Source organism: Myotis yumanensis, unplaced genomic scaffold (assembly GCF_028538775.1).
Source record: "Myotis yumanensis isolate MYYU_CA2020_CCGP unplaced genomic scaffold, mMyoYum1.0.hap1 SCAF_1, whole genome shotgun sequence".
Classification (NCBI taxonomy): Eukaryota; Metazoa; Chordata; class Mammalia; order Chiroptera; family Vespertilionidae; genus Myotis; species Myotis yumanensis.
The window spans coordinates 148,519,739-148,663,917 of record NW_027223752.1 but is presented as its reverse complement, the minus strand read 5'-3'; the positions used below and the strand labels follow the sequence as shown (position 1 = coordinate 148,663,917).

General features: G+C 42.2%; 1 protein-coding gene across 1 annotated transcript; it reads right to left on the bottom strand.

Moving 5' to 3' along the window:
- Nucleotides 1-83,483: 83,483 nt before the first annotated feature.
- On the bottom strand, nucleotides 83,484-140,648 carry GAD2 (glutamate decarboxylase 2). The gene is made up of 16 exons (XM_070432961.1): nucleotides 140,027-140,648; nucleotides 139,266-139,325; nucleotides 138,928-139,077; nucleotides 137,667-137,900; nucleotides 133,002-133,092; nucleotides 131,986-132,098; nucleotides 127,659-127,774; nucleotides 120,571-120,650; nucleotides 113,398-113,452; nucleotides 111,865-111,981; nucleotides 109,319-109,383; nucleotides 103,715-103,793; nucleotides 100,696-100,845; nucleotides 96,984-97,091; nucleotides 96,486-96,575; nucleotides 83,484-86,483 (listed from the first exon to the last, which is right to left on the bottom strand). The coding sequence occupies exons 1-16, from the start codon at nucleotides 140,100-140,102 to the stop codon at nucleotides 86,310-86,312; spliced, it is 1,758 nt and encodes a 585-aa protein (XP_070289062.1). The 5' UTR covers nucleotides 140,103-140,648; the 3' UTR covers nucleotides 83,484-86,309.
- Between the last annotated feature and the right edge of the window lie 3,531 nt (nucleotides 140,649-144,179).

The window sequence follows — 144,179 nt, the reverse complement described above, 5'->3', positions numbered from 1 at the left end:
TCCTTCTCATTCTATTTTGTATCTCTTCATCTCCCACCTTTTACACATTCAAATGTCCGGGGATTCAGTCCTCAATTTTTTTTCTCATAATGTTTATTACTTTGTATATACTAATGATCAGCCCAGATCTATCTCCTTAAAGCCAGACCTATAAATCAAACTGCCTACTTGATCTCTCTCTTTTTTTAATAGCTATTGGGTGTTCCAGACTTAAGATGTTCAAAATTAATCTACTGATAGATTAAAACCTGCCCTTCACGTGGTCTTTCCTGTTTGAGTGAACAACAGTTCTTCAATTGCTCTGCCAAAAACTTGGTGTCATCCTCAACTCCTGTCTTTCTCCTTGTCTTAAACCTCACATCTAATCTGTGGGCAAATCTTGTCAGAATTCCTTCAAAATACAGTAAAACCTTGGAGCAAAGGAACAGTTTGGGAAAGAGGGTGTCCTCAAAGTGGAAAGACCATTCTATATAATAAAGTAGGTTTTCTGAATGTATATGTTAAAAAATTAACAAGTTAGTTTTCCTGTTTTTATGTCTGTAGACACATTTGTGTAATTAAAATTAAGTATTTATGAAAAGTTTAATTTCCCAGAGAAGTTTCCTATAGGTATTGCTTATATACTCACCATAGATTTGAGACTGTAGTAAGTATGCAATCTTAATAGAAACAACCATTTTTCAGAAAATACACTTTATATTTAACTAAACAAATGAACAATGTTCTAAAAACGAAACAAAATTTAAATTTTATAAGAACAGGAAAAAAATGTTTTCCTATTTAATTGTCTTTGGATGATGATATATCCAGACACTCCTGTTGTGATGTGACATATAATGTTCAATGTTGAGGTGCTTGCTTTAGGTAATCCTGCTTTGACAAAACTATTAGTTTGAACATTTGAAGTCTGCTGTTTTTTATAATTAGCTCCCTAATGTTTTGAAAATGGGTTTAATGAAGTGGAATTTCATTATCTGATGGATTGTCAATCAATGTTATTAGATCGTGGAGATGGGATCCCACCACTAATAACTTTATGTTTGGGGCATGTTGTTCCTTCTTCCTCCTTATCTTCACTGCCACCCTCATCTTCCCAGGTCATCACCTCATCTGCAATTTCACTTTCAGTCATAGTGTGGTACCCAGGGTCACCTTCATCTTCTTCTAACCACTGTAAAACATCTTCCTCAGCTACTTGTCCACCAATATTGTGTGTTGTCCCACAGTAATCAGTAACCTCCAGCCCTTCTAAACACAAGTCTCTCTTCATCGTCAAGCCAATTCTTCCAACCAGTTTCCAATGTTTGCACTTTCACTTCTTTTCATGCTGCAGCAAAGTTTAAAAATTGCTGATTTTAAACGGTAACTCTTTAAAACGGTAAATTTTGTAAGATATACTGTCCTGTTGTATGTTCACCATTAACTTCATTCTGCAATACAACCAATACTTCCTCTAAAAACGTTTTGCGGTATATTCATTTGGTTGCCAGAATTATCCCCAGGTTCATGGGCTGGATACGTGATGCTATGTTTTTTGGCAAAAACATACATCTAAATTTGCCATCTTCTGAACATAATTTGGATGGATGAGCAAGGGCATTGTCTAAATGCAATAAACATTTTGCATCCTCTGGTGGTATTCCAAGCTCTTCACCTTGAAACTTCCTGACTGCTGATACAAATTCTTTCAACAACCAGTCTTGGAAAATGTCTGCATTGGGCCATGCCTTTTTAGAGTTTTAATGCAAAACAGGCAGATGATTCATTATATTTTTTTAAAACTCCAGGTTTATGAGTTTTGCCAACAATTAGGGGTATCAGTTTGTGTGATCCATTGGTGTTGGCGCATAGCAGTGCCAAGATCCTGTCCTTGCTGACTTTTCCTCCAAGTGCTGGTTTTTCATATTTGGGGGCTTGTGTATTTTCAGGCACAGAAGCCAGAATAAAGCACTTTCGTCATCATTCTAAATCTGAGACTATAATAGCACTTCATTATTTATAGGTTCTATTATTTTTGCCTTAATGGTTCAGTCTCTTCTGTTGTAGCACTTAATGCTTCACCGTAAGTTCATTTGTACAGAACTCCGTGCCTCTTGGAAAGGGCCAAAGCCACCCATCACTTGCTTTGAATGGTGTGTTCATATGATTTGCAACCTTAACTGCCGCAGAGTTCAATTCAGCTGCCTGCACTGGGCCCACAGGAACGCTGTTGTGTGCGCACTGCAACAATGCTTCCTCAACTGAAGTGCCACGTGCCCAGTTCATTTGCTTTCTGGTGCTAATTTCATATGTTTTCTGCTTTTGTTGTTTGCACCTATATAAATATTAACTCAAATTTTAAATATTTGTCCTTGTTTTGTTTTTGCTGTAATGTTGTTAACCCTTACTCGAGGATATTTTCTTCATTGATTTTTTTAGAGAAACTGGAAGCGAGGGAGGGAGAAACAGAAACCTCAGTGTGAGAGAAAAACATCAAGTGGAACAGGGCTGGGGATGGAACCTGAAACCCAGGTATGTGCCCTTGATCAGGAATTGAATCCGTGATCCTTTCGGTGCGCGGGCCGATGCTCTCACCATTTAGCAACAATGGCCAGGGCCGTCTTTGTTTCTTTTTAATGTCCACTACACTTTGCTTTTTTTATGCCATGTTGCTAATATGTATGAACACACACACTCCTGACTCTTCTAATTTGCAACTTAGCGTTAAATTAACTCTTTTCCTTTTCTTTATATTTTAAGACTAGGGTTAGAATGATGTGTTTAATACATAATTTTAAATTTATAGCGAATAGGTCTAATAATGCATGCATTCACCAGTCACCGAGAATAAGCAAATGCACACGGCTGGGGTGCGGCTCAGTGCACATGGGAACGTTGGCCGGCACATGTTAAATCTTCTGCAGACAGTCACTCCACTCGACAACAGAACCAATTACCCATGTGCCATGTGGTGTGATCATGTCCTAATCATTTGCCGAACATTGTTTAGGAGCAGTGATTTTTGAATTTAAATATGTAGTCTATAGTTGTTGATAAGTAATATGTATTTATGTTGGTGAAATTACTACAGTGGTTTTACAACATATGGCTTTTTGATAAAATTTGTTAAAAATAACTGTGAATTAATCACACAAAAATAACCTGTTGAGTATAAGCAAATTTTGGTTAAAAACATTTTCAAATTAATGGGGTGTTAATTTTCACATAGGACATACAGAAGTTTTATCCATTAAACCCAAAGTCTGTTAATTCAAGGTCTACAAACTCAAGAGTTGACTGCATATCCCAAATCCTGTCATATCTTCCAGGCCCAGTCACCATCATCTGCTATCTAGATTAGCTTAATAGCCAATTAACTGATTTTTTTTCCTTCCTTCCTTCCTTCCTTCCTTCCTTCCTTCCTTCCTTCCTTCCTTCCTTCCTCCCTCCCTCCCTCCCTCCCTCCCTCCCTCCCTCCCTCCCTCCCTTCCTTCCTTCCTTCCTTCCTTCCTTCCTTCCTTCTTTCCTTTCTTCCTTCCTTCCTTCCTCCTTCCTGCCACCTTCCTTCTTCTTGCTCTCCCCCCCACTCCTCTCTCCTTGCCTTTCCCCCTAATTTTCTTTTTTCCCATCAATTCTAGTCTTTTGTTCAATTTTAAACATAGTGGGCCTATTAAAATATAAGTCAGATTGTGTTGTTCCTCTGGTCAATACCTTTGAATTGCCTGATTCACTCAGAGTGCATGAGTCCCACAGATGCCCCAGCCTGGGATTGAACCTGAAACCTGGGTAGGTGTCCTGATTTTGAATCAAACTTGCATTTAGGTGTATGGAACAAAGCTCCAACCAACTGAGCCACCTGGCCAGGGCTAACCAAATGTGTTCTGTTTAAAAGTTGCCTTTCATCAGCTATGTTCAAAATGAAAACTATTTCATATTCAATATTTAGAGACTTATTTTTGAAGTTTGGGTCAAGAAGCATTGTTTAATAATTGCTCTCAGGAAGATCCTCCCCCCTTTCTAATATGTTTTTATTGATTTTAGAAAGAGAGAAAGGGAGATGGAGAGAGGGATAGAAACATCAATGATGAGAGAGAATCACCAATCAGCTGCCTCATTCATGCATGCCCCCTACTAAGACTGAGCCAGCTACTTGGGCATGTGCCCTGACTTGGAGTTGATCTGGTGACCTCTTGGTTCATGGGTTGATGCTGAATCACTGACACACACTGGCCAGGCAATCCCCCTGTTTTTGTTTGTTTGTTTTTGTTTTTAGATATGTAGTCTTAACTAGGAGAGTTATTTAATTAGCTGATGTGCTTCCCAAGTACATTGAGAGTTGGGCAGGGACAGGACAAGCTGTCAAATCAGTAGTGGAGTTAGGTAGTTGGTAACACGCCTATGTTATGAGTGGATTTCTGAGACTCCTTTTAGATTGTTTTCCAGGAGCAGGGAAATAGAGAGCTCCTGATCTTGGTCCTTTGAGCCTCTCCTTGTTTCAGGAGTCTGTGCCACATAGGCTGACGATTTAAATGTTGGAGACTGGCATGGAGCCTGCAGAGGGTGATTTGGGAGTGGGATGGCTAACAAGACATAACTTTGTTCTTTGACATTTGGACATTTAACTTTCCACCATTTCAGGGAACTTCCTGTATGGCTTTAGGGTAAAAGGAAGGAATGAGTTCTCCTTAATAAGTGGTTCCCAAGCTAAAGAACTAAGACTGCCAGTTTTGACCAACATCCAGTAGTCTTTGAACCAGGGACAGTCAAGGAGGAAAGGACAGTGTATCTTCCTACCTTGATTTAGGTCAGTGATGGCGAACCTTTTGAGCTCGGCCTGTCAGCATTTTGAAAAACCCTAACTTAACCCTGGTGCCGTGTCACATATAGAAATTTTTTGATATTTGCAACCACAGTAAAACAAAGGTTTATATTTTTGATATTTATTTTATATATTTAAATGCCATTTAACAAAGAAAAATCAACCATAAACCAGTGTCATAGGTTCACCATCACTGAGTTAGGTCATCAGATGTGTGCCAGTTCAGGAAACAAAAGTTATGTCAGCCATTAAATGGTGAAAACAAATTAGTCTCAGGCAGAGTGTGTCTTCAGTTAAATAGTTCATAGGTTGGGAGAGGTGGCGGCAGAAATAGATAACTAAAGCCTTTTTTGAAACAGAGCACCAGCATCGATTATATCAAGAATCTTTGTTTGATATACAGATAACAGATCTTTCACTTAAACTTTTTGTTGCTTGTTTTAAAGAAATGAACTCACTCATTTTTGTTGTATATTTTACTGTAAAGACTTTGCAGCAAACCTGGCATTGATGATTCAAGGCCTACATCACACAATGAAGACTTGAAGGTAAATTGCTCTCTTGTGAAATTAATTTTCCTGCCACCAGTTTAATTGTGTGGCACTTGCTCTTATAATTTTGTAGCGGCCTACCCAGCATTGATCTATGTTTGTAATGCAAAATTAGTCTTTTTATTGTTACATTCTCAACAGAGATATGCCTCTTAAAATTGATTTTAGAGAGAGAGAGGAAGGGTTAGAGGAAAAGAGAGAGAGAAAGAGAGAGAGAGAAAGAGAATCGTTGACGAGAGAGAGAAACATGGATTGGTTTCCTTCCCCATGAGCCCCAACTGGGATTGAACTGACAGCCTGTGTATGTGCCCTGACTGAGAATTGAACCCTTTGGTGCTTGGGACGACCCTCCAACCAACTCAACCACATAGGCCAGGCCAGAACATATGTTTATTTTACTGTGTGATTCCTTTTATATGTAATTTTCACAATAAGTGAGTCCAGAGACAGAAATCAGACAAATGCTTGCCAGAGACTGCGGTAGGGGGATGGGGAGTCTCAATATCGTGGGAATGAGGTTCCCTTCTGGAGTGATGAAACGTTTTGGAACTAGATAGAGGTCATCATTGTACAATATTGTAAATGTACCAAATGCTACTGAATTTTTCAGTTTAAAATGGTTTATTTTATGTTTGGTGAACTATACTCACTACAAAAAGAATACTCTCATAATAATAATTAATCAATTGGTTGAATTAAGATCATGTTACACCTTTAAAAACTATTCCATAGGCTCATTTAAAACAGGTTTTCTGGTGAGAGGTTACACTGTTATTTGAGACTTTTCTTGTTTCTTGAGGTAGGCCTGCATTGCTGTGAATTTCCCTCTTAGGACTGCTTTAATTGTTCCATAGATTTTGGGTTGTCATGTTCTCATTTCATTTGTTTCAAGGTATCTTTTGAATTCTTCCTTGATCTCATTGTTAACCCATTCACTGTTTAGTAACAGGTTATTGAGCCTCCGTGTGTTTGTGTGTTTTCAGGTGTTTTGTGTGTGTGTGTGTGTGTGTGTGTGTGTGTGTGTGTGTAATTGATTTGTAGTTTGATAACACTACAAATGTGGATGGAGAAGATGTGTGAAATGATTTTAATCTTTTTAAATTTTCTAAGGCTTTTTTAATGGTCTAACATGTGGTCTATCCTGGAAAATGTTCCATGTGTACCTGAAGAAAATGTATATTCTGCAGTGTTACAGTGTAATTCTCTGAAAAAATAACTGAAATTTGTCTGGTAAAATGTGTCCTTTCAGGTGCTGTTATCTTTTGTAAGATCTATCTATTGGTGTCAAAGGGGTATTGAACTCCCAACTATTATTATATCAATATTTGCTGTATATAATTAGGTGCTCTTATGTTTACAAAAGTTATTTCTTGTTTTTGGATTGATCCCATTACTATTATATAATGGTCTTCTTTGTCTCTTGTTATAGCCTTATTTTTAAATTCCATTTTATCTGATATAATTATTGCTATCCTGGCTTTTTTTTTAGTTTACATTTGAAAAAATTTTAATTTATTTTTACTTACTGATTTGAGAGAGAGAGAGAGAGAGAGAGAGAGAGAGAAACATTGATTTGTTGTTCCTCTCAATATGCATTCATTGGTTGCTGCTTGTTATGCCTTGATGAGAGCTTGAACTTCCAAACTTCGTGTATCAGGACAATGCTCTAACCAACTGAGTTACCATGCCAGGGCCTTTTTAGTTTGCATTTTCAAGAAACATATTTTTCCATTCCTTTGCTTTCAGTCTGTGTGTATCTTTCACTAAGGTTGGTCTGTTGTAGATAGCACGTGTAGGGGTCTTATTTTCTAATCCATTAATCTATTCTATGTCTTTTGATTGGAGCATTTAAGCCATTTACAATTAAAGTAATTATTGATAGGTACATACTTTTTACCATTTTATTCTTTATAATTATGTTCCCCCCCTTTTTTTCTTTTTCTTTCTGTAGAAGTCCCTTTAATATTCCCTTTAATGCTGGTTTTTTGATGATGAACTCCTCTAGCTTACCAGGGAAGCTCTTTATTTCTCCTTCAATTTTTAATAATAGCCCTGCTGGGTAGAGTGGTATTGGTTGTAGGTCCTTCTTTTTCAACATTTTGAATATTTTATGTCAATCCCTACTGGTCTGAAATGTTTCTGCTGAGAAAGCATCTGAAAGTCTTTTGGAGGCTCCTTTGTAGTTAACTATCTATTTTTTCTCTTTTAGCCTTTAAGATCCTCTCTTTGTCTTTAACCATTGCCGTTTTAATTATGAAGTGTCTTGGAGTGGGTCTCTTTGAATTCCTCTTGTATGGGACTCTGTGTCCTGCACTTGTGGTCCTTGGTTTTCACCAGGTCAGGGAAGTTTTCAGTCATTATTTCTTCAAATAGGTTCTCAATTTCTCGTACTCTCTCTCCTCCTTCTCACACCCCTACAATGTGAATGTTACTATGGTTTGTGTTGCCCCTGAAGTCATTGAAACTAGCTCATTATATATATATATATATATATATATATATATATATATATATATATATGCTTTAATTGGGTGCTTCCTGCTATCTTGTCTTCTAAATCAAATATCTTATTCTTTGCTTCATTGAATATGCTGTTGATTCCTTCTAGCGTATTCTTCATTTCAGATATTGTATTCTTCATTTCTGAGTGGTTATTTTATGTGGTTTCTTTGTCCTTTTTTATACTTTCTATCTCTTTGTTGAAGTTATTACTATGTTCCTTGAGCATCTTTGTAACCATGTTCTTGAACTCTGTATCTTATGCATATTTTCCCTCCATTTCCTTTAGTTCTTTTTTTCTTGGAATTTCTTCTGTTCTTTCATTTAGGGCATGTTTGACTCCCCATTTTAGCTGCCTCTTACTATTTGTTTCTGTATATTAGGTAGATCTGCTTTGCATCGTAGTCTTGGTATAATGGCCTTATGTATTAGGTTTCTTTGAATCTCATTGGCACAATCTTTCTGATCACCTCAGTTAGGTACTCCTGGAATGTCACTATGTGTGTTCTGTGAACCCTTCTTTTGTAAAGTCTTGATTGCTTTGGGCCTATTTGTGGATGGGGTTGATCTTCAGGCTGGCTGACTACACACAGTATATAAGCTGCTGTGCAAAGACTAACCCCATGTTGACTAATTCATGCCAGCTCAGTTTGCTGTCTGCCCAGATCTTCATTTGGGTGTTCTGCTTGTGGAGCTAATTGGGTCATGATCTGAAGTCCCCCCACCCAACCCCTGGGTGTATTGGTTCTGGGGCCTCTTGGAAGGGACTCTGCTGAAAGGCAATGTCAGTCTCTGCCTGTGATTTTCCCTGGGCTACCTGTGTGGAGCTATAAAGAGATCCAGTATGTGTGACTGCCTCTGCTGGGCCTGGGTACGCCTGGGAGGGGCCAAGCTGCACAACAACGCCTCCTTCCACCAGCACCAAGCCCATGGGACAGCTGAGCAAAAAGCCCACGTCACTTGGACACTCGGGCTACCTCCACCCACCAGCTTTCTGTTGGGGCCAGTCACTGAAAGAGCTCCCATTGGTATGTGAGTCCCATGAGGTAAGTGAGTCACCAGGTAGGTGCCAGAGGTGTTTACCATGCTGATACGGATCCAAACATGGTTTCATTTCTGGGTGTGAGGCCACTCAGCACAAGTCCCAGGGTACACAAATGCCGCTTATCACCCACCAGGTACCCGTAGACTGTTATGGTTGGGTGGGGCCTCAGGGAGACATTAGGGGAAGGCCATCAGAATTCATCAGGGCCCAAAGACCAAGATTTGGCTGTATGGAGGGAGGGCTCAGCAATGGAATGGTGGCTTTGGTTAGACCAGCAAGAGAATAAAGACCCACAACCCAAAGTCACACAACTCAGTCTCTGACTCCCCCTGAGTCCACCCAGACCTACTTAAGAGACCTCCACGAAACACCATGGGCCCACACTCCTTTGCAGTGTGTAGCTCCACAGGGTTGGGAACAAGGATTCAGGACGATGGGCTAGTACATTCCCCAGGCTGAGGCCATAAGGAAGGGGAGGGCTTGACCCAGGGGTGATGGCATCGGTGGGCATTGTGGGAGAGGGACTCAGCACAGGGAGGGCACCCAGAGGCCATCCCCTCAGCTCTCTCCCAGAGCCACAGAAAACAGTCTCCTCACAGGACTCCCAAGCCACTCTGAGCCACCCCTTCTTCATAGGCCCAGGGTAGGTGGTGGGAAGGATACTTGTGTGCTGGCCTTTTACAAGGGCTCCTGTTTTTCTAGCAGACTCCCACCTCTTCCTGGAGGGCATAATCCTTTCTGATTTCACAGCCAGATGTCCTGTGGTCTCCTCTTCCAGGCTCTGGTTCTCAGGGCTGGGAGCCCAGCGTGGGGTTGAGACAACATACTCCTCAGGGGGATCGTTACACTGAGACATGCCTCTGTTTCTCAACCACCACAAGTGGATGCGGGGATAGCCTTTTGAAATCTCTGTGCTTTCTGCTAGTCTAGCTGAGGGTTCTTGGGTATAAGAATGATATTCAGCTAGTCTTCAGTTGGTTATTCAGATTAGTAGTTACGTAATTGAGTTGTAATTCCAATCTGGTCCACGGAGGAAGTGAATGTAACTTTCACCTCCTTTGCCTCCATCTCAGATCACCCTAAAAAATTCTGAAATGCACTGCAAGGGCTCACTATTTAGGATATAGTGAGGTGAAAAGTGAGGAAGGTTTTATAATGTTAAAATTCAGCTATTAATTTATTTCTGATAGATTTAACATCTAATGAATTCATTGATTCCAATAGTGTTACAATTAGGTTTGAGGGCACAGGTTTTTATTTTAATTTAGACGAAGGCAAGTTTTTCTTTCTTTCTTTTCTTTTTCTTTTTCTTTTTTTTTTAACTTCTCAGTTACAATTCATTGATTTTGGGAATAGGTAGTCATAGATTAAGAATTCTAACAGTTAATTTTAAATTATATTCTAATTTTTCTTTGTCCATACTTGATTACTTAAGGATAAAGTTGTTTCAGAAACACATACCCCGACAGCAAAGACATCTAAAAATCAAAGCAAGCATATCCGTCTTCCACTTTTGCATCTGGGAAAAATGACTCGAGAATCACAAATAAATAGGGCCTGTGACAAAGAGAATACATCTGCAGATTCAGGACACCCTTCTATGCAAAAGAAGGAGCAAATGTGCATCAAACAAGGCACATTAAAACAGAGGAAGAATTTACAACTTCGCAAAGATGAGTCAAAGCAGAAGTCACATGAATCTTCTGTAAAATTCAAAATGACTGATTATCCTGAGGAAGAGCCACTACGTAATCACTCTAAAGAAGGAGCAAGCTTAAGACAAATGCCTTCTAATTTGACAAGTAAAATGCTTGATTGTGAGGGAAAAGATGCATTTGGAAAGTCTGCCTCTGCAGCATTACAAACATTTCCTGGACGAGAGAAACCGACTCTCAAAATTGTTTCTCCATCTCATGTAGACCCTGGGTCTCCGATAGACTCTCCCTGGTCATCTTCTTCTGAGCTTTGTTTAAGAGAAAAGGAATTACACCCTGAAAATGATCACAAACCTGACGCTGAACATGTTTTAAACAAAAATGAGGAGAGTTTTCATAATGATACAGAAAATAAAAAAGTAAGACACCCAGAAGTTACGTCTGAAGTGAAAGAAGACCAAGAGTTTGCTATGCAGATGACAAAAAATATGAACCCAAATACCACGGATTGGAAATTAGGCATCGGACCTACACCTCAGTCCCGTGATCCAGAAAGCCGTCTTGAATGGCAGCGTCCCTGCTGCAATGAAATCAAACTCAGCATTGACACAAAAAGCCAATATATACCTGCTGTTACAAATGCTTATAACGAAACAAAGCCAAATCAAGACTTGTTCCAGAAGCCATTATGTGCAGATCATTGCAGTGCTAACTATTGTAAAAGCATGGACTCTAAATTAAAAGATGAGCGTTCCTCTGCACTGCACAATGACAGAACACCTGGAGTATATGTAATTGAAGAACTACAGCAAGATGTACAAAGTCTTAAGAATGAGGTAGACATGTTAAAAGTAGAGGGCAAAGATGAGTCAAAAAAAGAGAAAGTTCAACTTCAAAAAGAGGTAGAATTTCACTTGCTGCTACTGTTTGTTTTTTCTCTTTATCAATTCTCTGATCCATTCTGATTTTCCACTTCTGAAAAATATACTGTACATAAAATGAGGTTGTCTAAACATGTAATTGTGTAAATAATTAGATTCCTTCAACTAAATAATAGGAGTTTAGGAAAATATTCTCCTGTTCTTTAATTGACTTAAGTCTCTCTGTCAGTCTTCCTTCTGAATTGGGCAACTAATTTAGCTATGTACCATGTGACCTATGTACTATGAACCAGTGAAAAGTATAAAGGAAATTTTTAAAAATATGTAATAAGTACTATGCTGTTGCTTTTTAAGTCCATTGGCTTAAATATACATTACATCTTACAGCTCAGGGCATGTGGTTCAGTGGTAGAGCATTGACCCATGAACCAAGATGTCCCTGATTGGATTCAGGGTCAGGGCACAGTGTTGTGGCTGGATCTATAGTAGGGGATGTGCAGGAGGAATCCAATCCATGTTTCTCTCTCATCGATGTTGTTAACTCTCTATCTCACTCCCATGCTCTCTTCCTAAAATCAATTTAAAAAACCATAAATTGCATCCCAGAAACAATAAAATGGAAGGAAGCTATGAGTGGGAGAAAGGATATAAACATATATCCCCAGCTAAACTCATCTATTTTGTGCTATATTGTGTGCTATCTTCTACGGTTTACTCAAAACCTTGGAACTTAGAATTCTAATATGATTGCTTCAAGATATTTTTATTTCATTTTTGTTACAGTTTACATTCAATATTATTTTGTATTAGTTTCACATGTACAGGATAGTGGTTAGGTAATCATATACTTTACAAATTGGTCTCCCCAATATTTCAAGTACCCACCTGCACTGTACATCATCATTGCAATTTTATTGAGATATTTTAATAACAAACATATATACTTCCACGTTTATTTTTTATCACCACTCTCAGATGTGTTTGTTGAGTCAAAGCTTTACATTATGTTGTTTAATAAAGTGTGGTACTGCCATAAAAAAAATGAAACCTTGCCGTTTGTGACAGCATGGATGGACCTAGAGGGCATTATGCTAAGTGAAATATGCCAGACAGAAAAAGAGAAGTCCCATATGATTTCACTTATATGTGGAATGTAAAGAGCAAAATAGGTGAACTAGGAAATTTAAGAGCGACTCATAGATGACCGAGATCTGACTGATGGATGCGAGAGAAAAGGGGGTCAGTAGACTGGGCAAAATATATAGAGATTAAGAAATACAAAATGGTAGTTACAGAATAGTCACAGGGATGTCAAGTACAGCATGGAGAATGTAGTCAATCATATTGTAATAAGTATGTATGCTGCCAGGTGGGCACTTGGAATATCAGGAGGATCACTTTGTAAAGTATCTGATTGTCTAACCACAGTGTGGCACAATTGAAACTAATACAAATAATGTTGAATGTAAACTGTAATTGAAAGATTAAAAATATAGAAACATAGAATACCTTCCAAAAATAAAAGCATGGCAATTATCATTTTGACATGTATGTATCATATAGGTCACATAAATTATTTGCCATAAACTCAATATTTGTCTCTAAAAGAGAACCTGAGTTTTGAGGGGGGAAAAATTGAGATATTATGCTCCTTTATAAGAAAAAGTGGATGAGCCTTCTCATTACACTAAGGCATTAAATTACTTTTCAAAAGTCATACTTAATTTACCTGGTTGATTTGATGAAATTTTCTGTTTATTTATATGATTTAGCATTATAGAATTACTAGAGGCCCAGTGCACAAATTCGTGCAACAGTGGTGTCCCTTTGTCTGGCCTGTGGGATTGGGCCAAAACCGGCTCTCTGACAGATTCTGAGGGGTCCCAGATTGCGAGAGGGTGCAGGCCAGGCTGAGGGACCTCACTGATTTATGACTGGTGCCGGGGAGGGACACGGGAGGTTGGCCAGCTGGGGAGGAACTGCAGGAGGGCTCCAGAGTGTGTCCGGCCCATCCCATTCAGTCCCAATCAGCGGGACCCCAGCAGCAAGCTAACCTACCAGTCAGAGCATCTGCCCCCTGTGGTCAGTGCATGTCATAGAGACTGGTCAACTGGTCATCTGTCTGCCCCCTGGTGGTCAATGAAATAGTTGAGCAGCTTTAGCATACCATTCGCATATTACACTTTGATTGGTTGAACAGTCAACCAGATGACTGGACACTTAGCATATTAGGTTTTTATTATACAGGATAGCCTTTCTTTTGGTGCCATAAAATGCTAGGTAATGCATCTTTAGGAACTTTGGACAGATCATTAAACCTTGGTTTTATTTCTGTTATTTCTGTTATTATTTCTGTTTTATTTCTGTTAAAGTAAGTAGATAACTACTTCTATGTCCTCTAGCTATAAGATTTTATAGTGATTGTATGTGACATTAGGGACGCATTACTCATTTTCCAGAATTGTACATTAACTAACAATTCATTGGCTTCACTCTACTCCAGTGTTGTGGTGAACTGTGGTTCATATATTTTATGAATACCACCACTTTTTTGATGCCCTCAAAGATCTTAAAGAAAAAAGAATTGTAAAAGGCAAGAGGGGAAGGAATAGCTTCCTGCAGAAAGAGGATAGCTTCCTATTCGTTACTGACGCACAGTGTCACATTCTCTAAGTCTGGTGGGTAGTGTAAGACCCTGGTGGGAAAGACAGAAGAGGACACATTTTGAATTTTTTATCCTTTTCTTCTCTGTCTCTGCTAGATAAATGAGGTGGGGCGGGTAAGAGGAATGTTAGGTAGCAAAGAATGGATGTGATGTGAATAAGAGCACAAAATTATGACAGCTCTTTTAAAAATGTTGGAAAATTCTGCTTCTTTACTGAAACAGAAAGGAAGCAGAATTTTCAACAATTTCAATGACCTGTAATGAAAAAATTAAACACACAAAATATTTTTATTGATTAAAGTCATGGCAATTAAACTAAAAGCCAAATGATAAAATTAAAGAAAACAGTCTTTTTAATGAATAAGGTAGTAACAATATCCTTAACATAAAACTTTCATCAAAGGTTGAAGAAGAAAAAAAGAAGCTGAAAGGCAGTAAAAGGAAAGTGTCAGGAAACATGTATAATGCTGCTGCTGCTGCTGATGACAGTGATGGACGGAGTCAGCAGAGCCAAGTGGAACAAACTGATAAGCAACAGCTTTCTATTACGGAGAGTGAAGATTCTGATCGGTAAGCCTTCAGCAGTATTTAATAGTAGGTAATTATTCTTTTCCTATAAAACAACTGCCAATTTGAGCAAATATTCATGATTAACAAATTTTATATTTTTACAAGGGAGATTAATCCTTGCCTGGTAATCAGAAAAATGTAAACAAACAATGAGCATTTTTTAAATTTAAAATTATAAATATTTTATTTAAAAAATAACAACCAGAATTGGCACATGGGAGGAAAAGGCATTCTTGTGCACTACAGGTACGTGAAATTGGCACATCTTTTTCAAAGGATAATTGAGCTAGTTTTGAAATTTCAAATATGTCATTCCTTTATCCCAATAGCTTCACTTCCAGAACTAGATCCTACAGGAAAACATGACTTGGATATACACTCATGTACACATTCTAAGGATGTCAATTACATATTATTATGTATATAAAACATACAGTAGGTCATTATATGTATTTTATATATATTATGGCAGATGTTAAGGATATATAATATACATTTATGCATTAAGGATACTAATATAAATGTTACATATATACATATGTATAAGTACATTTATTATAACACTAGAGTCCCAGTGCACAACATTCATGCATTGGGGGGGTTGGTGTGGGGGGTCCCTCAGCCCAACCTGCACCCTCTCCGATCTGGGAGCCCTCAGGGGAGCCCTCTCCAATCCGGGAGTTTCTGTCTGTCTTTGCAATCATATGAATGAATTGTCTGAGACCCCAACTCAGTTTGGTTTGTTGCTCACAGAATAATGGAGGCATTTTTTTTCTTTGCTTCATTGGTGGAGATTTCCTGGAAGTTTTAGGGATATCTTCCCTTTAATTTTTCCAAGAAACTCTGATTTTACTTATGTCTCTCACCTTTGCTTTCCCTCTATCCCCCACTGCGACAGTAACTTGCTCCAGGCTCACTTTTCTCTAGTGCAGTGATGGGGAACCTATGACACGCGTGTCAGAGGTGACACGTGAAACTCATATTTTTGTTTGATTTTACTTTGTTAAATGGCATTTAAATATATAAAATAAATATCAAAAATATAAATCAAAATATAAATCTTTGTTTTACTATGGTTGCAATATCAAAAAAATTTCTATATGTGACACGGCACCAGAGTTAAGTTAGGGTTTTTCAAAATGCTGACACGTGGAGCTCAAAAGGTTCACCATCACCGCTCTAGTGTCTAGGAGATCCATCTGCCACCAAAACTATGATTCCCAGCATTCCTGGTGCTCCCTGCTCTCTGGGCTTCTGCTTCTGGTCCTGGGGCTGCCACCAAAACGACTATTCCCAGAATTCCTGGTGCTCCCCACACTCTTGGTTTTCCCTTTCTGCTCAGTCTCCATCCCATGGCCTCCCACTCTGCCAAGCCCTCCAAGCCACCAGTTCTCCCTCTCTGCTCTTCATCTGGCGGCCTGGCGAGCCAAGTTCCACAAACTGCTCCACTCTCTGCCGGCTCTCCCGCTCTGCTCTCCACCCGGTGGCTTGGGGGGAGTGACTGAGGGATCCACATCCCCCCAAGCCACTGGCTCTCCCACTCTGCTCTCCACCCGGTGGGTTAATTTGCATACTCACACCTGATTGGCTGGCGAGTGTAGCAGAGGAATGGTCAATTTACATGTTTCTCTTTTATTATATAGGATTGCTTACAAAAAAGTTGTAGGTAGTGTAAATACTTACCTATAAGGTTATACATTATTATTCACATAAAATAATGTAGTATGCAACACTGTCACTCTACTTTGTTTCCACCTAATTTGCTAGTTACTAGATTTTTGTGTTTTGTTCCTAATACCTGAGTGCTCAAATGTTGGACATTCAAATTAATCTGAAAGCTGAGGGATTTTACAAGGCAATTTATTCCATATCTTATATACAAATTTCAGCATATTGTGAAAAACCTATTAAAACACATCAGGGGATTACTCTGCGAGGTGAGGGGCTGACAGAGCTTTTCTCTAAAGTGCCCGATGCCAGTATTGTGGGCTTCGTGAACCACCAGGTCTCTGAAATCTGTCATAGACACTAGGTAAAGGAGTGGGTGTGGCTGTGTTCTAATAAATCTTTATTTACAAAAACAGGCTCTGGGTTGAATTTGGCCTGCAGGCATTCATTTGCACCACACACAATTTTTCAACACAATTGACAAAAATTCAATTTATAAAGTAAGAATATTACCTGTATGCTTCCCCCTTTATTTCTGTTACACACTTTTAATATGACTAATTACAGTGTGCTTTGTACATTTGAGTAGTGTAACCTATTCCAGGATTGGATGATTTTCATCCAGCAAGAAATCCTGTCGTCTTTTTAAGCATAAGAAACATCACAATCAGATTATGTAATCTTATAGATCTAGAAAAATTTCATGGGGTCTTTTAGTTGTATAATTTGTGAATTTATTATGTAATACCTAGTCTGGCATGTTTTAAACCATGTAATATTACAGGTATGTAATGAAAAGTATTACAAAATTTTTTAGAGTTATTATGAAAGGGTTAAAAGCTACAGGTAAACAGGAAGAAGATGAGATTATCCAAGCCCATGCCTTTTAGCTACAAAGTCCTTAAAAGAACTATCTATACTTTCCTGTTGGTAAATCTAGCTTTTTATCTAAGGTTAGATGCAAAAGTTACCAAATAATTTCATTTTCAAAGAAAACCATAACTAATTGGATTATTGCCATTTTCTAACTATGTATGTAATGATATGCAGGTATTTTATTTTTTCTAATTTTTTTCCAGTTTTATTGAGCTATAATTGACATGTAACATTGTATATTTTGAAGGGATACAGTGTGTTTATTCGGTACACTTTTATGTTGTTAAATGATTACCTCAGGATTCTTTGTTCACATTTCCATTACATCACATAGTTACCAATTCTTTCTTTGTGGTGAGAACATTTAGATCTACTCCCTTAGCAACTTTCAGTATATAATATAGTATTGTTCACTATAATCAACATGCTGTACATCAGACAGGATTGGATCTTATATGAACATATATGACATTTATTTAAATAATGCTGGCAATATGAAAGAGCAGCAGGTCATCCAAGAAAATCTATTCTGCACCCCCACACCATATGCCAGCTGCTTATATGGGGTAGAAAGACAAAGATTACATGGGGAAGTAGGCAGAAGAAATAAGAATGGGCATGATGCAAATGCAACAGAAATGGGTATTACAGGCATGGGGAAAGAGGCAAATGGAATAAAAATGGGTATAATGGTAAAGATTACACCAATGAAGGCTGGGACTCCATTGTTTCATCAGCAAAGTTGTTAATCTTTCCCTGATAACAGGTAGTTGAGGATGGACCACATTTCCAGGTTAACTCCCAAGTGCAAGTGGAGTGGGGGGAACTCCCAGCCAGATGAGAATATGATTTCTTTAATCAGAACAAAACAGTCACGGTTAACAGAGCATGATTAATATTTGTTATAACTATAGCTAGTCTCTACTACTCTATTTCTTCCCCTAGCAGTAGGATTTCCTTCTTTCTCTTTTCCCTGGCAAAATTCCACTGTATGTGTGTGTGTGTGTATGTGTGTGTGTATGTGTGTGTGTGTATATGTATGTGTACACACATCTACACTATTAGAAGACAAAGATGCTAATTGACTGTACCTTTGCTATGCCCTAAGCCACACCCACCAGCCAATCAGAGTGACTATATGCAAATTAACCCAACCAAGATGGCGGCCGGCAGCCACAGAGCTAGAGCAAGCAGAAGGCTTGGTTGCCCCAGCGATGGAGGAAACCAAGCTTCCCACCTGCTCTGAGCCAGCTGTGGCCTCCGCTCATGGCAACCAAGTTTCAATTATAGAAGTCAAATAAATCCCAGATACCTGCCTCTAGCCAGCCTCCACTGGGACCTTGGGTGGCTGAGGGTTGTGGCCAGCCTGCAAACAGCCATCAGCCTCTCACCCAGGCTGGCCACACCCTCACGGGATAAGGGTCCCCGCTTGGGGGCTTAGCCAGCTTGCAAACAGCCATCAGCCCCTCACCCAGGCTGGCCAGGCACCCCAGTGGGGACCCCCACAGTGCAGGGGTCGTGGCCAGCCTGCAAACAGCCATCAGCCCCTCAACCAGGCTGGCCAGACACTCCTATATAATAAAAGGGTAATATACAAATTGACCCTAACAGCAGAAGGACTGGGAATGACTGGTTACTATGACACACACTGACCACCAGGGGGCAGATGCTCAATGCAGGAGCTGCCCTCTGATGGTCAGTGTGCCCCCACAGTGGGTGCTCTGCTCAGCCATAAGCCAGGCTGACGACTGCCAGTACAGCGACGGTGGTGGGAGCCTCTCCTGCCTCCTCAGCAGCTTAGGCCTGCTCTCCACTGGCAAATGGACATCCCCTGAGGGCTCCCAGGCTGCCAGAAGGATGTCTGACTGCCAGCTTAGGCCCAATCCCCCAGGGAACGGACCTAAGCCAGCAGGTGTTCATCCCAAGAGGGTTCCCAGACTGCAAGAGGGCATAGGCCAGGCTGAGGGACTCCCCCCTCCCAAGTGCAAAAATTTTTGTGCACTGGGCCTCTAGTTTACTATATAAACACACATATACATGTACATTCACATACTTAATATACACACCCATACATACAAACAGACATGCATACATACCACATCCTCTTATCTGTTCATTTATTGGTGACCACTTAGTTTATACATCTTGGCTATTGTGAATAAGGCTGCAGTGAACATGGGAGTGCAGCTATCTCTTTGAGGTGGTGATGAAAAATGTAAACTGCTCTCTAAATATTTGTTATATCCATTGGTCTAATGTTTGGTTCAAGTTTAACATTTCCAGCTCTTCACACTGAGCCTTTAAGTGTGTTTAAGAATGAATTGAACCCTGGCCTTTGTGGCTCAGTTGGTTGGAGCACCATCTCTTATACTAAAAGTTTATTGGTTTGATTCCCAGTCAAGACATATACCTAGATTGTGGGTTTGATCTCTGGTTTGGGTATGTATGGGAGGCAAGCAATCCATGTTCACTCTCAAATTGATGTTTCTGTCTATCTGTCTGCCTGTCTGCCTGTCTGTCTGTCTCTCTTTCCATTCCCCTCTTTCTAAGACCAATGAGCATATCCTCAGGTGAGGATTTAAAAAATTAAGAAAATGAATGAATTGAGTCTCTTGAAGGCAGCATATAGTTAGGTCTTATTCTAATGTGTCAAGACATTCTCTACTTTTTTTGGTTGATTTTTTTCCCTTTATTGATTAAGATATTACAAGTGTGTCCTTATCCGCCTACTGTGCCTCCATTCCCCCCACTCATGCCCTCACCCCCCAGTGTCTGTATCCATTGGTTATGCTTATATGCATGCATATAATCCTTTGGTTGATCTCTCCCCCTTAGCCCCACCCTCCCTGCCTTCCCTCTGAGGTTTGAGCATCTGATCAATGCTTCTCTGTCTCTAGATCTGTTTATGTTCATCAGTTTATGTTGTTCATTATAATCACAAATGAGTGAGATCATGTGATATTTATATTTCTCTGACTGACTTATTTCACTTAATATAATGCTCTCCAACTCCATCCATGCTGTTGCAAATAGTAGGAGATCCTTCCTTTTTAAAGCAGCACAGTATTCCATTGTGTAGATGTGCCAAAGGTTTTTAATCCACTCATCTGCTGTTGGGCACTTAGGTTGTTTCCAAATCTTAGCCATTGTAAATTGTGCTGCTATGAACATAGGGATGCATATATCCTTTCTGATTGGTGTTTCTGTTTTCATGGGGTATATTCCTAGAAGTGGGATCACTCGGTCAAATGGAATTTCCATTATTAGTTTTTTGAGGAAACTCCATACTGTTCTCCACTGTGGCTGCACCAGTCTGCAATCCCACCAGCAGCACATGAGGGTTCCTTTTTCTCCGCATCCTCTCCAGCACTTGTCATTTGTTGATTTGTTGATGATAGCTATTCTGACAGGAGTGATATTTTACCTCATTGTCGTTTTGATTTGCATCTCTCAGATGATTAGTGACTTTGAGCATGTTTTCATATGTCTCTTGGCCTTCTTTATGTCTTCTTTTGAAAAGTATCTATTGAGATTCTTTGCCCATTTTTTTAGTGGATTGTTTGTCTTCCTTTTGTTAAGTTGTATGAGGTCCCTATAAATGTTGGAGATTAAACCCTTATCAGAAATATCGTTGACAAATATGTCCTCCCATGCAGTGGATTTTCTTGTTGTTTTGTTGATGGTTTCTTTTGCTGTACAGAAGCTTTTTATTTTGATGTAGTCCCATTTGTTTATTTTCCCTTTAGTTTCCATTGCGCTAGGAGCGATATCAGTGAAGAAATTGCTTCAGCATATGTCTGAGATTTTGTTGCCTTTGGATTCCTCTAGTATTTTTATGGTTTCCCACCTTACATTTAAGTCCTTTATCCATTTTGAGTTAATCTTTGTGTATGGTGTAAGTTGGTAGTCTAGTTTCATTTTTTTGCATGTGTCTGACCAAATTTCCCAACACCATTTATTGAAGAAACTGTCTTGACTCCATTGTATGTTCTCGCCTCATTTGTCAAATATTAATTGAGCATAGTGGTTTGGGTTGATTTCTGGATTCTTTATTCTATTCCATTGATCTATATATCTGTTCTTGTGCCAGTACCAGTCAGTTTTGAGAATAGTGACTTTGTAATATATCCTGATATCTGGTATTGAGATCCCACCTACTTTGTTCTTCTTTCTCAGGATCACTGCAGCTATTCGTTTTCTGTTTGTTTGTTTGTTTTGTTGTTGTTGTTGTTGTTGTTTTGTTTTTATTCCAGATGAATTTTTGGAGAGTTTTTTCCAGATCTGTGTAATATGATGTTAGTATTTTTAAAAAATATATTTTATTGATTTTTTACAGAGAGGAAGGGAGAGAGATAGAGAGTTAGAAACATTGATGAGAGAGAAACATCGATCAGCTGCCTCCTGCACATCTCCTACTGGGGATGTGCCCGCAACCCAGGTACATGCCCTTGACCGGAATCGAACCTGGGACCCTTCAGTCCGCAGGCCGACGCTCTATCCACTGAGCCAAACCGGTTTCGGCTGATGTTGGTATTTTAATGGGAAGTGCATTGAATCTATAGATTGCTTTGGGTAGTATGGACATTTTAATGATGTTGATTCTACCAATCCATGAACACGGTATGTGCTTCCATCTGCTTGTATTCCTCTATCTCTTTTTTCAACATCCTGTAGTTTTCCTCATACAGGTCTTTTACCTCCTTAGTTAAGTTTATTCCTAGGTATCTTAATTTTTTTGGTGTGATGGTAAATGGGACTGCTTTTTTAGTCTCTCTTTCTATAAGTTTACTATTGGTGTATAGAAATGCCATAGATTTCTTGGCATTGATTTTGTATTCTGCTACATTGCCAAATTCATTTATTAAGTCTAGTAATTTTTTGATGGACTCTTTAGGGTTTTTTATGTATAATATCATGTCATCTGCGAATAAGGACAGTTTTACTTCTTCTTTTCCAAGTTGGATGCCTTTTATTATTTCTTCTTGTCTGATTGCAATGGCTTAGTACCTCCAGTACTATATCAAACAGGAGTGGTGAGAGTGGGCATCCCTGTATTGTTCCTGTTCTTAGGGGAAATGGTTTTAGGTTTTGCCCATTGAGTACTATGTTGGCTGTGGGTTTGTCAATAGGACTTTCATTATGTTGAAGTATGATCCTTCTATTCCCAACTTGCTGAGAGTTTTTTTTTTTTTATCAAGATACTGTGCTGAATTTTGTCAAATGCTTTTTCTGCATCAATTGATATGACTATGTGATTTTTATCTCTCAATTTGTTTATGTGATGTATCACATTTATTGATTTGTAGATATTATACCATCCTTGCATCCTCAGGATAAATCCTACTTGGTCATGGTGTATGATCTTTCTGATGTACTGCTGGATCCAATTTGCTAGAATTTTGTTGAGGATTTTGGCATCTATATTCATCAGAGATATTGGCTTTTAATTCTCTTTCATTGTGTTGTCTTTATCTGGTTTTGGTATTAGGGTAATGCTGGCTTCATAGAATGAGTTTGGAAATGTTACTTCTTCTTGAATTTTTTGTAATAATTTAAGGAGGATAGGTTTAAGTTCTTCCTTGAATATTTGGTAAAACTCCCCTGTGAAGCTGTCTGGCCTGGGGTTTTGTTTGCTGGAAGTTTTTTTTTATGACTGTTTCAATTTCTTCCATAGTTATTGGCCTATTTAGGTTTTTAGAATTTTCCTGATTGAGTTTTAGAAGGTTACATTTTTTTAGGAATATGTCCATTTCCTCCAGGGTGTCTAGTTTGTTGGAATAGAATTGTTCATAGTATTTTTTCACAATCCTTTGTATTTCTGTGGGGTCTATTGCTATTTGCCTCTTTCATTTCTGATTTTGTTTATTTGGGTCCTCTCTCTTTGCTTCTTGGCGAGCCTGACTAGAGGTTCACCAATCTTGTTTATCCTTTCAAAGAACCAGCTCTTGGTTTCATTAATCTTTTGTATATTCTTTTTGTATGTCATTTATTTTTGCTCTGATCTTTATTATCTCCTTCCTCCTGCTCACATTGGGATTTTCTTGTTGCTCTCTTTCTAATTCTTTAAGTTGCAAGGTTAAATAATTTATTACCAGTTTTTCTTGTTTTTTGAGGTAGGCCTGTTAAGCTATGAACTTCCCTCTCAGGACTGCTTTCATTATGTCCCATAGATTTTGGATTGTTTTGTTTCATTGTCATTTGTTTCCAGGATGTTTTTTTATTTCTTCTTTGATCTTTTTGGTAACCCAATCATTGTTTAATAGCATGCTATTTAGCCTCCAAGTGTTTGATTTTTTTCAATGTTTTTATTGTAGTTGATTTCTGGTTTTATGCCATTGTGATCTGAGAAGATGCTTCTTATGATTTCTATCCTCTTGAATTTGAAAAGACTTTGCCTGTGTCCTAATATGTAGTCTATCTTTGAAAATGTCTCATTTGCACTGGAGAAGTGTGTATATTCTACAGATTTGGGGTGAAATATTCTGAAGATGTCAAGTAAGTCCATCTGATCTAGTGAGTCATTTAGGATTGCTGTTTCTTTGTTGATTTTTTTGTTTAGAGAAGTTATCCTGTGGTGTCAGTGGAGTATTAAAGTCCCCTACTATTACTGTATTGCTATTGATCTATCCCTTGATATCTTCTAGATGTTGTTGGTGTAGGTGTTTGGGTGCTCCTGTATTGGATGCCTATATGTTTACCAAAGGTATATCTTGTTGAATGGCTCCCTCTAGTATTATGTGGTGGCCTTCCTTATCGCTTGTTATGGCCTTTACTTTGAGGTCTCCTTTGTCAGATATAAGTATTGCAACCCCAGCTTTTTTCTCATTTCCATTTGCCTGAAAATTTTTTTCCGTCCCTTCACTCTCAGTCTGTGTGAATCTTTTATTCTGAGGTGGGTCTCTTGCAGACAGCAGATATATGGTTCATGTTTTCTTATCCATTCAGCTACCCTGTGTCTTTTGATTGGAGCACTTAATCCATTACGTTTAATGTTATTATTGATAAGTACTTGTTTGTCTTCATTTTTATTCTTAATGTTTGTGTTTCTTCTTTTTACAGCAGTCTCTTTAGCATTTCTTGCATTGCTGGCTTGATGGCAATAAACTCTCTTAGCCCTTTTTTTGTCTGTGAAGCTCCTGATTCCACCTTCAATTTTGAATGATAGCCTTACTGGGTATAGTATTCTTGGGTTCAGTCCCTTGCTTTGCATAACTTTGTATATTTCATTCCATTCCCTTCTGGCCTGGTGTGTTTCTGTTGAGAAATCAGTTGATAATCTAATAGGAGATCCCTTGTAGGTAACTTTCTGTCTCTCTCTGGCAGCCTTTAAGATTTTTACTTTGTCGTTGGTGTTTGCCAATTTAATTATGATGTGTCTTGGTGTGTCAGACTTTTGCAGTTCATCTTGTTTGGGACTCTATGTACCTCTTGGACTTGTGTAGTTTCTTTCTTGCCAATATCAGGGAAGTTTTCTGTCATTATTTCTTCAAGCAGGTTTTCTATTCCTTGCTCCTCTTCCTCTCCTCCTGGTATCCCTATTATGCGAATGTTGTTTCACTTTGTGTTGTCCCAAAGCTCCCTTAGGCTCTCCTCATGCTTTTTAAATTTTCTTTCCAGTTGCTGCTGTGTTTGTGTGTTTTTTCCTACCTTGTCTTCTGATTCACTGATGTGGTACTCAGCCTCTTCCAGACTAGTGTTTAAGCCTTCCATTGTGTTCTTTATTGCAGTTATGTCATTCTTCATTTATTCTTGGTTCCTTTTCATGTTGGTAACATTTTCATTCAGCTCTTAATAATTTTCATTGAGTTGTGTGTATTTGTCATTGAGTTGTGTGTACTTGTCAGCCAGCCTTTTGAGCATCCTTATAACATTACTCTAAATTTGTTCTCTGACATGTTACTAGCCTCAATTTCATTTCACTCCCTTTCTGGTGATTTCTCTTTTTCTTTCCTTTGGGGATTGCTTTCTTTGTCTTCTCATGTTTTGCCGTAATGTTTTAATTGTAGATCCATTTGCTTTGCTACCCAGGTTCTTTTGGGGATGGTGCTACTGGTGTGATCTCTCAAGTCTCCTAGGCTTGGTAATCTAGCATAGCTCCCTACTTGAGCTATTTGGGTTCTCTTGATGTAGGCTTGTGATCTGGAAAGACACAACTGTGGTGTCTAGAAGTTAGCAGCTGTGGAGGGTGAGTGTCCCAATTTTTGCTGTCTTGCGCCCTTGGTTGGAATAGTGCGTGCCCAGCGGAGATTCACAGTGGTACCCAAGAACCATCTGTTGTGGGGCTCAGGTCGCCTGCGCTTTGGAAAGGCGTGACAGTGGTGTCCAGAGTTCTGTAGTTTTGGGTGGGCAGACTCAGCTTTTGCTGCTCCCACCATGGTTGGATACATGCACCCCCAGTGGCAGCTCACAGGGGCACCTACAGTGCATTTGCTAGCAGGGTGTACTGACAGATTCTGAAGGCCCTGGTTCTGAAGCCACAGAATTGTGGTATCTGTGGGCAGGTATCCCAGAAGAGGAAATTCAGCATTTCTACAGCCCAGGAGTGTGCCCTGTTTGTATATGTGCATACCCCACAGGGGCTCACAGCAGTGCCCAAAGGCTGCCTGTGAATGGGTGGGCTTGGGAGGCCTGCATGCTGGAAAAGCGTGTGCCTGTAGTGTCCAGAGTTCTGCAGTTAGAGGGTGGGAAGACTCAGTTTTTGCTGCTGCACCTGTGGTGGATAGGTGCGTGCTCCCAGTGATGGCTTACAGGGGCACCTGTGGTGCCTTTGCCAGTGTGGCGGTGCACTGAAGCACTCTGAAGGCCCCTGGCACTGAAGTCGCATTAATGGAGGCATCTGTGGGCAGGTGTCCAGGATGAGTGAATTCAGAATTTCTACTGCCGGGGGAGTGCGTCCCTGTTTGTCCAAGATCACACCCAGCTGGGGCTCTCAGCAGCTCCCAAGAGCGTCCTGTGGATAGATGGGCTCAGGGTGCCTGCTCCTTGGAAATGTGCAACTGTGGCAGTGCCCTTGCCAGTGCAGAGTTCTGATGCACTCTGAGGGGCCCTGGTGCTGGGTTGTCTGTGGGCAGTTATTCAGGGAGAGGTAATTCAGAATTTCTACTGTGGGACAGCACACCTGTGTCTGTACAAAATCACATCCAGCAGGGGCTCACAGTAGCTCCCAAACGCTGCCCATGGAGTGATGTGCCCTGGAAGTCTGCGAGCTGGAAACACGCGAATGTTAGAAACCTGCGAATATGGCTGGGGAGGGGGGAAGTTGCACTTACTGCAGTGGGAGCAGTGCACCTTTGGAGCTGGTGGTCCCAGGGTCTGCGGGTTTGCGGGCGGGGCAGCAGGATTTTGGCTGGAGGGGCTGCTGGGTTGCACGCAGTGTCCAAGGCCTGTCTGGGTGGTGGTGCTGATGAGTTCCTAGAAGAGGCTACTCTCCCCTTCAAGGTGGCATGGGCTCCGCGCCTCGAGTCCTGCAGTTTGGGGAGTGCCCGCAGCGGTGGTAGTCTCTCCCTGTCCAAGGGAGCCTGGTCTGCCAGCCACTGCTGCTCCTGCCAGATTTAACTGTCCCTCACTCACTCACACACACACCACACCCACCCACACACTCTCCTTTCATACCTTCACTCACTCACATCCTCTCCCTCACCTCCATCCTGCCAGCTGTCATCTTTTTTTCTCTACTTTTTTTTTCTTTTTATTGAATTTATTGAGGTGCCTCTGGATAACAAAATTATACAGGTTTCAGGTGCACATTCTACAACACATCATCTATACACTGCATCCTGTGCTCACCACCCCAATCATCCTATGCCTTTTGATTGGAGAATTCAATCCATTTACAAAGTAACTATTGGCAGGTAATGACTTACTAATGCTATCTAGTTGTTCTCTGATTGTTTTGTAGTTTCATTGTTCCATTCTTCCTCTCTTGCTGCCTTCCTTTGTGAATTGAAGATTTTCCATAGTGTGCTTTGATTCCTACTCTTTATCTTTTGTGAATTTGCTAATGGTTTTTGCTTTGTGGTTACCATGAGGTTTACATAAGACATCTTACAATATAACAGTTTATCTTATGTTGATCACATCTTTGGTTATATTTAACTACAGATCTACCTTAAGAGGAGAAAAAGAGAAGAGACAAAAAGCTGATCTGTTATGTGAAAAAAACAGGGTGCAGTTAAGAAAGAAAGAAAAGGACTCTATTAAAGTAGTTGAAATGAACCCACAACTTGAAACCACCATTAAAACACAAGCCATCGCACTGAAGATTATAGGAGAGAATGAGGTAAATTTATCTTTGGGATAAATCTCTTATTTCTAACAGTACTTCATCAATATTTATATCCCTGTCATTTAACGTATGTTATGACATTTAAAACAAATCAAAAGATTTTATCATTCTAAATGTGAACTGTGGCATTTATGATTTAAATTATTATTAATTTATTACTATCCTTGGCATCTAATAGATGCTTGTGAATATTTTCTTTTTTTTTTAAATGGTTGTTGTTGTTTTTTAAATATATTTTTATTGATTTTTTGCAGAGAGGAAGGGAGAGAGATTGAGAGTTAGAAACATCGATGAGAGAGAAACATCGACCAGTTGCCTCCTGCACATCTCCTACTGGGGATGTGCCTGCAACCCAGGTACATGCCCTTGACCGGAATTGAACCTGGGACCTTTCAGTCCGCAGGCCGACGCTCTATCCACTGAGCCAAACCGGTTTCGGCAGTGAATATTTTCTAAATGAAGAAATGGAAAATAAATTGATCCTACCCATTAACATAAATGTTAACTCTGGCTCATAAAAAATGTTAAAATACAGGCTACATTTCCTTGAGACTGTGATGGAACTAGTCAAATGTTCATAAATAAATTTTATTTCAGAATACTGTATTTTTGCTCTATGACAAATGTAGCAATCACTTACAATTTTAGTTTTTCATGGAAAGGAATGATCCTTGTGCTTAAACAGGCTACTTCCTTTTCACAGTTTGTTTAAGATACTGCTCTTAAGCTTTGGCCTTTCTTTTTTTAATGGAATGAGATCAAAAACGAAATGAAATGTGTCCCTAGGTTATAAAAGAGCAAAATTACACTCATAGGCAACCTTCTCCAGAACAGAACACCAGAATATTACAAGATAAAATTCTGACCAAACACTTTTGCAAACCAAAGTTGATAGGAATAGCTCATAAGAAAATGAATTCTGAGGTAGTTTATTTAGTCATTTTCAAATGTATCAGCATGTGAATATGTGTAAGTTTGTATATATTTAAAAAAACAATACTGTACAATGGAAACTGTGGAGGATTTAAAAAGCATATGAGAGAGAGAGAGAGAGAAAGAGAAAGAGAGAGAGAGAGAGAGATGGCTTTTGGGTCCATTGGATAAAATGATATTGTTAATTCAAATTCATTTGTCTCAAGTAGTGACATTCACAATGGCTTCATCCAAAGAGAAGGTTTTTAATATTTTCCATAAGAACTGATGTGTTGTCCATGATCTCAAAGGTATTGCTACTAACAACAGATGTGTCAGATTTTGTCAGTGATTTCATTTCCTTGATATATTAATATAGAGGTAGGTTAGTTTTCACTTCCAGTGATGGAATGGAGGAAAGTATAGCAGGTTCAGAGATCACATTTTAGATGTCATTCTTCTACTTTTGAGAAAAGTAACAATTGGTTCTAAGTAGTATCCCATTTTAATACAAGTGACTTCTGAAGAGAATGCAAGCCATAATATATACTTCGTGATAATTTATTGGTAAGTATTTTAGTGTATTCCCTCCAATTTCACATTTAATACTAGTTTAAGCATCATGAATGAGAAATAAAAGTTATTGACACAACAAATAATCTCATGATTTTCTAAGAAGACTTGGTAAATTTTAACTTAGTCACCATTTGTTTTTGGAAACATAGGCTTCTTTTGTGTTTCTATATCTACACTGGAGAAGAACTATGGATTGGTGCAAGAACACGAATTGTGGAGTCTGAAAACCTGGGGGAAATCCTGAACTTGCTTATCTTTTTAAACCCTCCATTCCAGATTGTGATAACTGAGTTGAGTTCATTGATGGATATAAAAGGGCTTAGCAAAATGCTTGATTATCAGTTACTAATAGAAGTTGTTTTTATAACTGACTATGAAAGTATTAGAAAAGTAGAATATCTATGGGATAATATTGGGGAAAAAAGAATTTTAGGAAATTTAGTTTGTCCTAATATATGCGTGGTTAATACTCTTATTGTGGGGTAGCTCTATGTTCAGACGATAATATCAACTTGTAAGTGTAGAGTTATTAGTCTTTTAGTTAAATGCATTGTGGGTTTGTGATGATTTAAAAAAAAACCCTTTCTAATTCTGAGACTCTTAAAATTCTGTTGTGATTTTTTCACTTAAAAAATTCATCATACTATATTACATTTTTGAACTTTGGAGAATTTATGCTTGTATAAGGTTAGAGGTTTGGATCCAACTCTATTTTTTTCCAGTGGGATATCCACTTATTGCAACTTTTTATTATAAACCTAGGTTATTCTTTAATTTCAGAGGCTATCATGACATGTCATTTCAGTGTTTTAGCTAAAACTCTCCTTTGTGTTATTTAGGTTTCTGAGAGTTCTGAAAAAGAAAAACGTCGATTGCATGAAAATCACATGATGTGGGATGAAATTGCCAAGCTAAGACTGAAAATGGGCACAATAGAAAAGACCCAGGAAATGGGAAAAGAATATTCTGAGGAAATTGCAATTGCTAGAGAAAAGAATGACCATCTTCGAAAGACAATAAGAGAAGAAGTATTTCAACACAATGCGCAGCTTGAGGTCCTGAGAGCTGAGCTTATAATGCTAAACAATAAACTGGAGGATGAACAACAAAACAGAGGAAGGTTGGAAGCAGAAGTTGAATCATACCGGTCTAGACTGGCTACCGCTGTACAGGATCATGAGCACTGTCAGACATCAAAAAGAGACCTACAACTTACTTTACAGAGAACAAGAGATGAATGGCTTTGTTTATGGGACAAAATGAATTCTGATATGTCTAACCTAAAACATAACAATGAGATTCTTTCTCAACAACTTTCGAAAGCAGAAAGTAAAACCAATAGCTTAGAAGTTGAGCTTCATCACACAAGAGATGCTCTCAATGAAAGGACGGTTTTAGAAAGAGACCTCAGTCAAAAACAGTGTCAAAAGGAGGAAACTGAACACATGTATCAGGAGGAACAAGGTAAAGTGGATAAAGACAATGGAAAGCAGGAATCCTTACAGGAGAAGTTTTCTCACTTACAGAGTGAAATTATGTTGCTTCAACAGCAACTGGGTCAGACTCACAACAAAGTTGATAGAGTAATTAACATCCAAGATCAGATTCCAGCTATCATAAAAATATTTGATGGTAAAAATGAAAATTATGTTCTTACGCTGAAGAAAATAATTGAGGACTTAACCAATGATTGGCATCATTTTAAAGAAAGAATACAACGGTATGAAAATGATGGTGTAGAAAAAGATGTAAGTATCCAGATAGATAAGTGTTTTTCAAATTTTCTAAGAGAAAATTCAGAGTAATATTTGATGATGGCTAAATGTTGAATCTAGTTGAATATTAAAAATGTAGAGATTATGGCCCTCACTGGTTTGGCTCAGTGGATAGAACATTGGTCTGAGGACTGAATGGTCCCAGGTTCAATTCCGGTCAAGGGTACATGCCCGGTTGCAGCCTCAGTCCCCAGTAGAAGTGTGCAGGGGACAGTCAATCAATAATTCTCTCTCATCATTGATGCTTCTATCTCTCCCTCCCTCTCCCTTCTTCTCTGAAATAAACAATATATATATATATATATATATATATATATATATATATATATTCAGTTTATAAATGTGTTTGCTCTATCAGCTTTAAAGCAGATGTTGTATCCCATAGATGAACATTAAACCTGAGAGGTGCTTTGTTTTGTGTAAAGACATTGTGCTGCCCATGAAATTTTAAGAGGTTATGTTATAGATTATTATTTTTTTAATGTTTATTTTTTATTTTTTTTAAATCTTTATTGTTCAGATTATTATAGTTGTTCCTCTTTTTTCCCCCCATAGTTCCCCTCCACCTGGTTCCCACCCCACCCTCTGCCCTTACCTCCCCCCACCCACTGTCCTCATCCATAGGTGTACGATTTTTGTCCAGTCTCTTCCCACACCCCTTCCTGGCCCCCCTGAGAATAGTCAGTCCACTCCCTTTCTATGCCCCTGATTCTATTATATTCACCAGTTTATTCTGTTGATCAGATTTTTTATTCATTTGATTTTTAGATTCACTTGTTGATAGATATGTTTTTGTTCATAATTTTTATCTTTACCTTTTTCTTCTTCTTCCTCTTCTTAAAGAATAACTTTCAGCATTTCATATAATACTGGTTTGGTGGTGATGAGCTCCTTTAGCTTTTTCTTACCTGTGAGACTCTTTATCTGACCTTCAATTCTGAATGATAGCTTTGCTGGGTAAAGTAATCTTGGTTGTAGGTTCTTGCTATTCATCACTTTGAATATTTCTTGCCACTCCCTCTGGCCTGCATAGTTTCTGTTGAGAAATCAGCTGACAATCGTATGGGTACTCCCTTGTAGGTAACTAGCTGTTTTTCTTTTGCTGCTTTTAAGATTCTTTGTCTTTTGCTCTTGGCATTTAATTATGATGTGTCTTGGTGTGGTCCTCTTTGGATTCCTTTTGTTTGGGGTTCTCTTCATTTCCTGGACTTGTAAGTCTATTTCTTTCACCAGGTAGAGGAAGTTTTCTGTCATTATTTCTTCAAATAGGTTTTCAATATCTTGCTCTCTCTCTTCTTCTGGCACCCCCATAATTCGGATGTTGGTACGCTTGAAGTTGTCCCAGAGGCTCCTTACACTATCTTCATATTTTTGGATTCTTTTTGCTTTTTGCTTTTCTGGTTGGGTGTTTTTTACTTCTTTGTACTTCAAATCTTTGACTTGATTCTTGTGATCCTCTAGTCAGCTATTGGATCTCTATATAATATTCTTTATTTCAGTTAGTGTATGATTATTTTCTAGTTGGTCCTTTTTCATATCCTTGAGGGTCTCACTAGACTTATTGAGGGTCTTACTAAATTTATCAGCAGTTTCTAGAAAATTCCTGAAAAACCTTATAACCGTGGTTTTGAACTCTGTATCCAGTAGTTTGCTTTCCTCCATTTCTGTCATTTGTGACCTGTTTCTTTGTCTTTGCATTTTGCCTGCTTTCCTGTGTTGATAGAGTGGTTTTCTGTGCTAGGTATTCTATAGGGCCCAGTGGCTCAGCCTCCCCAATTATCTGAGGTGGACACTCTTGGTGCACCCCTTTGTGGGCTTTGTGCACAGTCTTGTTGTAGTTAAGCCTTGATTGTAGTTGGTATCAGTGGGAGGAATTGACCTCCAGGCTAATTGTCTGAGAGAATCAGCTGTATCTACGGTGGGAGAACTTCTGTGCTGGAGACACCCTTATGGGGCAAGACTTGTTTCAGTGGGGCTTTGGTGCTCACTGAATCTGCCCCCTGAGTGTGTCCCTTATGGATCTGAGGAGTAGTAATCTGGATGGTCCCACTCTGACCACTGGGTGCACTGGCTCTTGGATCTCTAAGGAGGTGCTAATTTAGCCTCTGCCTGAGGCTACCTAGCAGGAGCTATGGAGAGATCTGCAGATTCCTCTTCTTTGTTTGGGATTTGGAGGTGCCCAGATGAGGCCCAGCTGTGAAGCAATGCAAGCTGCTGTGGGACCTTGGGCCTTCTTTTGGATGTTCTGGGTCTCTCTGACCCAGCTGCAGTTTGTTAGGTAATTTTAGATTGCAAAGGGCCAGGTCATTCATATGCAAAAGCCTCTGTGCACAGCTTGGGTGGGGCGGGGTCTCATGGAATCAACAAGGCAGAGCAAACAGCTATGGCTTGATCCTCAGCCTTGCCCTAAGAGGCCCCTGGTCTCAGTGGCCTGTGGTAATTGCTGCAAGCACCTCTGAGAGAAAGCTGCCCTCAAGTTCTACCTGCTGCCAGACAGTCCAGTTTCTCTCCGAGTGAGTCTGGGTCCCCAGAGACTCGTCTGGAACTGGAATTCAGAGCAGTCGGGAGTTTGTGTCTCCCTCCCAATTGAAAAAGACAACTGCATCCTCAGTTGCCAGCACTTTCCGAGTGTGCCTCCATATCTCTGCACTTACTTCTGCACCTCCTCCAAGTCTCAATGTGTTTTTCTCTTTCCTTCTAGTTGTAGAATTTCTACTCAGCCAGCCTTCCTGTGGTTCTGGATGATGTCTGTTTTGTCTTTTAGTTGAATTTTTGAAGTGGTTGGGTGAGGCAGCAATTTCCGGTGTTTACCTTTGTCGCCATCTTGGTTTCTTATAGATTATTAATAGATGTAGATTTATATTTAGTCTTATATTAATAAAATAATGATTTTAATCTTTCTGTCACCAAATTGAAAACCATTATGAAATAGGTAAATGGAAATGCTCTACCTAGAATGAGTATTTTGAAATTAAGATTCAATTCAGTGGATTAATTTGAAAGCTAAGTTCAGATTTCCCAGATGAACTGAAATGTAGATGCTTTATCATATATACTACCTTTCCGTCAATAGCTTCTTATACATTTTAGTTGGTATAAAGTTTTTCTTATTCATGCCAATTTGAATTACATTTGGAAATATTTTAGTCTCGAGTAATATATTCATATGACCTCTCAACTCTTTTAAAGGCATCTACTTTTCATTAAATCATAATTTGGGACAAATGTGATGTGTTTTAGCAAACCTATACTTGATTTAATCTTTCCACTACTATTTAAAATTTTATTTGAATATTTTTTCAAATAATGTGCTTGTTTCTCATTTTGAGGCCTAATTACTATCATTTGGAAATAAGTTTGTCCAAGATAGAGAGAATTGTAGCCCTCTGTGATTTATTAACTTGGCATTGGATATCCATGTCAGATTAGTGAGGGGTGGCAGGATTTATGTGTAGCAGAGGGGGAGGTGAAGACCTGGTTAGCTAGGGCCTTGAAGGCCATTGGAATGACTTCATTTTTGTTCTAATTTAGGAACCTATTGGGAGAATTTGAGCAGGGGATTGAATGTGTGAGGAACTCTGAAGTTAATTGAAGCCTCTGGTTAAAAAAATAAATAAAAAGAGAAAATTTTCAATAATATTGATTTTACTACCACTTGATGCACCATTTCTCTTTGAGATGTCAGAAGATTGTATACGTTTGAGATTTATGGGGGAGGGGGATGAGAGTGGGGCTGAGTCAGCTGTCTGATTTGGCAGGAGTGTTACATTTTTTGTGACTTTAACCTGATTAAGCAAAGAGGAACATGTCCATATGAGGAAAAGAAGGTGAATTGATGTAGCTGATGATATTTTTCCAGTCATAGATTATCGTAATAACATTATAATAATATATGACTATAACAAGGTATATCCAGGGTGGGACAAAAGTAGGTTTATACTTTTTATAGTTGTTTGTATGGAGAATAATACAATAATTAGTCAATAACTATATAAGAGTAAACTCTGTGTTTTGTGTACTCACAACTGTAAACCTTTTGCCCCATCCTTTATGTGAAGTTATGTATTATTAATATAATTTCATAATAATGTGATTTATAAAATGAGTAACAGAAATATCTTACTAGGCCATTGTGAGACAATTTCAACAAGAACTGGCTGATACCAAAACAAAACTATGTATGACAGAGCTTTATCGGGAGATTGAATCACGTCATCGTATGCATTTAGAAGATAAGAAACAAGATTTCAAGAACAAACTAGATCAAAGTAGAAGTCAAGTATGTATGAAATTTCACCTGTCATCAGTTAAACTATAGCTGGTTAAATAATACAAAGTATTTTAGGATACTACTTTTCTTATGTATTTCATTGTGATTAAGTTACAGTGGGGCCTTGACTTACGAGTGTCCCGACTAACGAGTTTTTTGAGATACGAGCTGTCTCTTGGCTGATTTTTGCTTTGAGTTGCGAGCTAAAATTCGGGTTACGAGCCAGCTTCAGATACCCCACTGCTAGTTGGCGCAGCAAACGTCACAGTGAATGCCACAACATATTAATGGCATTTCAATTCATTGTAATGGTGAAAATTGATTTGACATACGAGTAATTTGAGTTACGACCTCTGTCACAGAACGAATTAAATTCGTAAGTCAAGGCCCCACTGTATTATAATTGTATTATCTCTATAGTGCACTTATATCTTAAACCCTGCCTTTTATTCTGCCATTTGTATATATTTTTTAATATTTACCCTTAGGAAAGTTGAGAATTATGCATCATTCTTCATAGAAGTCAAGAGGCTTTGTTTTCTACTAAATAACATTGCAGTTCATGCCATTGGAAAAGCAACCTCACAAATTGTTTTCAGATCAGCTCTTCACCTTGGGCTTCCTGGAGGTGTTGTAGGACAGTGCCTTTAAAACTCTTACATTCTGAAAATCCTTTGAGGCACCACGTAAATGTTTCTGAGGTCTTAAGGCAGTGCTTCTCAACCTTCCTAATGCTGTGACCATTTAATAAAGTTCCTCATGTCGGGGAGACCCCCCAACCATAAAATTATTTTCTTTTTTTTTTTAATTAAATCTTTATTGTTCAGATTATTACATTAGTTACTCTTTTTTCCCACCATAACTCCCCTCCACCCAGTTCCAACCCCACCTTCTGCCCTCACTCCCCACCCACTGTCCTCATCCATAGGTGCACAATTATTGTCTATTCTCTTCACTCATCCCCACACCCCTTTCTCCCCCTCCCCCCACAAGAATAGTCAGTCCATTCCCTTTCTATGTCCCTGATTCTATTACCATCACCTGTTCATCAGATTATTTATTCACTTGATTTTTAGATTCACTTGTTGATAGATGTGTATTTGTTGTTCATAATTTGTATCTTTACCTTTTTCTTCTTCTTCCTCTTTTTAAAGGATACCTTTTAGCATTTCATATAATACTGGTTTGGTGGTGGTGAACTCCTTTAGCTTTTTCTTATCTGTGAAGCTCTTTATCTGGCCTTCACTTCTAAATGATAGCTTTGCTGGATAAAGTAGTCTTGGTTGTAGGTTCTTGGTATTCATCACTTTGAATATTTCTTGCCACTCCCTTCTGGCCTGCAAAGTTTCTGTTGAGAAATCAACTGACAGTCGTATGGGTACTCCCTTATAGGTAACTGATTTTCTTTCTCTTGCTGCTTTTAGGATTCTCTCTTTGTCTTTTGCTCTTGGCATTTTAATTATGATGTGTCTTGGTGTGGTCCTCTTTGGATTCCTTTTGTTTGGGGTTCTCTGCGCTTCCTGGACTTGGAAGTCTATTCCTTTCACCAGGTAGGGGAAGTTTTCTGTCATTATTTCTTCAAATAGGTTTTCAGTATCTTGCCCTCTCTCATCTTCTGGCACCCCTATAATTCGGATGTTGGTACGCTTGAAGCTGTCCCAGAGGCTCCTTACACTATCTTCGTTTTTTTGGATTCTTTTTTCATTTTGCTTTTCCGGTTGGGTGTTTTTTGCTTCTTCGTATTTCAAATCTTTGACTTGATCCTTTCGACCCTCTGGTCTGCTGTTGGGAGTCTGTATAATATTCTTTATTTCAGTCAGTGTATGCCTAATTTCTAGTTGGTCCTTTATCACAACATCGAGGGTCTCATTAGATTTCTTGAGGATCTCACTACATTTATCGGCGGTCTCTCCAGTCTTTTCGAGGGCCTTACTCAATTTATCAGCGGCTTCTAAACAGTTCTTTGAAGACCTTAAAAGTGTGGTTTTGAACTCTATATCCAACAGTTTGCTTTCCTCCAATTCTGTCGTTTGTGTCCTGTTTCTTTGTCTTGGCATTTTTTATGCTTCGCTGTGTCGATAGAGTGCCTTTCTATTCTAGGTGTCCCTATTACCTGAGGTAGACACTCTTGGTGCACCCCCTTGTGGGCTTTGTGCACAGTCTTGTTGTAGTTAAGCCTTGATTGTTGTAGTTATCACTGTGAGGAATTGACCTCCAGGACAATTGGCTGTGAGAATCAGCTGTGTCTGCAGTGGGAGAACTTCTGTGCTGGAGACACCCCTCTGGGGCTAGACTTGCATCGATGGGGCTTTGGTGCTCACTGAGTCTGCCCCCTGAGTGTGTCTTTTATGGTTCCAAGGAGCTGCAAACTGGATGGTCCCACTCTCACCTCTGGGCTTCCTGGCTCCTGGATCTCTAGGGAGGTGCTAATCTAGCCTTTGCCTGAGGCTATCCAGCAAAAGCCTCCCTGCAGGGCTTGGGCTGGGTGGGTCCCAGGGGATCAACAGGGCAGGGTTAGCAATTATGGCTGCTCTCAGTCTTGCCCTCAGAGGCTCTGCTTCTCAGTGTCCCAGTAATCACTGCAATCACCACGGAGAGAAAGCTGCCCTAGGGTTCTGAGCGATGCCAGACAGTCCTGCTTCTCCTGTATGAGTCTGGGTCCTTAGAGACTCGCCTGGTACTGGAGCTCAGAGCCTGAGACTCCCTCCCGATTGAAAACAACAACCTCGCCCTCAGCCTCCAGCCCGCTCAGCATGCACTCCGCACCTTAGTATTTTACTTCAGCACTGCGCCTCCTCTGAGCCTCGGTATGCTTTTCTCTTTCCTCCTAGTTGTAGAACTTCCACTCAGCCAGCCTTCCTGTGGTTCTGGATGATGTCCGTTTCATCTTTTAGTTGTATTTTTGAAGTGATTGGTCGAGGGAGCAAACTTCCGTGTTTACCTATGCCGCCATCTTGGTTTCTCCCATAAAATTATTTTCGTTGCTACTTCATAACTGTAATTTTGCTACTGTTATGAATCGTAATGTAAATATCTGATATGCAGGATGTATTTTCATTGTTACAAATTGAACGTAATTAAAGCATAGTGATTAATCACAAAAACAATATGTAATTATATATGTGTTTTCCGATGGTCTTAGGCAACCCCTGTGAAAGGGTCGTTCGACCACCAAAGGGGTCAAGACCCACAGGTTGAGAACCGCTGCTCTAAAGGCTTGTTCATTCACAGGTTTGTCAGGTGCAGCGGGCTTTTGGCTGGGACGCTCGCTGGGGCAGTCTCAGCTGGACACCTGTGTGAGGACTGACCATGTGGCCTGGGCGGCTTCGTTCTTCACAACACGGTGGTGGGTTCTCAGGGTGAGCTCCCTGGGGAGAGAGTCAGAGGGCACCAGACAGAGCAGTCACACAGCACTCACCATTATCACTGACATTCCAGCAAGTTTGTTATTGTTGATGATAACGTTGTTTTGTTTAGTATCTTCCCTTATTTTGTGGGAAGTAACAAAGAATTTCAAGATAGCATTATTGAATTCAGTCTCCCACCCCCACTTTTTTTGGTTCTAAAAAATGTAGGGCTTATGTCGCTAAACTTTAACAGTAAAAGTTTTAATTTCTCTGAAATCCAGGCAATCATTTCTTCTTGGAATGCAATTCAAATTAGCATAAAATGTTTCTGGTTCAGTAAAAGACCTATGCCATTAGAAGCCATATTCATAAGATCGATTAATTAGTCTCATTTTGAAAGTCTTATCTTGGAAAGCATTTGGTGACAGTTCTGAATACCACAATATGATATCTCTAAAACTTTTTTAAAGATTATGAAGAGTTAACATGGGGGAAGAGGTAAGAGACTTTCTACTAAGGGGCAACGTGTAGTCATTTTGTGGAGGAAAGACATGAAACAGTCATAGGAAAAGGAGTATAATGTCAAATGCAGACGTGTGGCAAAGACGACAACAGTAAATATATTTTTGTCTCCTGGTCGTTTTAACTTTGGTTTTGATTCTGAGTTATTCAAGGTTCCACATCCGAAGACCCTACCACTGTACAGATAACATTTTATTGCAACTGAACTCATTTCAAAATTTCATACTGGTGTCCACACCTTCATAACCAAACTATATCCTTTTATTCATGCAGAATGATGATCTTAAGGCAAAACTGCAACCATCATCTTCAAAATGTTTACACCTGGATGAAGAAAAGACGCCTCAACAAAAGTTAGCAATGGGAGCACTTCTAAAGAGACGTGAAGAACTAAAGCCTAAACAAGAGAAGTGGAAACAAAGACCAGTGAAACTCAGAACACGTATCACAGAAGACTGTGTAGGAGAGAAGCATAAAGTAACTGCAAAGGATCTAGCAGACCAAGTGACACAACTCGATTTATTTTTACAGGTTAATTTATTGATTTAATGTGATTTAATTCACTTCACTGCAAATTACATTTTGTATAGTGTTTTGCCTTTCTTCTACTTCCTTTAATAGCAATTTATTTTGTAGATTTCTGGAAGGAAGGTGGCATTTGTTTTTCCTTTTTAGTATTTCAGTTTCCATCATTATTATCACTGAATTGATCTTTCCAAATGATTCTAATTAGAGGATCATTTTATTTTTAAGACCAGTTGATGTTAAACAAGACTATTTGAAAGCAAAGGGAAAAATGTGATTTAGAAATGGTTCCATACTCTTGAATTAAGTTATGTCATTCTACTTTAAAATGTTTAAACTGATTCTATTATTCTTTGAATTATCAGATTACATGAGTACTAATAGAAGAATGATTAACTTTATAACTCAGATTTAATTCAATGGACATTGATGAAAAATATTTTAAATGTCAGCTTTTTTTCCACACTTAAAGCTGATCTCTGAGTCGTTGACTCAAAACTAAAGAAAACCATTATAAACTGTTCAGGTTATACTTAATTTGAAAATGTATCCTTTTTATTTGCTTTAGACACAAAGATAATCTCAAGAAACCTCAGAGGAGTTAATATGTATTCATAGTGCTTCAATAAGAAGTCATTTGGAACTCAGAACTCCTCTTTGCAAACTTCTCAAGATGACAGCAGAAAGAGAATCAGAAAAATATGTCCGACTCTACCAAGAAGAATTGGAACCCAGAAAATTATTGGAAAAGAAATGAACTTTATACGTCAACTGCAGAATCAGAGAAAATAAATTTAACTCATCAATTAGCCTCTAAACTTAAAACATAATTACTATTGTGCCAGGTTCATGAGATTAGTAGGGCATGAAAGCTAACTAAATAGTATAACTCTGGCAAATGATGTTAGTAAATAAACTTACCTTTCAAATGTTCCTTCAAGACAGTTTCATCTCTCCTCCTTTTTTGGTTTTACGTGCCTTTAGTTTTTTCCCCCTTAATGTTTCCATGTAGTTAAACTAATCTACTAGTCTTTAAGATGAATGTCTTGAAGCTCTAAAAGTTATCAATATTATTATAAAATCGCGTGTCAGAATTCCCCTAAATAGAAACATTTAAGACAACTTAAACACAAAGGGTTAAGTTCCTCCAACACAATCTGGTACTTGGTAAATTTATTTTCTTTATTGTGATATTTTTTATTATCGCTAGAGGGAGCCTTTAGAGAAACTATCCTTTATAGTTTTTCTACTCCACATAGAGCCATACATGTTAAATAGGCAAAGATTAACATAGGGGTGAGGGCCAGTATAATTGACAAAGTGGCTAAAAATAATGTGATCTGCAGGAGGAGGGTGTGGGGAAGACAGAAAGGGCAGATGCCATCTCCAATGCCTTGGTCACAATGTTATAAGCAATGGCCTCTGGAGCTGTTTTCGTTCATTTGATCACCAGCCAGGCTATCCTGTTCTCCCTTAGAGGTTGTTGCTCTAAATTATGCCTGGGTGTCAAATTATTAATATCTCCAAGGTAAGGAGTGTATTGTATAAGGGTGGCGAAGGCAAATGCTTGACAATGTCTTTGAGGGATTTTTTTTTTAATCTCTAAAGTGGCTGCTAAATATGTCCAAGGGCATCTTTAAGGATCTCGTAAGTACAGCCCTTCCAGAGGCAGCAAGTATTACCTGATAAGCTGTCTGCATCACTGACAGCCTTCCTACTTTGGATTACTTAGCTGGGACCACCTCTCCCCACTCCCTAAAAACATAAGTACTTTTTAGAACAGTTTAGAACCTATACTTGAATAGAGTAGCTCTGCTCTGACACATTTTCATTGTTAAAATGCTATTTAATGGGAGATTCCATTTACTATCCTGGATACTTATAAAAATGCAAGTCACTTAGGGAAAAATAAAATACTAAGCACCTGTTGTTTACCATCTTTACAGGGCTCAGAAGCAGCTAGCAGAGGTCAGCACTGAAGTTCTCCTTCTTGTAGAAACAACAAAACAGATGACTGAACACTACTAATACGAGGCCAGTCCTGGAGACACCTTGTGTTGGAAATCCTAATAGTTTCGCATGAAATAGGAAACTTGGTGATTCCTCCGCTGAGAATCTTTTCTTATGAATTAAATAAACATGTAATACTAAACTGATTAATTTCTGTGTTTAAGTGTGAATTTTTGTCATCTTACGTAGAGAACATTCTTAATTGCTACTTTACTTAGAGCATTTTTATTTCAGTTTTTATAAAATGTCTTGCTGAGCAGTTGTACATTTTCTAAATAGTGAAATGAAGGAAATATTTGAATTTTTATTTTATATATTTGCATCTTTAAATGAAGTTCACTTATGTCTGTATCTTGCCAACCCTTGAATGACTGATGACTAAATGGCAGTGTCAGGCCATCTTGACATAGCAACTAGTTTTCATTGTGTATCAGTTATCAATATATCCATTCATTATCTCATTCATTGACCTTTCTAGTTCCATAATTAGTTTGGTTCTTTTTTTATAGTTTTCATCTCTTTGGTAAAGTACTTCTTTTGTTCATTGATTTTATTCCTGAGCTCATTGAACTGCCTTCTTGTATCTCATTGAGTTTCTTCATGACTGCTGTTCTAGCTTCTCTCTCCTTTAGATCACAGTCATCCATTATTTTGAGATCCTTTCTGGAGAATTGTCATTGTCCTCCCGTGTAATTGTTACCTGGGTTGTCCAGGCTGCTGGATGGGCCGTTCCTCTGCGGGCACATTTGAAGTGGTGAATGCCGGGAGCCAGTCCATCCTTGCTGTTTCAATGGACCTGGCATATATAGCATACTGTTCTTAATATGTTTGCTCCCTTTAGCGCCATGTGTTTTAACCAAGGTCACCTCTCCGAGAAAGGTTGTTTCCCCAGGTGGGGATCTTTCCCTGAGGTTAGGGAGGGGATACAACCCCTTAATTAAGTGCCAGGCGGGTAGTTAAGCTACATAATCTTTACTCCCTAGAATGGAGATAAGAAACGCCCTAATCTTTGTAATAGAAATTGACAGGATTAAAATCAGCTGGTATAAATACGGATGTAACAAGACAATAAACATCAGATCCTCATCAGATCCTCATCAGATCGTCATCAGATCGTCATCAGAACCTCATCAGATCCTAACCAGAACCTAGCCAGAGAACATGGCAAAAGATCCTGGACAGAACCTGGCTACAGAACTTCACTGGAGAACCTAGACAGAACATGGCAAAAGAACCTAGATAGAACCTGGCTAAAGAACCTGGTGACTGAACCTGGCTGGAGAATTTGGAAACCCTGGCTGGAGAACCAGAACCTGGCTACAGAACTTGGTTGGAGATCCTGGAGGGAGAACCTCGCTATGCTGATGAACTGAACCCAGTTTCCATGTCATTCATTCTTCGCTGACTCCGTCCACACCTTTGGGGACCCCTGGACCTGTTGGGGTTGGACCCCAACAGGTGAACACTTTTCTTATCTGGGAACATTTTCCTTTCCACAGTTCAGCAGGTTGATAATTTGAGGTCTTTCTTTTGTTATCCAGTAGATGGTAGTATAGCGCAGTTTTTGTTTTCTCTTACCTGGACTACTTAAACTTGGGGCAGGGGATGCTTGTGAGTAAAGGTGTAGGAGGCTTTGCCTTGGACATGGGAGTGCAGGTGGGGTGACCAGGGTAGTGGGTTCTGGTGTTGGATCCGGGTGGCCTGGGTCTCAGGGCACCACCACCCCCCCCCACCCCCCCCGCCGGACAGGGGATGTGGTCAGTTGAGGGGAGCCAGTGTGTGAGCCCACTGAGCTGCTACCTCATTCCCTATGGCCACTGGCAGCAAGGTACTGCGGCCTGGAGGCTGGAGGCTTTGCTTTGCTGCTGCTGCTGGTCTGTGAAGGTGTGAGCAGAGCTGCAACTGGGGAGGGATCTGGACTTGTGGGAGGGAGAGTTAGGAATGCTGCTGGCAGTTGCCTTGCACTGGTTTGTGGTGTGGGAGCTGCACCCGACTCAACCACTGCTTCTGTGTTTGCTGGACCCGTAGGTTCCGCCTTGCTGCAGTGATGGGTCTGTCCCTGTCGTCCCCTCTTCACCCTCTCATCCTGCCTCTCCTACACATTCCAATATGCCCACCTTCGGAAGTACTGGCCATGGACTTTTCAGTGTGTGGCGCACAGGAACCTTTGTTGGGGTCTGGATGTCCTGCTAGTTGAGGGATTTCAGGCGACATACAAAGGAGGTCTCACTTCACCAAGATGCTGTCACTCACTAAAATACCCATTTCAATCAGTGCACGTGGCTGATGGTTTTGATGGTGCTTTTATGGTCCTAATGCAGAGAAAAACAGCATAGGCCTGTGCTAAATGAGGCTTCAACCTTGTTTTTCCATTTGGCTTCATTGGAACACATCATAGAAGAGCAAAGCTGAGGGTTTTTAGATCACCTTTTGGGCAAATATGGTCTAAGTGCTTCAAAGTTGTGAAACTGGACTATTGGGTACGAAAAGAAAATGAATGGCAAATACTTCTGTAAATTGGTAAGCATGAGGCAAACCTAAAATGTTCTTGTTCGTTCTCACTAGGAAAATCAGAGAATGTCTCATTTTAGAAGATGAAGATGAAAAAGTGTGTAGCTGCAGAAGCAATACAAGAGAAGATATTTGTGAAAAATTTAGTCTTTAATCTTTTGGAAAGAAAAAGGTGTTTTTGTTTTTTTAGTATTTCTAGATAATTTGAAATAAAATAGTTTAAACTTAATGTTGGTTCCAAGGTGTGAATAGTTTCTTTGTGTGGTATTGTTTCACCAAAACATGCTAGACTTTATAGAGATTAAAAAACGCCACTTTATCCAGATACAGAGATCAGCCACAAATCCCCGCAGAATGCCTGGAAAGACTTGTTGTACAGCTGTTGTTTACAGAGTCCTGAGACTTATAGACAGAGGTGCCTTCTAGAGCTGCTGGGAGTTTAACTATTGCCACTAGGAAAACATAAAGTAATCCTAGGAGAGGTGCTAACATGCCGTCTAAATTGAAAGAGTGGGGTGGGTTCTGGGATGGGCCATTACAAAACAACACATTCCTACAGTTTTTTAAGCTGTGACTCTGGAGAGTAAAATGTTAAAAACGCCTTAATATTGAATTTGTTTTTCAATCCCCTTTATTGGCAAGGTTTTAACATTTTGGACTATTCCTACCTTGTTTTCCCAACTTTAAGCACAATAATTGTAATGAAGTATCACTAATCGGTGCTTTCAGTTTTCTCCACTTTCAGAAGATTTAGATGTGTTGCTTCTCTCACCATGACATGGTTAGCCTTGCCCACTTGATTCCATTTAGTGGTAAAGATGACGGCCTGTCTGTTTTGATGATTTTTACCTTTAGTATTTACATTCTAGTTTAATTCTGGGATGTTTATTCTGTATATCAGAAGTAATTTCAGTGTTCTTTGATGATATTATAAAATACAAGAGATAAAATCAGGACAAATATATCACTAGTTAGATTTTCTTTATGTTTTTTCTTTAATCTTTACCCAAGAATGTTTTTTTTAATTGTTTGAGAGAGAGAGGGAGAGAGAGAGAGAGAGATGTGAGAGAGCAACATGGATCAGTTGCTTCCCAGCAATTGATCGAATCAGCAACGTTAGATATGTGCCCTGCTGGTGATGGCAGCTGCAGCCTTTGGGGTACTGGATGACACTCTGACCAGCTGAGCCACCCTGCCAGGGACTAGTTAGATTTTCTTGCACCTAAAATATTTTACTAATAACTTAAAACTTAACAATTTATTCCAGGAATTTTTTTTTTAACAGATGAAATTTCTTTGGTTTCAAAATATTTTGTGTGCAAGTGCTTTTCAGTATTTGTGTTTCTAACACAATTCATGGCCTGACAGTTCCTCAATCATTGCTCTTTAAATCTGTGTTAAATAGGGAGACTCAATTTTACATTGATTGATTTTAGACTTTTGGTCCTAAAGTCTAGGACACCTAAAGATTTGTGACACTTCCATAAAATATTAGAATGCTAATGATTTATTAAAGTTTTTCCATTTCTCAAATGTGTATTCAATAGTTTAGCCACTCTGTATACAAATATATGGAAGCTAAAACATTTACTATTCCTAAGACTTTAACTTTGTACATGGCAGACAGAACAGTGTGTCTCAACAGAATGTTGAGTCAGATATCTTCCTGACTAAACACAGGCCTCACGTTTACATCTCCAAGGAAGTGCCTTTCTACTCTGAATTTTAACTCTATTCTGCTGGGGTCCAATCCCAGCAGGTCCAGGGGTCCCCAAAGGTGTGGACGGAGTCGGCGAAGAAGGAATGACACGAAGACAGCCTTCAGTTGATCAGCAGCCTAGTCAGGACCTATAGCCAGGATCTCCAGCCAAAGTTCTGGTTGGAGTTCTGGTTAGGAACTGATGAGGATCTGACGTTTATTGTCTAGTTACATCCGTATTTATACCAGCCGATTTTAATCCTGTCAATTTCTATTACAAAGGTTAGGGCGTTTCTTATCTCCATTCCAGGGAGTAAAGATTATGTAGCTTAACTACCCGCCTGGCACTTAATTAAGGGGTTGTATCCCCTCCCTAACCTCAGGGAAAGATCCCCACCTGGGGAAACAACCTTTCTCGGAGGGGAAACAACCTTTCTCGGAGAGGTGACCTTGGTTAAAACACAAGGCGCTAAAGGGAGCAAACATATTAAGAACAGTATGCTATATATGCCAGGTCCATTGAAACATATGCTGTGCAGATGTTTCTTTTCTGCAGTGACTGTGTCAAGCAGCAAGGATGGACCGGCTTCTGGCACTATTCAAACTATCACAGTAGTTAGGCTAGTTTCTCAGAAGGCAGAGATGAGTTGAATCAACTTGTTTTTATATTGCTCTATGTAATTGCTCATGGCCTCACTTCTCTTTGCTCACTTAGATAATTGTCCCATAGTCATTTTATCTTTTGAAGGGAACAGATATTTGCTCAACTTATTCCTATTCTTTTTTTTTTCATTCATTTTCTCTGTACTTCACTTTTTAGCTCCTTAGTCAATAAATTTTTGCTCATTTTTTTGCAGCGAAATACATGCTTTTAATATTTACAGACTGCCTAGTGTATTTCCTTTTGCACATTAATCTATTCACAGTTGGATAATGAATTACAATACTATAAATGGGCAAATGGACTTGATTTTATTATATTTTATATTACATTTATTTCCATAACATTTAAAATAAGAATGATATCAAAATTTAACTTAAAAAGTATCAACAGTTACTGAAAATATATTAAATTTGGAAATGTGTACGTGTATGTGGTTCATATATGTTTATCAAATTGGTCTCAGAGAGAGAATGCAACATTATTTTCTAACCCATAATCTCAGATATAATTTAATGGTAGCCTATCAATAAATTAGTGTTGAATGAATGAACATCTACTTGTATTTGTTGTGCTTTGGTTGGTATTGGCTTCATTATAATTCTTTCTAAAATGTAACTTTCCCCCCTCTTCATGGTGGAGGTTGTTTTGGACAATGTACATCATTATAAAATCAAGGAAGAAGAAACATTTCTGTAAGTGTTGTGTAGTCATCTTTCTTGTTGGAGCTGTGGTGGGGTAGGTGGCAAATGACTGCCTTCTTTCCCTTCTGATATTAGAACCTAGGAGTCAGGCAGATGGAGGTGAAGTTCCTAGCTTGGTTACTAATACATCATAATGAATTGGAGGATGAGATGCACAGACACATTCATCTTTGGAACACAATACAAGAGAAAAACCTTTAAAAAAATTATACTTTAGTGATGTAATATAGGGTATATGAATTACATCTTAATTAAACTATTACAAAGATCCTATCTTGTTTTTCTTAATTTAAAAATTGTAAATTACAGTTGATGTACAATATTATATTTGTTACAGGTGTACAACCACATTATTAGACATTTGTATAACTTATGAAGTGATGACCCAATAAATCTAGTACCCATCTGACACCATACATAGTTATTACAATACTAGAGGTCCAGTGCACGGATTCTTGCACTGGTGGGGTACCCCAGCCTGGCCTGTGGACATCCCCTGAGGGATCCTGGATTGCAAGAGGGCACAGGCCAGACAGAGGGAACCCACCGGTGCACGATCAGGGCTGGGGAGGGACCATGGGAGAGCTCCAGGGTGTGTTGGGCCCATTTCACCCAGACCTGATTGGCTGGACTCCAGCAGCAAGCTAACCTACCAGTCGGAGCATCTGCCCCCTGGTGGTGAGTGAGCTTCACAGCTACCAATTGGTTGGTCGAACAGTCAAACAGTCGAATGGTCGCTTAGCTTTTATTATATAGGATTATTGACTACATTCCCTGTGTTGCACTTTACTTCCCTGGGACTATTTTGTAACTACCAATTTATATTTCTGAATCTCTTCAACTTCTTTTTACCCATCTTTCATCTCCTCCCTGCCACCTCATTCTGGCAACCCTCAAAATGTTCTCGTATCTATGAATCTGTTTCTGTTCTTCTTGCTCATTTATTTTGTTCTGTAGGTTCCACATATAAGTGAAATCAACTGCCATTTGTCCCTGTCTGACCTATTTTGCCCAGAATAATATGAAGATTTCATTCTTTATTATGGCTGAGTCATATTCCATGTACCACTTCTTTATCCATTCATCTGTTCATGCACACTTAGGCTGCTTCCATATTTGGCTATTGTAAATAATGCTTCAATAAACATATGGATGCTTATGTCTTTTCAATTTAGCCTTTTATGTTTACTTGGATAAATACCCAGAAGTGGTAGTGCTGGGTACTTCTTTGTCTTTTGTTGGATAGCCTTTGTTTTAAAGTTTATTCATGAACTATCTTTCCCCATCTCTTTAAATCTGTGTGTTTATTTCATTCTGAAAGGAGTCTCTTATTGACATCATATGTAAGGGTCTTGTTTTGTTATCCATTCAATCACCATATGTCTTTTGATTGGAGCATTTAATCTATTTTCATGTAAAGAAATTGTTGATAGATATGTATTTATTGTCATTATATTACTCATATTTTTACCCCCCCCCCCCTTCTTCTTAAAGAAGATGCTTTAACTTTACTTGGAATGCTGGTTTGGTGGTGATGAGCTCCTTTAGCTTTATCTTGTCTGGGAATCTCTTTTATGTCCTTCAATTCTAAATGAAAGCTTCGCTGGGCAAAATAATCTTGGTTGTAGGTCCTTGTTTTTCATCACATTGAGTATTTTGTGCCAGTCTCTTCTGTTCTGCAAAGTTTTTGTTGATAAACCAGCTGATAGTCTTATGAGAGCTCTGGTGTAGGTAACTAACTGCTTTTCTATTGCTGCTTTTAAGATTCTCTCTTTGTCTTTTTTTAAAAATATATATATTTTATTGATTTTTTACAGAGAAGAAGGGAGAGGAATAGAGAGAAACCTTAATGAGAGAGAAACATCGATCAGCTGCCTCCTGCACCCCCCACCCCACATTGAGGATGTGCCCGCAACCAAGGTACATGCCCTTGACCAGAACCAAACCTGGGACCCTTGAGTCTGCAGGCCGACGCTCTATCCACTGAGCCAAACCGGTCAGGGCTCTCTCTTTGTCTTTAATCTTTGACATTTTTATTATGATGTATCTTGGTGTAGGCCTCTTTCAGTTCATCTTGTTTGGGGCTCTCTTCAGTTATTGCATTTGTATGTCCATTTCCTTCACCATATCAGGGAAGTTTTCTGTCGTTATTTTTTCACATAGGTTCTCCCTTCCTTCCTCTGTCTTCTCCTTGAGGCACCCCATGATGTGAAAGTTGGTCACATCACGACCACTTGAAGTTGTCCCAGCGCATCTTAAACTATCTTCATTTTTTTTATTCTTTTCTTTTTGCTGTTCTGATTGTTTTCTGCTTCCTTATATTCCAAATTGCTGGCTTGACTCTTGGCTTCATCTACTCTACTATTGATTCCCTATAATTCTTCATTTTAATAAATGTATTCTTCATTTATGACTTTTTTTGTTATTGTTGCTGTTATTGTTTTAGCTTTGCACATCCTTTTTTATGCTGTTGAATTTCTCACTAAGTTCTCTGAACATCCTTATAACAATTGCTTTTAACTCTGTATCTGCTTACCTCTCTTTCATTTAGTTCTTTTTTTCTGAAGACTTCTGTTTTTTCATTTGGGATCTCTTTCTTTGTCTTCTCATTTTGGCTGCTTTCCTGTGTGTGTGTTTCCATGTATTAGATCTTGGTATAGTGGCCTAATGCAGTAGGCTTCCTATAGGAGCTAGTGGTGCAGCTTCCCCAGTCACTGAGCTGGTGTGCACTCTATGAGTGGACTGTGTGCACTGTCCTATTGTAGTTGACTCTTGATTGTTGTTGGCAAGTCACTGGAAAGGACTGACCCCCAGGCCAATTGGCTATGAGGACTGGCTGCAACTATAGCTTAGGATCTGCTGGGCAGCGCTGATCCCACAGAGCAGGACCTGGTTCAGTGAGGGTTTGGTGCCTACCAAGTCTGTCCTTTGAGTGTGTTGCTTGTGGAGGTGGTTGGGTTGTAATCTCGCATAGTCTGAGGCTCACCACCATGTTTACTAGCTCTGGGCCTCCCAGGAGGTACAAGGTGAGCCACTGCCTATGCCCTGCCAGGGGAAGGCCAAGCTCTAAACAGGCTGTTGCTAGTACCAGGCCTGAGGCCACTTAGCTAAATGTATGGGGCTTGCTAGGCCAGATGTTTAAGAAATTTTAGGAATGTTTGAAGCATGAGCCAAGGCATGCCATTTGTATGGAAAAGTCCCTAGAAACAGCTTGGCTGGGCCCACAAGTTTGGTGAGGCTGCGTGCCAGGGAATCACAGGTATGGGGCAAACAGTGTTAGCCAGGTTGACTCAGTTATGGGGCTCACCTGCAGGCTCCGTGTGGGGAGGGCTCAGCAAACGAACAATGGCCGTTGCCAGCACTTTTTTTTCTAGCAGAAAGCTGCCCCTCCAGCTCTTGCCCTGATGCCAGACAACTCAGTTCCTCCTTGTGTGTGCCTGGTGCCCCAGTGCTGGAGCTCAGGGAGAGTGAGTCTGAGTGAGTCTGTGCATGGGCCTTTTAAGAGGAACTGCCTGAGACTCCAGCCGCTCTCTGTCTCACTCAGCCACAATCCCTGCTGGTTTTCACAGCCAGAGGTTTTGGGACTTCTCTTCCTGATACTGGAACCCTGAGCTGGCAGGCCTGGTGTGAGGCTGGGACCCCTCACTTCTTAGGGGGAACTTCTGCAGGTAAGATATCTTTCCTGATTTTTATTAAAAAATGGGTGTGGGACCAGCCCATTTTGTGTCTTCACCCCTCTTACCAGGGTCAGTGTGGCTTCTTCTGTATATCCTTAGTGATAGAACTTCTGTTCAGCTAGATTTCCGGCAGTTTATTCATAGTTTTGATGTAGTTGTTGGAGGTTCTGAGTATGGTATTTACCAAGCTGCCGTCTTGACCAGAACTCTTCAAAACACTTCTTAAATGCACAACACTTGTAGTATCTTACATTTTAAGCTTCCAAGGACATAAAAAAATACAGACACAATTTTTGAATCATGCTTTAAATAGCTTTCTCTGCATGATAATTCACACCCAAGAGTATTTAGTTATGTTCATCTGCAGAGATTTTAATGTTTTCCGCATTTTCATTGTATCTTTAGCACTATCTCTTCTAACACTTCTATTTTGACAGACCAGGAGATGGAAGCCATGTGGCAGGTACTGTAGTAATCCTATATAATAAAAGCCTAATATGCAAATAGACCAAATGGTGGAACAACCATTAGCTATGATGCACACAGACCACCAGGGACCAGATACTCAATGCAGGAGCTTCCCCCTGGAGGTCAGTGCACTCCCACAGGGGCAGCACTGCTCAGCCAAAAGCTGGGCTCACAGCTGGCAAGTGCAATGGTGGTGGCGGGAACCTCTCCTGCCTCCTCGGCAGCCCTAAGGAGCAGCGAGCCAAGCGGTAAGGAGCGGTGAGAAGGTGGGCAGTAAGTAGCAAGGGGTCCCGGACTGCTAGAGGGCACAGGCCAGGCTGAGGGGACCCCCCTCCAGTTCATGAATTTCATGCATCAGGCCTCTAGTATTATTATAAGTACATTGATTTTAGTTGTACTTTAAGAGAGCTTTTCCTTCCTTGAACAACAGAAATACTATCACAAAGTTTTTGTTATGTTTTAATAGCTAACCTTTCTGAAAAGATTAGGAATGTAGAATTATTTTAATTTTAAAGAAAGGAAATACATACATATATACTTATATAATATAATATGATATATATTATATTAACTGAAGGAGATATACATTTTTATATAATTCTAAATGGTTTCAAATACACTGAAGAGTTCAGCCTTTCATCCAATATTATCTTTTGTTGTTGTTGTTAATCCTCATCTGAGGATATTTTCCCATTGATTTTTAGAGAGAGTGGGAGGCAGAGAAACGGAGAGAGAAACATTAATGTGAGAAAGACAATTGTTGGTTGTCTCCAGCATACACCCCAACTGGGGCCAGGGATCAAGTCTGCAACTGGGGTATGTGCCCTTGACCGGAATCAAGACCCTTTGGGATGTTGTCCAAGACCCTTCAGTTCGTGGGTGACACTCTATTCACTGTGCCAAACCCAGTAGGGCCAAATGTTATCTTTTAAAACATTATAATTTTCAGAGTTTGAATATTCCCCTGCAAAGGAACAACTCTCATACCACATTAATATGGAATTTAGAAATACAGTGGGGCCTTGACTTACGAGTTTAATTCATTCCGAGACCGGGCTCGTTAAGGAGCTCGTTAACTCAAATTACTCTATCAACTCAATGCAAAAAATCGGCGGAGAGACAGCTGGTATCTCAAAAAACTCGTTAATCAGGACACTCGTGAGTCAAGGCCCCACTGTATTAAAACACAAGTTTTAAATAACATAGTTAATCAAGGTTTTAAAATTCAATTAAAAAGTGAAACTGCTGCCCTAACCGGTTTGGCTCAGTGGATAGAGCGTCGGCCTGTGGACTCAAGGGTCCCGGGTTCGATTCCGGCCAAGGGCATATACCTTGGTTGTGGGCACATCCCCAGTAGGGAGTGTGTAGGAGGCAGCTGATCGATGTTTCTCTCTCATCAATGTTTCTAACTCTCTATCCCTCTCCCTTCCTCTCTGTAAAAAAATCAATAAAATATATATTTTATTAAAAGTGAAACTGCCTTGTAGATTTGTCAAGTAAATTGTTCTTGATCAACATAGTTATGTCATAAAAGTCATGAGACTCCTAGGTTTCACAGAAGAGTGATGAAGAGGATGAATAAAGTCTCCATTCACATCATTTGAGGCCAGCCCCGCATACTTTAACTACACCATAAGCTACTTAAGGAAAGGACTGGGTCAACTGTTATAACAATGGACATAATTAGAGACACAGGAATGATTTTTTCTGAATTGCATTGAATAATGAAGTCCAGTTAATAAATGCCTTCAGATCTATGGAAAATCTGGCAGAAATCCCTTTCCATAAGTGTTTAAAATTAAAATTTACTCTTTCTGAACAAAAAGATAAAAACAACAGACCACCTTAATTGAAATAATTGAAATGTGCCTGGCAGTTCAAATTACTTACAGATATAGGAGCTTTCAAGTTTTAATGAAACACGTTTAGCACTCACATTTTGATAAGAACTTTTGCAGCAAGTTCTACAAAGATAGCCTGAAAGGTGAAGTTCGATAAAAGAAAAGAAATCAAAAGCTGAAAGGGATTTTCTGTCATGTGCACTGTGCTGGTTTGGGCATTTCTTTGCTTCCCTCGTTGAAGCAGGGTGGACCTGCCCTGTGCTACTGGCACCACCTGGGAAGCGAAGTGGTTCTGAGGACTGTGTGCCTGTAGGTTGCAGATAGGAAGGGGAGGACCAGAAAGAATAACTTTACCAGCAGGAGTGGGAGATCAGCAGATGTCAGCATAAAGTCATACTTTCTCTTGATTTCCCTTTAACCTAGCTGAAAAGATTGGGGCCTGCCTGTCGCTCATAGAAACACAGCTGGAGCTTCCTCCCCTCCAAAATGCCTACTTCCCCCTCTAGGATAGCAGCACTTAAAGCTATATGTGGAATAATTATTTCATGCCCCAGATATCACCTGTCCCTCCCTCCCTTACACATGCCACACCCCCACTCTCGGGATTTGTATTCTACATTTCTGAGGCAGCAACTCGGATTTTGCATTTTTAAAAAAATATATTTCATTGATTTTTTACAGAAAGGAAGGGAGAGGGATAGAGAGTTAGAAACATCGATGAGAGAGAAACATTGATCAGCTGCCTCCTGCACATCTCCTATTGGGGATGTGCCCGCAACCCAGGTACATGCCCTTGCCTGGAATCGAACCTGGGACCTTTCAGTCCACAGGCCGACACTCTACCCACTGAGCCAAACCGGTTTCGGACGGATTTTGCATTTTTAATAATCTCTAAAGATCGTTCTGATGAACAGCCAGGGTTGAGAACCGATGTCTGAAGAGCTAGTAACAAATATATGATTTTTGAATCCTTGCATACTTGTTTTTTCCAAGTGTGTCCTAAGACTTTACTGGTTTTTTCCCCCTGAAATATATTTGTTTATTTATTGAGTCATTGATTTATTTATTAGTTCATGTATAATTTGCTGAGTCTACTAAGTCCCAGGAATTGTACTAAGTGAGGCTAAGGAGGGTACCCTTAAGTGTGGTAGGGACGATAAATAAACAAATAATTTCAATGTAAGGTGACAGCTATGATTGAGATAAATTCAGCAACGAGGGGGAGCTCTTAGCCTAAGGAACGCAATCATGGCATGACTAAAACATATGAATGGGATCAGTAAGTTTGGGCAGCACGGGTGCCCCTGTCCTTGGTGCTGAACCATCTCTTCACCTGCTGAGTAGGGTAAGGACGTTTTTCCCTAACACCTGGCTTCTGATGATTTCTCTGCTACCTATCCATTAATTTTGAACCAAGTGAGGAGAGGGGTAGAAAAAAATGAAGGAATACAGATATAATCAGATTAAAGAGGTTGTTGGAGGGATAGCCGCTGAGTTATTGACTCAGTGATGTGGGAATTTGGGGAAGTAGGGAGTAGAGTTTTCAAATTATTTCGAAGAAGAAAGTTTCTGTAGTACATCCTGGAATATTATACTTATGAAACCAGGCAAGGCAGGCAGGACCCAGAAGCCCCAGAAGTACTAACAATTTGAAATTAGTCCTGAAATAACACCTTTAGGTGAAAGGGTCCTGAGAGGCATTTGGAGAGAGATAGCATTATTAATTTAAACAAAAGGGCTTGTTCAAGGACTTACATAGAATTTAATATAGCAGGATCATGCAGTGTGATGATACAAAATAATGGTAAAGATGTAGCTAGTAGTTGTATCATTACATCAGTGTCCCAAAGCGGGAAGATTGCAGTCATCACTGAGGTGCAGGATGATTAGAACACGGACCCTCAAGTAGCAGCTGGGAGAGTATGTAGTTAAGTTCCTCCCAGGGAGAAACTTGGAGTTGGACATTTTTCCAGCTCCATCTGTATGGGAGGAGGGGGGGGGGCGGTTATAGCTTCGAGGTGGTGACCCTGAACCCATTAAGAAATGTTTCTTTTTTTTGCTACAGTCCTGTGGGACTCAAGTGCAATTTCTGTTGAGTGTTAGAGCCAGGAGATCTGGGGGAATTTTCCCGTGGTTGGCTGCTAAAAAAAGCTGGGGTTCCAGATGTTGTGCAAACTTCTTCTAGGAGGACACTGGTGACTTGGAGTGGGTTAGGGGGAGAAGGCAAGAGAGGTATCCCCTGGCTTTTCTAGTCTTTTATTCTGGTCCCCAGTGTTAGCTAAAGTAGAAGCTGACCCTCAGCAGTAGCTTTGGAAGTATCCAAGTAAACCTCTTTCAGGGAAAGACTGGGAGATGGGCGATATTGCCCATCAGAGTGAACAGAAGGAAGAAAATAATAAAGATCAGAGCAAAAATAGAGTGTAAAAAAAATCAAGACAAAATATCAATGAAACCAAGAGCTAGTTCTTTGAAAAGATAAACAAGATTGATAAACTTTAATCAGACTCATCACTCACCAAGAAATAAGGAGAGAGGTCACAAATAAATAAAATCAGAAATGAATGGGGAGAAGTAACAACTGACACCAAAGAAATACAAAAGATTGTAGGAAAATACTATGAACAATTATATGCCAACAAATTGAACAATCTGGAAGAAATAGATAAATTCCTGTAAACATACAACCTTCCAAAACTAAATCAGGAAAAAAAACAGAGAATCTGAATAGACAGATGAAAACTAGTGAAACTAAAACAGTAACAAAAACAACTCACAACAAACAAAAGCCCAGGATTAGATGGCTTTATAGGTGAATTTTACCAAACACTCAAAGAACTAACACCTATCCTTGTCAAACTATACCAAAAACTCAAGAGGAGAGAAGACTTCCATGCTCATTTTACAAGGCCAGCATTATCCTAATTCCAAAATCAGATAAAGACAGCACAAAGAATAAAAATTATAGGCAATATCCCTGATGAACATAGATGCTAAAATCCTCAACAAAATATTAGCGAACAGAATCCAGCAATACATTTAAAAGATCATACACCATGATCAAGTGGGATTTATCTTGGGGAAGCAAGGTTGGTAAAGTACCCACAGAACAATAAACGTGATACACCACATAAACAAATTGAAGGATAACAACCTCATGATCATATCAATAGATGCAGAAAAAGCATTTGATAAAATCTAGCACCCATCCTATCTAATAATAAACAAACATGGTAATTGACTGTACCTTCGCTATGCCTCCCATTGGCTAATCAGCGCAATATGCAAATTAACCGCCAACAAAGATGGCCGCTAATTTGCATACTGCAGGCAGGGCGGGACAGCGCGAACCGCCAGCTTGCCTCCATCCAGGGCAGGCCCGGCCCCACCTTGTCGCCCCAGAAGCCCCAGGAGCCGGCCCTGCCTTGCCACCCGAGACCTGATTGAGTTCCCAGCAGCAAGGCAGGCCAGACCCAGAAGCCCCAGAAGCCAAGACAGATTGTGAGGGTGAATCAAAAACAAAACCCACTTTAAATATAAAGACACATATAGTTTAAAAATAAATGAATTAAGCTGCAGCCTGTTTTGCTCAGTGGATAGAGCATTAGCCCGTGGACTGAAGGGTCCCAGGTTCGATTCCAGTCAAGGGCATGTACCTCAGTTGCTGGCTTGATCCCCAGTCCCTATCAAAGCATGTGCAGGAGGCAACCAATCAATGTGTCTCTCCCTTTCCCTTCACTCTCTTTAAAATTCAATGGAAAAATATCCTTGGGTGAAGATTAACAAAAACAAAGTAAATGGATTAAGTAACATTAAAGAGATTATAAGAAAAATAGATTCCAAATTTTGTTAGTTGTATAATGGTTATGTTTAAATTATTAACACCTAAGAAATTAGGTGAAGGGTACATATAATATGCTGTAGTATTTTTTTTACATGTATGAGATTATTTCAAATTAAAATATTAAAAAATTAAAAATTAATAAAATATTAATTGAAATGTATCTGCATTACATGAAAAATCTTCTAATTGCTTCTAGCGTAATTTATTAAATTGTGCTAAAATTTACAAGGGTTCAATTAAAAAATATCTTAATTCTAAAAGATATAATAGAAAATATATAATAGTGCAGTTATAAGCACTTATCTGAAAATAAAGATTTAAAGAAGTGAATTTAAAGAGGGGATTAGCCAAAGAAAATATATGCACAACCCATGTACACAGACAACAGTATGGTGATGGCCAGAGAGAAGTGGGGGGCAAGAGCTGGGTAGAGGGGGCTAAAGGGGGGAAATAGGGACATCCTATATAATAATAATAAAAGGCTAATATGCAAATTGACTGAACAGCAGAATGACCAGTTGCTATGATGTGTACTGGCCACCAGAGGGCAGACACACAATGCAGGAGCTGCCCCCTGGTGGTCAATGCACTTCCATATGGGGAGTGCCACTCAGCCAGAAGCTGGCTCATGGCTGGCCAGCGCAGAGGTGGTGGCAGGAGCCTCTCCCACCACCGTGGCAGCACTAAGAATGTCCAACTAATGATTTAGACCCGATCCCTTAGGGGCCTGAGCCTTTAGTCGGACATCCTCCAAGGGCTCCCTGGCTGCCAAAAGGATGTCTGACTGCAAGCTTAGGCCTGATCCCCCGGGGAGTGGGCCTAAGTTGACAGGTAGACATCCCCCAATGGGACCTGGACAGCAAATGGGTGCAGTCCGAGCTGAGGGACTCCCCGCCCCAGAGTGCACAAATTTTTGTGCACTGAGCCTCTAGTCTATACTAATAAAAAAGTAATATGCTAATTAGACCAGAGGACTTCTGAAGACCTTCTGACAAAGCCAGGGGCTTGGCTGGCCTGCAAACCAAACATCCCTCAGCCCCTTTCCCAGGCCAGCCAAGTCCCCCCAGCAGGGACCCTCACCGCAATGAGGTCATGGCCAGCCTGCAAATGGCTTTCAGCCCCTCACCCAGGCTGGCCATGCCCTCCAATGGAGTCCCCCACCCTGATGGGGGCATGGCCGGCCTGCAAACCACCCCAGCCCCTCACCCAGGCCAGCCACGCCCCCCAAGGTGACCCATACCCTGATCTGGGATCCCCTTCAGGGAAGACCAACCAGCCCCCACCCTCGCACCAGGCCTCTTTCTATACTAATAAAAGGGTAATATGCTAATTAGACCGGGAGACCTTCCGGATGTCAGTCCGCACAAAGTCATAGTGGCGGGGCCAAGACAGAGGTGGTTAGGGGGAATCAGGCCAAAAGGGGAGGACAATTGGGGGTTATTAGGCCGGTGGGGGGGGGGGGCAGTTGAGGGTGAGCAGGCCAGCAGACAGAGTGGTTAGGGGCTCTCAGTCAGGCAGGCAAGTGAGCAGTTAGGAACCAGTGGTCCCAGATAGCGAGACGGTTATCTGACTGCTGGTTTAGACCCGATCCCTTGGAGGCCTAAGCCTTTAGTTGGACATCCCTCGAGGGCTCCCTGGCTGCCAGAAGGATGTCTGACTGCAAGCTTAGGCCTGATCCCCTGGGGAGTGGGCATAAGTTGACAGGTGGACATCCCCCAAGGGGTCCTGGACTGTGAATGGCCGCAGGCTGGGCTAAGGGACCCCCCCCACCGAGTTCACAGATTTTTGTGCACCGGGCCTCTAGTTTATGATAAAAACTCTCAGCAAAGTGAAAATAGAGAGAACATACCTCAATGTAATCATGGCCATATATGACAAACCCAAAGCCAACATCATACTAAATGGGGAAAAGCTACAAGCATTCTAATTAAGATCAGGAAAAAGACAGGGATGTCAACTTTCACTACTCTTATTCAATATAGTACTGGAAGTCCTAGCCACAGAAATCAGACAAGAAGAAAAAATAAAGGCATCTAAATTGGAAAGGAAGAAGTAAAACTTGTCATATTTGCAGATGGCATGATATTGTATAAAGAGAACCATAAAAATTCCACCAAAAAACTACTAGATCTGATAAATGAAGTCAGTAACATAACAGTTTACAAAATAAATATTCAGAAATCAGTTGCATTTTTATACACCAACTAGAGGCCCTGTGCATGAAATTCATGCATAGGAGGGGGGGTCTCTCAGCCCAGCCTGCAACCTTTCCAATCCGGAACCCCTCAGGGGATGTCTGACTGCCTGGTATCGGGCCTAAACCGGCAGTCAGACATCCCTCTCACAATCCAGGACCACTGGCTCCTAACCACTCACCTGCCTGTCAGCCTGATCGCCCCTTCACTGCTCTCCTGCTGGCCTGATGGCTCCCTAACTGCTCTCCCCTGCCAGCCTGATGGCCCCCTAACTGCTCTCCTCTGCTGGCCTGATGGCCCCCTCACTGCCTGTGCCTCAGCCCCCACCACTGTGGCTTTGTTTGGAAGGATGTCTAGAAGATGTCCAGTCTAATTAGCATATTACCCTTTTATTAGTGTATATATAATGAACTATCAGAAAGGGAAACTAAAAAAAGAACAACCCACTCACAATTGCTTCAAAAAGAATAAAATATCTAGGAATAAATTTAGCTAAGATTGTAAAAGACTTGAATTAAGAAAATTATAAAATGCTAAAAAATAAATAGAGGAATATACAAATAAGGGAAAGCATATACTGTGTTCATGAATAGGAAGAATTAACATCATTAAAATGTCCATACTACCCAAAGCAATCTACAGATTCAATGCAATTCCTATCAAGATACCAATGGTGTATTTCACAGAACTAGAACACATATTCCAAAAATTTATATGGAACCACAAAAGACCCTGAATAGGGAACAAACCAAAATCCAAGTATCTTATTTCCCTCCCTACCCCAGACCCCTATTGAGAAAGAAGAACAAAGTTGGTGGAATTACTCTACCTGATACCAAAATATACTACAAGGCCATAGTAATCAAAACAGCATGGTACTGGCATAAAAACAGACATATAGTGCTGGAGGCTAAGTCCAGCAGGTAATGATAAATGCAAGAAGTCCTCAAAAGGTTGAATGGACATTTTCAGCAGGGCTGAAGATCTGCATATTGTTACCCGCTCCCAAACAGCTGAGGGCATTTCCCCTAACCTGATCATCTTTTCCTGTTTGCCAAGCCTTACCTTTGATATGCATATCTGCTTTGCTAAAGGGCAAACTGTGTGAATAGAAAGCCCTGGGTCTGAACATTGAGAGAGCTTAGTCACTAGAGCTAAGCCTCCGTCTGGCTCCCCCAAAATGCCTTCCAAGTTTATATTTCTTGTATAGTTTATTCATTTACATGCAGCCCTTCTCCAGATGCTTGAACCCTTGCTGCAACAGGTTGCAACATTTATGGCATCCAAGACAAGGACATCTGGAGAAGGAGATTCGCCAGAGTGAAGAAAAGAAGTTAATCACCAGTAAAGGTGGGGACCACCGGTAAAGGTGGGGGTCACCAGTAAACTTGGTGGGGGGATTCACTGTGTGTAAAGCCCATACTGAGCCTAGAAAATCACGAGCCTAGGTGGGCGGGAACGTCTTTTTCAAGCCAGGCCATAATGGGGAAGAAGTTGGTTGAAAGGTAAAATTACAAAGAAATTAAAATGTCAAAAGGTACTCTTCTAAATCAGGCTCGAGGAAAAGGAGTGCCATTGTCATCTTTAACTACGTGGGGGGTCTTGTTCAAATTGCAAAATGCCTAATTCGTATTAGGAATCAAAAGTCTATAATTATTGAAAAATCCACCGGATCCTCTCCTCTAGTGTGGAAAGACTAGGCAGATAGACAGGGTGGAGCTGTCAGCTCTCTGCTGGGGAACTCTGATGCTTTGTTTAAAAATTACCATAGGATGCCTTGGGACAGGCAAAGTATAGCTAAAATAATTTAAAGGACAATCAATGCTATGGAGAGCAGAATAAGAAAAGATTCAGGAAAAGAACTGTGATTTATTAAGTCTTGTCTACATGTTATCTGTTGAATGTAGTTTTTTTTCTGTCATTTTTGTTTGATTTAATCTGTTTATTGTTAGTTTATTAAGCACGCCTTTAGTTTAATTGGGAAAAGGAACACAACCAGACCATTTGCTGAGTTTCCCCAGGGAAGGCAGGATGTGGGGGTGGGGAGACACATGGTAATCCTGTAAAATGGATGCCCACTCCCGAGAGTACTATTAAAAAAGTCTCATTTCCACCATGTTTTTTATTTCCCAGTAAAATTTTGCAGAATTTAAGGGATGCGTCTGGGATTTCTGTACTCGTAAGGAGAAAAAGACTGGCTTAAGAAAAATGGCGTGCCCCGTCCGATCTTGGATAGCTTCTTGGGCTAAGCTCAATCTCTTTGCGGATGCTATAGAAAAAACCCAAAACCTGTTTTTCTCAAAAGAAGAAAGATGGTGAAAATGACCCAAAGGAAAAAATACAGGCTGGTTCTAAGCAACAATATTGGTATTTCCATAATAGAGGGAAGTTTTTGAATAATAATGGACTGCTTTCCAATGTTAACATTAAGGCTGCTAGAAGTCAGTAAGCTATCTCTGTTATAGAATTTGCCAAAGAAAATGCCTTGGATAATAATAATTGGCTTTTAAATCTCAAAATTGTTGATACATGGATAAATAATGTAATTAAGATTAAAGATTTATAGTAAAATTTTTCAGGTATATTGATAAGTTGGGGTTCACTCCTTGTTAAAGAAGGGGGCTGGTCCTGTGGCAGCAACCTCTAAGGAAAGAATGTGGCGATTTTACACTGAAAGAGCTCCCTGCTTCCCCCTCCTTTCACCAGCCAGAAATGTGGTTTTCCAGAGCCTTTGGCAACTTAAAACTTTGGGGTTTGCTAAATTAAAAAATAAAAACTTATTAAATATCTAGTTATTTTGAAATAACAGACTACTGAAATATTAATCTGAGTTTGCTTTGTATAAAAAATCTAGAGGATAGAATTGAATCCATTAATTAAATATGTCTTGTATTTTATTTGAAATATATTCTTAAAAAATGTGAAGTTATTACTAATCTGAGAAATTCTAATTATGTAACTTGGAAGCTAAAATTTAAGGCTTTTAAGAGTTTAAAGTTCAAATTAAGTTGGGAGTAATTATAAAGTTGTAATAACAAAATGCATAAAGTATAGAAATTTATCTTTAAGAAAATAATTCTAAGATATAGTATTTTTTATAGTCTAATTAAATAAGAAGGATTAATTCTGTGGTCTGAACCAAATTTTTAACATAAAAACCACTTTAAATTTAATTAATATCTTTTAGAATAATTATGAAAAGTATATAATATAATCTTTGGGATATATATATATATATATATATATATATTAGAGGCCCGGTGCACAAAAATTTGTGCACTCGGGAGGGTCCCTCAGCCCGGCCTGTGCCCTCTTGCAGTCTGAGACCCCTCAGAGAATGACCACCTGCTGGCTTAGGCCTGCTCCCTGGGGGATTGGGCCTAAGATGGCAGTCAGACATCCCTCTGGCAGCCCAGGAGCCCTTGGGGGATGTCCACTTGCCAGTGGGGAGCAGGCCTAGCTGCAGTCGGACATCCTTAGCGCTGCTGAGGAGGCGGGAGAGGCTCCCGCCACCATTGCTATGCTGGCAGCTGGCAGCCTGGCTTGTGGCTGAGCAGAGCTCCCCCTGTGGGAGCACACTGACCACCAGGGGGCAGCTCCTGCATTGAGCGTCTGCCCCCTGGTGGTCAGTGTGTGTCATAGTGACCAGTGAGTCCCAGTTGCTCTGCTGTTAGGGTCAATTTGCATATTACCCTTTTATTATATGGGATAGAGGCCTGGTGCATGGGTGGGGGTCAGCTGGTTTGCCCTGAAGGGTGTCCAGGATCAGAGTGGGGTCCTGCTGTGGTGCCTGGCCAGCCAGGATGAGGGGCTGAGGGCCGTTTTCAGACTGGCCACACCCCCTTCAGGGTGTGGGTCCCTGCTGGGGTGCCTGGCCAGCCTGGGTGAGGGGCTGATGGCTGTTTGCAGGCTGGCCACAGCTCCTTCAGATTAGGGGTCCCCACTGGAGTGCCTGGCCATCCTGGGTGAGGGGTTGATGGCTGTTTGCAGGCTGGCCACAGCCCCCCGCCACCCAAGCTCCCAGTGGAGGCTGGCTGGAAGCAGGTATCTGGGATTTATTTAGCTTCTATAATTGAAACTTTGTTGTCTTTTGCAGAGGCCACAGCTGGCCAGAGCAGGTGGGAACTTGGCTACCTCCATCGCCGGGGCAACCAAGCCTCCGGTTTGCTCCAGCTCCATGGCTGGTGGCCACCATCTTGGTTGGGTTAATTTGCATATAGTCGCTCTGATTGGCTGGTGGGCATGGCTTGGGTATAGGGAAGGTATGGTAGATTAGCATCTTTGTCTTTATTAGTGTAGATTATATATATATATGGCCTGGTGCACAAAATTTGTGCATGGGGGTTCCCCTTAGCCCAGCCTGTACCCTCTCCAATCCGGGATCCCTCTCACAATCTTGTACTGCTGGCTCTTAATTGCTCACCTGACTGCCTGCCTAGTCCCTCCTAACTGCCCCCCACCACCCGCTGGCTAGTTTACTCCTCACTGCCGCTGCATGCCAGCTTGATCACCACTAACTGCCCCTCGCTGCTGGCCAGGTCACCCCCAACTGCCCCCTCGCTGCTGGCCTGGTCACCCCCAACTGCCCCCTCCCTGCTGGCCTGGTTGCTCCTAACTGCCCTGCCCCTGCTGGCCCGGTCACCTCTAACTGCCCCCCCTGCTGGCCTGGTTGCCCCTTACTGCCCCCCCCACTGGCCTGGTCACCCCCAATTGCCCCCCTCTGCCAGCCTGGCCACCCCCAACTGCACCCACCCACTGGCCTGGTCTCCCCATGCAGCCTGCTATTCAGTTGTTTGGTCATCCCTCACTAATCCCCCTGCCAGCCTGGTCACCCCATGAAGCCTGCTGTTCAGTTTGGTCATCCCTCACTAACCCCCCTACCGGCCTGGTTGTGGGCAGCCATCCTGTGAGGGTGTAAGGGTTAATTTGCATATTACCTCTTTATTATATATTACCTATTTATTATATATAGGGTATTTGATGATCTTTCCAAGTTAAATTTCAAGACTTTAACCGAGAAATTACTTGGAACACTCTACAGGCCCTGGAGTGATTCAAAGATTTATTCTCTCTTCTTAAAAGAAATATTTTTTAATTAGGCCAATCTAATATACTTGAAATCAAGTGGAAAGCTTTATCAAATAAAAGTTAATAACTATATTTTATGTATATACATATATTTTAAATATATAAAGATTTTAACCTCTAAGAGAGGGCAAGGCAAAGTTGCTAAATATTTCCTCAGCAGCGGAATTTTAAAAACAAAAGCCCTGGCAGACTGCCTTTCAAATAGGATGGGGTGGGGGTGGGGGGTGGGGGAGAAGAATGGGACAGCATCTGTGCTTCATAGGTCAAATGTGTAAGTTTTCTTGCTTTGCTTTTTCAAGAGATGCCTACTTTAATTACTTAATGATTAGCTTTTTAAAATATAATCAAGGTCTCATATAAGTTCAGTTATATAAGAAGTCAAAATGTTAAACAATTAATTCTAGTAAAGATCTCTGAAATAGTTCCTGAGACTCCCATAATCTCTCTGTGTATGCAAATGAGCACTAGCCAAAAAGAATACTGTTTAAAAGTAAATTTTAAGCTTAATAAAAAGGAGAAATTTTAAAATTTTAAAATCTCTTCCGCTGATATTTACAGGGTAAACTGAAGGTTATTACTCAAGCATTAAATCTAATCATTAATTAGTCACAATAAATACAAAGAGAAGAGAGTCACTTAAAATGTAGGCAGCAGTATTAGCCAGACCTGAAAAGCAACCAAGTGTGTTGCTTGGTTTAAAAGAAAGAAAAAAGGTTTTTAAAAGAAACTCTCTAAATGTGGCCTAGAAATTACTCTGGGAGGAAATAAAGGGTGATTTCCTTCAATTGTCTCAAAAACTGTAATTAAAAGTCAATGTATTAAGCCTTACAATGACAAGTAAGTAATTTGCATTTTTGCCTCCCTAACAAAGCTTAGGTGAATACTAGAGGCCCGGTGCACAAAAATTTGTGCACTTGGGGCACGGGGGGGGGGGGGGTCCCCTCAGCCCAGCCTGTGCCCTCTCGCAGTCTGGGACCCCTTGGGGGATGACGACTTGCTGGCTTAGGCCTGCTCCCTGGGGGATTGGGCCTAAGATGGCAATCAGACATCCCTCTGGCAGCCCGGGAGCCTTGGGGGATGTCCACTTGCCAGCGGGGAGCAGACCTAAGCTGCAGTTGGACATTCTTAGCGCTGTTGAGGAGGTGGGAGAGGCTCCCACCCCCACGCCTGTACTGGCAGACATCAGCCTGGCTTGTAGCTGAGCAGAGGTCCCCCCTGTGAGAGCGCACTGACCACCAGAGGGCAACTCCTGCATTGAGCGTCTGCCCCCTGGTGGTCAGTGTGTGTCATAGTGACCAGTCATTCCCAGTCTTTCTGCTGTTAGGGTCAGTTTGCATATTACCCTTTTACTATATATGATAGAGGCCTGGTGCATGGGTGGGGGCCGGCTGGTTTGCCCTGAAAGGTGTCCCGGATCAGGGTGGGGATCCCACTTGGGTGCCTGGCCAGCCTGGATGAATGGATGATGGCTGTTTGCAGCTGGTCACACCCCCTTCAGGGTGGGTGTCCTCACTGGGGTGCCTGGCCAGCCTGGATGAGGGGCTAATGGCTGTTTGCAGCTGGTCACACCACCTTCAAGTTGGGGGTCCCCACTGGGGTGCCTGGCCAGCCTGGATGAGGGGCTGATGGCTGTTTGCAGCTGGTCACACCCCTTTCAGGGTGGGAGTACCCACTGGGGTGCCTGGTCAGTCTGGGTGAGGGGATGAGGGCTGTTTTTAGCCTGGCGGGCAACTGAAGCTCCCAGCCTCTCCTTTTTTTCTTTTTCTTTTTATTCTGGGATTTATTCACTGGAGTTGAGAGCTGGCTCCAGCTCTGAGGCTGTGGCTGGCTGAAAGCAGGTATCTGGTGTTTGTCTGGCTTCTATAATTGAAACATTGTTGCTGTCCTGCTAGCTCCAGCTCTGAGGCTGAAAGCAGGTATCTGGGGTTTGTTTAGCTTCTATAATTGAAACATTGTTGCTTTTGGAGCTGTTGCTTCAGGAGCTCAGAGCTGGGCTGCGGCAGGTGGGGAACCTTGGCTTCCTCCATCACTGGAGCAAGCAAGCCTCCTGTTCGCTTCAGCTGTGTGGCTGCTGGCCGCCATCTTGGTTGGCAGTTAATTTGCATATCTCCCTGATTAGCCAATGGGAAGCGTAGCAGAGGTATGGTTAATGACCCTATTTGTCTATTATTAGATAGGATACTCAAAGATGATAGCAGAAATTCAATTAGTGTCATTTATTGTCTACAGCCAAGGACAAATAAAGTTGGAAAATAAGCCTTGTTTCAAGACTGATTTAAATTGGCAAGTTGAAATAACTGAATATTCAGGGGAACTTATTTGTACTAGGCAAGAACCTATTCCTGGAGCATTAACTATTTTTTACTGGTAGTTCATCTCATAGTAAAAACTGCTTAACATGCGATGAATCCAAACCAGTCATATTTCTGTGCAAAGATTTGAATTAAATATCTATCAAGACTGCATTGCAGGATTTCCAAAAGCCTCTTGATATTATTTAAAACAAAAAAGGGGGGATAGTGGAGTAATCTCCTATAAGTAAACTACATCAAGCCTTAATTACTTTACATTTTTTTCACTTTGAAAATTTTTCACTTGGAATACTGATGGTAAAATACACATGGTGTCAGAATAAGCCAAAGGAAAATGGTTTGGAAAAATTAAAAGATCCCAAGTCTAGTTTATAGAAAGGTCACTTTATTAACCTTTGGTCAAGGATATGCTTATATATTTCCAGAAAACTCCTCCAAGCCCATGTGGATTCCTGAAACAATGGATCTGAGAGAGGAATTGACCAGACTACTCCAGCCACAGATGGCAGTGGCCCCAAGCAACACGCTGAGGAGACAGGAGAAACAGTCCAGAGATGGGGGATGGGGAAGACACCTTGCCATGCTAGCAGTCAGCAGCTGTGCGTCGGTGCAGGTTGCCCTGGACAAAGCCAAGGAAGGTCAGACTTGCATTGTCATTGCTCACCATTTATCCACCATCCAGAACTGGAATATCATTGCTGTCATGTCACAGGGGACAGTGACTGAGAAGGGACCCCATAAAAAACTGTTGGACAGTGATTGAGAACGGAACTCAAAGAACTGTTGGCCCAGAAAGAAGCTTACTGCAGACTGATTCCTTTGATACCTGACAGCAATTTAAAAGGACATGATAGAACTCAATCTTTGTCATTGAATTTAAAAATCTTAAAATGATCCGAGCTCTGCAAATGGCATACATTCTTGTTAAATTTATTAAATCAAAAAGGGTGATATGCTGGGGGCTAAGTCCAGCAGTTCATAATAAATGCCAGAAGTCCTCAAAAGGTTGAATGGACATTTTCAGCAGGGCTGAAGATCTGCATATTGTTACCTGCTGCCAAACAGCTGAGGGCATTTCCCCTAACCTGATCATCTTTTCCTGTTTGCCAAGCCTTACCTTTGATATGTATATCTGCTTTGCTAGAGCTTAGTCACTAGAGCAGGGGTGGGCAACCCCTGGCATGCGTGCCAAACATGGCACGCCAGCAACTTTTGCTGGCACGCGAAACCCTCTCTTATAATCTTCTATTTACAATTTTTTTATTAATATCGACTTTTTTATTTTTCAGATAAATTCAGTGCAGGTGCATCTTAGATAAATAAATAATTTTACATAACAAGTTATCTTAAAGACCATAGACATGGATGACGAGAGAGAGGAAGAGCAATTTCTATGCCTCTGCCTTAACTCTCCCTGCCTTCCTAGATCCGACCAGTGTTTTGGTTTCATCCACATACGCTTGTGAATCTTTGTTCTCAGTGATGAATTTTGTTAAGTCTCATAATAGGAGTAGCCTGACTGATGAAAGTAGTAGCTCGTGCATATCTCTGAAGGTCATGAAATGTAAACCTGATGTAAAATCTCTGTCATCAGTGATGCAGCAGCAAAAGTCCCACTGATAATATCAAATGGAGTCATAAAGTTTTCTGTCGGACTATCAGTGTACATGTATACATTAAAAAATAAATGTATTTTTCATCATCATATACTGTGTTTTTGTCGCTCGAATGAATTTTATATTTCTTTAAGGTTCTTCACATATGTACACCTTAAGAGATATCAAGTAGGCGTAACATGTTCTCAAAAAATTAGGGTTGGCATGCAGAAGAATTTTGAGTCAGAGATTTTGCTGGTTTTGGCATGCACTCACAAAAAGGTTTCCCACCCCTGCACTGGAGCTAAGCCTCCGTCTGGCTCCCCCAAAATGCCTACCAAATTTATATTTCTTGTCTAGTTTATTCATTTATACACAGCCCTTCTCCAGATTCCTGAACCCTTACAGTGGAAAAGACTGCGGCAATAGAGTTCAGTGGAAAGAATAGAGAGCCCAGAAATAAATTGACATCTTTATAGTCAATTAATACTTGACAAAAGAGGCAAAAATATAACAATGGAACAATGATAGTCTATTTAATAAATGGTGCTGGAAAAATTGGACACATACGCGCAAAAAATGAAACCAGACCACCTTCTTACACTACACACAAGAATAAACTCAAAATGGATTAAAGACTTACATGTTGGACTTGAAGCCATAAGAATCCTAAGAGAAAACATAAGCAATAAAATATTGGAATTTGTCATAGAAATATTCTTTTCAGATATATCTCCTTTGGCAAGGGAAACAAAAGAAAAAATAAACAAATGGGAGTATATCAAGCTAAAGAGTTTTTGCATAGCAAAGGAAACCATCAACATAATTAAAAGACAACCCACTGTATGGGAGAATATATTTGTCAAAGTTACATATGATAAGAGTTAATATCCAAAAAGTATAAATAATTTATAATATTCAACACCCAAAAAACAAATATTCCAATTAAAAATGGCCAGAAAATCCAAATAGACACTTCTCCAAAGAAGATATACAGATGGGCAATAGACATATGAAAAGATGCTCAACATCCCTAATCATCAGTGAAATGCAAATTAAAACCACACCTGTCAGAAGGGCTATCATCAATAAATCAATAAGCAACAAGCGCTGGTGAGGATGTGAAGAAAAGGGAACCCTCACCGGCCATCTTTGCAGTGCCTACAGAGGAGCCACAAGAAGATTCTGAAAATCCTCTCCTACCCCCACCAGCCATGTGGAATCCTACTATAGCCAAAAGCATCTCTGTGCACAGTGTCCCACTAGACAGAGGCGGCCAGCTGAGGAGCCTGGGGTCAGGCCCATTTCTTAAGCAGAACATAACACGTTGGCCTTTAGCTGTGTTTCTCATTTATTGGTGTGTGGAGTGGGAGCTGGGGTAGGGAGCAGAGAGAAATTCCTGGATCTTGGTTGGTACCCTATTAGAAACCAGTTTTGTTCTTAATTTTGTTCCATTTGGAGCTAAGATGACTAATTTGATGATTTTTAAATGTTTCTTTCTTTTCCTGTTTTGTTTCAAGGCCCCCTTCTTCTACTTTGCTTAGGCATATATAGTAACATTAGAAGAAATATTTAATTTGGAAAACTTTGATTCTTAAAAGGGAAAACAAAGCATGTGAATAAACATTGAAGTGTTCACCTCAGTTAGGCTTAGATCTTTGTAAAAATTGGTTTTCTATGTCAAGGAGGAGTTCAAGGCCTTTCTGACCATATTGTGCTCCCCTTTTCTATAGCCATGGATCATGTGGTGTTGCTCCTAATCACACCCCATGGGCCACCTCTGCCAGTATTTGATGATTTCTCCTGGGCTGGGCATCCCATTCTCTACCAGCAGTTCCAATATCCCAACTTTCTAGCCCTGCTGGTCCTCTCAGCAACAGCCCTGCAAACTGGAAGGCAGTTACTGGTCTGTTTTCTAAGAATCTTCTGAATTCTACTATGTTTAAAAATATAAGATGAGAAAATAATTTTCCATTATTTTTTATTAATCTTTTTATAAAATGAAAAGACACTCCTATGATCAGTTAAGAAAATGGTTATGTCTGGGTGGTTTGTGGCATCTATTATATTTATTCATTGACTCACTCATTCATTCACTCAACTCATTCATTCTCACTCTCTCTCAATCTTTATTTCTCTCCACCCCAACCCTGTATGAGTGTAAATATTTTTCCTAATTGTAAATTACTGGAAGGTGTTCTTATAGTAGAACCTCATGGAAGCAATGGGTTGCCCATTGCAGACTTGAACACTGGGAAGTAATATAATGCTTCGTATATAGTACTTAGGGATTAGAGATCATTTTATTTTAAAAAATATATTTTTATAGATTTCAGAGAGAGAGAAGCATCAATGATGATGTTCCTGCATGCCCCACATGGGATTGAGCCTGTAACCCAAGCATGTGCCCTGACCAGGAATCAAACCGTGACATCTTGGTTCACAGGTCAATGCTCAACCATCAAGCCACTCCAGATGGGAGATCATTTTATTTTTTAAAAGAACTATTAATTATGATTTTCCAGACTCAGAGATGGCATTCATCAGTATGCTGACAACGTGGCTTAGAGTAGTTTCTTTTGATTTAACTGTGCTCAGTTCCACTTTCTGCTTGTGAAGGAAAATTGAGGGGAGTAATTACATATGAAGAATAGATAAATGGCAAAAGAAAAGATTTGTCCTCCAAGAACCACAATAGAGAATTAGAAATGAAAGATGATAAAATGGCAAGAATACCAAATAATTATTTCTGCATGTCCTTGGAAACCAAGGTGAAGGAACTTTATGGTGATGACAGAGATCACAGAACTGCTAGTTATTGCAGGAGACTACCTGCTCAGTGTGTTCCTTGTGTCCTGCAGGGTGAAAGGAGCAGGAGAAAATAAAAGTAAGGATCCAGAAAACATAGCTTTGCTTAGAATGAATGATCAGAAACCGCTAAGTGAGCCCATTCTTTTAAGTGAACATTGGAGGGGAATAATGCAAGTGTAGATGCTGTCTGAATTAAAAGGCACCTGGGAAAGAAAGGGAAACACAATATGTTTTCCTTGAGAAAGATACTGCCGCTTCCTGGGACTACCATTTTCACAGGTTGTAACCATGGAGGTGACAGTATGATACTAGAGGCCAGAACATGTTCTCTGAGATAATATCGGTACTGGTGTCTGAGCATCAAGTAGATGCCAGATAAAAGCTACAAAGATGCTGATGGAAAAGTCAGCTCCAGGTGACTTCACCACACATTGAAGGGTGGTGAGTGTGTGGGGAGCTATTGGGACTATTACATGTGGGTGTGGAATTTTTATAAGTTGGTTATGGGGTGGAGGATAGGATAAGGGGTGAAAAGTATTGAAAGGAACACTTAGGCATTTAGGCATCTAGTTCAACGTTGGGTTCATATCTCCCTGAAATGTCAACTGGTTTGGTTTTATGTGCAGCCCAAGTATTTCAGTTTTTCACTTTTGGTAAAGTAAGGTCATTGTTACACTGTTCACATGAGTAAAGTAAGTCCACTGGGATGGGCTGAGTGATTAAAGTCCAACCCTGTCAGTGTATCCTTCCCTTTTTCATTTCTGAGAAAATGTAGCCATGTATTTCAAGTGCAGCATTTTTATGTGACGTACTAGAGGCCCGGTGCACAGATTAATGCACTGGTGGGGTCCCATGGCCAGGCCTGTGGGGATAGGGCCATAACTGACTTTCTGATGTCCCCTGAGGGTTCCGGGATTGCGAGAGGGCACAGGCCAGGCCGAGGGACCCCACCGGTGCAGGATCAGGGTCTGGGAGGAACCGCAGATGGGCTCCAAGGTGTATCCTGCCCATCTCACCCAGTCCTCATCAGCAGGACCCCAGCAACAAGCTAACCTACCAGTCGGAGGGTCTGCCCTCTGGTGGTAGTGCACATCATAGCAACTGGTTGACTGGTTGAACAAAGATTGGACACTTAGCATATTAAGCTTTTATTATATAGAATTGGTAGCCATGTGAGAGGTTCCAGGGAATAATTAAATTAGAGTTGAAGTTTTAAAATCCCTGGTGAGAGCTTCTTATGAGATAAAGATGGTGCTTTTCTTTGATACATATTCTAGAAAAAGCTAGTAAGGCTATTTGAAATTTTCTTATAGGATTTTAGGGAGATGTCATAGAATTTTCTGCATGAAGGGAGAGTCTTAAATATAATTTTAGATTATGTAGATCTCAAGTTACTAATGGTAATTAGAATGTTTCAGGAACATCTCAATACTTGAGATTTGCTTCACATACAGTAATCCTGTTTTCCCAATGCAAGTCTCATGGTGTCTCTCTCAGACCCACAATCTTGGGAAAATCAAGTTTTACTTCTTGCTTCAGTCAACATGTGCTATATAGTTTCCCCAAAGTTCTGAACCCATCTAGTGTCTAACTAGCCAGATTTAGCAAAACTGGAGTCACAACAGGGCAGAAGTGGGCAGGGATGAAGGAGATGGCAGGGAGAGGGTCAGAAAGGAAACAAGTCACCATTGCTTACTGTGAATGGCTTTGCACATGGGCACAGCTGATAGACTTGTTCAGTGTCCTAAACTGAGATTTTTCCTGGAAGCCAGGAAAGAATTCTAAGTAAGTGGCTCCAGAAGAGATTTTGAGAAATTCCTACCGAGCAAACAAAGGCTTGGAGCAGGGATCCTGGGTCCTCTTTTCCTTTTCTAGAAAGTTCTTCTCATCCTAGTGTTAAGTGATCCAACCTTGGAGCTGTACCTCTTCTATTCCTTTTCCCTTTTTGTGCCTGTTTGGAATTTGATGAAATATGGTGTAGCAGTAAAGGCAGCTGGTAACCGTTGGCCACAGTTGGGAATACACATTAGTCAGGTAAGATAGAAATTAGAGAGAGAAAAAAATCACATGGATATTATTTCAGAATCCATTAAAATTCAGAATGCCCCATGCTTGCTTAAGTAAACAATAGAAGCTATTTAGAGCAAAATAATATGTTTTAATATTTAAAAATATCTTTCGAAGATGGAGGTTGCAAACTTGAGAGAATGCTTTCTGAAATGTTCCAAATACATTTGTGTGCAAGGAAACTAGGCCACCAAGCCTCTGAGGTAGTAATAATATGGGGTTTTTGGACTGGAACACGCAATGTTCCCCTGGGCAGGATGGCTTCCTGGGATTCTTTGTCTATGGGAGTCCAAGAATGAAACCATGGATTGAAGATGGTATAGCAAAGGTGGAAATTTATTGAAAAACAAGTACAGACTCCCATGTGGGAAGGGGAAAGAATCTCACAGCACAGACTCCCATGTAGGGAGGGGGTAAGAGTCCCACCAAGTTCCTCCCTTCTATGGTTTATAAAGGCTGCAGTTCCTGTGTCCTGATATCCCCTCTGATTGGTCGATATTCCCTTTGATTTGGTCACTATAGCAACTCCTGAGCTCAAAGGTCAAACCCACATGGGACATGTGAGGCCTTCCTTCTTTGTTTTGTAAATATATTCCTTTGGCTATTCCTTGTTCCCTTATCTTATGGAAATGTAACTTCTGCTGCTCCCTGCTTCCTTGTCTTATGGAAATGTAACCTTTGTAACTCTGTAGCCCTGTTTTTGCCATGGACACCTTTAATTTTAAAAATTCCCTAAACCTGCCTTTTTCATCTCTAAAAATTCCCATTTCACTAAGGTGCGTAAGTATTCCCAGCTTTCCCCAGATGAAGTGTGGCAGACACAGGGGAGGCCCTCTCTTGGGGAAGTTTTCTGTCTGATGTTCCTACAACATACTTTTGCCCAAGTTTCTCCTCTAAGTGTTTGATCCTAAAAAAGAGGGTTGTGTTTCATTTCATCCCAATTTTGACATATTCAAAAATATGTTTTGTACATGTATGAGTTGCCTGTATGATGAAATGTATTTAACATATATTTTTAGTGTAATCAAGACCCTTTTAAGCTAGTTATTGAGAAGTATGATATTTCAGTTAACTGGTTTTCTATAGAGGCAGAATAAGCATTGACCCATTTTATTAAAGGCAAGAAAATGAATTTACCACTAATGCTTTATTTTGTTTAATAGGTGGATTAAATCATGACTTTATCTTTTTTGGATAGATCATAAACAATTGGGGGAACAATTATGCTACAGGTTATCTTTACTAACAATAATTTACAGCAGCAAATAACATTCCTGACCCTGTGAGTTCTGCATGGTTCTGACCCAGCCTTCAAAGCAAGGGCAGAGTGGAGGTGCTGACAGCTCTCTCCCAGGACAAGCCTGGCTCTGCTGTGGCTGCAGGAGCTTCCAGGAGAAACCTTCCACCCTAATTAAATGCATATTTGTCTCCCACCCTCCAGACCACTCCCTTTTCTCATGGATGCTTCCAGAACAATGCCTCTTTTAGGTTTGATTCTTTTCACGTGTGTTAGCCAACAATGTGCATTTAGTTCTCCTTCTGACCAGAGCTCCTTGGTGGGCACACTGCAGGCTCTCCCAGACGCTGTGCAGGCTGTGGGCTGTGCTCTCTCTTTGAGGGCTGCTCCAGAGGAGCCTCCCATGCCTGTCACACTCTATATAAGTCCCAGAATGCCTTTCTCCCTCTTGTCCTTCTGGAAAGTGTCCTTCAAGACCCAGTCTTCTCTGACCTCCCATGGAGGCATCCTAGTCCTATCTCTCCTGCCATGCTGGGAACTTCCTGAAACCTGAGACTATGATCTTTCATCTTTGTCTGCCTGCAGCTAACACATCACAAAGACTCAGTGTCTAGGCTGATTTACTCTTTTCTTTTTTGGTTGTTTTGTTACTCCTCACCCCAAGGATATTTTTCCATTAATCTTTAGAGAGAGTGGAAAAGAGGGGTTAAGATAGAGGGAAACATCTATGTGAGAGACACATCCATTGGCTGTCCCTACATGCACCCTGAGCCTGGATCGGGGATGGAGCCTGCAACCGAGGTATGTGCCCTTGACTAGAATGGAACCTTCAGTCTGTGGGCTGATGCTCTAACCCCTCAGCAAACCGGCCAGGGCTATGCTGCCTTACTCTTTCAGTGGCGAGGCCATCACTTCAGGAAGGCAGGTGGCTGGAGAAGGAAAGTGGAGTTATGAGCACAGGAAATATCCTATCTAATAAAAGAGAAACATGGTAATTAGCCATACGGCTGCTACCCTTCCCATTGGCTAATCAGGGAGATATGCAAATTAACTGCCAGCCAAGATGGCTGGCGGCAGCCATGCACTGAAGCGAACGGGAGGCTTGCTTGCTCCAGTGAAGGCGGACTCCAACGTTCCCCATCTGACTTGCCGGCCTCTCAGCTGCAACTGTAAGCAACTATGTTGCAAATATAGAAGCTAAACAAAACCCCAGAAACCTGCGTTAGTCAGCCAGGCTTCAGCCAGCCGGACCACAACATTGTATCAAATACAGAAGGTAAACAAAGGCCAGAAACTGGCTTTCAGCAGCCCAGGCCTCAGAGCTAAAGCTGGCCCAGAATAAAAAAGAAAAAAGAAAAAAAGGAGCGGTTGGGAGCTTCAGTCACCCACCAGTCTGAAAACGGCCCTCAGCCCCTCATCCAGACTGGCCAGGCACCCCAGTGGGTACCCCCACCCTGATCCAGGACACCCTTCAGGGTAAACCAGCTGGCCCCCACCCATGCACCAGGCCTCTATCTTATGTAGTAAAAGGGTAAAATGCCTCCCAGCACTGGGATCAGCGGAGCAGTGAGGCCTCCTGGCACCTGGATCAGCGTGACAGGGGGCAGCGCCCAAACCTCCTGATCGCTCTGCGGCTCTGTGTGTGACAGGGGGCGGGGCCACAACCTCCCTATCCGCCCTGCTCTGTTCGTGACAGGGGAAGGCACCCCAACCCCTGATCAGCCCTGCTCTGTGCCTGATAGGGGGAAGCTCCCCAACCCCCTGATCACCCTGCGGCTCTGTGTGTGACAGGGTACAGCGCCCCACCCCCCTGATCGGCCCTGCTCTGTGTGTGACAGGGGGCGGGGCCACAACCTCCCTATCCGCCCTGCTCTGTTCGTGACAGGGGAAGGCACCCCAACCCCTGATCAGCCCTGCTCTGTGCCTGATAGGGGGAAGCTCCCCAACCCCCTGATCACCCTGCGGCTCTGTGTGTGACAGGGTACAGCGCCCCACCCCCCTGATTGGCCCTGCTCTGTGTGTGACAGGGTGCGGTGCCCCAACTCCCCCCCACACCCCCACGGGCCCTGCTCTGTGTGTGACGGGGTAGAGCCATAACCTCCCCATCGGCCCTGCCCTGAGTGTGACAGTGGCCGGCGCCCTAACCCCCTGATCGGCCCTGCTCTGTGGGTGACAGGGTGTGGCGCCCCAACCCCCTGATTTGCCCTGCTGTGTGTGTGACAGGGGGCAGTGCCCCAACCCCCTGATTGACCCTGCTCTGTGTGTGACAGGGTAAGGAGCCCCTACCCCCCTGATGGGCCCTGCTCTGTGAGTGACAGGGGACAGTGCCCCAACCCCCTGATTGGCCCTGCTCTGTGTGTGACAGGGGGTGGTGCCCCAACTTCCCTATCGGCCCTACTCTGTGACAGGGGGGAGCTCCTCAACCCCCTGATCGGCCCTGTTCTGTGCATGACAGGGGGGAGCTCCCCAACCCCCTGATGGGCCCTGCTCTGTGTGTGACAGGGTACAAAGCCCCAACCCCCGTGATGGGCCCTGCTCTGTGCATGACAGGGAGCAGCGCCCCAACCCCCTGATTGGCCCTGCTCTGTGTGTGACAGGGGGCGGTGCCCCAACTCCCCTATTGGCCCTACTCTGTGCATGACAGGGGGGAGCTCCTCCACCCCCTGATCAGCCCAGCTCTGTGTATGACAGTGTACGGAGCCCCAACCCCCCTGATGGGCCCTGCTCTGTGCATGACAGGGGGCAGCGCCCCAACTCCCCAATCAGCCCTGCTCTGAGCCCGACCAGGGGCTGCACCTAGGGATTGGGCCTTCCCTCTGCCACCTGGGAGCAGGCCTAAGCCAGCAGGTCATTATCTCCTGAGGGGTCCCAGACTGCGAGAGGGCACAGGACAGACTGAGGGGCTCCCCCTCCCCCCACCAAGTGCACAAATTTTTGTGCTCCGGGCCTCTAGTCCTATATAATAAAAGCCTAATATGCTAAGTGTCTGGTCGGTCATTCAACCAATCAAAGCATAATATGCTAATGATATACTAAGGCAGCTTAACTGCTTGCTATGATGTGCATTGACCACCAGGGGGCAGACATTCTGACTGCTAGATTAGCTTGCTGCTGGGGTCCGACAGATCAGGACTGAGTGGGATGGGCTGGATATGCCCTGGAGCCCTCCTGTGGTCCCTCCCCTGCTGAGCAACCTCCTTCGTCCCTCCCCAGCCTGAATCCTGCACTGGTGGGGTCCCTTGGCCTGGCCTGCACCCTCTCGCAAACCGGGCTGAGGGACACCCCCCCCCACACACAAGTGCATCAATTTTGTGCACCGGGCCTCTAATATATATATACTAGAGGCCCGGTGCACAAACATTTGTGCACTCAGGGGGTGGGGGGAGGGGGGTCCCCCAGCCCAGCCTGTGGCCTCTTGCAGTCTGGGACTCCTCGGGAGATAACGACCTGCTGGCTTAGGCCTGCTCCCGGGTGGCAGAGGGCAGGCCCAATCCCTAAGTGCAGCCCCTGGTCAGGCTCAGAGCAGGGCCGATTGGGGAGTTGGGGCGCCGCCCCATCATGCACAGAGCAGGGCGGATTGGGAGGTTGCGATGCCACCCTCAGTCACGCTCAGGGTAGGGCCAATTGGGGGGTTGGGGCACGCCCCCTGTCACACTCAAGGCAGGGTCGATGGGGAGCCACCCCCTGTCACTCACAGAGCAGGGCCCATCAAGGGGGTTGGGGCTCCGTACCCTGTCACACACAGAGCAGGGCCCATCAGGGTGTTGGAGAGCTCCCCCCTGTCATGCACAGAGCAGGGCCGATCAGGGGGTTGAGGAGCTCCCCCCTGTCACTCACAGAGTAGGGCCGATAGGGGAGTTGGGGCACCGCCCCCTGTCACACACAGAGTAGAGCAGATCAGGGGGTTGAGGTGCTGCACCCTGTCACACTCAGGGCAGGGCCAATGGGGAGGTTATGGCTCTACCCTGTCACACACAGAGCAAGGCCCGTGGAGGGGGGTTGGGGCACCATCCTCTATCACCCACAGAGCAGGGCCGATTAGGGGGATGGGGCGCCACCGCTGTCACACTCGGGGCAGGGCCAATGGAGAGGTTATGGCTCTACCCTGTCACACACAGAGCAGGACACATGGGGGCGAGAGGGGGGTTGGGGCGCCGCACCCTGTCACACACAGAGCATGGACGATCAGGGGATTAGGGAGCTCCCCCCTATTAGGCACAGAGCAGGGCCCGTGGGGGGGGGTGGATTGGGGCGCTGCACCCTGTCAAACACAGAGCCCCAGGGCAATCAGGGGATTGGGGAGCTCCCCCCTATCAGGCACAGAGCAGGGCTGATCAGGGGGTTGGGGCGCCTTCCCCTGTCACAAACAGGGCAGGGTGAATAGGGAAGTTGTGGCCCCGCCCCCTGTCACACACAGAGCCGCAGGGCAATCAGGGGGTTTGGGCGCTGCCCCCTGTCACGCTGATCCTGGTGCCGGGAGCCTCGCTGCTCCGCTGATCCCTGTGCCAGGAGGCATGTTACCCTTTTACTATATAGAATAGAGGCCTAGTGCATGGGTGGGGGCCGGCTGGTTTCCCCTGAAGGGTGTCCTGGATCAGGGTGGGGGTCCCCACTGTGGTGCCTGGCCAGTCTGGGTGAGGGGCTGAGGGCTGCTTTCCGGGTGGCGAGTGACTGAAGCTCCCAACCGCTCCTTGTTTTCTTCTCTCTCTTTTTTTTTTATTCTGGGCCAGCTTTAGCTCTGAGGCCTCGCTGCTGAAAACATCGATACAATGTTTCGGTCCAGCTGGTTTTCAGTCCGGCTGGTTTCTGGGGTTTTGTTTACCTTCTTATTTGCAACATAGTACATAGTTGCTTAGACTTGCAGCTGAGAAGCCGGCTAGTGAGGCGGGGAATGTTGGAGTCCGCAGCAAGCAAGCCTCATGTTCGCTTTAGTGACTGGCTGCCGGCCGCCATCTTGGCTGACAGCTAATTTGCATATACTCACTGATTAGCCAATGAAAAGGGTAGCGGTCGTACGCTAATTACCATGTTTCTCTTTTATTAGTGTAGATACACACACACACACACACACACACACACACACACACATATATATATTTAATGTCATTAGGGGCTCCTATGGTTCCCCCACTTCTGAAGCAAACTGTGTTATTTGACCTCAGAAGGGAAAGGAATGACTAAAGTCTTTGTCATTCTTTCTTAGAGGAATCCCTCCATTGGGTACAGGAGGATGAGATAATTATGGTTCCTGTGTCAGACAGAACCTAGCACTGTTCTTAGCTGCAGGGATGCTCCAGTGTACTGCTGTGAAGGATCCTGGGAGAGGCAGGGAGAGCAGCTTCCTCCATCCTGTGGGAGAGTGAATGAACGCAGAATCGGATTCTTCCTAAGTGCCCGTCTCATGGTGTGAGGTGTGGGATATGCAGCCCTGTTGGCACTGTTCCCTGAGTGCCAAGGCCTTCCATAGTCCCCACCAATCATCTCTTTGCAGCAAAGGCAGCTGCAGTGGCATCTGTCAACCCAGGGTCCTCTGCTCAGGTGGCTGCTGCTCACCAGCTAATAGGTTATTATCTAGTCTGCCCTTGTGGGGCCCAGTCTTAATAGAATCTAATACCATCCTTATAAATACATTTACCAGAATAAACCTGCTCCCAGTGTGCTCAAGCCCATGACTATTTGCAGAAGTGCATGGTCTCTGTTGATGTTTTGTTTAAGAAACAAACCAAAAAACAAAATCCCTTTAATTTATATGAAAAGCTACCCAGAGTAGCAATCACATTCCTAGTGAGGGTGTGGATAGGTTGACTCCTTAGCAGCCAGCCTTTGGGAGGTGATTATAACACCAGGAAGGCAGGGCCGTCACAAGACAGAGCTGGGGAAAGAAGGGAATCGTCACTACTATTGCCAAGGGCCTTAGAGGGGTTTTCTCATTGAATCCTTACAGCCCTCTATAATAGGTACCACTAACCCAAGTTGGCAGATGAGGAAAAGATATTCAGAACTGTAAAGAGAAGAGACAATATATTATGGAGTAGAAATTTTGTCATTAGTCCAGGAATTATTGAAGGGCTTCTGACATTACACAATAGCTGCCTCAAGCTGAAGGTGAGCATTAGGGAAAGGAATTAGGCCAGGCCTTTGCCCGTTCCTCCCTTCCCCATTTCCACATGGAATCTCACTGAAGATAGCTATAGCTGTTAGATGAATAGTGTCACTAGGTTGGGGTCCTTCATGCATTGAATTTATTCCTAGACTAAATCAGCTCTTATAATAATAACTAGAGGCCTGGTGCACGAAATTTGTGCACAGGTGGGGTCCAGCTGGCCCCCCCCATTCAGGGCCGATCAGGCCGGGCCAGCCAGGAGGAGGGGCCATGGATGGTTGGTGGACCAGCCCTGCCCCCTGGTCGAACTCCCAGTCAAGGGGACAATTTGCATATTAGCCTTTCATTATATAGGATTATTATAGCTCATAATGATGGGAGCAGAGAGAATCAGTCAATGTTAGAATTCAACTTCCCGCCGAAACCGGTTTGGCTCAGTGGACAGAGTGTCAGCCTGCTGACTGAAAGGTCCCAGGTTCGATTCCAGTCAAGGGCATGTACCTGGGTTGCGGGCACATCCCCAGTAGGAGATGAGCAGGAGGCAGCTGATCGATGTTTCTCTCTCATCGATGTTTCTAACCCTCTATCTCTCTCCCTTCCTCTCTGTAAAAAATCAATAAAATATATTAAAAAAAAAAAAAAGAATTCAACTTTCCACCCAAGGCTAACTTTAGACAGTTAATTCTCAATAGATCTTTTACCTGAGATCCCACCCACTTTTCTAAAAAAGTGATATGAGCAAATGCTTTGTTTTTGCCACTTTAAAATGAAGAAATTCTTCCTTTACCTCTTAGTGCTTAATAAGAATTGGAACCATCTGCTCTTTCCTGAACATAGACCAGCCTGGGCTCAGCCAGCTGTGGAGATGCCCAATGGTTCTCCCTCCGGAATGTGTCTCCACAGAACAGAGGGGATGTATGCACCCTCAGGCAACAGTTTAAACAAAAATCAATATAAAGAAAATTCCTATTCTTTTTTTAAAAATATATTTTTATTGATTTCAGAAAGGAAGGGAGAGGGAGAGAGACTTAAAAACATCAATGATGAGAGAATCATTGATCAGCTGCCTCCTGCACGCCCCCTACTGGGGGTCGAGCCTGCAACCTTGGCATGTGCCCTTGACCAGAATCAAACCCAGGAGCCTTCAATCCACAGGACGACGCTCTATCCACTGAGCAAAAACAGGGCAAGAAGACTCCTCTTCTTTACTCTCTTGATTTCCACAATCATAAAACAGACATAAGGAAATACAGGGAAAGCAAAAGATTTAGCAACAAGATTTCCTTTTGACTGTCTAAAATCTAAATTGAAACAAACTTTGAAGCTCTCCTTTGGTCAAGTTTGCATAATATAATTTTCTTGGAATTTTCTAAGTTATCATGTTTAAATAAATTGAAATTCCTCTAGAAAGTCATTTTCTTGGCAACTGTAATACGCTTTTAATTAGTGTTCCTGAGCCAGAAGCCTCAGTTCTGACACAAATATTTTCTCCAAAAAGTGGGAAGCAGGATTCTAAGATGGGAAGGGTCTGTGCAGCCACTTAGGCATGTGGTGTATTTGTGTTTATCCAGCACGTGCTGCCAGGCCAGGACTAATGGCAGCAGGTGCTGGGAAGGGATGACCCTCAATTTAGAACGTTTAGTGTGTCTTTGGTACTTGCTTTTTGAGATGCTGGAAACTCTTTAATGGCTTGGGAGAGACCAAGCCACTCTTCCTCCTCGTGGTGTGCCCCAATGATTGGGTCTCACTGTGTGAATGGAAGCTGAAAGCCTTAGGTGAGTGAGCGTATTGGCAGTTCCAATGAAGCCAAAGCTGGTGTCCTATGTCATTCCTTCTAACTCTGACCGCTGCCTGTCTGGGGCAAGGGTGTGCTCCCAGGAAAGGAGTTCAGAACAGGTACTAGTTAATTCATCCCAAATAAAACCGCTTATTTCCTCTCACTCTTCCTGTTCACTCCACTATCCTGCCCAGCCTTTCTGAGTCTCTCCCTTCTCTATTAAAGCTGAGGCCAAGCCTGTGACCGAGGCTGCCTCAGCCACCAGCCTGCTGTCCTCAGGGATAATTCATACCCAGGCTTTCTACAGGGAGGGGCTGCAGTCACATGCCCTCTGTGTTCAGCACACTCTTGTCTAGATGAGTTGGGGGGCTGAAGGGCTTACGTCTGAGGCCTGGCTCTTTCAGGCAGCGGCACAGAATACAAGTAAAACTACCACATGCTGAGCATCCACTATGTGGCAGGCATTGGGTTTTCTTCTCCTTTCCATCTTCACTATCACCCGTGTGTAAGTGCTGCTTTTGTCCTCACTTAACAGATGAGCTCTCGGGGGTTCAGAGAGGTTAAGTGATTTGCCAAGGGTCACAGCGCAGATAATTAGCAGAGCTGGCACCTGAGGCCAGGCAGTCTGACTCCTGCAGCTGCTCCAGTAGCTGCCTCATGGGAAGGATGAAAACATGGGCCCATGGATCCTACTTCTCCTGGCAGGAGCTTCGCTTTCCAGGCCACCAAAACCCAGTCCTTCAGGATACCTCCTCCCATGGCATTCATAAATAGACTAAATCTGATTTGTATTTATTTGGCCATACAAGTCCCTGGCAAGGCATATCAGAATATACTCCACCACTTCACTTCCCATGGCTTTCTAGTTTTTACCTGCTCGCACCTCAATAGCCCATGTGTATACAGTGTTGTATTGCGTGTCTGATTCACATGTGTCCCACATGTGAAAAGTGTGTGGGCCTCAGTGGGTCTCCTGGGCCACAGGCCAGGCATTTGTTATAGAATCAGGGAAAGGAGAACACTCACTGAATATTTGATATTATTATGGAAATTTTATTATTATAGTTTTAGTTGTGATAATGGTATTGAAGGCTTTTTTATTTAAGGAATCCTCTTTTATAGATTCATATAAAAATAATTTGGGGTGGGGAGGATATGAGATGGGGGAATAGATGAAATGAGATTCAGGCTCTGAATCAGCAAATGTTGAAGCAGGGGAGGGGGTGGGAGGCCTTCATGGGAAGGAATCTATTATACTGTTTTCTCCACTTGTGTATGCACACAAAACTTTCCATAATACAATATTATTTAAAAATATTGGATCTGACTGAAAGAGAAACCAGAGTGGTAAGCAATATGCTTCAGCAGCTACAGTGGGAGGGCAACTGCAGAGGTAAGAGCTCTTTTTCCCAACAAAGACCCAGAGACACGCTGAAAGGTCAGAAATAACAATACAAAGCCTGAGCTGTGTCCACACTCACACATTTATTTGGGTTTGGAGAGACGACACAGATAAAATACTTTGATCATACACAAGTTTATATTTGGTAAGAACAGGTTGCCACATGTTTATATTTTTTCTTTTAGTAACGGAATAATGCTGGGGAGATGGCGATGTCTTGCAGAAACTCCGATTGGGAACACTATTTGGCACATATAACTAATAAATACACAATGTTTGTACTTAGCATTTGAAAACAGGACAGCACATGCAAGGCGATCTCCACGTGTAGGGTCCTTCACTCCTTGTCCTGCCTTATATTTACACTTGTGCTTTCTTTGTCCATATTCTGAGGAGTAGGACCTACTCCAAACCCCAGTAGGGACAATACCTGCAATTTTGGCAGCGTGTGACATTCCATATTGGTTTCTTCTGTTCTCAGAGATAAAGTAGCACTCACCTTGCTTTTCTTAAAATCACAATTGTTAAAGGAGATTCTCAGTGGGGTGCTTAGCCGAGGGCATGTTCTGTATTAGAGCTGATGTGGAAGGCGTACAGTTTAGCAGAGAGGAGGAGAGAGAGATTACAGGAACAGTGCGAATGCAGTTCTCAGAATATCGATACAGCTACCACACAGAAAAAGACATATCAATAATATATTGTACAAGCTTTTACAGCAACACATGTTGATTTGCAGCACTGTAAAGTTCATATCTGAAGCACACAACCACAATCTGAGGTGACAAGACAGTACTATCAATACAATAAAGGCAACACAGTTACATACACAACTGATTCTTTTTCTTTCCTCACAGCCTTGTGATAATACATGAATTCAATCCCATTTATATGTCTCAGATTAAGACGTACCACACTTGTTTCAAGTATTTAAAAATAATAAACACAATATTGCTTTATAAATGAAAATGATCATGTTAATTCTGATTAAAGCTACCACCAAACTTTTCTAAAATTTGTAAAGAATGGTTCCACCTTTGGTACTGGGGATTTGGGCTAATGTTCAAAACAACCTACCTCCCTCACTCCCTCCCACCCGAGTGGGTGACAGACCTACTTTAAAGAATATTTATTAAACTGCTGGGACCTACTAGTCTTTAATTTACCTCCTTCCTTGGGTTACGGCTGGTAGGGGTTTCACTACACATGGTTGAGCTCCAAGCAAACTTGGGGAAGGACCTGGAAGGAGCAAAGGGTGGGGAAAGTCACCTGTTGGTAAAAGCGATTTCTGGTCCATAGAGAAAGGAGAAATGTTTCTAAATTTGTGTCTGCAGCTTCACATATGAGTCCGCTGTCCCCTCGGCCTCTGAGAATCAGCAGGCCCAGAACTCTCTGTGGGGCCTCTTGTTAGCTCGTGTCTCTCCATCATGTTTGCAGGGGCAGAGGATGCTTTCAAATATTGTTTTGAATTCTAAGGACCTTAATCTTTGCATAATCTGGGCACTTTGGATCTTGATGGGAGATAGAGAAAAGAAGGTCTTAAGGTGCTCTCTCAAAATCCCTGGGGAGGAACTATTTTCACCAGAGGGACAAAAAATAACTACCCGTGGAGTTGAAATTAATTATTTGGGATCCCAGTGATGGGGCACCTAGCAGGGGAGACTTTCGTGGGTAGAGATGGTTGGAAATGGAACTAAGCAATTACTCAGGTGGTAAAGGACTCCTTCCTGGACAGTGGCTAAGGGGCGTCCGGGCTGACACCATCATTCTCAAGCAGACATCTCTTCTCCCGAGGCTGGCTTTAATTTCCTGGGCTCATCACACTCTGGAATGTGCTTTGTTCTTCTTTGCCCAGGTTGATTAGATTTTATTTTTCTCTAATGAATCCAGATGACCAAATAAAAGAATATGGTTTGGGAAGATGCCATAAGAACCAGCATCAACTTTCTGTTTAAAACAGGGTGAACTGGAAAGGAAAATAGAGATGAGTACCCTAATTCAGTCTAAGATGAAGCTTGGTTTGTCATGCTCACCGAGCAGATCTGCAAAGGGTCAACTGGGAGGAAAACATTTTTAAATGGGAAGGGAATCTTATTGTTTCTCTGATCAATTATATTAAGGGACTTGCAGTATTCTTTTGTGTTTGTTTTATAATACTGACTTTAGAGATGCGATAAGCCATAACATGAATAGGAAGAAGGCATCATACCTTTTCTAAGAATTTTGTGGGCCTATGTTTCAAAATAACTGCTAAGTGTTTTATTGTGCCTCCATGAAAAGAAAAAAAAAAATCTGGCTTAGTTTTTATATCTGCCCCTGCAGTTTGTATAACCCATATAAAATAAAAATCTATATGTTACAAAATAGGATTTCTTTTTAATATATATATTTTACTTTTGTAAAATTATATGTATTTAAATACATTTGAAATGTCGCTATAGGTAAATTAGAAATTTTTTTCTAATACTATGAAAAAGGCAAGAGTTTTTATTGTCAACATACATTTTATATTTACTTTGTCCTTTTTACTGCACCCCAAAGAACCTTTTATGATTCAGGGGCAATTTGGCACTATTCAATCCTACTACTTTTAAGTGAAAATAACATTTGATTTGCATACTCTATTAAAAGTAAGGGAAGTACTTATAACAATTTTAAGCTTTCCCACATTGATTAGAACACAGCCTTTGTCACTAATTATTAGAGAAGTATTCTAACTTAAGAAAGGGTTTTTTAAAGGAGCAATGTTGTTGTTGTTTTTCACTGTACTTCTACTTTGACACCACAATATAGAAGTAGATTTACTTTGGAACAGACTACAAATACATTCACACAGGTTGTGATAACTTAATTGTCTACCTAGAGAATTGAAACAGCTTAGTGAGTTAGTTTATTATAAATCTTGTCCAAGGCGTTCTATTTCTTCAATCAGGAAGTCAATGTCTTGGTGAGTTGCTGCGGGGTTTGAAATGACCATGCGGAAGAAATTGACCTTGTCTCCCAAAGGCTGGTAGCTGACCATTGTGGTCCCAAACTCCATCATTCTGGCTTTAATCACCGGAGCCACCTGTGTGAGAGACCAGATCAACATGGTGACTGCTTCTTCTGGGGGCTCTCCCCTTGGTCAAATAATCTGCTATCAAGTAGCATTTCAGCTTTTAACTAAACAATTAGAACCATATTTGTTTTTCCTTGAAGGAATTGTCCCCAAGCTTCCTTGGAATTGGAGGACTGGAGCAATTCTGTATATTTAGATCTTAGAGGTGATCAGAGGAATAATAAATGGTAGTGAAAGGATTTTAGAGATAGGAGAGGTGGGTTTTAGGGAAGGCAGGTCTATGGGAGAGGAATTCATACGTGACAGGCAGAGACAGCTCCAAACCACCAGATTGCTTATAAGAATGTAACAAGATAATGGGAAGAAGAAGAGGGGGGCACCAGGTGAGTTTTGAAATGATGAAACTGATACCATGAAGGAATAAGGGGCTGGTGGGAAGTGGCCAATTAGGAAAATATGGGGTACATAAAATAAGAAAGGGTGCAATTAGAAAGTGTCATGAAGAAACAAAGAAGCTTCCAGCATTCATAAACCTGTGGACAAAGAGACTCACAGGACTAGGTTATTCCCATTTTAGAGAGAGCAGGGCTTTCCCATTTTGGGGATCCCTCCCCTGTGGAGTTCCCCTTTGGGGGCCCTGCCCCAGGGGGAGTCTGTATATGCTTAAAATAAACTTCCAAAACCAAGATGGTGGCATAGGTAAAAGCCTGTACTTGCTGCCTCCCACAACCACATCAAAATTACAACTAAAATACAGAACAACTATCATCCAGAACCACGGGAAAGCTGGCTGAATGGAAGTACTCAAACAGAGAGGTAAAGAAGAAAGCACACTGAGACTGGCAGGAGGTGTAGAGGCGTGGAACGGGCTGGTCCAACACCTGGGTGTGCTGTTTTTTTAATTGGAAGGGAGATTGCCAAAGGGGTGCACCAAGAGTGTCTACCTCAGGTGATTGGGGGCGCTGAGGCACTGGGTCCTATAGGACACCTACTACACAAGGCCACTCTATCAACTCAAGGGGACTTAGCAGCTACCCAATATATAGAAACAAACACAGGAAAGCAGCCAAAATGCAGAGACAAAGAAACATGTCACAAATTAAAGAAATGGAAGAAAGCAAACTACTGGATATAGAATTCAAAACCGTGGTTATAAGTTTACTCCAGAATCGTCTAGAAACCTCCAAGGAACTTAGTGATACTTTCAAGGATCTTAGTGAGAATGCCAAAAAAAAAAAAAAAGGAAAAGGACCAATGAGAAATTAAGCATACACTGACTGAAATAAAGAATAATATACAGGGATTCAATAGTAGATTAGAGGATCCAGAGAATCAAATCAATAATTTGAAATATGAGGAAGCAAAAAACACCCAACCAGAAGAGCAAAAAGAAAACAGAATCTAAAAAAAGAAGATAGTGTAAGGAGCCTCTGGGACAATTTCAAGCGTACCAACATCCGAATTATGGGGGTGCCAGAGGAAGAGAGAGAGCAAGATACTGAAAACCTATTTGAAGAAATAATGACAGAAAATTTCCCCTACCTGGTGAAAGAAATAGATTTACAAGTCCAGGAAGTACAGAGAACCCCAAACAAGAGGAATCCAAAGAGGACCACACCAAGACACATCATAATTAAAATGCCAAGGGCAAAAGACAAAGAGAGAATCTTAAAAGCAGCAAGAGAAAAACAGTTAGTTACCTACAAGGGAGTGCCCATATGACTGTCAGCCGATTTCTCAACAGAAACTATGCAGGCCAGAAGGGAGTGGTAAGAAATATTCAAAGTGATGAATAGCAAGAACCTACAACCAAGAATATTCTACCCAGCAAAGCTATCATTTGAAGTTCAGATAAAGAACTTCACAAACAAGAAGAAGCTAAAGGAGTTCATCACCACCAAACTAGTATTATATGAAATGCTGAAGGGTATTCTTTAAGAAGAGGAAGAAGAAGAAGGAAAAGGTAAAGATAAAAATTATGAACAACAAAGTGACAACAAATACATATCTATCAACAAATGAATCTAAAAATCAAGTGAATAAAAAATCTGATGAACAGAATAATCTGGTGAATGGAATAGAATTAGGGGCATGGAAATGGAACGTACTGACAATACTCAGAAGGAAGGGGGTGTGGAGGGGTGCAGGAAGAGATTAGAGAAAGATCTTATATACATGTATGCATTACCTATGGACACAGACAATAGGGTGGTGAGGGCCTCGGGTGGGGTGGGAACTGGGTGGAGAGGAGCTATGGGAGGAAAAAAGAGGGACATCTGTAATAATCTCAACAATAAAGAATAATAAAAAAAAACTTCCATGGTTTTGCTTAAAATCTTTTAGTCTGTGAATTTATTCTTCAAATTTTGTGAGACAAGCACCTGAGAGGAGAGTCACAACTTGCTATTCCATGCATCAGTAGGCTATTAAGTGCTTTCCACCTTTTTCTTGCCTTTATAGTCAGTGTTTTGGGAGAATGAGAAGAATCTGGTGTTGGTCCAAGGGTAAATAGTTTAGCAGTACAACATTTGAGAGGGGGTATTTTTCCCCCTCAATAAATGTAGAAAAATTGGAAATAAAACTGTTCAGAGAATGGTTTCCAAGAGGTAAGCCTCAATATCAAGTGATGTATGAAAATTGGAAGACTTTTGAGACCCTACAGCAATTTTTTTCTTGAGACCCTAACGCTTTCTAGTTCCTTTTCATTCACCTTTTGCATTACCTTAATGTATAAGATATTTTGAAATATGTTCCTTAATAATGAAGAATCATCTGAGGCAAAAGGCTGAACCTATAAGGACTTAACATTACAGAAGTCGACCACAGCTGAGGTTTTTCCACATGTATGCCAGACTGATGACTACAGTGCCAGCTGTCCTCTATTGTGTATAAAATTAAAGTTAAACTCTTCACTCAGTATAAAGGCCTGTCACCCAGCTCTGAGGACTCATCTTCTAGTGCTCACCAAAATAAACCTTCAACTCTGACATGAGCTACCTATGTAATACCCTTGGAGTGTACCACACATATTTTTATCCTTGTCCTGTCACACTTGTTCTCTTTGCTTAGAATCTCTTTTGTCTTACAGCTCACATTCAACACACACTCCAAGGCTATACCGCAGTCCAACAACTTCTATGTACCCCTTCCTGATTCCTCTAGTCCACTACCATCTTCTTTCTTTTAATTCATCACTATATGAGCCTTACTTATAGGTTATGACTATATTCTAATTTCTAATTGTCCTCTTATGAGAAAATACATTTTATCTCTGTACTTCACTAGCAAGCACAGTGCCTTCCACTTCTTTTGTTTACAGTGGTACTGGGTACCTCTTGAGGAGTTCCTTATTGACTATAAAGGCATACATTTAAATTATATCTAACTGTATGTATGATCTGTCCAATGATATGTTATCATCAGAGTCTGTAAATATAACATCTGATCTTTTAAATTTATTGCTGTAAACATGTAATCAGGAATGGTAGGTGGTAGGAACACTGTAGACTCATTCAGATATACATAGTCAACAACTCAGTTAAAAAATGGGGATCATTTATCTGAAAGGAAGGATAGTTAGATTCCAATGGAATGCTGCTAGGAACATATCACTTTTCAATGCCAACACATAAATAATCATTGGTTTACAATGAGGTTTTCATCTTCAAAGTACTCGGTGCACAAAATCAATGTGGTTCCCATCAGACCTAGTGATTTGTTAGAAACCGGGGGTATAAGAAACAATTTTCCTCCCACCTTCTAAATTCTTCTAGATGGATTAATAATAAAATTTAATGGACACATATTAACAGGAGAAAATGTCCAAACTTCATTTTCCAGGTGCCATAAGAATGAGAACTATGGACAGATTGGACAGTTAAGGGCTTATATGCCATCCTGAGCTAAGGAAAAGAGGAGGTGGATTGTGATTTGGGACCTCAAAGAGCAGGAAGGCAATTTTCATGGAAATGAAAAAAGCAAAAGTTTGGTAAATAAATGTTTGCTGGGCCATATTTAACAATAGGACACAGAGAAGACTTTGATCAAAGGGACCTTGCTAGGTTCTTTCCTGTCTATTGCGCTTAGTTTATATTAAACTATAGTTATCTGTGATAATATTTCCCTTCCTGGAGCAGGTTCTCTATCTAAATTCCTTTAGACAGGTAAAGAGGATGGACAAAGGTTATTTCTGAATTGTTTGTTTCTTAATAACCAGCTTAAAATAACCAATATCTCAAAAGACATATTTTGGGGTGGCAAATGCTGCTATCCTTCATTGCCAAAGACAAACTGCACCTTCACCTTCATTTCACCTTCACTTCACTTCCTAAACCTATTTTCCTAAAAATGTGGAGGGTGGTTCCAGCACTGAGTTTTCTGATTCAATATTAACAAATTCTTAAGTCCTTTCCTGCTCCTTCCTTATTCCATGGGGAGGTAATATAAAGAGGGATATTTCTGTTGAGTTGATCCTTCTTTCAACTCAAAGGATGAAGACTATATCCAGAGCATTGGGCTCATCCAAGGGAATAAATATAAATAAGAATTTAAATATTTCATGTCTGGGATTAAGTTCTGAAAATGGATCTCCTAGAATATTCTAGCCTAAGGACATGAAATTTAGCACTTATTTCCAGGAGGCAGAGCATGTCAATGTGCTCCTAAGAAGAGAATGAGTGGAAGGTGGGGGGTTGCGGGGGAGGGAGGCAATGGTGGGATAAGGACACATATGTAATACCTTAATCAATAAAGAAAATACAATAAAAGAAAAACACTACTAAATATATATATGTAAAATATAAAATAAAATGTGCATTATCATTTGAATTCATTTCAAAATTTCTTGTCTATACAAAGAATTGAATGATTTTTACACATTTTGCTCAAATATTTTTAAATCTAAAAATGAAAAGGCTCTATTTTGCATGTTGGGACTGCTATAAAAGAAAAAGATCCCATAAAAATATAATGTGTGAGAATGAAAAAGGAATAAAATGAAATGATGATTTAAAAAAGAAAAAAGAATTCCAAGTCCATGTATCTGCAGGAACTTGAGGAAAAATCACATAACTGTTCCTTAGTTTTACCTGTGCAACAATTATGCTTGCTCTTTAGAACTGACAAATAATGACCATACTTTACTCAGTGAATTAAACTCTGATTTAGTTTGCATGAGCAAAACAAGAAAAACATATAGGAGTGAAATTAATTATTAAGAACAACCACCTCTAACTTTTCAGGTAAATGCAAATCAAAGGTCAAAAGATTAATGGTAACAGCCATCCTCCCAAACAGATTTTGGCATTAAGTAAGATTGAGTCCCTCCAGTTCCTGAAGATAGCTGGGATGGCAGAAATCACAGCTGTCTAAATACATGTGACTTTTAGTTGTTTCCAGAAAATGCTGATGAACTAAAATTAGCAGGAACATGGAACATCTACTTCATTACATAATCACTAATTGCAAGTTAAGAAGGAAAATAAAATTCTGACTATTCTGATGACTATATAGAGCTTTCACTTATCTCTAGGATGTGTGTGTGTGTGTGTGTGTGTGTGTGTGTGTGTAACATTTTTGGGTTTGCTGAATTAAGAAAGTCAGTTAAAAAAGAGAGGACTGTGTGTTGAAGAATTCACTAAGCGCTTCATCAGCAAGAGCTCTTTGGAGCTGCCTTAAAAGTTTTAGGGTTTTATTTTCTCCTTTGTGCCATTAGGTTTTCCAATCCTCTAGAAAACAATAACCAGAGGACTCTTTCATAATTTGAATACACATTTTTTCTTCCTCCAAAGAGAGCTCAGATTAAAGCATCATGAAATGTATTTTTCACTGTGTATTACAAAACCTTTTTGTTTTTAAATCTTGGAAGTGTGAGTGAAAATTTTGAAAAATGAAATAGCAGAATAATGATAAATAAGACATTCTATAATGCTAAAGTCTCCCCATTACATTTAGAACAGAAGAGTCACAACAAATATGAGGTCAAATACTTCTTTACAAATTTACTTTTAATTCCATAGTTGACCTTTTGAAAGTATGCCAATCAGTATCTATACTAATAAAAGCCTAGGTGGCCCTCGCGCCCTCACGAGACATTCTCACATCATCACAAGATGGCCACCACAACATGGCCACCCCCATGTCATCACAAGATGGCCACCACAAGATGGCTGGCAGGGGAGGGCAGTTGGGAGCAACCAGGTCTGCAGGGGAGGGCAGTTGGGGGTGACGACTGGGGACTGGTGAGTGGGTGGAAGATGGCCCTGATCACAGGCTAGGCCTAGGGACCTTACCCGCGCACGATCGCCTGATTTTGTGTGCTGGGCCTCTAGAACCCTGGGGATTAGGCCTAAACCAGCAGTCGGACATCTCCTGAGGGTTCTCAGATTGGAAAGGGTGCAGGCTGGGCTGAGGGACATCCCCTGTGCATCAATTTTGTGCACTGGGCCTCTAGTCCTATATAATAAAAGCCAAGCGACCATAAGGGCATAACGACCAGAAAGACCACTCAACCAATCGCTATGAGGTGCATTGACCACCTCTCGGTCCCTCCCACACAGCCCACAGGCTCCGATTGCAGGATGGCGAACAGAGAACCAGGGTGGGTGGTGGCAGGGTGGGACTGGCGACTGGTCAGAATGGCTGACCTCTTGGTCCCTCCCCCTGGCCTACAGGCTCTGATGGCAGGATGGCGAATGGGGAACCACGGGAAATGGGTGGGTGGCGGCAGTGTGGGGCTGGGGACTGATGAGTGGGCAGAACAGCTGACCTCTTGGTCCCTCCCCTCGGCCCACAGGCTCTGATGGCAGGATGGCGAATGGGGAACCACAGGAAACCGCGGTGGGTGGAGGCGGGGCACAACTGGGGACCGGTGAGCGGGCAGAAGATGGCCCTGATTGCAGGCTTAGAGACCTTACCTGCGCATGATCACACGATTTCATGCACTGGGCCTCTAGTAGGACTATAAATGCTTATAGAAGAGATGCAGATGATGATAAAATATAATGAAAATTAAAATATAAGAAGATGATGATGATGAAGAAGAACTAGAAACATAAGTGGTGATCAATATGCAGCCTTTGGATTCTTATCTGATAACTGCCTCATGTGGACTCTGTGTGCTGCCTTTTAAGGCAAGTGATCATGTCTCCATAGCACCCTAGGCCCTCATGCCCACTCTGCCTCCATGACAATGTGCTACCTGCACAGTCACAGTCTTGACTGGGCAGCAGGAAATGTACCCACCAGATTCTCATCTTTACCTCCCTCATGAAACTGTGACTTATGCCTGTTTTGGTAATAACCAGTTGTTACCTAGATAATTATCACCAAGCCAGTATGTGGCCTGAGAAAAGGCCTACGGTTCACTAGTAGGTTTTCTAAGTATTGTTTCCTTCCCTATTCTGAAAGATTCAAAGAGCACTTTGGCTCAACACTTTTTAGTGCCTATTTTATGCTTAGCCATGTAATTTAATTTAATTTTCTTTTTTTATTATCGTTAATCCTCACCCAAGGATATTTTTTCCATTTTTTAAATTTAAATTCTTTATCATTGAAAGTATTATATATGTCTCCTTTCCCCCCCATTGACATCTCCCAGGCCGCTCCCTCCCCCCACCCCCACACATGTCCTTGCTCCCCTACTGTCTGTGTCCTTTGGTTATGCTTACATGCATGCACACAAGCCCTTTGGTTGATCTCTTACCCTTTTCCATTTATTTTTAAAGAGAGTGAGTAGAAGGAAGGGAGGGAGAGAGAGAAATATCAATGTGAGAGACACAACAATTGGTTGCCTTCCACACACACCCATTAGGGTCAAGGATTGAACCTGCAACCCAGGTACATGCCCTTGACCAGGAATTGAACCCTTGACCCATCAGTCCTTGGGCAGATGCTCTAACCACTGAGAAACACTGGCCAAGGCTAATTTAATTTTCTTGTTTGCCATATACCACATTGAAGACTCCATATTTCTCCCCATTTGGGGTCTTTATCAGCACTGACCAAAAGAACATTCTGTAATGATGGAGATGTTCTCTATCTGAATCATTGGAAATAATAAGCACTAATTACAAATTGAGCACTTAACATGTGGCTAGTATAACTGAAGAAGTAAAGTTCTTTGAAATTAATTTTAATTGATTTAAATTTAAATAGCCACATATAGCTATTACTACTACGTTGGACAGTGCAGATGATTTAATTTGCTTCAGCTCTTTTCCTTCTGGGATTGTGTTGGGATTGTGTGTGTGTGTGTGTGTGTGTGTGTGTGTGTAACAGTTTTACTGGTACCTGAACATTATAGTTTAAGTGCTTTGTACTTAATGGAAAACTTTTCTGAAACTCTGAAAAATTATTGACATAAAAGGAATTTAACCTTGATATTTATGTGGTTCTATTTTGATTTTCAGTTCTGAATTGCTGAATTCTCTCTATTAGAGTTAGGAAAATGGAGTCACACGATAGGGGAAAATTAGGAGAATTCATTTTGTAATCCCAGGAGACTTTCAAATTTAATTTATCTACAGCATAACAGTAACTTACTAATATTCTAATGGCTATTCTCAAGAAATAATTTCCATTCCATTACAGTTATGTGATATGCTAAATCTAAGAGGTATTTGAAGAGAGTTGTATTTAACTGGGGAACTCAGAGTTGACTTTTGCTCAGAAAATGATGAAAAATCCTTTTTGTTTTGTATTCCCATCTTGATCCATCCCTCAGCCCAGCAATAATTTATCAGTTTAACAAATGGAGTCAGCCAAACTACTCTATGCATTCTCTGCCTGGTCAGAGAATTAAAGGAGTGAAAGCCAATGAAAATGGAAATACCTAATTTCTAACTAATTCTTCAAATAAAATTAGTTATTGTTAAGATAATATATACCATGGAGAAGCCACCATAAAAGTTCCAGAAAAAAATGAATTTTTTTCCTCTCAAACAGTAGCAGGCCATTTTTTATTTTTGCCAGAACCTATAATTTTCTCCAATATGACCATCCTCACTCCATTATGCCCTTGGCTTGATTTCCTACAATGAACCAACTTCTCTAAACCTGCAAACATGACTAACATCCCTTCCACCCCAGACACACACACCCATGCTCTATAGCAGTGGTTCTCAACCTTCCTAATGCCGCGACCTTTTAATACAGTTCCTCATGTTGTAGTGACCCCCAACCATAACATTATTTTCGTTGCTACTTCATAACTGTAATTTTGCTACTGTTATGAGTTGTAATGTAAATATCTGATATGCAGGATGTATTTTCATTGTTACATATTGAACACAATTAAAGCATAGTGATTAATCACAAAAACAATATGTAATTATATATACGTTTTCCGATGGTCTTAGGCGACCCCTGTGAAAGGGTCAGGTTGGCAACCCACAGGTTAAGAACCGCTGCTCTAGAAGCAGTATAATTTATAGCACAAGCTCTCAGGCTCTGGGGTCAGACGTGGGTGTGATTTTGGGAAAGTGACTTTTTCTCCCTGTGTTTCAGGTTCCCCATCAGTGGAGCAGAGAGAAAACAGTGCTTCCCAAAGTAAATGGCCGTGAGAGAGACATGATGTCATGCTAGATCAAGTTGAGCCTGGGACACACCACATACCCACAGTGGTCCTCATTACTGCTCTCTGCTCTGTTACCTTCTGGGAGTCACCACAGCTCTAACGACCCCATAGGGCAGCCTTGACCTTGACATCTCAGGAGGATCAGCAGCAGCTATGTTTTCCAATTATTTCTGGTGCCTGAAGTCTCTTCTGTGCTTGTAACTGAGCACCAGTTTCACTTGGCAGGGCAGTCAATGCCAGCAAGTACAGTTGTTAAAAGTCTGGATATACCAGCATTGCATGCCCTGGCTCTGCAGGAGCCCACAGAGGGGCGAGGGTCCATGCACCAAGCTTAAGGGTGGATTTCTCCTGAAGACCTATGAATATGTCATAAAAGTGTACATGGGAAAGCCCCAATGTACCACCAACGCCATATCAGAGGAGTTTGTATCACTTACTTTTGAGAGGCGGCTCATTCTCTCTTCGTTGTCTTCCAGGACACGCAGACTCGGAGGGACGTACCAGAAGCAGACATTTGTATGCTGAGGCTACATAGAGAAAAGTAAGTGTCACACTCACTCAGCACAAACCGGCAATTTTGAAAATTCCAAGGACATTTCTAATCTACGTATGCTGCAGCTTCAAATACAATTCCTACTTTTAAATCCATAATCACCTTTGAAGTGCCTGACTTTCACAACCTTATTCAGTTACTTATTAATTTTTTTATTAACAGATATTTATTGTTGATAGTATTACAGATATCTCCCACTGCAGTTTATTTTTGTGTGAGTTTGATTTTTACTCCAGCTCAGAAGAGCTACCCCATCATCCCGACTTCTCCTTTGTAATGATCCACTTACCTGGATAGCACATTATTGACATATAAAAATATATCAGGCGCAAGAACGGCAATTGACTAAACATTTTGGGGTCGTACAAATCAGAAGACATACCTTTCCATCAAACACCATTTCATATCCTTCTCGGTTTTTTATGATATTGTATAAATACTCTGCCAGCTCCAAGCACTTGTCAATATGTGCTTCAAACCCAGCAGTTCCCTAAGTGAGAGAAGAAGAGAGACTCAGGCAGGCCGAGAAAAGTGGGGAGCACCCAGGCTGAGCTACGGACAAGTGATCCCTTGAGGCAGATGGTCTTCCTGCCACCTCGGTGTCTTCCCTAACAGAAGGGAGTGTTTGAGGAAGCTTTTCTGGCAATTCTTTCTCCTTTACTGTTCTCCCCCTCAGGTGTTTTTGTTCCCTTCCCCGTCTGGCATTGCTGCTCTCCATGGAGACTCTTTTTCTGTCCAGGGCCTCCATTCCCCAGGCAGTTATTTTGATTACTCAAGGGGAAAATTTGCGTCTGCATTCATAGGGGTAATTATGGAAGTCATTAATGACAGGAGGGCTGGGCTCTTCGCTTCCTGTGGATAAGAAGCATCATTAGAGACCACCCCCATCCCCACACCGGAGGCCCGCTTAGGCCCTGCCCATCATGTAAATCAGTCATTTCCAGACCCCGCTTTTGTTCACAAAATGTACCCCCATCCTAGAACAAACAGGGTAGGTCTCAGTGAATATTTGTGGAACGCATGAATGAATGAATCTTTAGGGGCACGCAGATGCTTTGCTAGCCTGTCACGCTGCAAAGCTTATTAGATTTCTCCTCTGGGGATCAATGGCTGATGTGTGTGTATTGGGCCAACAAGGTCACAGAGGCCTTTCAGCTTTCAGCTCCGGAAGCCCAGGGTATGGACTTAGGAAAAACAGCCCAGCAGCCTTGGACCAGGACTGCTGAACTGACATCAGGCCACACTAGGGAATGGCTTCTCGAAATGGCTTTCCTTCACTGCTTGTGGCATGCTAATGGAAAGCTTAGAAAAGCAGCTCATGCTCATCCCAGGAGCTCTTAGAACTGGCCCACCAGTGACTAACGCAAACTAGAGCGAGCAACTGTGATGGAGACAAAATGAACCCACTTCCCTGTTTACACACAATCCCGTCATTCTAGCTAAAAGAGGGACCCAGCATGGGCAGTGACATTTAGTATCTGACACATATTTAAGAATAAGCTGCATTTAAAAAATCTCATGGGTTTAGCAATCTATTTCTCTGGAGGTTGCTGCCCTAGCTGATTGGTTTAAGGAGGCTGAGTGGTTCCTGATGAGCCCAAGAAAGGACTGGGCTGATGCCTGAATGCTCACACTAACACCCATGCCATCTGCTCCATGAGTCTGTGGATGCCAAAGAAATTAGGATTGGCTTAGACTGACCTGGAAGTTTGGGTCCACTTGGGATGTACCCTAGGTAGGAGGGAGAGAGGTTAGTTGTTCTCTAAACTGGATCCTTTGGACCAGGCTAGAGCTGAATTTAAATTTGCACACACCTGATCCAGGATATGACAGGACCAGCATGACTCTGATCCTGTCCAGTGTATGAGGTTGGCTAATCTCTCTGGTCATGTGGGAATAGCGGTGGCTGTGTGATTTCCCACACAGAGGCATAATAAGGTAACACAATGCTCCGAAAGTGAGCTTGATTGTATTGCAAAGGGAGTGGAAGTCCTCAGCCATTTGCCAGTCCACTTGTTATCTATGTTGAAATTAGGGAGGCCAATCACAGAAAACTAAAAGGACACCTGCCAAACTCAGCTGGCGTGGCCCAGTGGTTGAGCATCGACCTATGAACCAGGAGGTCACGGTTTGACTCCTGGTCAGGGCACATGCCAGGGCTGCAGGTTTGATCCACAGTGTGGAGCGTGCAGGAGGCAGCCAATCAATGATTCTCTCTCATCATTGATGTTTCTATCTCTCATTCCCTCTCCCTTCCTCTCTGAAATCAATAAAAATATATTTATATATAAAATGAAACCTGTCAATTGGCATAAAGATACAGACACAAAGATTTACTGTGAAAACTCATTAGTTACATATTAAACCATCCCTGCAGGCCAAAAAAGGGGGACTAATTTTAAACAATTTTTTCTACCACCAAGTTTTCACCACTGAAGAAATCTGTCAAGAAGGAAAATACTCATCAGACAAAATGAAAGCTCTACTCCATAAGAACAGAGTTGAGGGCAGGCACAGTGCCCTTGCTAGACACAAGTACCATGAAGCAGTCTAGAGCACCTCCCAGTATCCTACATGAGGAGGCTTTTAAAAAAATAAATTTGGTCTGCCCTAACCAGTTTGGCTCAGTGGATAGAGCGTCGGCCTGCAGACTCAAGGGTCCCAGGTTCAATTCTGGTCAAGGGCATGTACCTTGGTTGCGGGCACATCCCCAGTAGGGGGTGTGTAGGAGGCAGCTGATTGATGATGCTCTCTCATCGATGTTTCTGACTCTCTATCCCTCTCCCTTCCTCTCTGTACAAAATCAATAAAATATATTTAAAAAAATAAATTTGGTCTAATCAAGTAATCTTGGACTTAACGTGATGGCTGTCATCAGTGCACTTAGTTCCATTAGTCATTAAGAGATTAAGGAATAGTAATTTATACATAGGATGCTATCTTTCAAGTAGTTTATCTTGGGAGAAAATATGGATTCACTTGAAACATTGCATTCTTCCAGCATATCAGATAACAGAGGGTTTAATAATTATTGACTTTTCGGATTGTGTCCTCATTCCTGAGAGCAAGAGGGCATGTCAGAGAGAAGATCGTGGCTCACTCTTTCCTGGATCTTCTCGGGAGAGATGACCTCCCCTTCCCTGGCTGGCATTCCTAGACAGTTTTTGAGGTGAGAAGGCAATTATCCTCACCTCTGATCCATAGTGCAGGACTACACTTATTACTTTAATAATTATTATCAATTCACTTTGTAAAAAAATGCAGCTTTTTTTTTTTTTTTTTTTTTTTTTAGTTGAAAGCCAAATGGGCGTTTTGTCTGTCTAGATCAGCTGTGGGCAAACTGCGGCCCGTGGGCCGGATCCGGCCCGTTTGAAATGAATAAAACTAAAAAAAAAAAAAAAAAGACCGTACCCTTTTATGTAATGATGTTTACTTTGAATTTATATTAGTTCACACAAACACTCCATCCATGCTTTTGTTCCGGCCCTTCGGTCCAGTTTAAGAACCCATTGTGGCCCTCGAGTCAAAAAGTTTGCCCACCCGTGGTCTAGATGCTTAAGGTTTTACACAAGGAATTAAGAGACCATGTGTTCATAAGTTATGTGGCTGCTGGGACTGTTCTTTTTCCCCCCTCTCCTGGTGCCTTCATTTCAGCACTTTAGAAACTGGATCCTTTGCCTTCATTTCAGGCTTCATTTGTTCCTGCTGTTTAATTCACACCTGATGTCCTCCAAGTTATTTCTCTAAGAACCAAGCAGCTGCACCATGCTGGTGAGGAGGCTTTAGATGGAAGAGGAGCAGCAGGAACTGATGAAGCATGAGAGAAACATTTTTGTGTAAACGTGGCTGATGATCATCATCTTAATAAAAATGCCAAGGAAAGGAGACAAAAAGGATGGTACTGAACAATATTTAGAGATCAGGCTTACCTCACCTTATTGGCTGATATTTTGTAATTCCCACCAATTGATGAAATGAAAAGCCCACTCCTTTTGATAGCTTGAGAATACACCAATAATTCATATTATTAACACATCACACTAAGATGCAGTTTGTGTTTTTAGTTGACATTCAGCTGATCTACACACGCTCACCTTAGCTCTCCACATCAGCCATAACTTAAAGACATCAACGTGGCGTCCGCACTGCAAGGCCTTGTCTCCAGTGTCATAGGACAGGTCATAGTGTTTATCTTGCTGGAAGAGGTAGGAGGCGTGCATCTGGTTGCAACTCTGCATCAATCCCTACAAGAGGAGAGAAAACTTAGGAAACTCTACTGACTTTCTAGGTATTGTATTAGAGTAACTCTGTGATGGAAATTATTAAGGAAAAATAAAAGAGAGATACCTTGACTATCTTAGAGAAAGAAAGCAGTAAGAATCAAATGGAAAAAAAGTGGGACCAATGTCTGGACAGGATGGGCTGTGCTAAGTCAACTCTGTGGGATAAATGGCTCAGGGTCAGATGTTACCAGAGTTTAAGCAGAGAAGGCATTAAAAAAAAAAATCACAATCAGAGTGTAATGTTTATACTTTTGGAGAACATCCTATATTCTTGTTTTGTTGCAAATATAATATTTTGGGAACTCTTTGGTTCTGTAAAATATTATTAGTGTAATTCTTCTCTGGTTTCATTCCTAGTTAGTTCAAGTACTTTATCATTTAGCTATTAAGGTTGAGTTCTCTTTGGAAATCATAGCTTTTAAGATAGTTCACTGCTATCATTTTTCTCTGATGGAATCTAAAAGAAATAAAGACATTATTACTCTGAGATGTCTTAAATAACCAATATGTCAAATGTCATGCCCTTCTCTCAAGAGTGGTTAGTGTGTCTGCACTGCATTTTCATATTCAGTTGTGTATGGGAGTTACAGCGGAAAGTCTCACTGTCGATGACCATTAAAGCTCCTTGGGACCATAAGCTTACTATGGAAAATGGGTGGCAAAGTGATAAAACTTCTCCAAAGAACGGTGAATGGGTCATGCTCTCTTGACTAAGACAGCCCTGCCTGTCTCCTTGTTAGAAACCCCACCACGTTTCAATTTGTCATGAGCCACAGGAATCCCTTGACTCTTACATCATCCACAGCGTAACTGTGATTTTATAGAAGGTTTGGCATTTTTTTCTCTTGTGACTCATGACCAGAGAAAAGACAAAAATGTGAACATTTAGTAGAAGTTAGCAGTGAGAACCCTTTAAAACAATTATCTAAACTAAAACAAAAGCATTGCAGCTAAGATCTTAACTAGAGCTCAGCCTTCATATTTAGTGGACTGCATTAAGTTATTTTTTGAGACTAAAGGAAATTACCCAATATAACTGAAATAGGGCAGTAGAAAGACATAGAATTTGAAAGAGAAAATTCACTTGACCAACAAAGCAAAAAATTGCTTCAGGTGATTCTGTTTTGTTTCATGGTCACAGAAACTTGGTATCAACCTTCCTCAGCTCTACAAGCTTGCATAAAGGCTCCATCAATCCTAAGGGAGCCATCCCCGAGTGTGGAATGGTAGGTAGATCAGACCAGCTTCTACTGGGATAGGAAAGGTCACTCACAGCAAATGGGCTCTAAAAGGTTGGAGAGCACTAGTCTCATTGTGTAAAAGGATAAATAAAAGTGATGCTGTTTTTCACATAAAGGGCCTTGGTCAGATAGTATCCTGGTTCTGGGCCATTACAAAGTTTTAAACTATTATGTCCCAAACTATGATAAATACATGAATAGGTGCTGTTCTGTAAACTAGTTACCGTCAAAGAGATTCCTTGGTCAAGTAAGCGTAGGAAATTCTATATAATAAATCCCTTATTTTCAGATATTTGCATATTAAAGGCTCTGATATGCCCAGAAATAATTAAACTTGTTTTTAACTCTTTAACCCAACGCATCCCAAGCTTTTTGAAGACTAAGAATTCTCTCACCGCAGAATATGTAGAATGGCATCATTCCTTGGTTCCCAGTAAAGGCAATGCTGTCACAGTGTCATAGATTTGGAAGGAATCCGGGAGCTATGAATCTATTCCTTCCCAATGAGGGTATCCTTTCTATCCTCTTACTAATAAGTGATTGTCCAACTTCATTCAATCACCTCCCCTGATGAGGCACTTATTTCTACATAAAGCATTCATTACTTTTTGGGCAGCTTAATTTTCAGAAAAGCGTTCCTTTTATTGACCCCCAACTCAGACATTAAATCGTGGTATATTCTAATTTTGCCACCAAATCTGTACCAAGCAGTGTTACTAACCCAGTTTCCTGAAACCTCAGGAGAAAAACAAAATCTCTTCCACGTGAGAGTAATTTAAACACAGGCTATCTTTTCAGGCTCCTTCCTCCCTTCCTCCCTCCTTCCTCCCTCTTTTCCTTCCTTCCTTATTTCCTTTAAACATCCTTAATTCTTTCAAACCCTTCTTTTACATGCTTACCAAGTGTTCTCTACTATTCAAGCTCTAGCTCGATAGGGTCACATATACCATTTGGCACAAACATAAGCAAACCCCGCCAGGTGTGTTTTAACCAGAGGATGTGGAAGACTACCACCTCCCTCATCCTGAATCTTCACTCTTTCATCCCATTAATGTTTTGTGAATAGTAATTCTCTCTTGACCCATTATTAACCCCACAGATTACAACCTAACGTCCTAGGCCAGTGATGGCGAACCTATGACAAGCGTGTCAGAGGTGACACTCGAACTCATTTTTTTGGTTGATTTTTCTTTGTTAAATGGCATTTAAATATATAAAATAAATATCAAAAATATGTCTTTGTTTTACTATGGTTGCAAATATCAAAAAATTTCTAAATGTGACACGGCACCAGAGTTAAGTTAGGGTTTTTCAAAATGCTGACACGCCGAGCTCAAAAGGTTCACCATCACTGACCTAGGCTTTTTCACAAGTAGAACAATTTAGCCACGTGTAACACATGACTGTCTTGTCTAGTCAAATTGTAACCAGACTATCCGAGGGCATAAGAGCAGACCTTATAATTATCCTCATTAACAATTCCCCTTTTTGGATCTAACTCACTGTTCCAGCCTGTAAAATCATCCGTGTTCTGAATCTGTCACTGCACACGTTTACTCTTATGAAACCCCACAGATGGAATGACATACCTCTTCCCTAACCAGGAGAGCGGAGCACTGCAAAGGGACTCCCATCATCTTGTGTGGATTCCATGTCACAGAGTTGGCCCTAAGGAAAACAAGTCCTGTTAAGAGGTGGCATCACGACAAGCTCGGACTGCTTCCCTGTGCCTGGGCAACAGAGCTTCGGGGTTCTTGGCACTGTTTTTCAGATGCCAGGAAGACACTAAGTTTGTAAAAGAACCAGGGGATCTATATCCTTTTCTCTTTTTCCATGGAGGCATTCATTTGACGTACAAGGTGGTCTGAGGGCCCCTTCAAATGACTGGAATCATCCAGTCCAGGGGCCCCTTTTGGCTACCAAGGAGCAGAGCAGCAGGCAAGTGAAGGAGATGTCATGGTGCAGGTCTCCCCTGTCCCTGCTCCTGATACAGTGGTGGCCTGGCATTCAGAGCCATGGCTCCCTCCACTGCTGAATTTTGACCTTTTCCCAACCCAGTTTCTCCTTCTTCTGATTCAACTGATTACCAAATTTCTCAAATGTGTCATTTCATACTAGCTTCTAGCTCATCCCTGCTTCCATTTCTTCTTGAATCTAGTTATCCTTCCAGACTGCAAGTGAGACACACTACAGCTCCAACAGCAGCTTTCAATCAACTTGGTTTCAACTCACTGGAGAAATACAATGCTCTTTCATCAACAGTATTAGTGATTCTCAGATCAGGGATTTATGCTGTTTGAAAAGTCTAAGCCATAGTCCTGTTTCAGATTCCTTTAATAATAAGAATTGTTATTATTTTAATCTAGATACAGCAATCATGTCTTAACTGACCCTCAGTTTCCATTTTATCCTCCACCCAGCTCCATATTTACTTCTTAGCTGTTTATGGCCCTCTCCTCTTTCTAAATTGTTGACAACTTCCTTTTGCCTCCAGCCCAAATTCAAATGACAGGGTATGGTTATGATACCCGCTTGGCATCAAATGTGTTCGATCTTGTCCTTTCACTTTCTTGTACCCATTTCCATCACACCGGACTATTTTTTTTTTCTCAGAAAATTCTGCACTTCTGGTCCAGAGTCTCTTAATGTGATTTCTTCTTTTTGAATGGCACTTCCCTTTGCCTCTTGGCTAAATTTTACTTGTTCTTTAAGGCCTGGATCAAGTTTTATCTCTGCACCTTTCTCAGACTTCATTCAATTTCTCTTCCTCACTTAAACTTTACTGCTCCAAACCCCTCCTCTCCAGGTCCCAGGAAAAGCGGTTGTCCCTCAGTGAGTTCCTACTGCTCACTTTCTACGCTTATCAGGCAAGTGAGTCCCTGCCCACAACTTCTGAGAAGCTGCATGTGACCTTGGTATAAAGAGACTCGGAGAAGGAGAGTAGCAGTACCATCCATGACAGCTGCTGTGAGCGCTGCCCCCCTGGCTGAACAATAGCCTTGGGCTCACCCTGTGCCCAGCACGCGAGGTGCAAAAACCTTGAGGAGAAATGAGAAGCTGGGAAAGATATTGGATGAATGGCAGGCTCAGCAGCCAGTCAGAGAGAACACTTACTGGCCTGGGGATCTTGTCTGATCAGTGAATAGTCAAGCTCTTCTTCTTGGCTGGAATTGAGGCAAGAAGCATAGGCAGTTCATGGCCAGATGGATACTAGCCCTGGAAGGAGGGCTAAATGACTTCAGGACCAGGATCAAGGAGCCTGGGCTCTAAGCAGTAGGTAACAGTGGTTAAGGGAGCCAGCTTGGGAGACAATCTGTATTTGCATATAGGTTCTATCACTTCCTAGCTAAGTGATCTTGAGCAAGTTAGTCAATCTCGATATGCCTAGATTTCCTTGTCTGTAAATAAAATAATAGTATAGTAAGGTGCTTAGAACTGTGTCTGACATACCATAAGCATAAAATAAGGTTGGCTTTTGCTATTGATTTCAGTTTTATTATGTATGAGCTGGTAACAGTGGGTACATAGATGCTGCCATCCTATAATATTGGACAGCTATATACCTCATCCTGAGGAAACTCAGCCGTCAGTAATGACTCGAATGGAAAAGAAAACAGCTTTTCTCCATTTCTCTGACTGTAGGTGTTTATTTCTATGCAGTGGACAATGCGCCTTTTTAGACTAGGAGGTGCCCAAGTCCACAGCTACCTGTCACTGTCCTGCTCTGTTCCAGAGGGGCTGCCTCACAAAGACAGCAAAAAGCTGAGCAGAGTGATTCAATGACGCGGCCTTAATTTATTGGCGAAATGTTGGCCATTTATAAAAAAAACACCCTCCAGTTTATTTCAAAATGTTCTGCCCTTGGATTCAGACAAGTGGTGTCTGTGATTTTCCACAAGTTGAGAGAACTGAGTCCCCTTGGGCTGTTTTCAGGCATAGCCAAGTGCCCTCATTTGCACCTCAGACTCAGCAGACCCCAAAGGAACTCGTTCACTGGCTCCTCCCATCCTCCCAGACCTCATCTTTGTCCTCATCTTCTGTGCCTAGCTCCCTGCTCCATTTTCCTCCCAGGCATCCAGCTCCCAAATCTGTGAGGCTTTGGCTTCATTCTCTTTTTCCTGGTTCCCTGACAGCGCCCCTTGCAGCTGTCTTTCCCCACCTCCTGGGTTCAACTGCTTTCTTCCCCAGTCCAAGAAATGCAATGCTCTCCGTGCGTAATAGAGGCCCAGGGGTTGAGCCTGACTTGGCTCTGTGGGCAGGGGCCCTGGGCAGGACTTGCTGACACTCGACTAGCTTCCTAGGCACTGCCAGGACTCCATCTCAGTCTCCAAGCAACTCATCTGAACTTTCCCCAAGGACCCTTTCAAGCCTGCAAGTCCCTGCTCATCGCCTTGCTTCTTCCACTTCTGCCTGATAAAGCTCCCATGCCCACCCCTGTTCAGGAGGAATCCTTCCTCCCTGGTCCCTCCACACAGCTCGCTTGTCTGTGTGTTGGGCCTTTACTTTCTCTGCCTTGAATTTTAATCCATTGTTGATTGTCAGTCTTCCCTGATGGAGTCTCAGCCTTTTGGAGATAGGCTTCCTATCATATTCATCCTTGTGCTCTCATGGAGCCTAGTGCAAGGCTTGCATATGGAGGAGGTTCTACAACTAGTTAGCTGAATTTTGGAACCTCTGATTCTTGGAGTGGAAGTGAGGGCAAAATTGGTAACAGGGCAGAAGCTGCACCGGAACTTTCAGCTGGGCCCGAGAGCCTTGAGAGTGGACCATAGTAGTGGATTCATGTAGCAGCCTGCTGAGGGAGGGTTAAAGTCAGTTTAAGCCTAGCAGGCTTGGCTCAGTGGTTGAGCTTCAACCTATGAACCGGGAGGTCATGGTTCAGGGCAAATGCCTGGGTTGTGGGTTCAATCTCCAGTAGGGGGGTGTGGGAGAGGCAGCTGATCAGTGATTCTCTCTCATCATTGATGTTTCTCTCCCTCTCCCTTCCTCTCTGAAGTCAATGGAGGTGTATTTAAAAAAAGAATAATCTGTTTACAGTGCACAGAAACAGACTTTGGAGCCTGGGAGCTCCTGGCACGCACTCTCAGTGACACCATCTCTGGCCATTTGCACGGTGCTAGCGAGGAAGAGGACTGCTTTCTGAGAATTGGGTTGGTTCTTGAAGGGGATGCCAGGCAGAGCTCTGGGAGCTTGTACCATTTTGTTATGTGGACAGCACTCTGGGATCCCGGTGACCACGAGGAAACCTCTGGATTTGGGGACAAAAATCAACTGTGGATTTCCTCCACTTTAGCGTGAGTCCTAACACTTGGGAAAACGATACCCCAAGTGAAGCCAATTGTTTTCCTAAATTTGTGCCCATGCACATTATGCCCAGGGGTTTCCACGGGCCCTGCAACCTTATTCACCAACGAAAGTGTGCTTTTGACGGATGACAAGTCAGCCAGTTGGATCATCTCAAATAAATGGAGGGAATTGAAGCAAAACACCATCAGTCTCTCGTTTTTAGGACCTCATGTCTGGCTGTTCCACTGGGTAGAGTTAATTACTATACGGTTGCAAGACCTGCGGCAGTGGCAGAGGACTCTGTTCCATTGCGAGTGTTCTAAGCCTTGCTCTCAAATAACAGTCTTTAGTGCAAAGGTGCGTGGGTGTGTTTTTCCCAGGCTCAGGGAAGGTAATTTAGCAGCTTTTAAGTCATCATCAGCGTAGGATGCTGCATGGCTTTTAGCACTCAGAGTCCCAGGTGGCATTAAAGGTAGAATAACAGATGCTCACTTTTTGTGCCCGTCACAAAGAAACTCAGAAAAGAGAAGGTATGTGTACAGAACACTTCTGTCGAAATCACTTGAATTTAATTCCTGTTCTGAGCATTTAAACAGGCACCTCCTCAATTGTTCCCTTTTGTTCATTGCCTCTCCCTGTTTAGTTCGTTGCCTCCTTCTTAAGCTTTGGGTTTTGAGCAGATCTTCATGAGAAAAGGAGTGAGGCCTGTGAGAAGCCCTGAAGGACCAGAAGCAGAGACTAGAAGTGGCTCCTTGTAGGAAGGCACAGGCCCGTCCTCATCCACCCACACCCACAGGCACCTGCAATCAGAGCAAGGGCAGCGACTCGGGACAGTGACCCTGCTGGTCTATGTCGTGTCTTCCCAGTCTTCTCTTCACAAAAGAGGCAGGGTGCCCCTGACTCCGCCTCAGCAACCCCACTCCTCTCTCTACTCCCAGATTCCCTGGATATTGGTTCTGGCCTGGCTGCCCTGCAGGACCAGTGGGGACAGATGCTCCTGAGTGCCACCAGCCTGACTCCTCATCCTGGAACAGAAATTGTGCCAAGCTGTCCGGGGGCAGAGCCAGTGGAAAGCTTTTCCTGGGCGGCATCTGGCTACTTGGCAGGGCACGCTGGGAATCAGGCAGCCTCCATTGAATTCAGGCCTGCTCAGTTGCCTGGAGTGTCAGAGTTCACCACGCAGTTGACCTGCGGTGTCGTGATGGGAGAACAGGGAACTCTGAGCTCCCTCTGCATGTGGTCCAGAGCCCCAGGCTGGTTTTTCATTCTATGATTTTTGTTTTCTATTTGCTTTGGATCCGAATATGCTTTACACTAATCAAATAATATCTCTTTTGTGTTTTATGGCTTTTTCTCAATGATTTACTGCTTAGTTTCTGAATAAAGGTGCTTTGCAGCATCCCTCAGAGTTATATCAGAAACAAAATATCATGGGAATAAAAGCGTGTCCCACTTTAAGTAAAGTGGCCATTGAAACCCAAACCTGTCATAAATTACAAGGTGTTTATTTGCTTTGCCAAATTATTTACTGGTTTCTTTAAAGCAGTGGGTGTTATCCTTCATGGAACCCAAAAGCCATAGGTCTCCCTCGGAAAGTTTTAAACAATTTTGGTGGATGGTTCAGAGATCCTAGAAAGGTCATTCCTGATTTCTCTGGTGAACCGTGGGCCCCAGTTGGGAATCTGTGTGTCTGAGAGATATTCCCCCTGCGCCATTCGATGTAGGCTCTGGTTTCTTTTTGTTGATTACACACGGTATTTACACATATATGACCACACAAGGCAAGGCACACAAGGACTGCACAGAATGGGCTCACCTGTATACAACAGCTCTTAGAGATCGGGTGTAACTTGCTTTCAACATTTCGCTTTCACACTTAACACTGTGAACAAGGAAAATGTGTGTACCTCTCCACGCCGCTCAGTTTCCACTTGTGTTTTTGGGACATCAGCAATCCCCCACCCCAAGCGGCCTGAAAAAGGAAGATCATACAAGGAAAAAGGTAGAAGTTTTTCATTGCTTAAACTTCTATAGTTTGGTGTCTTTCAGAACAGTGAGCGTCCCCTTGACCCCAGACAACTTAGGGGTTGGCCACCTTCTAGATTTTATTTTTTAATTGTGTGACTTTGATTCTGGTACGAGAATGTTGGTGGGTAGCACTGACTTTAGGTCATCCTGGCTTTATGATAAGTATTCAGAGAAAATTATTTCACCTCTCTTTGGGAGCAGAAAACATTTAGAGGCCAAGCTAGATAAATTTCTATTATTCCAGAGGTATAGTCTGCATAGTAATTACCAAACTTCTTTTCCTTCCCTGAGTCACAATGTGAGCTGTGCATTGGGCTACCAGAGACCTCTATGTTTTACATATGAAGACACTGAGAAAGGGTTGAACAACTTGAGTACCTTCAGGGACCTGGTCTCGGAACTGGGAGTCTAAATCAATTAAAGTAGATTTTCAAAGTGTAAATTAGGGGTCTATTCTGAGGTTTCACACTCCATCCCGCATTTATATGGTGTAAGGAGCCACAATGGGGCTACCTTCCCTCAGTCTGCAAGAGAAAGAGACAGATTCTCCCCACAGCCCGTCAGCACTCAGTCCTAGTGAAGCCCCTTATCTCAGAGTGAGCAAACCTATTATCTGTACAGTGTAGAGTTGAGAACATGGGCTGGGGACCCTTTAAACATCTTCCAAGTTGCAAGGAAAACTCTTTTGACAATTCTGAATGAATCCAAAGGGAGGACGTGGCTTCACAATATAATTTCACTGCTGTGTAATTTTGGATAAGCTAATTTCTCTGTCAAAAGCAAAACAAACAAACAAACAAACAAACAAAAAACCTACCACCAAAAAAGCAAGCAGGAGAGATTTGTACCAGTCAGTTAATTGAACAATTAGAACATGACCCTTAAATTTTTTTTTCTCAAGTTTTTTTCTCTGAACTGGTAGAGTAATCTTTAAGAATAGGATGTCAAGATAGAGATTCATTGGAAGATATTAACCTCCTTTGTGGGTAAAAAATATTCCTGGGATTATTTTAAAGGGAAAAAACCACCACTGTTAGCTTATAATTGCTCCCCCAGCTTTGTTGTAATTTCAGTTCAACAAATGTGTAATCTTTTAAGATTTTTTAGCTTAATTATAGAATGTATAAACATTAAAGAGAGTAAGTAGTAAACTTTATATATTTCAAAGAAAGCTAATACAATTGGTTAAAAGACCTCCCAGCTCTGTTGTAATTACAATCCTGAAAGAGAGACCACAGCATCTGCTAGCGTAGGACACACAGACATTGCTATTTTTAAAGCAGTCAGGGTAATTGTCTTCCTGAATCAGCTAGCAAGGTTTAACAGACTCCCAGTTCTGAGACCAGGTCACTGAAGGTACTCAAGTTGTTCAACCCTTTCTCAGTGTCTTCATGTGTAAAACATAGGGGACTCTGGTAGCCTAATGCACAACTCACATTGTGAATCAGGGAAGGAAAAGAAGTTTGGTAATTACTATGCAGACTATACCTCTGGAATAATAGAAATTTATCTAGCTTGGCCTCTAAATGTTTTCTGCTCTTAAAGAGAGGGGAAATAATTTTCTCTGAATACTTATCATAAAGCCATGATGACCTAAAGTCAGTGCTACTCACCAACATTCTTGCACCAGAATCAGCTTACACTTCCTTCACTGAGAAAGCCACACAATTAAAAAAAAAATGTCAGCTTTATCAAATACTGTGCTTAGCGATATTTTGACACCAGCTCCTTATTTCAGTCCTGGATCATTAACAGTTTGCAGATAGCAGCTAATCTTGAGCCACACTTTGAAAAATACTGGCCTAAATTTAAATCCCTGCAATTTGTCCTTCTAAAAATTGACAGTTTTTCATTTGAAAATGTTTTCATGGGCATTTTTTTTGTGTGTGTGTGACTAAGCCTACAGTCAAAATTCTCACATCTAGTTTACCTTAGCTGATCAAGCTAAGAAATTGGGAATGTGGTGGTAGGTATTTCTTAGCAAGCTGTCAAGCCTGCTTTCTTCTCAGTACATATAAATACCTGACTTGAGTTTTTTGAGCCTTTGGGTTTCCTATATAAATGCAATTCCTGTTTATCCATGTGAGCATTCTTGCAGGGCAGTAAGCTCTGCATGTGTGTGCTGTGTGTGTACAAAGGACATTGTGGCTCAATGGATTAAGAACTAAGTGCTCAGCTCAGGTACTGGCCAAAGAAATAAGAATATTATCATGTCGGGAACATTAAGGCATAATCAACCTCAGACTGCTTCCAGTGAATTTGTATATTTTGTCAATTGTGAGCTATTTTTGTCTTTTCAGTTATTAAAAGCTGAAATATTACCATTCGAAAATGAGAGAGAGAGAGAGAGAACAAATTTCATTCCATGAGCCCCAGGTGAAAAATGCGCAAGGACATTTTAGCGGCAGGCCTATGGGATACTTACATCCACATGCATCCAGATCTTATACTTTTTGCAGATGTCAGCGACAGCTAAGAGGGGATCAAATGCTCCGTACACGGTGGTCCCAGCTGTGGCACTCACAAGGAAAGGGACAAACCCCTATGCAAATGAGAAAGCCCCAAGACATGTAAAACAGGGGTTCAAAGATTCTTTAAAATAGCTGGCAAAAACAAGGAAATCCCCCCCTCTCATACAGGTGCATTTTTGGAGCCATCAGAAAGGCCATTGAAACCTCAGAGCCTGGTAGGGACAATATTCATGCTCCAGGACTGGAGTTCTCCAGGCCATTCCTCGGGAACAGAAAACATTCTGGTTCTCAGAAGAGGCTACGCTGGACCCAGAGATGAATACCCTTTGTGGTGCTCACCAGTCATTTATATTTTCTAGGGAGGTTTTCTGGCCTTTCCTCCTACCCTTTGCTAACTTTCTAGTCTTTCTTGTTCATAAAAGGACCTCAACTTAATAAATCAGCAGAAAAGAGAACAATGAGAAGGAACTCCAACCAGCTCATTACTCCTATTTGGAAAATCCTCAGATAACTTATTTGGAGTCTTAGAGAAGAGGATTCATATGGAGCTAAACAATAACCCCTGACTTGTATGCGTGTTAGTAGTTCTCAGTCTGTCTGGCCCTGGCTAAGTGAAATTGATTGAAATAAGAGATGGCTGCTGAAAGAAGGCAGAAGAATGACTCAAATAGATGAACATGTTACTCCACATGCCACAACATGATGTTACAGAGTCAGTCTGTAGGTGGCAGCAAAGGCCTAATCTGTGAATTACCTTACAAGCAGTAGTTCTAGTACAAGAACAAGGGGAACCTCCCACTGCCAATTTATAAGGGGGAAAAGGCATATAAATAGAAATAATTATTCCTGAGTTCATAATAACCAAAAGGTGTTACAGCGTTGAACTAGAACCTGTAGGTTATATTCAGTGGAAATTTAATTAAGTGAATTCTAGAAATAAGCTCTCTGACTTGCGAACCATCCAGGGATGTACATGACTTTCCAGAGCTTTGTGGGACTCTGTAGCAGGTCTCCAGAATTTATTACTTCTAAAGAGTTCTAAATGGTTTCTGAAAAAGAAGGCGTTTAGAGAGCCAGGCATACCAGTATGTGTACAGGCAGGAAAAAATGGCCCCTTTCCAATAACCTCACAGCAGTAACTGACAGGCTGCATTAGCATTCTGATATTTTCCACTTTCTGATCTTTCACATGTGTCTGCTTGATGCCAAGCCTCTTCACACAAGAAGACAAATGCTTTGGAAACTCCTACAATATTATTGTGGATGTTATTTATTCAGCAACTTAGACCTTTAGAAATACAGGTCTACAAACCAGAGACATAAGTAATGAGTAGATGCAAAATTCCATATTCTCATTAAAGCTGGGAGGTTGAGGTTCAGGTCCTCTTTTTAATAATAAAACCGAAGTGTGTTCTCCACTGGATCGGACTAGAGATTTGTACCCTTAGCTTGTCATGGGCTAGATGAAGCTCCCTACAAAAACTTACTTTTTGTTTGGCTTCAAGGATCCTTCTTTCAAGGTCAGATGGGATCATTTTCCCCCTGAAAGGAAAAATAGATTATAGATTTGCTTTGAATAATTTACTTTTTTTGTCCTTGACAAGCGGCAACATGAGGGTAAAAATCCAACCCTAAACCGTTGATAATATAATCAGTTTAAACAACTCTCGTCTCTTTTCAGAAAGAAATGCATTTCCTCCCTGAAAGATGCAAGGCTGCAGTATCTGGCAGGTTCCGGGGATTCCTGACCACTGTGCACTCGGCACAGACCCTGCTTTTCAGGTCATCCTCTTAATTCAGTTAAAACAAGGCTGCTTTGGAGCAAGACATTTGGCAATGGAGGGAGAGTGCAGAAAAAGACTTGTATTTCAAATCTTCTAATGGATGGACCTGCAATTTCACATACAGACAAAATACCAAGATGAGAAAATGCATTCTGAAGCCTTTGAATGAAATATTAAGCCAAAAAGCTACCTAATTACAGGCTAAGTGCTAAAATCATGAAGCAGGCCAAGAACTCATAAATTCAAATTTCAAACAGGAATTAGAGAAAAAACATTCTTTCAAACCCATAATGCTTCTTTCCTAAAATAAAAACACAAATAGTGCTTTGCTTGCTATAAAACTCCACTATTATAACAACCAGAGGAGTTGATTTCTCCAAGAAGCCAGATGTGGCTAGCTGTGTGATCTTAGTCAAGTTTCTTAATTTCCCTGTGTGTTATTATCATTACTAACCCTAGAACATAATGGCAATAATATCACTCATAGAGTTATGAGGATTTAATGAGTTAATAAATGCAAAGTATTTTAAAAGTATTTGACATATGGGATGCATTCCATAAATGTTAGCTTTTGTTGTTGGGATTGTTGTTATATATTGTGACATTCCTATCTAAGATGTTTGGGGAAGTACAGGCAAAGGGCGGACAGAGTAGGTACAGAGGCCCGAAGGAGTGAAATATTCTTTCAACCAACACAGCTCTCCTGAGTTTGCTAGACCGGTTAAGCTTTTCACAGCAAGGTCCTTGATCTAGGTGTGTTTTTTTTAAAGCAATTTGGAGAAATAAGTTATAAGGAGGAGATTGGAACAATAAATGGTAGGAGGGTGCCACTAGCATTTAGTGAGCAGCAAGAGGGGTAGTAGTATCTGGCACTAGCTCAATAGTCCATCCGGGGCTGTCCCTGTGACTCGAGATATAGCACGAGAATTGGGCTGCTTCATTACATCTCCTAGTGTGATGATGCCTAAGGTTTTGCATATTGAAATGTAATTTTATTGTTATTGTGCTACCATCTCTCCATTTAAAAACATAATCTGTGCATTATATAGTGAGCAGGTAAGTTATATTTTCTACAATTTTCATTTCAGGCTAATAAAGGAGGTGCTGCAAATAGTCAGAATATAAAGCAGACATTAGGCCTGAAGGCATTGAGAACCACTGATTTATGCGAAGCTGTTTGCCAAAGAAAAGCAGTTAAAAGGCAATTACCTGGCAATGGTAATGGACAAGTTAATAGTGATTAGTCAGACAGGGGGGTAACGAACATAGGCATTGAATGTGCATTAGGTACAAAGGATGCACTCCACCTCGGAGCAGCCACCTTTGGGGAACTTCTATGCAATGGGGACAGGAGGAGGGACAGAGGGAGTGCAAAGGTGGGGAGGGCATCTCACTCTCTGTGTTTCTCTCTTCACTTCACAGCTTAGCCTGGGAGCAACCTGGAAGGAGTGATTTTCACCTCTCCTGGACCAGACTGCCGAAACACCTCACTCCAGGCCTGCTATAAGCAAAATGTTCACCTTTCAGAGGAAATACAGATATTTATCTTTTATATAAAGTTCTAAGCACATTACATTTACTGTAGTGCCTTTGTAGTAATGGAAATTGAGAGAATTCCCAGAAATTGTTTACAAATTCCCAATTTTACCTGGTCTACTAAAACCAATCACCTGTCTGCCTTGCGAAGTTTGAGGCGGACTAGCTTGACAATTGCTATCTCCTCATCTAATCATGTTCTGTTAAGTTTAGGCAGTAAGGTATCACAGATTAAGGCACATTAGATTTGAAAGGGGCTCAAACCTGATTCTAGTTTAATTGTCTCCTTTTACAAATGAAAAACAGGCCAAGAGAGGCAACGTGACTGCCCAAGATCAAAAGCTGGTAAAAGGCTGGTTGTCATTAGAAATGAAATGAGCAGCTTCCGGCACAAACTCGAAGGGCCAAAGATATAGGAAACCTATTTGGGAAGATTGGAGTCTTTTAGGATAAGATAAATTCTTTAAGATAATATCTGAATTTCATGGATCAGAGGTGTCATTCAGGTCTTCCAGGAAAACAGTGATGAACATACAGTTGGTTCCATTTCTGTATTGGCGAGCTGTGGGGCAGCAGGAAGGGGCAAGCTTATCAAATGCAATATGCCCCCCTTAGGCATGGGGATGCGTTCCAAGACCTCCAGTGCATAGAACTAAACCCTATATATATATACTATCTTTTTTCTTATACATACATGCCTATGAGAGAGTTTAATTTATAAATTAGGCACAGTAAGAGATAAACAACTAATAATAACATAGAACAATTAGGCAATATACTGTAGTAAAAGTTAAGTAAATGTGGTCTTTTTCTCTCTCTTTCTCTCAAAACAGCTTATTGTCTTTATTCACCATTTCACTTAAAGAAAGCACTTTATGGCTTCCCTTTGGTATCTGAATTTTCCACATTACTACCCTTACACGTTGGGGCTATTATTAAGCAAAATAAAGGTACTCTGTCTTCCACTCCCATATTTGTTTTGTCCACTTCAGAACCCAGAGTCTGGCATACTGCAGGTGGCAGCTCAACATTCGTTGGAGGTGTGTGATTAGAAGGCAAAAGTTTAACTCAAGGATGACATTACTGTGTTTACGTTATTCTTTGAGCAGACAGCTAGTGTGGGGGCTTCTGGAGACAAAATTTTTCATTTTTCCATTTATCTTAGAATTGGCTGAAATACTTTAGAATAATGGTTTTTAAATTTTAGTGCAGATAAAAACCACCTGTGTGTGCCTTTATTTATTTTTAATTTTTGTTAATTCTCATCCAAGGATATTTATCTTTTTCCTTTGATTTTTAGAGAGTGTGGAAGGGAGGGAGAGAGAGAGAGAAAAAAAAAACAAATACACAACATTGATGTAAGAGAGACACATCGACTGATTGCCTCCCACACGCACCTCAACCAGAGCTGAGATGGAGCCTGCAACTGAGGTATGTGCCCCTGACCAGAATGGAGCACGGGACCCTTCAGTCCAGGGGCCGACCCTGTATCCTGAACTGGTTAGGGCTGTGTGTGCCTTTAAAACACAGATTCTTTGGCCCCGCTGTTAGGGATTTTGATTCAGTCAGTCAGTTATAAGACCCAGGAATTAATGAATCCCACAAGAATTTATTGCGCACTTACTATGTGCTAAACACTGGGTAAACAGCCAGTTTCTACTCTCCAGGGCTCACATGCCAATAAGGAAGATACATAATAACATAGTTAGTCGACACACATGCGTAAGAATTTGCATTTGTAATAAGCACCCAGGGTGATGCGGAAGCGGGTAGACCTAGCTCCAAGAAATATTGCTTTAGAAATGGCACGTTTCACCTGGTAGGCACTTAAATAACTGGGTAACATACTAGCCAAGTACTTTCATGTGACCCATTGTTTTGAACCAGCATGGCTTGGGCAGCGAGCAGAAGGAGCTCCCCGATGTGGCCCTATGTGGCCCTGCCTGCCTGTGTGCTGTGGGCGAGTACATTGGGCGACGACCAGCAGGCTCTTCTGAGGATTAGGAGCTGTCTGGCCAGTCCTGGCTTTTCCGGCCCAGCATCTCTCGGTGCAGGGCAGCTGTGGATGGCAGCTGTCGCATCCTCTGTCTGTTCTAAAAGCATTTCTATAGCCAAAAGTTCTTCAATGTTTACACATCCAACCTTTAGGCTCACAGATAAGTGGTGACCGGCTCTGTAACGCTGCTTTCTGTTAGTTGTTGTTGTTTACTAGTAAGAAAGCAACATTAAAGTGATGCCTCTTGAACCAGACTGCTGCTTTGAATGCTGCAGTTTTGCATTAAATTCCCGATTAGCGGTAGCCTTTGAAAATTCACATGATGCTATAGGGTCAGATAACTGCATAAAGTTGCCTGGGGAAATCCCACAATGCCAGCTAGAGCTGCCAGCAGGAAAAATCCTCTCCTTGTGGGAAGGGCAAAAAACATGGATTACATCATGTGTGGATTTTTGACTCAGATTCATGGCTATCCTTCATGGCTCTGAAGGAGAAAGCAACCCATCCTACCTAAAGGGGCATGTTCCTGCAGAGTGTGTACCTCCAGGCAGGCATTCCAATGGGCACATATGGGGTGCTTGAGTCATTGGGGACCTGCTCATTGACCTGCTGCACTTGTAGTAATTCTACCAGCCTTTCCTAAGTGAGGAGAGCTTGGCTCTGTTCACAGAGACACGAGCGCAAAGAAGAAAGGATGTGCGAGTCCTTCCTGTTAGAAAGTGACTAATGTTATGATCACTGTTAATAACAATACAACATCAGTGATAATGACTTACCATTTTTAGGAAGAGTCACTGCACTATGCCTTAGATAAGGCTCTGAGAAGCAGCTGAATGTGGCTAAACATTTGAAATGAGGAGACAGAATAAACGGGGCTCCTGCTCCAAACCTTGTGCTAATTGTGTGTACTTGAAGCACTTAGTTCGTCCTTGTACTCACCTGCCTCACAAGGTTTACATGAGGATCAAATGAAATAGTAAATGTAAAACACTATAGGGCACTAAGTGCCGGAAGCCAGTTCCAGCATGTCAGCAGGGCTGAATCATCTGGAGATGGCTGAGGGCATTTCCCCAAACCTGATTGTTTGCTGCCAGACAGGTCAGGGCATTTCAATGTACATGTTATTGTCTCTTACTGGCCAAACACCTGAACAGCGGGAGGCATTTCCTCTTATCTGACAATGGATTCTGTACCTAACCTACCCCTTGAAGTGTATATCTACCTTGCCTTAGGACAAATTGTGTTAATAAAAAGCACAGGGTCCTGAGACAAGGAGAACTTAGTTCCTTTAGCTAAGCCTTCTCTGACTCCCCATAATGCCTTTCAAAATTATGTTTTGTCTATGGACTCTTATTTAATTTACGCACAGTGTCCCCAGCTCATCCTTTTCTCTCCTAAATACCTGGAAGGCAGGCTTAGCGGACTCCTCCCAAGGCTATTTCCATGGTCACAGCCTGATTTTCACAGGAGTAGAAGCAATATTGGTGCCATAAGGAGTGGAGTCAAGAGCCTCCTCTGTTCTCCCAGATAATCTATCTTCCCACTGGGATTCAACTCAAGAGCACCTACAAAGCCATAGCCATTTTGGCTCAGTGGATAGAGAGTTGGCCTGTGGACTGAAGGGTCCTGGGTTCGATTCCGGTCAAGGGCACGTGCCCAGGTTGTGGGCTTGATCCCCAGTAGGGGGCGTGCAGGAGGCAGCCCATCAATGATTCTCTCTCATCATTGATGTTTCTCTCTCTCACTCCTCTCCCAAATATATATATATATTTTTAAAGAACACCTACAAATTGGAAAAAACATGGCCTGTCAGACAATTCTTCCCTGGATTCCAGGCTCATTATTTACAACCGTTTGGCTACAGATTAAGGAAATGTTTTGTTATTTAAATTTTTATCCCCAGTTAGCAAATTTTGTGTCTGTGCCAATTTTCTCCTCAAGTACCTGATAGTGAGGAACACTGGTAGCATTAAAAGTATAAAGCGGTTCCTTTTTCAGAATGTGTTCACCTCACTCCAGTCCTCTCTATCATTTCACGCCCATCTTACTGCTAGAGTCACTGACCAGTCTCTCATCTTCCTTGCTCCCTGAAGGGTGTTTCACTCATGCCCTTGGCAGATAAAAATGCTTGCAAGTTACCTGGTGTCCAGACTCATCAAGTTCAAATGCTAAGTTTAGCTTTTTATCCCCAAAAAGAAAAAAGAAAACATCACTTTTTTCTCATTGTAGAGGTAATGTGCACTCCTTGCAAACAAATTCTGGCAATATATAAAGGTGTGAACAAGAACATGGCAGGCTATTGTAATTTTATCTTCCAGAGGGAGATGTGGCTATTTATTAATCAGTTTGTTTTTTTGAGTTTTCAAAATCCCACATGGCCAGACATGTTTGCTATGGCTGTCCCCTTCCCCTCCTGGAGCCCCACAAGCTCATTGCTACTTCTGTGGTTTTGCTGGTGGTACTCAATCTTCTGCTATTATCCCCACCCCCACCCCCATTTCCAACTCATCTCCAATTTTTAAAATCCAGCTCAAGCCCTCACTGCTGCATGAAACCTTTCAACCTGACCAATGTATACAATGTGTACTCTGGGCCACACCATTCAACCATATCAATGTCTCTTCTGATGCTACTCCATCTCTCCACTTAGATCATATTCTGTCAGGGCACTGGGATTATGCCTTATCTTTTTCTAGAGCTTAGTGGTATGGTGGGCAATCATAAATGTCTGTCCCATAAATTCATACCAATAAATAAGTGGTTAATTTAATTTTTATAGGTTCCAAGCTACAGGCTAATGATGATTTACATGAATATCTTGAAAATGCTATTAAATCTTCCTTTCCCCTTCCCCTCCCCACCTATTCACAGAGTGCCTATGAAGGTATGGGTGTCAATGAAAACTTGGATTCCTCTTTGGTTCCAGCACAAAGCTGATGAGTTGCTGAGGCATTATTTATTCCCTACTCGCTAAAATGCCACCACCCTTCTGTAATTACTCCATCAAGTGCACACCATCCAGGGTTCCTAGAATGATGACATCACCATAAATCAGTGATCAAGTGGTTGGTGTTGATGAATGTCCGTGTGCGCCATCTTGGTGCAGAATATTTTGATAGATTTAACAAAGGTTCTGACTCAGTCAAGAGGCTCCGTGGCACTGAGGGATACCACCCCACGACTCCAAGCAAGAGCCCGTGTGAAAAAGAAAGTGAATGGCGGTGGCCAGGATTGCATCCAGGTTTTCTGCCCCCATGGTCATCACCTGTTTTCAGACTAAAAGGTATACACATGTGTGGAATTTGCAAATTGCTAACCAACAAGGGTTGCATATTCATGCTCACCTCTCATCACATTTGATTAGAATCACGCTGTCTGTTCCAATGCCCAAGGCTGCAGCTCCCTTCTTGAGAGAAAAATGACTCTGTAAAAAAAAGCATATTAGTAATTAGCTGCATATAAAGTCAAAATCCACTCCCTTAGCTATTTTTTTTTTTCATTTCTCCTATTTCTAACTTGTGCCTCCAAAGCCTGGATTGCTGCGAGAAGAAGGCATCCTTCACCTGGGCTTAAAAAATTGTCGCGAAATCTACATAACATAAAATTTACCATCTTCCTCATTTAGAAATGCACAATTCAGTGGCCTTAAGTACATTAATGTTGCTGTGCACCCATCACTACCATCCATCTCCAGAACTCTTTCCATCTTGCAAAACTGAAACTCTACCCATGAAACAACAGCTCCTCATTCCTCCCTCTCCACAACCCTTGGAGACCACCATTCTACTTTCTGTCTCTATGAATCTGGCTATCCTAGGAACCTCATGTAAATGGAACCATGCACTATTTACCCTTGGAGAGTGGCTTGTTTTACTGAGCATAAGGTCCTCAAGATTCATCCATGTCGTAGCCTATGCCAGAATTCCCCTCATTTTCAATGCTGAGTCATATTCATTGTATACATACATCACGTTTTGTTTTCCATTCATCCATCCATGGACACTTGGGTGGCTGCTACCTTTTGTCCATATGGATAATGTAGTATGAGCATGGGTGTGCAGGTATTTCTTTGAGCGATACTTTTAATCCTTTGGAGTATATTCAGAAGTGAGCTGCTGGATCATATGGTAAGTCTATTTTTGAGGAATTGTCATACTGCTTTCCACATCAGCTGTACCATTTTCCACTCCCACCAGCACTGCTCCATGGTTCCAGGTTCTACACATCCTGTCAATAATTATTTTCTGGATTTTTTGAGACTAGTCATTCTAATGGGTGTGGAGTGATACCTCATTATGGATTTGCTTTGCATTTCCCCAATGCTCAGTATCACTAATAATTATGATTAGTGATACTGAGCATATTTTCATGTACTTATTGGCCACTTTGGAGAAAGGTCTATACAAGTCCTTTGACCACTCTTGAATAGATGTTTTGTTTGTTTGCTTGTTTGTTTGTTGCTATTGTTGTTGAGTTCACTTGAACTTTTAAGTGAAATACTAAGCCCCTGGAAATTGTAAAAGGACCTGCTACTCCAACACACAGTAATCCAAGCCAACGTTATATACAAGGGGTAGGCGCACATCGACTGTCTCCAGCAGCTGTGTATGTATGGTTCCCAGACTTCTAGTTTGCTACCAAGAGGTTACACTCAGTTTCTCTCAAAGTTCAGTGGAATTGTGTGCACTCAAGAGAAGAGATTGGCTTTAAATTCAGCACCTTTTGTCCCAGGATTGTTGGAGGGGCTATGTGTTGTGCAGGTGACTGCCCGGCCTGGGCTGGGGGCTCCGGAAGAAGGCCTTGGTTCCTGGCTTGGGCAGAACGCTGCGTGGGAAAGGCCACACTGACAAAGCACGGCCACATCTTTGTGCTCTTGGTTATTGATTCCGGGTAGGAATCTGAATCTTTTTTTTTTTTTTAAATGGCTGTATCACTGTGCAATGTGGAAAGCTGAGAGGCTAACTTAAGCCCAGCTGTACTGCATCTGCTCAGCAGCCTCCTACTATTAACTACAGATCATTAAGCCGTCCAAGAGGGAGCCGCTGCCTCAATTTACATCTCCAAAGGGCTGCTGGCTGGAATTTTAAGTTATGGTTCCTGAGTGGGCTCTCTATTCAAAGGCCCACTTTTGTCTTATTTGAATTCTTAAATATGCAGTGTAGGAACTGCTATTATACTTTTAGGGGGTGTGTCTTATAAACAAGAGGAAATCACATTTAAAACAGTAGCAAACAATGCAAACCAGTTAACAGGGCGCTGAACAGAGGCGTTTTAAAAGCCCAGTGTGGTTGAGAAGTAATGAGAAAGGGCCATTAGCCTCATTTTACAACCTCAGAAAGACAAAGTGGACATTTGTTACCAAGATACCCGGGAACTAGGAGAGAAAGCTTAATTGGGTTTGTAAAGATGCATGTCTCCGTCACTAAAAAAAAATAGTGGTCTCTCTTGCTTACTTAGCAGATCCCTAAGCCACCCAGGAAAGGGGGAAAACAGCCCTAAGTCTCCCTGCCAGGAGGGCACAGAACAGAGGAAACAGCTGCCCCACTGAGCAAGCACAAGCCTCAAATGAGGCCCCTCAGTGAATGAGCTTGTAAGCACTAAACTGCCAAGTGGCAAATTAGGGATAAGTGAGAGATCTGGTGCACCTGGTCAATGAGAGGAAGTCGTCTCATCTGGTATTTAATGGGAAAGGCTAGGGATCCTCAAATGAGGAGCAATTAACCAGTATAATTGATCACTGTACCAAATACCACACACTTAAAGACAAACACATGCCCAAACAGAAAGCTTAAAGATGGGGAACAAAGGTGATATGAGGCATGAAAAAGAAAATTAGATACTGAACGCATTTGTATTTCAGGAAAGGGAGCAGGGAAATAGCTAGATGTTGTCCACAAAATAGCAAGGGACCCATAAAGAGGAAGGGACTTGAGAGACAAAAAAAAGACACTGCCTAATGAGGAAGAAACAGGGAAGCCAGCTTAAATGGCCCATCTCTCTGTGCTGATGGAGAATCATTTGTAATCCTTAGCACCACATCTCTTGGAACCACTTGTTGATGAACCAGAGCAAAGCAGCAACCTAGATGCTGAGGAGCCTGGAAACCAAGTGTCTAGAGACGTCTCAGAGAACACTTGGTCATAAGCAGAGATAAAGAGGGTCATGTGGCATATGTGCGGCCTTTATATCTGAAGGGCTATGCCAGTGGTTCTCAATCTGTGGGTCGCGACCCCTTTGGCGGTCGAAGGACCCTTTCACAGGGGTCACCTAAGACCATCCTGCATATCAGGTATTTACATTACGATTCATAACAGTAGCAACATTACAGTTATGAAGTAGCAATGAAAATAATTTTATGGTTGGGTCACAACATGAGGAACTATATTGAAAGGGCAAGAAGGTTGAGAACCACTGGCCAAGGCAGGAGTAGAGGAATAGCCTGACTCCTCTGGGTGGCTTCAGAAAGGAGAACTATAAACAAAAATTGGAAGCTATAAGGATTCAGATGTGTCCCTTAAATCATTAAGACTGTTGTAATAATCAGTTCATCAATGGAATAGCTGGGGAATGAGTTAATGAATGCTCCTCTGGCCCCCCCCCCCCCTTCCCTGATTTTGGATAAAAAATAACAATTGGCCCCTCTGATAGAATCTAGTGCTTATTTAGAACAAAAGCATATTTCAATTCAAGGATAATAGATGTTAAAACCTATGTTTTTAATTTATACTAAACGAAGACTAATTTATCTTTTAATAAAATATCATTAATTAATCTAGACACAGGATCCATGTTTCAGTTGACATTGAAAATGTGCAAATAAGTATGGGATTTTATACTTATGAAATAATTGTAAGCAAAAAGCAAGCAGGATCTGAGTGTGTTGTGATTGTCCAAAGGGAGAATGCATGAGGGTGAGAGCCCACAGGCATGAGCTCCATCATTGTATGCAGCCCTGGTGCAGTCAGTCTTACCTGTCTTTAGGGATGGTGGGAGAGTAAGGAGAATGGTGGAAAGTTCTGAAAGAAACCAAGTCAGTCTTTGGACATGCTGGCTTCTCTTCCTCTTTACAATTTAGATAAGCAGTTTGGAAAGTTGCATTAATTCTTTCAAGCCATTGTTAGTCACATCCAGATATTTAACTGAGACTCAGATTCAGTGCCTAGTGGATGACAGGGCTTCAGGGAAATCCTCTTCTGGGCTCAGGGAACACAAAGATTATTAAGACAGCCCTCATGCCCAGCCAGTGTGGCTCAGTGGTTGAGTGTCAACCTATAAACCAGGCAGGTCACAGTTCCATTCTCAGTCAGGGCACATGCCCCAGTTGCGGGCTGGATCCCCAGTGGGGGGCCTGCAAGAGGCAGCTGATCAATAATTCTCTCTCATCATTGCTGTTTCCATCTCTCTCCCTCTTCCTTCCTCTCTGAAGTCAATAATATATGTATGTAAAGATAGCCCTCAGTACCTAGCTACCTTTACCCCCAATCCCTTCTTACCTTGTGTCCTACCTCCCCACCTCTCACTCTCTCTATCTGGTAGTACTGGCTTTTCTGGTCTTCTGTGAGCTTGCTCAACTTGTTCTTGTCTCTGGGCTTTCTTTTGTATTTTGTTTCATTTCTTGAAAAATCCTTCCTCAGATATGTATATAGCTCCCTCCCTCATTCAAGGTAGGTCTCTGCTATGTTTCATTTTTACAGAGACCTTTTATGACCATCTTGTAGAATAGCCCACTACCACCCCATTCTCTTGTCACCATGTGGCATTAAATATTTATTTAGTTTACCCCTGTCTATACCCTCATAGAACATAAGCTGCATGAGGGAAAATTTTTATTGTAGCATATAGTTAATAAATATTTGTTGAATTGGACCACCTCCACCTTCCCCCGTCTCCCCCTTCCTTGGCTTTGACCAAATTATTGTCTCACCTGTCCAGAATGATTTGGATCAACTGTTCAAGGAGACATAGAAGTACTTTCAATAAACTTGGAAAACCCCCTCCAGCTCAGCCCTGAGATAATGAGGAGGTGTTTTCTTTGGGGGAGGTAACAATGTACCATCACCTTGACATTAAGAAAAATCTCTTGGTGGAGATTTGATTTGGGAAGGTAGAAAATGTTAAATCAATTGATGAACTGTGGTGTACAAAACTTCGTTGCTGAAACTTTTAATCTGTTTTCTACATGGTAGTCGAGGCAGGGACCTCACTGGTCTGGGAGTCAGAACACCCATTTAATCCTACCTCTGTCTACACAGCTAACTGCAGCCTCTTCCTTTGTAAAATACTGGTAATAATCTCTGTTCTGCCTGTTGCACAAGATTGTTGTGAGAATCAAATGAGCTAATGTAATTGGAAGGGTGTTGGAAACAGTCAAGTAGTTACCAGGTATAAGATATTATACATTAGAAAAACAGTTCATTTGTCAAAAATAAGCCTTCAGTTAGAACCAGTTGGTATTTTAGGGCAGGTTTATAATTCAAATGTTATTTCATAATTACGTGTGTGGATAGAGATCCAAAAAAGAGAAGGGAGAATGAAATGGTTGTTGTATTACTGAATTACCTTTCTTTCCTTAGAAATGAAGAATTAGACTCCAAGTTTGCGATATCAGGAAAATAAGGCATAGCAAAATCATTCCCAGGCTACATGACCCAAGCTTTCTGGGTAAGGTTAAGCCAATTTGCATGAAGCTTGAGCCCAAGAAACTTATTCAGAAACCAGAGAGCACAGGGCAGCTTGTTGAGGTTGTTACACAACCTCATTTCAGGTTGTGTAATCGGCACAGAAGCCAAAAGAAAAAGATACCCAATATAATAGCATCTGGAATTTTTGAGACTGAGAATATAGTAACATTTACCTATGTAGAGGTCCAAATCCACTTCAGGGAAACAGTAATTAGAAAATATTGCATCATGTTTTTCTACCTTTGGAGAAGCTGCGAAATTAAAATTAGCTGATGATGGGGGTACTAGGCCTAGTAGAATGAACAATGTCTTCCTCCCCAAGGATGTCCATATCCCAATCCCTGAAACCTGGGAATATCTTACCTTACATGATAAAAGGGATCTTTCAAATATGATTAAGTTAAGGGTCTTGAGATGGGAGATTACCTGGGTTATTTGGGTAGACCTAAGTAATCGTAAGGGTCCTAACAAGGGAAATAGTGGACTAGAGAGTCAGAACCAGAGAAGGAGATGTGGTGACAGAAACAGAAGTCAGAGAGAGCAGAGGAAATGGGTGCTCCCCTGCCACCTCCAGAAGGACCCCAGCCCTGCTCACCCACATTCCATTCTGACCTCCAATGAAGTCATGTTGTCTTAAGCCACTATGTTTATGGTAAACATGACTAAAAACAATGGCTAAAGATAATTTGTTAACATAAATCATTAGTTTCTTTTGATTCTATGGCTACTGCTGTGGTTATGAATTGTACTCACTGGCTTCCAATCTGTACTTGCCTTTCATTTCCTTGTTATAACACGCACACACACACATACACATGCACATACCTTAAAACATAAAAAGAAAAGTTCGGTAGTAGAGCTGAGGCTCCACTATGATTCCCTGTTTCTCCTGTCTGACGTGTCTTTCAGGAACTTCTAACTTCCCTATAAACCCCTCCTGCCCTCCCCATTTTCCATTTCCCCTACCATCAAAGGGCTGCTTGACCTTTGAGGCAGTTGTTTTCCAGATCTTGGGCTACTTTGAGGAAAGGTTGTGATGGAGCAGTCTTAGGTATGTGAGAGGAAGCAGGCAGCCTAGCAGAGCTGTTAATTCAATTTATGTGAACAGGAAGGACAATTGCTGTGATGCCTTGGTGGCATTAGCTCTTCGAAGGCCCTGGAAGGAATATGAAATACTACCTCCTGGAATTCAATATGGGAATCCCAAGCTCCCAGCATCCTGCCTGGCCAGCAGCCTGGTGGTAGGTAGGAGCCTGTGCTTGGCTGAGAGATCAGATATGATAGATCACTATGCCGTTTCTCAACAGTGATAAAACCTCTGGTTAAGGTTAACATTAAAGTGATTCAAGGTACCATGAGGGTAGGATATCTGGTCAGAATTTTAAAACACAAAGTCTGTATCAACAGGCTACTTTAGAGTTATGTAGGTGCAGTAATATCAATAGTCCAAATGAGTTCCTGGTCAGTCTGCTTTCTCTCCTTCTACCCTTCCCCAACACACAACATTATTACTAAAAAGTGAAGCATAGGAACTGCAGGTAAAACATCCTGATTTCTCTTTGAGAGTTTTCCTGAATTTCAAAGAGAAATTCAACCCATTGTACCCCTCAGCTGTTCTCTCCCCTAATTCTTTTCCAAAAAGGATCTTTTAGGAAGAGAACCTCAGGGAATAAAGCATTTCTAAATATCATTGCGTAAACCCGGGCTTTACAAAATAGAAACTTAAACTTGGAAAGAACAGAAACACGTACATGCTCAGATGTGAAGGCAATGAGCCTGGGAACAGCGGCCATCCCTTTCTCCTTGACTTCTGGGAACATCTTAAAGCGTGCAATCAGCATGGCATACATGTTAGATATGGCGCCACCTAAGGTGCACAGCAACACATAGTTACCTTTACTAGTCATTATCAACATCACTTCACATGCAATTTCCACTGACCCAGAGTCCTCCTTGGACACAGGAGAAGAACTTTTGATTGGCTAACCTTGACCTGAATACTCAGACTCAGGTGCTAGCTAAGAGGGTCCAGAGAAGGAGCATTGGGCCCAACCATGGGACAGATGTCCTCCCTCCACACCCATCTCTGTCACTAAGAGGAACTGCAATTGATTCTGCTCTTTGAAGCAGCATTTAAGAACTAAGGAACTGTTGCCTTCTTTCCCAGCTTGTGAGTGCAGTCATTCTGCACGAGGCTTAGGAAAATCTTACTTATATCCTCATGTAGAAGACATTTCTTTTCATTTCAGCTCATACAAATGCCTTGCACTTGAACGGCTACAAATCAGTTGCTGTTAATCAACAAGTCTTACAGAATGAGAATATACATCCAAGGCCATCTCTTCATACTCATTTGTTAATTCCCCCTAAATTGTTCTTCCCTCTTAAAGATATCATTAAAATATAACCGTAATAGTTTACAAAAATCTTATTTTATAGCTATGGGATGACATGCAACTAAGGGAACTTTAAGTTCATATTGAATTATTTTTCTGTGTCATCCTGAGGGTGTCAAGAATTTCATACAATAAAATTTGTATCTAATAAGTAGAGTTTTATCTGATGTGCAAAGAAGAGTAAGCTTTTCCCCAGGATTGTTGGAAAGGTTAGGATTTTTGCTATCCAGAAAAAAGGACAGATTCTTCTGCATGAGAATGAATATGTGGGCATGGAAACTGTGAGATCATGAAGCAGAGCAAAGGTACTCTCTCCCCCTCACCCAAAGCGGGGCACGCCCAGGTCCTATCATGACGTGAGTACTTTGCGTCCCCTTCCCTTCATGTGGCAAGAGCAAAAGAGCTCCCTGTATTCAGTTGAATGGCCCACACAGGGCCTGATCTTTGCCCCATGAGCCCTGGGCTCTGATACAAGCAGGCAGCCTCACACACAGCAGTCATCAACAAGATCCTGGCTTTGTCATCAGTAAGAATGAGGACGATTCCTACTTCTTCTGGACCCCAGAGACATGGGACAAGCAGAATCTAGGTCAGACCTGCTCTGAGCAGACACCTTTTCTAAAAGTCTGTGTAGGATGCCGTTGGAAAATGGAGCAGCTTTTAAAGAAACTTGCACTCTAGCTATGGTTTCTTAATTCTGGCGCCTAATGATAGTTTGGGCTGGATAGTTACTTATGGGGGCCTGTCCTGTGCATTGCATGGTGTTTACCAGTATCCCTGGCCTCTACCCACCGGATGCCAGCAGCACTGTGCTCCCCCAAAGTGGCCACCAAAAACTGTCCCCAGACATTGCCAAATGTCCCCTGAGGGAAAACACTGGGGGCAAAATTCTCCCATTGAGAACTGCTGCCCTCATTCTTCTCAGACAGGCCAGGGAGAAAGGAGAGGAAGACAAATAGAGCTGCGGCCTGTGGACTCAAGGATCCCAGGTTCGATTCCGGTCAAAGGCATGTACCTTGGTTGCAGGCACATCCCCAGTAGCAGGTGTGCAGGAGGCAGCTGATCGATGTTTCTCTCTCATCGATGTTTCTAACTCTCTATCCCTCTCCCTTCCTCTCTGTAAAAAAATCAATAATATATATATTTTTTTTTAAAAGAAAGTTCATTTCACAGGACACTTGTCCAAGAGGCTTCTAGCTCTGCCTTTCCACTTTTCGGTTTGCACCTCAGTCATTCTCTGTCATGTTCAGCATTCCTGAAAGGGATGAAGAGGCTTTTGGCCTCTGGACAGAGCAGACTGCATTGTGCAGCACAGGTAGGAGGACAGATGCACGAGTCCTGCATGCTCTTATTGCCCATGAATCTTCAAGAAAAAAGGATGCAAAAGCAAGCCCTGAGTCATTCTGAAAACCCTGTAGATAGGGAAGGTGTGTGACTAAGCCAAGCCTTTCCTCTCTCCCCCTCAGTTCTTCATGACGCGCTGAGCAGTGACAAGTGCTCGGGTCTCTCTGGTTGTCAGGCATAGGTGACATAACATAAACGGATTTCTTCTAAGTCCCAAAGGACTTTCCATGAAACATGAAGCCTCTGGACATTATAGATGGAGGCATAAGGCAAACAGCTGAGCTATATATTCAGCTACAGAGCTAACTCTTCATGTTAAGTCCCAGACAACAGGACTTTCAGATCTCAGGCAGGTAATATGTGCGATTTCCCCTTCCTCACTCCTTAAATTGTAAGACCCTTTACTTCAGGAATAAAGCTGACTGCTACCTAGAAAGACATGTATTAATGATTCAGGATGCTATCAACCTTTCTTCTGCAATGCCTACGGAGAGTAGAGAAGAAACAGGTTGCCAATTGCTTTTCTTCTGTACCCTCCCTACTTTGCAATGTCTACATTACATTGTAACATGATGTCGATGGCTTCTATTTTAGGTCTTTGGGGCCAAGGGAGGAGCCCCATGATCAAGCTTAAGTCTTGTCTAACCCCTTTTCTTGACCATTTGCTGTCATTGGTGAGGGTGTTGGGGAAACCCTCAATCTATAACTGGCTTAACACAACTGCCAGAGACGATGCTTTCTCTGGGACAGGTGGGTTTCAAGACCAGCCAGGTAATTAGGCCTGTCTCAAGCCCCTTTAGTCAACTTTTTAGGGTCCACATGAGCAGCTGTTAGCATCTGTTCACTCTGCCCTCCTGGGAACCATTAAAATAGATCCTGGGATGCTCCTGGCTCCCTCAGGGACAACTCAGTCATGCAACTAACCTTATAATAGGAGAAAGAATAAAGGTAGAAGTGATGTTGATCTCTGAACCCTATCTAATTGCTCATGAAAAATACCTTAAGCCTTAAGAGCCTTAAGAACTTAAGAGCAACAGATCCAGGCAATGATGACAAAGTTCCCTCAATAGGAGATGGTTTTCCAGAGAAAAAACTAAGTACTAACTTTTCTACAAATGAAGACTAGCTAAAAATTCATCACAGCTGGCATTCAATGACTTATAAAGAAAAGGCTAATTTTCCCTACAATTTAACTAACAGGTTTTCCTTCAGCACCTGAAAAAAAAAGTGCGATAGCTTTAAAAACATAAAATAAAATAGCAGATCTGAGCTTATAGGTAAAGCTGCTTGATTTTAAGCCTACTGTTGCTCATTTATCATTTCTTTTTCCATCCGTTTTTTTATTTTCTCCCTCCCTCATTATCCCCTTGTTTCTGTAGATTTGCTGAGGAGAGATCACAATGTGGCCTTTGCTAGGCCTGCCACAATGGCAGGCGTGGAGCTGGCTCCCCTAGGGGAGCGCCCACCCGTTATGATGACCTCCTTCTTGCACTGATTAGGTGATGATCTGCACACCGGGTTTCTTTTCCATGGGTCATTGATTCTTTTTTCCCACTGCCCTCCTAACTTCTGTTTCTTCCTTGCATCAAACCAAGGTCACACACACACACACACACACACACACACACACACACTGGGAAGCAAGCGCAGGCCTTTGTTTCAGGTTGATTCTCTTGGCTGAAAGAGGTGTAAATAACTTGAGCTTAGAATGCAATGGAAGGCGATAAAAGGCAGGATGGGAGAGACTGAATGGCTTGATAAAGAAGAGAAGGAATGAGAAAATTCCTGAAGAAATCATCACCCTCTCCTTTAGTTCTAAGAAACTGCCTCGTAGGCACTCTCCACCCTCCTTGAAATTAGTGTAAATCAGCTTCTCTGCTTGTTGCTTGAGAGGAACAGGGTTCTTAGGATCTATTAAGTATCTGCCTGTCATGCATTCTCAAACAGAGAATGCTTTATTAAAAGAGGCTGCCCTTTTCCTTTCTCTAATTCTGGGAAGAGCATCAGAGAGTGAATTCTCTTACTAGGCATCTTTATTCTTTTGTTCCACATGACGCATACATCTTGTATGTGGGAGCCCAGTAGAAGCCCTGGGTAAATATAATCTTTGTTTATGCTCTTTTTGAACACAAATAACTAATGTTCAAGCATGGGATAGTTGGCTTAGAGGCATGGCCAATGGTCGAGTGTACTTAATGATGCTCATTCTTTTTATCAATATACAGACTATTGAACTTAAGCAGAAGTACAAACAAGATATTTAAGATTTCCCAGGTTCATAATAGGGCATTGCACAATAGAAGAAAGAAACACAAAGAAAAGTTGTAATATCATATACCAGGAGAAAATATCCCATCGCCAGAGCCCCCTGGCCAGCCAATGATTTCTCTCATTTTCTTTAGGGTGACATATTCCAAAAGCACAAATACTGGAGCAATTTCATAGGTGAACCTGAAATGCAGTAATGGCCACATTTTATTTATGTAACTCAAATAAATAATTCACCACTATAGTATCTACAGAACTATTTCCTTTTTTCAAACACTACATTCACAAATGTTATGATTATAGATGAAGTAGAGAAAAAATTATGTCTTCTAAAAGGTTTGCTCATTTTTCTATGTTCGTAAAGTTAAGAGCTTCAATTATTGACTTAGTGCACAATGGTCATTTATCATCTATATATATAAAAGCCTAAGCAACTGTTTGACAGTTCAACTGGTAGCTATGACATGCACTGACTACCAGGGGGCAGACAGTCAATACACAGGCATGGAAACATGGAACAGTCTGATGAATCTCAGAGGGAAGAGGGAAGGGGAGGGAAGAAAGAGATTAACCAAAGATCTTATATGCATACTAGAGGCCTGGTGCAAAAATTCGTGCACTGGTGGGGTCCCTTGACCTGGCCTGCACCCTCTCACAATCCGGGACCCTTGGGGGATGTCAGATGGCCGGTTTCAGAAGAATCCCTGCAGGCCAGGCCGAGGGACCCCACCGGTGCTCGAATCCGTGCACTGGCCTCTAGTATTGAATAAATAAAGAACATTGCTGAGTAACACTATTTCAAAGATAACATCTAATCTCATTTGTCTTTTACAGTATACATTATTATCAATCCAAAATTCAAAAAGGTCCCTTTTTGTGTTTAAAAAATGTTGTATAGCTTTGCATAAGTTATATCAACACTATATTCTATTAAGTTAGAGTGAATAGCAATATATGTCTGACATCCATATCACTATTTTAGGGGTTACTTAATAAAAGAGATTTTCACATGAGAGGTAGAATAAAGACTATGAAACTTCACTAATAATTATTCTTGATTACACAAAAACACGTTTACCTACTTACATATTAGTGTTTGCTGTTGATGTCAGCCAGTCTGCTGCTAATCCAACCATATCCAGTCCAGTGGAGAGTTGATTGAAATATCTGGGATGCCCTGAATAAAATGGATGCCCAGAATTAGGACTGCATCCAATGAAAATAAATGCCCCTCAAACACATAATTTCTCTTGCTAAAGAACCTTCAAAGATCCTATAGAAGTAGGAAATCCATATTCAAAAACCCAATATGCATGCATGCATGCACACACACATCCCCCAAAGGAACATTTCCTCTAACAAGAGAGACTATTTTGGATTTTTGGCATTTCTAAATATGGTCCTTAAATATTCTCTATTAAAATAACAAATGTGGTCTGCAATGTGGGAAAAATATAGCCCTTTTTTCAGTAGATTTGTAAACTATAGTGCTTGTGCAATCCAAAGCTATTCAAAGACAGGCTTTTCTTGTTTACACTGGTGCTACTAAAAATCCTTTTTTTGTTGAAGCTGTTCTGGAATCGGTCATACCATGACATCTGCCAGCCATGCCAACATTCATAATGATATCAGTGACAAACGCCTGATGATTACAAAAGACAAGGCAAAAATGAGAAAATAGGACATTCTGTTGAATGATTTGCCCTTGATTAAAAAGGTGATGATTGTCTAAAGATGGCATGGAGAAACCTAATTCTTGTCAATTCTTTTCTGTCCAAATATTTAATTATAAACAACAGGACTCCTTCATAGCTGTGATTCAAAATAAAGAGAAATACAGTCAACATCACTGTCTTGTCAACAAGATACATGAAGATATAGTCAATGGACCAATCAGTCCATTAGCAAGGCTTATCTAATTAATTTCTGGATTTCTCAGAGACTCTCTAAAGGGGTTGACATCCAAATACTCCTGAGGCCATTATTTTAAATGTGATGGTAAGTATCTCATTAGAATTCCACTTCTGTGTCTTGCCCCATAAAACCTATCTATAAATCTGTGATTTGCTTAGCAGCAAAAATTTTGGAAGACGAACAATTATGGAAATAGCGTCTGATAAAAAGGCACCTGCCACTGACTGGACACCTGTCTGAAGCCTGGGGATGTGATAGCCTCTCATGCCAGCATGGGCAAAACAAGATTTAAAAAAGCAAAGCAGAAAGCAGGGATGCTATCTCTAGGACTGGGGTGCTCTCTTATCAGCCTCCTGCATGTGGCTAGACAATTAGATGCCGAGAAAAGATAGGAGCCAGGAAAGAAAAGAGCACATTTGAAAGAGATTGGGTTTTGTGAAGCTCTCTCTATCCCACCTCCACCATTGTTTTACCTCCCTTTGGCCTGGCACAGTGCCCCTCTAGCTTTTTTTGCTCTTTTCCAGGCCTATGATGCTGACCCTGTCAGTTTGTGAATCCACGGAAAGTGAAAAAGCCTCCTTTGGTTTCCACCATTGCCCTCTGGAACAACCCCCCACTCCTCTCTGCCTCATTGACTCCCCATTTCATTAGAGCTCACAGCTGAAACCACAGTCCTCTGCTCCCTTCTGGTGCCCCTGCATTTCCCTTTCCTTAAGCCATTTCTTTAAAGCGAGAAAATCAGTAAGGATTAACAAATCTATCTGTTCATCTACTTTACCAATTCATAGACATTTTCTCCATGGATCTGGTGTTTGCTAGCACCCACTATTTAACTCTATGTAAACTTTGGGTTGAAAACCTCAGCATAAAATTGAGAGAGATTCCAAGGCCTGTGTTGTGGCCCAGGATGTCAGAAGACCAGTCGCCCCTGATGATTGCTTTTGGGAAATGGTGGGAACAAATTTGATACTTCAGTGGCCCATCTCCCTTCTGTATTTCTTTTTGGCCTTGGTCACCCATTTTCCCTGAATCTCTCTTCCCTCAATTTTTTTTGCATTTACTGATAATGATGTGAAAATATAGAGGGAGATAGTTTGACAGGTCGGAACAACATAACCTCTTGATTTCTGCAGAAATATTATTTTGCTCCCTTCGAATGACCCGTACAAGCTGCAGGTAAATCCAGGCAGGGCTCTCTGAGAGAAGGAGAGTGGGAGGCCTGCCTTGGAGCTTGCGGAGCTGTCCTGGCAGCCCTGGCATCCAGCTGCTGCTGCTGCTGCTGCTGCTGCTGCTGCCCCCACCGGGCCCTGTGCTGCCAGGCTCCACGCCAGGAATCAGGTGGCCAGGGTAGCCTGAGCAGCCAGTGATACAGTGAGTTTGAAAGGTGAGATTAGAGCCGCTTCAGGCTCTACAATGCTCCCCACAGATTAGCAAATGAGACAGGAAGGATGCACAGACTGTTTGTCCAGAATCAGTGGGGGAGGGGCCTAGAGTCGTCCAAACTGCTCTCTTTGTACTGTTAACATGCACCCAAGGAGGTCTCACTTACTAACCCTTCAATTCCTTTGACTGATGGTTTAGTTAAAAGATTCAAGACAACATTTAACCCTTCCACCACCCAACCACCACCACCACCACCAAATCTAAGGACCCCCACAAACGCGAATTATTCCAGGATTCTTACCATTTTTGGCAGTTTTTGGTCCTAATATTTCTTACAGAGGTAATTTTATCAAAACATGAAGGCATCATTTCCCCACTGCCCCTCATGCCACTCAAAGCTTGAAGCCCAAGTGGAAATTAGGTTAACGACTCTCAGTAGAAAGCAGTCGATAAGATGCATTTTTAAAAACAATCTTCTAAGAATCATTAAAATGCTTAATGTAGCAGGGTAGTAACTACTCTACAAACCCTAAATAATACTTGTTGTCAAGTTACAACATAAACTCCTATAAGTAACAAGTTTATAGGAGTTTATGCTATAGAGAAGATGACTGCTGTTAATTCTTTGAAATGCAATTTGTGGGTAAGGGGGAAGACTATGTATGTTATGAATAATATTGATATTGAATTAATATCAATATGCCTTGCTTGAAAATCCAATTTAATCAATCATATTTTTTCCTAAACTTTAAATAACATGCATGAGAGCTATACTTGCCCAAAAGATGTAAAAACATTATGGTAAAAATCAAAGAATTGAATTGACCCATGTTTTCCTGACACTAAATGGAACATTGACAGACAGAATTACTTTCATTGACTTGCATTTCCCATTATCTCAAGTCTTTAAATTGTATTTCAGACACCACCAGATTTTAAGGACAAAGATGTAAAACATTTGTATAGATTCTTTTTGGTTTGGCAGCCAAAAAAAAAAAATTAAGTAGCATTTTACTATTAACATTTAAATATCAAGTTAAGGGAATGGGTTAAACAAAAAAATGAATTAAAAGCATTTTTCAGGTTTGTACTTACAGATACATGAAAAGCTGGGGGAAAAAAACATCTTCAATGCCTAGTATATAAATCATGTGGATTCTCTATGAACATAACTGAGAATGATATCCAATAAGCCTTCCAAACCATACCGGACAGACGGAATTTGATAGAAATCACCAAACTAAATTCCTTTCCCTATGTATCTAGTCTTAAGTCTATAGTCTCACAAAAGTGGATACCAATGGTTCAGTAAATTAATTTCCTAAGGTTTCTTTTATGCATACCTTTCCTCTCTGTTGGTTTAACGAATGTACAAAGAACACCGCCCCCCCCACCACACACACATACACATGCACACCCCCACACAAAGAGCTAAAATCACGCAGCAGATATTCTTAAAATGTTTGTTGTTGATTAGAATTACATGGATCAAATTTAGCTCCAAATCAATTAGCCAGAAATCAGTTTAGATCCACAAGTTCTCTCTCTTTCCCCCTGAAAATCCAGTCATTTTTATTGCTCTAATGAAGTATCAGGATGATTAGAGACGATGTAGAAAAGAAAGGGGTAATCGTGACCTGAGAGATGAATAGCTGATTTTGTGTAGACAAAATTAAAACTTAGAATGCACCCAAACAAATGGTACACCTGGCACTATAAAATGGATAGATGGTGAAGAGTTCTGTGAAAAAGCAATAAATTTGCTCCTAAGGATATCTGATTTCCCTCACCCCACCCCACCCCACCCCCCTTTATCTGATATACAGAGTGACTATGAAGTGCACATTTTGTATAATATGGCTAAATTGTTAAGGTAGTTTGAATTGTGTTTTCTTTTGTGTACATGTCTTTGAAAATAGAGACAAACTGGAGTTCAAATCTAAAGTGTTGGCCATTTGAGACAATGCCAGAACATTATCCCTCTTGGTCAATAATTACATAGGATGGTTTGTCCAAATTCTCACCCTTCCTATGTCAAAGTAATTACCAGCACTATATTAGCATTTGGGCTTTTGTTTAGATCATATTTTTTGACCGTTCATTTTCATATCCCCCCCCCTTTTTTTTCTGCATTTTGGGTCGCTTCTACTGGCCTCTGCTGACAAATGCTTGTTTCTATATCAGTGGTTCATCTCTTTGACCAAATATGTGCAATGTAAAATATGACAATTTATAACTAGATAATGTTTTTGACATTATCAACTTCAGAATCATTAACACTAATAGTAAAGGGTGCTTTTGATTAGGATCATTCTGATAATGTCTATTTTTTAAATGATGAAAAATTTTGTAAATTTGAAAATATCAGTAACTCCAAAAAACAGAAAATATTTTATAGAAAAAATAAAGATTGTGAAAGAAAAAAGAGCTTTATTATTTCTGATGGGACAATACCTGTTTTAATTGCATATTTTAGAGTTGTTTGGCAATGCATCAAAATTTCCTCCAAATTTTGTGGTTGGTCTGCCAATTCCCAATTATATTCTTGAAGAAGCTCATTAGGGTAATGGAAATCAATCACTTTGGTTGATCTATCGAAACTTTTCACCACATACTGAAGCAAAATATCCATAACATCCTGCAGGAACGCCAAGGTGGGTCTTTCTCCATCACAGGCTGGCAGCAGGTCTAAGGAATGAAATCAAAGTGCCACGTTTTATTTTATTTTTTATCAGGTAAAATTAATTTTAATAATATATATTATTTAACCCAATATGTCCAGAATACTATCATCAAAACGCCACATTTTAATTTTACTATGAAAATGCCCAGGCAAGATCTGATCCAGCAATTTCTCTATGAGCTGGCGATTGTATGTTTAAAAAAATCTTCGGGAAACGCAGAGCTTTTTCTTTCAAAGGGAGGCACTTTTCAAAGAGGAAAGAATGAGAGAAATTAGTATTTCTCCCCACCTCCCGCCCCAAATAAATTCCTGCATTTCAATTCTAAACTTAATTGCTTTCTTTTTAAAACAGAGCGTGCCTCTTCACAGGGGTTCTTCAGAAACGTTTTTTTTTTCTCAGTAAACCATCCGCCACGATTATGGAAATTGTCGACGTCAGAAGTGTTTGAGGAACCAACGCCTTTGGGCAAACCGGACAAAGCGGAGCATTCGAAGTTAGGAACTCTGACCCATTAGGAAGGCCCGCTGTTTCCGAGGTCAGAGTGTGTGTGTGTGTGTGTGTGTGTGTGTATGTGTGTGTGTGTCACGCGCGCTTGTTTGGATGACTAGGTATGTAAATGCAAGGGAGCAAAACCGCTTGCAGTTCTCACGTGAATAGAATCGTTCTCCTGTGAAATAGCAGCTACAAATTACTCTTGCGATCTAAAGACAGAAAGTCTTTTCACTTCTGACCTGGAAACCGAGTCCCACCCGAGGCCTCTCCAGCACCAAGAAGCCGACCACGAGCTCCCGGCGCGAGGACACCTTGGTCACCGCAGCGCCCCTTCCAACGCGGGCGCCCCGCACCGCGCAGAGGCTGGGGTCCGGTCTCGGACCCGGGGCAGGCCCTGCGTGTCTCACTTTAAGCTGAAGATTCTCCTAAAGTCGTCCTCCGCCCTCCACCTGGAAGCCGGGGGTCGGGCTCGCGGCGCCGGATGGCGCACGGGCAGAGCCTCGGGCACTGGCTCCAGGGGCCCAGCGAGGCGCCTTTACCTGTTGCGTGCAGAAATGCGTAGTTGACATCCGCTTTGGGACAGCTGCAGGGCTTCTGGTTGCAAGCACAGGCGGCCTTCCGGGAGGTGGCCCGCGGGGGCTCGCTCCCGCCACTCTCCGCTGGCTTCTCGGCGTCTCCGTAGAGCAGAGCTGGGCAAAGACACCGAGCGCGGATTTCGGTCAGCCGCCCTGTGGGCCCGGCTCCCCAGCCCCCGCCCACCCCGCACCGAGTAACCCCGACTCCGCGGCCGAGGATGCAGAGCTGAGAAGGTGGCTTTGCGCCGCGGCCCCGAGGCGCCCAGCCCTATCGCCTCCCGCCCCGGGGTACCGGCTCTCACCGCACAGCTTGTTTCCGATGCCTCCCGTGAACTTCTGGGCCACCTGACACCAGGCTCTCGCTGTAAGGAAAGACAGGCACGAGGTCGGCGAGGCAGAAAGAGAAGAGCAGACAGACGGACGTGCTAAATTTCGTTCTCTGTAAACGGTGTCAATACACCTGGCGTCCGGGAAGGGGCCGCCCCGGGTTCGGCGCCGCGGGCAGGTGCGGGAAGTGCGCGGGAGCCTGGCGATCCCGCCCGGCCCTCAGTTTTCTGATTCTTTCCCCCAAGGTGAAGCCCACACCGCGGCTTCTAGGTGCCAGTCGGCTCGGGCAATCTCCTCCCGCTTCCTGCCTCGCTCGGGCGAGTTTTCCCAGACACCGAGCCTGTCCCTTTCCTCGCAGGCTCTCCGTTCAAACCAAGAATTCTCTCCCCTTTCCCATTTATCCTTACCCCACTGCCACTCTGTCCCTCTCTAGGATCCAAGCACCAAGATGGTGGCAGTGTCCCAGGCCTGAGGAATTGAGGGGTCGAGGAAACGCCTCTGATGAGAAGGCTCGCCTAGACTTCGGAGGAGCGGACCCAGGATTCGTGGGGCGCCTTCTTAGGGGATAAGGACCTGCGGGGTTTTGGTCTCTTGGGCCATGAGGGACCTACCCCGAGAGGAGGACGCAGCCGCTGAAGTTTCCTATTGCAGGTGGAAAATCTCCTTCCTCTCCCCGAGCCCCGCACACCCCAGTCCACCCTCAAAGCTCACCTGCTGCAGGTCCTGGTTTTCCTACCTGTGCTGGGGTTCTCGGGATCCCCGGAGCCATCTTCAGAGCCGAAAGACCAAAAGCTGGAGCCGGGAGATGCCATCGGCGCTGCGAGACTGGAGCAGATCGCCTCCGAGTGCGAAGTGTGGGCGCACTGCCCTCGGCTCGGTCCCGCGCGCGCGTGCGTGTGTGTGCGTGTGTGTGCAAAGAGGAGGGCAACGCGCGGGGACCCGCGCGGCCGCGGGTAGGTTTCACTCAGGGACAGGAAACGTGCGTGTCTACGTGTGTGTGTGTGTGTGTGTGTGTGTGTGTGTGTGTGTTGGAGTTAGGGCTTTGAGACGTGGCGGCAACGCTCTGAAAGCCTAGAATGCTAAGTAGGGAAGGGGACGAGAGGGTTCTCCGAGCCAGGAGAGGGGAAAGCGCAGAGCGCCCTAGTGATTTTGAAGGCGAGGGAGCCCGAAACGGATGGATGAGCGGGCGGCGGGAGTGCGCTGAATCAGGAGGGTGAGACTGACAGAGCTCAGCAGCGGGAGTCGGAGTGAGTGGGTGGGAGGTGTGCCCGCGAGCTCCCGCAGAGGGCAAGGCGGGAGGGAGCCCGCTTGCCTCCCGGCCCGGATGCGCTGTCCAGGGTGCTAACGCGGCTGACTACGCGCTGGCCTCTGGGAAGGGTGGACCAGAGAGACTTTGGCGAGGCGGGAAGGGTGGCGGGGAGCAGTTTTACGCACGCTGGGATAAGGGTATTGTTTGAGGTCTGGCTGCGGCTGCGGAGGAGGAGGAGCGGTTCCCGCCCCCGCCTTCCTTCAAGTGGGTGCTAGGGTCGCTGTGACCTCGAGAGACGAGCGACTGGGCCAGAATCCCGAGCGGTTCCGCAGCTCCGAGAGGGAATGGTGGGGGAAGGGCGCCTACGCGTTAATGGGCTCATTTCAGCTTCTTAGTAGCGCCTAATGCCTGCCTACTGAGCCGCGAGATCCCCGGCGGCGCCCCAGTCCTGGGCTTTCGAGCGCGCTGTCGCCCGACCCACCGTCCAGCTTCTGACTGATGGATGGGGAGAAAGGCTGCCAATTGAGGCAATTAAAATCCATGCTGGAGTCTACCGTAGTCTATCACCGAGGACCTCGGGCTGGAGAAAAAATAAAACAAATGGGAACTTCTTGGAAGGGGCGTGAGGAAGAGCAGAGAAGGAGAGCAGCTAGGACTGGCTGGATTGACAGTCGTCGGGGCATGGGATCGAGTCATCTGTGACCTCGGCCTGCGGAGGCGCGGAAGGGCCGTTTCTTCCGTGTGACTGCAATCGGTGGGTGCGTGGGAGGCGTGCACAGAGTTTCAACTCGTGTGCAATTTGAGCTTTCCAAATCGGAGGCGGAAAGAAGGCATCTCCTTCCTGCTGGGCCCTCTTTTTAGCGGGCCTCAAATCAATGACCCCTCTCCCCCTGAGAATCTCTAGGATAGAATGTGTGTGTGTGGGGGGGGGGGGGGGCGGGGAGGGAGTAATTGGCTATATCCGTGGCCTGTGGAAAAGGGGTTTCTCCTCTCCTGAGGAAGTTCAAGTCTCTCCTCTGTTAAAATTTCCTTTCTCTAAAAGCTGTTAAACAAAGGGAGGGCGCCCTGAGAACTCAAAGCCCGCTGAGCTCGCATGGCTTTCCCGTAGCCATCTAGAGAGCAGCGACCCTCCCGCACACTAAGCTGGTGGAGAGAGGGGCGAGGAGGACCTGGTGGGAAAGGGCTGCGTTCGGCCTCCCGCGGAGGCGTTCATTCCTGACGTCCTGCTCCCCTTGGGCAAACGCTTCTCATTTCCATTGTGTTGCAACCACTCTTTCTCTGACCTCCTAACCAAGTCACCAAAGCTGCTGCCAAAGCAGAGATCCACGGATCCTCCTTCTCGGCCACCACCCCTCGGCCCTGGCTGAGAAAGGGCATCGTGGGGCTAGCATGGCCGCCTGCAAGTTCAACTCCAGTGTCCCGAGGCGCGAGGAAGCCTGGTCAATTGTCTCCACTAAGCTGTGTCTTCTTCCCACGTGCCCGATCCCGAAGGAGCCGTTCCATCGGTCCCACCGCCGCCGGGCCCACTCTGGGAGTGGGCGCAGAGCGGGCTGTGTTCAGAAGCCTGCACCAGGCTGCGGGCGCGAGGTGAGCGCCGACCCAGGCCTCATTGTGGCCCTTCATTGTGGCTTCGGGCTCCAACGCTCCCGTGAAGCCAGGTCACAACTCTGGGGGTGTCATGATGCGGTAGTTCCGCCTTCTGGGGCGAAGGGCGGCTTCGCGGCTCTCGCTTCAGCCGTGCAGATGCGCGCCCGAGAGCCCGGTTCTTTGTTTAAATCCACACCAAATCCTGCCAATGTTTCCCTTCAAGCCAGCAGGCTGGGGTGGCAGGACTTTTCTACTATGGATGAGTGGTCGAAAACAGAAAGGTGCTTTAAAACGAGCATTTAACACACACACACACACACACACACACACACATCCCTGAAGGACGAAGAAGATTAAAACACGAGGAAGGTAGAAATCACACCTGGATTTCACGGATTTTTAAAACACAGTGGCTTGAAATTCTACCCCATTAAATCCCGCGGCTCCGGAGTACTTTGGATCCAAGGGAAGTATTTGCAGGTTTAATGTAATACCCTACTTCAGAGGCACTCGGGATCTGATTTGTCCTTCCCTAACGCCGTCCCGCCTAGACGGCAATTTGCTGTTTACAGACGCATTTCACAAAGGAGCCCACACCCCACCCCCCTTGCTGGGCTTGGGGTTGGAGATAACAAAAGAGCTCTGGGAGGTAATAATTACAGTCATTAGTTCACAAAAGAGGCGGCCTCCGACAGGGAAAGGGAGGCGGCCAGCTCTGGGGAAAAGCTTTCCAAGGAGAGAGAGACCCACACTCCCGCGCGCGCGCGCGGCTGGCAGGCCGGCTCCCTCGGCTGACCTATTTTTTGTTCGTGGATGATCCAGAGATCGCGCCGCAGGCCCGCCAAAGACGGGTGTGCGGTGAAGGCTTTCCCTTATGTCCTCCCAGTACTTACAAGTCGAAGGATAGAGAAAGAAGGGAGATGGGAAAAGGTTCAAAACAAATAAATGCAAGAGAAAAAACAAAAACATTGTATTTCACCTAACGTTTGCCATTCTCTTGGGGGGCGGGGGGGAGGGGAGGATGTTAGGCGCATTCTCTACCTTTCCCCTGCGCTCAGTACTTTTCCGTTACCCACTGCTTGGGGATTTCGCGATTTTCCTATTATTCTCATTTCAGATTTTGCAAGACATGACGAATGGCTTGCAGTTTCCAGTAAACAGCCTCTCCCAGTTCGCAGTGGACTGCCTACACCCGGCTTCCCGCCATCACCTGGCACCTGGTCCAACCGGTTACTCCGACCTGCACAGGAAATACAAATATCCCGCCCCCCTACACTTGATCGCTGACAGGACACACTGGTCTCAGACGCTGTGAGAGAATGGAACACCAATTTTAAAACTCGCACAACGTTTTTTGGCCTGGATCCTGTCTGCACGGACCTAACAGAGGGGATTTCGGGGACGGGTCATTGCCTCTCTTTCCAGCAACGGAAGGGCCAGGCTGCCAGGGCTCTGGTCTGCAGGGACCACTCGGGAAGGCTAGGTTGACGAAGGGGCTTGCCAGGAAGCTCGGCCTTTACCCCCAGATCCCTCTCGGCGGCCTGTGCGCTGGGTAGGGGCGGAGGGCCGGGCCACCTTCGGTTACGGAGATCGCTTCCTCCCGAGACCCGCCAGTGAGCCGTGTCCTGCGGCGCAGCTTTGGTGGGTGTCTGGGCCCGGCCCCGCCCCGCCGCCCGCCGCAGCTCGGACGCGATCCGCACAGCCCACGGCGCGAACCCAGGGAAAGAGCAGGCCTAGATAGAGTGCACTTGGCCTTGGATCTCAGCCCTGTCTCAGTACGAGGTTGCCCCTCGGGCGCGTCTCATTTGTAAAATTAAGTGTTTGCATGAGTCATCTCTGGGGGACTGCGAGCGCCCATTCAGTGGGATGGAGAAAACCTTACATCCAGGTGACCAAGCGGCACAACATAATCGGCCAGCGCACGTGCCCTCGCCTTCTCCTCGAATAGCTCCCCAAAGTCTCCTGTCTCTGGGCCATGGGTGTAGGAGCCGGGACAAGGCAGACGGTGCAAGCCCCATCCTAGCCAGAACCCTCCTTCCAATCAGTCCTCGAT

Excerpts from the sequence above, each read along its gene's own strand:
- GAD2 (XM_070432961.1), bottom strand. The coding sequence starts at position 140,102 with ATGGCATCTCCCGGCTCCAGCTTTTGGTCTTTCGGCTCTGAAGATGGC. Across the intron at positions 132,099-133,001 it reads TCAACAGCAAACACTAATAT|GTTCACCTATGAAATTGCTC; the intron begins GTAAGTAGGTAA and ends ACTGCATTTCAG. Across the intron at positions 127,775-131,985 it reads CGATGGGATATTTTCTCCTG|GTGGCGCCATATCTAACATG; the intron begins GTATATGATATT and ends TGTGCACCTTAG.